The sequence below is a fragment of the Oratosquilla oratoria genome, chromosome 34 (assembly GCF_046742065.1).
Source record: "Oratosquilla oratoria isolate Oo_2021 chromosome 34, ASM4674206v1, whole genome shotgun sequence".
NCBI classification, from domain to species: domain Eukaryota; kingdom Metazoa; phylum Arthropoda; class Malacostraca; order Stomatopoda; family Squillidae; genus Oratosquilla; species Oratosquilla oratoria.
In genome coordinates this window covers 33,204,391-33,324,390 of record NC_134810.1, presented here as the reverse complement: position 1 = coordinate 33,324,390, position 120,000 = coordinate 33,204,391, and the positions used below count along the sequence as shown (strand labels likewise).

At 38.3% G+C, this 120,000-nt stretch overlaps 2 protein-coding genes across 7 annotated transcripts in view; one reads left to right on the top strand and one right to left on the bottom strand.

Annotated features, from left to right (window-relative positions):
• Positions 1–3,174, bottom strand: part of LOC143018174 (uncharacterized) — a 35,823-nt gene extending 32,649 nt beyond the window's left edge. The window contains exon 1 of the mRNA XM_076173350.1: positions 3,045–3,174. Coding sequence (XP_076029465.1) covers positions 3,045–3,099 — 55 coding nt within the window. The 5' untranslated portion in view covers positions 3,100–3,174. The remainder of the gene's footprint in view (positions 1–3,044) is intronic.
• A 37,514-nt stretch (positions 3,175–40,688) lies between these two features.
• On the top strand, positions 40,689–109,575 carry LOC143018171 (gigaxonin-like). 6 transcript variants are annotated; one of them, XM_076173343.1, is made up of 10 exons: positions 40,689–40,768; positions 59,852–60,072; positions 60,601–60,793; positions 70,327–70,457; positions 70,728–70,883; positions 71,058–71,237; positions 81,200–81,318; positions 82,820–82,998; positions 104,899–105,108; positions 108,451–109,575. In XM_076173343.1, the coding sequence occupies exons 2-10, from the start codon at positions 59,906–59,908 to the stop codon at positions 108,907–108,909; spliced, it is 1,794 nt and encodes a 597-aa protein (XP_076029458.1). In that variant the 5' UTR covers positions 40,689–40,768; positions 59,852–59,905; the 3' UTR covers positions 108,910–109,575. The 6 variants fall into 6 exon arrangements, with proteins under 6 accessions (XP_076029458.1, XP_076029457.1, XP_076029459.1 ...); XM_076173342.1 differs by having other exon boundaries at positions 40,691–40,750; XM_076173344.1 differs by lacking the exon at positions 40,689–40,768 and adding an exon at positions 40,788–40,921.
• Positions 109,576–120,000: the final 10,425 nt, after the last annotated feature.

Sequence of the window (120,000 nt, the reverse complement as noted above, 5' to 3'; positions counted from 1 at the left end):
GTAGGTGGCAAGTTAATCGTCTTGTAAGTTTTGTCCTCGTCATTCCGATCTATGTTTGAGACCCACAGTTCTCAACGGTACAATTGTGTTGGTAAATGATGTGGTTTTCTTATAAAGACGGTGTCGGTTTGGGAGGGCGGTTTCTCAGTAAAAGTTGTGACGTCTTTCGGGTCTTGTAGTATATGGTCAGTGATATTTTGTCCTCTGGGTCAGTTGGCTTGATGTTTTCTAATTATGTCTTTAATTACTTTTTCATCTGTCTTATATTCTGATGACAAGAAAACATCAATATATATTACAGAAATTATATGTCATCAGAATATAAGACAGATGAAAAAGACTCTGGAAAAAGTTTACGACAGGGTAGACAGGAAGGCACTGTAGGAGGTACTGCAGATATATGGGATAGGAGGAAAGCTGTTAAGAGCAGTCAAGAGTTTTTACGGGAGTAGTAGAGCTTGTGTTAGGATCAGAAATGGAGAGAGTGAATGGTTTGAGGTAAAGGTGGGAGTTCGTCAGGGATGTGTTATGTCGCCCTGGCTGTTCAAGCTTTACATGGATCGGGTGGTGCGAGAGGTGAATGTAAGGGTAGTGGGTCAGGGAGATGATTAAAGAAAATGGAGAAAAGTGGGAGGTGAGCCAGTTGTTGTTTGCTGACGACACTGCGCTTGTAGCAGTATCAGAGGAGGGACTGAAGAAGTTAGTGACAGAGTTTAAGAAGGTGTGTGAAAGAAGGAAGCTGAAGATAAATGTGGGCAAAAGTAAGGTGATAAGATGTACAAAGGGAGAGAGTGACAGTAGGCTGGAAGTGAGCATTAAGGGTGAAAGACTGGAGGAAGTGGGTAGTTTTAGATACTTGGGTGCGAATGTGGCAGGAAAGGGAGGAGTGGGGGTGGAGGTAGAATGTAGATTGAGAGAAGCGAGTAAATGCCTTGGTGGATTGAAAAGTGTAATGAGAAATAGACATCTGGGAATAGATGCTAAGAGGAGGTTATATGAAGGAGTGATTGTGCCAACAGCATTGTACGGGGCAGAAACATGGAACATGAGAGGAAGAGAGAAGGAGTTTGAATGTGTTTGAGATGAAATGTCTGACAAATATGATAAGGGTTACTAGGCTGGATTGAGTGAGAAATGAGGAGGTGGGGAGGAGAACAGGGGTGGAAAGGGAACTGGGAAATAGGGTTGATGAAAGAGTATTAGGATGGTTTGGACACATGGAAAGAATGAGTGAAGAAAGATTGGTAAAAGAAGTGTGGAAGGCAGAGGTGGAAGGAGTGAATATGAGGGGGCGTCCTAGGATGAGATGGATGGATGGGGTGAAAGGGGCATTACAAAAGAGAGGAATGTCTGTAGAGGAAGGACGGGAGAGGACAAAAGATAGGGGTGAATGGAGAGGGGTTGTGTATAGATGATGCTGTGATACATGAGGGGGAGTGGGTGGGTGATGGGGGGGAGGAAGTATGTATGAGAAAAAAATTGATGCAACACGAGGGGATTTCTCCCCGTCTTCTCCTTTTCTGCATGGGGGGACGGAGAGGGGGGGGTCGCCGAATTTATGAAGCGGCCTTGCTGTGGATGTGCTGTGTCTTGCGACACTGCTTCTGACCCAGGGCAGTGGACAGGATGCAGGGATGACCCGTCATCCAGGAGGTGCTAAGATGACACACACACACACAAACACACAAACACACATACACACACACACACACACACATATATATATATATATATGTGTGTGTGTGTGTGTGTGTGTGTGTGTGTGTGTGTGTGTGTGTGTGTGTGTGTGTGTGTGTGTGTGTGTGTGTGTGTGTGTGTGTGTGTGTGTGTGTGTGTGTGTATTTACCTAGTTGTATCATACGGGAAGGGAGCTATGCTCGTGGTGACTCGTCTTTGTATCTTTCAGCATCATTTTTTTCTTAAAATATTGAATAGTATGTGCACACACTGTTTCCTTGTGTGTGTGTGTGTGTGTGTGTGTGTGTGTGTGTGTGTGTGTGTGTGTGTGTGTGTGTGTGTGTGTGTGTGTGTGTGTGTGTGTGTGTGTGTGTGAGTGTGTGTGTGTGTAAATTTATATTACATATATATATATATATATATATATATATATATATATATATATATATATATATATATATATACATATATGAGTGCAGTACAAGGGTATTTTTTTATTTACTTTTTTTAAATGTACTCCAGGCTTTCAGTGCTTTCACATTTACTTAAGTATTGTTTTCCATTATTTTCGCTCTACTGGAAGAAAAAATTGAAATCTACTCGTTCCATCTAAGTCGGGAATCGATTCCTGCGTACAACATCGCAAGATCAGAAGCAGACCGATCACAAATGTTTATTCATGTTTGGACCAATTATGTGTGCCCTTACATGTTGCCTAAGCAGTGCAATAGTACCTAGCAACATACACAAAACTTTCCACTTATGCACTGCTTATCGCCTAAGGGTATTTAATCTAGCTCCGCAAGGTCATCTTCTCTGTTAAGCAGTTATGGTTCAGTAGTCAGGAATTTGGGAATCAGTTACTGTTCAAATATACTCAAAAGATATCATTATACGTGCTCAATTCCTGTGTGTCTTTTACTTATATAGTACCAAATAATTAACCAGTTTACTCGTATTTGTTTACAATTTCTTAAACGAGTAGCTCAGAAATAAGATACTTTTTTAAGACAATTTTGGGTACCTCCACTTGTACTTCAAGCAATATAGAGTCAGTATAACAATAATTTTACGAAAGTGTACATCAGTAAACAAACGCACCACGCAGTAAATTGTTGGAAAGTAATACAAACATCATGCTTAAGATATCTCGACCATTCCTTTACCGAGTAATGTAATAAATTCGAAACATACAAAGACGTTGCTCTGTCTAATGCCCAATTATTAAAGACAGTCACTTGTGTCTAGTGAAAAGTAATCCTTGAATTCGCTCAAATGAATCCACGTTTCTGAAGTCAATATGAAACAAACTGGACTGGGTTATGTTATACACAATTACGCTTCTAACATAATAAGAGTGAACTTACTGATGGGTCCGACGTCAACTACAGGGATGATACCGGAATCACCTCCGTCGGCCATGGTTGTCAGCACACATGTGGTACTGGTCGCCAGTGTTGCCACTTTTGTAGAGGCGAATTCCCACAGATTAAAGATTTTTTCCCCACAGATTTCCACAAACTGAAATTAAAATCCCACAAAAATTCCCACAAAATTAATACAGCATTATTTCATATAAATTTATTATTGATGAAGAAAATTAATTTTTTTCCTTACAAAAAAAAAACAGTTACTTGATATTTAACCATTATGGCTGTTCTGTAGACAGCCTGCAGCTACAGTAGGCCAACCAAAACTTTGCAATACAAACATCATAATGACAATAATTAGATTTATGGTTACCTACAGTCTCAGTTTCTTACTGCATTAAATCAAGATTAATGATATTCTCCTCCTCCTCCTCCTCCTCCTCTCTAGAACCTTTAGCACCGAAGTTCGAATGTAGTTCAGTTCGAAGCTTAATATTTATTTAGATAAACACCTGAGCAAGATGATGTAATGCCTGCCATTTATTCTATAGTATTTGTTTATTTGTTATCATTTGTCTATTTATTATTATTTGCTTGATTATTATTTATTATTATTTATTTGTCCATTTATTATCATTTATATTTTTAGTTCTATTCTATGTGCTATTTTGTGTTGTTGCTTTTTCATCTTTTGTGTATACTCCTGCATGTGTTCTCTAACTCTTTGATGTATAGCTTGAAATACATGTATCCTATTTGAGATGTAATCTATATTATACACAGGTTTCTGCTCGGCAATCAAGATTTCATATGGAAGAATTTTATCCTCCCCAAAAATAATAAAATGAGGGGTTTCTTCTAATGCTATGTTAATTTGGTTGTTCAGGAATCCAAGTATCGCAAGTTATACTATGAGGACTTATCATACCTCTAAGACATGTAATAATTATCTTATCTAACCTCTCTACAACTCCATTGCTCTGAGGATAATTCACTAAAATGTTGATTTTTTAATCTTAAATAATCTGCATAATTCTTTCAAGACTTTGTTATCAAATTCAGTTCCATTATCTGAAACTAAGATCTTAGGTGTAGTGAAATTGCAGATTATCTGAACATAGATTACTGAAACAATTGTTTCAGCTTTCTTATTTGGAATGGGTTGTAAAATAAAAAATCTTGAAAGATAATAAATGGCAACAAATACATGTTTATATCCATTTTCAGACACATGTAACTCCAATGTATCTATGTGAACTCTTTCCCAAGGTTTCTGCGGAATGGGATATGATAACATAGGAGCAGGTTTCGGAGTATTTCCTGTCACCTTGGCACATTTCAAATAATTTTCTATATAATCATATATATCTTTCTTCATACCTGGCCAAAAATATTTAAGTTGTGCTTGTCTATAAGTTTTATCTTTTCCTGGATGTGAACTACAATCACTATCCTGAAGTTACTTCAATACCTCTTGTACAAGAGTTTGTGGTATTACCAACTGATTCACTGGGCCTCTAGAAATATTTTTCCCACTTACAATTGTTTTTCTATACAAAAGCCCATCAGTCAAATTAAATTCCTTTATCTTATACCCTTTTGGTAGTTTTGGAGGATTAAGAACATAAGAGCATAAGAATGAAGGAGATTGCAAGAGACCATAAGGCTTACACTAGGCAGCTCCGTATCCATCATCACCTGTCATCCCCATCCATAAAATTGTCTAATCGTTTCTTAAAACAACTGATAGTTTCAGCGCTTACTACATGGTTACTAAGGCTATTCCACTCGTCGACCACCCTATTAGTAAACCAATTCTTGCCTATTTTCTTCTTAGATCTAAATTTGTCCAGTTTAAAACCATTATTGCGAGTCCTGCCCTGTTGTTTTAATAGGATGACCTTGTTTGCATCACCCTTGTTAAAGCCTTTGATCCACTTGAACACCTCTATTAGATCACCCCGCACTCTGCGTCTTTCCAGAGAGTGTAAGTTAAGGTGCCTAAGCCTCTCTTCGTAAGGCAAATTTCTGAGTTCCTGTATCATTTTAGTCATTCTTCTCTGTACTGATTCTAGTGAATTGATGTCCATTATGTAGTATGGAGACCAAAACTGTAACGCATAGTCAAGGATGGCCCTAACTATCGCTAGATAGAGTTTGATAATTACGTCTGCACTTCTATTCTTTACCGTCCTAGCAATGAAACCTAATGCTCTGTTAGCTTTATTCCTGTCGCTAATGCACTGTTTCCTGGTTTTAAGGTCCGGACTCACTAGAACTCCCAAGTCTCTCTCGCACTCAGTTTTCTCTAAAAATATGTTATCTAAGCTGTATCTATTTTCGGGGTTATGTAGCCCTACGTTTAACACGCTACACTTAGATATATTGAAGTTCATTTGCCATTTCACCGACCATGTGAACAATTTGTTAAGATCATTCTGCAGAATCTCTGCGTCGTCTCCTGACCTAATTAGGCGTCCTATTTTAGTGTCGTCCGCAAACCTGCTAACATCACTATTTATCCCATTGTCTAAGTCGTTTATGTATATAATGAACAACAAGGGACCCAAAACCGAGCATTGGGGGACCCCACTGGTAACATTACCCCACCTAGATTTTACTCCATTTATGGTAACCTGCTGTTTTCTGTTACTAATCCAAGCTCTAATCCATTCTAACACTTTTCCTATGTCGTGGGCTTTGATTTTATTTAGTAGTCTCTGGTGTGGCACCTTGTCGAACGCTTTGCTAAAGTCAAGGTAAATAACATCGTAATTATCATTGTTATCTGACGCCTTATATACTTTAGTGTAAAAGGATAGAAGATTAGTCACACATGACTTACCCTTGGAGAAACCATGCTGTGTATCACGAATTAAATTATGTCTTTCGATGTGTTCTCTGAGTCTATTTACTATTACTGATTCAAGCATTTTTCCTATAACTGATGTCAAACTGATTGGCCTGTAGTTGCATATAGACGATCTATCTCCCTTCTTAAAAACAAGAATAACGTTTGCCTGCCTCCAAGCAGTAGGCACAAAACCAGTGTCTACCGATTTATTAAATATTTCAGTTAACTGGTCGCAGATTTCAAATTTACACTCCTTAAGCATCCTCGGAAAATTTTCGTCTGGTCCCGGGGATTTTGTAGCTTTAAGTCTTTCATTCTGCTTGACTACTTCTTCTTTACTAATGCTGATATTAGATAGACTACTTTCTTCATCCCCTCTGAAAATCGGATCGCAGTTAGGTACTTCATCTAACCTCTCATTAGTAAACACCGATAGAAAATAATTGTTAAACTCCTCACTCATTTTCCTCCGATCCTATCATGACATTTTCATCGTTTCTAATTGGTCCTATTCTTTATTTATTTTATTTTATTTTTTTCTATAGAGATGGAAGAAACCCTTTGAGTTAGGTCTTGCTTGGCTGGCAACCTTAATTTCATAATTACGTTTCGCTGTAAGTGTATTCTTTTTAACCAGCTTTGCCATTTCGTTATATCTTGATCTAAGGTGTGTTTCCCCGTTTTTTTATTTTTACGTAAAGTCCTCTTTTCATTCCGATCTCATGTTTCAATCTGTCTGTCATCCATATGGGAGTATATTTTTCCGTTTTGACTTCAGGGGGATAAATGTATTTTGTGCATTAATAATTAGATCAGTTAGATTGCTATACATTTCATCGAAATCGCTGACCTGTCTGTTGAGCCCCGGCCCCCAAGTGACCTGAGCCAAGGTATGCATATTAACCTCTGTGACCAGACCCCTGGTCATGTACCGAGACCTGACCGCGTCGACAATGTCCGAAACGTCCGTAACGTCCGTATAACATTTCATGTTTAATTTCAAATAGGTTTTTATATTGTTATATTGAGGTCTGGTACTTGGGCGTTATTCGTACTTTTTAATTCTTCCAAAATAGTATTAAATCTTATTTCTTGATGATCGCTAGAGCCTAGACTATTTCCCACTTTTATATTACTCATTGGGTGCTCATTATTAGTTAAAAGTAAGTCCAGGGTGTTTTCTCCCCTCGTAGGATCAGTGATCATTTGTTTTAGGAAGTTACCCTGCACCACATCTAGGAATTTCTTCGTTTCCTGATCTCCTATTAAACTTTCCCAGTCAATGTTTCTATAATTAAAATCTCCCATGATGACAACGTTTTTGTACTGGGACGCTCTGCGAATTTCATGAATCAGGGGATCAGTCTGCTCAATGCTGGGGTTAGGAGGTCTATACAAGACGCCAATATTAACTGTCTTATTCTTGCCTATAATCTCTACCCAAATAGATTCCGTACAGTTCTCTTCCTTAATCGAATTGTTGATTTCCTCTTAGGTTCATCAAATACTGGGCTACTGATTCCCATGTCTTAGCACGCTTCTGTTCCATTGTTATCATTTCCTCATCTAAGGTTACTAGCTCATCTATACTACATACAAAATTGATCAACCCTGTTTTCTGGTTGCCTAATGTTTCTAGATAGTGCATCTGCTGCAACATTCTTTCTACCCGGCATATATTTAAACCTAACCTCATAACACTGAAGTAGCAAACTACCTAGCTAGTCTGCCCCTAAATGTCTTATGCTTGAATAAGTTCTGGATAGCTGTATGGTCAGTCCACACTCTGATTGGATATCCCAGTATCATATCTCTAAAACTTTCTAATGAATATATCACTGTTAATATCTCTCTTTCTGTTATATAGTAGTTTCTCTCTGCACTATTACAAAGTCTAGATGTGTAAGCTATTGGTTTCAAAGTTCCATTTCTCTCTTGCATCAGTATGCCTCCTAACCCTATGTCAGACGCATCAGTACAAAGAATGAACTCTTTATCATAGTCTGGAAATATTAAAACTGGAGAACTCGTAAGTTTATCTTTCAACTTGTCAAAAGCTTGCTGTTGTGCAGGTCCCCACATGAACTTTGAGTCTTTCCTCAACAAAGAACTTAATGGATTAGCTATGTCTGCATATCCTTGGATAAATTTCCTATAATATCCTGTCAATCCCAAGAAACTTCTAACTTTTTCTACATTGTTTGGAACTGGAAAATTCTTTACTGCTTCAACCTTTGAATTTACTGTACTAAGTCCATACCTATCTATCTTATGTCCCAAATAAATAACACTGTCCTGCAAAAACTTACATTTTTCAAGTTTTACTTTCAATCCTGCTTCAACTAGTCTTGAGAATACCAAATCTAATTTCTTAAAGTGCTCAGCCGCTGTTAGAAAACTATTAAAATATCATCTAGAAATACACTCCAGTATTTCCTAACAACCCATCTAGAACTGTATTCATTAATCTCATGTAAGTTAGTGAACTATTACATAACCCAAATTACATTCGTTTGAACTCATAGTGTCCCGTTGGGGTAGACAATGCTGTGAGTTCTCGTGAGTCTTCATGCAACTCTATTTGCCAAAAAGTAGACTTGATATTTATAGTGTTAAAATACCTATTCTCAGTTCTCAAACTTCTAAGAATGTCCACTATCACCGGTAATGGTAATCGGTCGCATATGGTCTGTTTATTCAATTCCCTATAATCAATAACTGGACGCATGGTACCATCTGATTTTGGCACCAGAATCAGAGGGAAGATCCACTCACTTTTATTATGTTCAATAATATCCTGCGATAAGATTTCAGTGATCAATTTATCTACAATGGCTAGTTGACAATGTGGTACTCCGTAGGCAGGTATATAGATAGGTTGAGTCCTTGGTTTTAAAACAGATGTTTTATAACAGTTGTTTTGCCTACGGCGTCCCCCGGCAAAGCAATTGTTTTATTGTGCTTCAAAAGCAAAGCAACTAAGCTTTCATCCAAATCAGGACAACTGGTAGGTTCTAGTTGATTCTTGTATTTCTTTCCCAATTCTGTTTCTTCCTGAATTGAACAGATTGATGAAATTGGTAATTCCACCTCCTCAGTACTCTCATTTAAAATCTTAATGGGTTTTGTACAAACTTGAAAACATACTATATGTGTACCTTTTCTTAAGACTATGTCTTTATTAAAAATACTAATCACTAATATTTCTACCATGCTGCACTCACTTTTACTATGTTCAATAATATCCTGCGATAACATTTTAGTAATCAATTTATCTACAATGGCTAGTTTAGAATGTGGTACTCTGTAGGCAGGTATATAGATAGGTTGAGTCTCTGGTTTTAATTTGAAGCGATGTTTTGAAACACTTGTTTTGCCTATGGCGCCCCCCGGCAAACCAATAGCTTAATTGTGCTTCAAAAGCAAAGCAACTAAGCTTTCATCCAAATCAGGACAACTAGTAGGTTCTAGTTGATTCTTTTCTTTCCCAATTCTGATTCTTCCTGAATTGAACAGATTGATGAAATTGGTAATTCCACCTCCTCAGTACTCGCATCTAAAATCATAATGGGTTTTGTACAAACCTTAAAGCATCCTATTTGTGTACCTTTTCTTAAGACTATGCCTTTATTAAAAATACTAATCACTAATATTGCTACCATGTTATTATTTGACTTATAAATCCCTGAGTCCAATTTCAAACCTTTTCATCTAACTGCTCTGGAATGTAATAACGTCGACTTTATTATGCCACCTTCCACAATTAGCAAAGCTTCATTTGAAGTTGAATTAGTAATTTCTGGGATTTATTGAACATCTAAGTTGGGTTCACTATATGAGACTTTATTTGCTGTTAGTCTAGACCGCTCTGCCTCGCTATCTTAAATATAATTGTTATCTTTCCTATCTATTTTTAGACATTCTTTGATCACTGTCACTGGCTCTAGGTCTGGTTTATTAAAAAATGGGATTAACTGTGATTTCACTAAGATCCCTAACTCAGCAAGACATATGACCATACTCTCTTTTCTCATAGTTGCAAATCCTATCAGTAGATCTTCTTGAAATGTGCAAATACTCATTTTTATATAAGATGACTTCTAATTCAACCTTACCTAATGTTTTTTAACTCATTTCCAGTTACTCCTTGCAATGAGTAATGGATTAGTTCCAGGATTTTTACTCTTAGGTTACTTAGGTTCAAAACTCTACTAGTTATAAAGTTATAATATTAACTACATATCCTGTACAAATAAATATTTGAATAGGTTTATTGAACACTCTACCCGCAATGAGAGGTCCTACAGAAGTCCTTCCAATTTTTATAGTCAGTTTACAACTATACTCGATGTTAGGGTTTTCGTTCACCCTTCTATCACTCTCATCCCTAACGCAATCCTGTCTATGTGTATTTCTGTGGATAGCTCTGTAGTATTGTTTTGTTTTGTGTCTGGGGGTTTTCCTCTTGTTTCGGGATGCATAGGAACATTTGGTTTTCTACAATCCTGTGTTCTATATCCAATCCTATGATAATACATTCAGAAAGGTGGGTTTCTGCAATGATATTCATCATGACCCTCATATTTGCAATTTCTACAAATATTTTCATAATAACACTCTTGTGCTTTATGACCCCAAGTATTACAATTGTAACATTCAATTCTAGCATTCCTTGAAGTGCTTCTAAATCTATGTTCAGATCCTCTATTTCTATAATCACTTCTAGAGTTCCTAGTTTCTTTCTGTTGTTGCATTCCCACTGTCATCACATATAGACTATTTGCTTTAGATTCACTATAACCTTGAAGAAGATAATCTACCTCCCCTAAATTCATATTTACCTGAAGATCTTTATACAGCTTTTCTGTCGTTATTTCGTCAGAGCTGTTTGTTAACAAGGCAAATGTGATTAATTTAGTAACCTGAAAATTTTTCATTTGGTCACTAGATCTTTCTATCCAATCTGAATCTTTCAATATAGAATTCATATCCTTAGACCATCTGTCTAATTTTGCTAAATATTCTGTGTCTAATTCACTGGTTTTTACTTTCTTTGTCATTCTAACCAAATACCTGATAGGATCCTAATCACACTTTGACTTAAATTGTTTAATGAATGCCTTCTTATAAGCTTCATATTGGTTGAAATCTTCCATTTGCTGGAAGTTTATTATTAGCCTAGCTCTACACTTCTCAGGATCTACGTTTTCTTTTCAAATTTATTTAATTTTTTTTTCACATGTTATGTTTTTACAGTCTGTTCACTCAGGAATCTCTGTCGATTCTGCGTGGTACAGTTCCCATAGGTTGGTAGGACTGCGCTCCCGCGCTCATCCTCCCGTTTGAAAAATATTTAGTACATTGTTTAACTTTTTCCATTTTTCTCAACTATTATGTAAGATAGCCAGATTTGCTATATTGCAATAGAACAATGAAGGGTCATACTACAATATTGCCATATTCAGACATCAAAAGGGTTATAAATGTATTGATTACGGTGAGTATAATTCAGGTGAGAAAATATTACAGTTTATACAACATTTTATTATTAATTGATATATACATATGTCATTATAGCAAGCATCTAATAAAACGTGTGGTTTTATAAATAACTATGACGTGAACACGATGGTGTTCTTAGATTTTACATACGGAGAAATACAGAAGAGAAAATGAAACATTCACGTGAACTTTTGTGCGACGTTATGACACGGGACGGAGGAGTAATTACTCCCTCACCTGGCTCAGTTTATACAACATTTTATTATTAAATAATAATAAAAAAAAATTATAATAATGGGTGTCAATGAGATCCGCCACCTTTATAGCCTCCGTCACCTCCGTTACCAATGTAGTAACTACTGTTTACTTCTTTTTACTATTCCCTTCTATGGTTTGTATTTCTTCTTTCACTTTCAACTTTCTTTTCATCACTGTCTTACGTAAGAATGCTCTTTAACATATCTTTCTGTAGGAAGTAAGTAATGTTTCTTTATGGGGTAAATTATACGGAGGTAAAAAAAATCTTTTCTTCCCAAATAATATTACACTTGGCTTGTCAATTTACACGAAAGGACTCCTAACTGGGATGCTCAATTTACATCCTAAGCCACCTCGCACCGACGTCACAACTTCCCCAGTCCAATAATCTTTACTGTTACATCTAAATGCCTCTCCAAAGGGTGAGATTTTATGCCCGTGAACAAATAAATTTTCTCCTCTTTCCCCCTTTCTCCAATCAAAAAGACTGTTACAAACGTCTTAAGCAATACTGCTTACTCAAGCAACCACGATATCGATGCATACTGGCTTAGAATTACATATTGTTACACCAACATAATAGAGCAATAAAATCTAGTCCCTAGTGGTTGTTTATAAACTTTAGACGAGGAGCGAGATTATGCAATTCCTTCGCGGCTATTGTTTACCAAACATCCAACTCATAAAACAAAAGTTTCGCCAACTATCCCTCTATCTACCTTACTTGTCTACTTTTATCTACCAGCCTCTTACATTTTTATTTATTTATTTATTTATTTATCATTATTATCATTTTTTCGCATCCGACCTAGTTATGGACCAAAAGATCTCCTGTCTGCATTCTCCTCCTTTGTAATCCTTTGATACATTTGCGCAGGAACCCTACCGAACGACATGTAGTCAGGCGGATACATGACATAATTGTTCAAATTGGGTTAAAAGCATGAAATTTGGCCGGATGTTAGACTAGACCCTTATCAAGATTTTCAGATATAGGGCCATCTCGAACCCTCCCTAAGAAGCGAATGGCCGCCAGTAAACACTATAAATTTGATAAATCTGGACATTACCTTCAGCATTACATGATTCAAGTGATTTAAAGCTTTCATATTCATAAATCGTTTAATGTAGTAATGAAATGTATCTAAAAGAGTTGCTCATAAATATATGATTGAATAAATAAATAAATAAATAAATAAACACGACGTCGAAATAGAACCAAATAACCAAATTTATTGTCACTCTGTGCATTGTCGTTCGCGTCAGGTCCTGGCAACTCGGGTTTCTCGACATCATGGCCTGGCCTGTCTGCGTGGTCACGAAAACACGTGGTCACATGGTCACGAGGTCACAAACACATGAAACCCGTTCTGTGCTTATGATTATGTCAAGGAGCAACTGCACCTATGCACGTCAGCCATGATATGATCAGTGAGGGGGCATGCGTTCAGGAAATAAACTGTGTAATCAATCTTTTCTTTCCAACGTAAGGTCAATAGAATATTGGCTTAGATCCAATGTATGCAGACGTGAATTTATTTAATGCATACGGATGTGGAAACAAATTTATAAATGTTGATGAAGACGTATCAAATAAACGCGACAGTAAGCCAGAATGCTAAACTAAGGTTCATAATAAAACAGGACTCCCAATGTTATCCTAAAGACTAACCCTTCGAACACTGACGACGGATTAGAAAAAGATAATGATAATAATGGTCTAAATTTGAGTAATTTCTGTGGGTTACTTGCCCCATTACCTTCCCCTACCTTCCCTCCCTCCCATCACCCTGCCGAGTAAAAGTATGATATGGTTGTTTTCGTCTCCGTCTGAGTATCAATTTTGATTACTTTGGCTGGGAGAACGTCTTGGTTGAGCAAACTCATTAGTGAAAACTTGTTATACTCTCTCCAGTGCTTATAATACCAAACAGCCATCCTGAGTCCACTGCTGAAAAAGGCCTCTTTCATAGCATTCCATGATTCACACAAATGTGCCAACCTCTGCCACATCACCCCTGCAAACTTCTTTATCTCGTCTCTCCACCTTCCTTTTAGTCTCCCGCTTCCACGCTTCCTATCTCGCAACGCCCACTCAGTAACACATTTGTTCCATCACTCATCAGTCGTTCGCACTAAATAACCTGTCCAGCTTCCTCTCTTTTACAGCCTCCACAATACCTTTCACCCCAGACTGCTCTCTAATCCAACTTGTTCTCACTCGGTCTCTCAGCGTTATTCCCACCATTGATCACTCCATTCTCCTCTGTGTATTCCTTAGCTTTGTTTCCATCACCTTTGTCAGTTTCCAAGTCTCACACCCGTCGATAACATTGCTGTTAGAATGTATTGATTGTAAGTTTTACGTTTCAAACATAAGATTAGACTCTCATAATCTTATTATACTTACCAAACATTTTCCAACCAATTGTAATGCACCTTTTTATTTCATTATCACCATCTGGCCCATATAATTATACTCTCAACTTCTTCAAGACTCACCATCGATTATAATCTGTTTACTTTGAGCTTTCGTGTTGAACATTAATTTTACTCTTATTTATTTGTAAAGATATTTTGAGACTCCTTGCTCAGATCACTCAGCATACCTTGCAAGTCTTTTGCTTTTTCTGATATAAGAATAATGTCATCCGCAAATCTAAGTTGGTTAAAACAATCACCATTAATCTTTCAATCTTTCTCTTCCCAATTCAACCATCTGAAAATCTCTTCCAAGCAATATGTAAATAATTTGTTTGAAGTTGTATCGCCTTGTCGTACTACTTTCTTGATCTTTAGCTTCTCTGTATCTTTATGTAGTCGAATTACAGCGGTACCTATTGCATAATTATTTTCAAGAACCCTTACGATCTGTTCTTTTGCTATGTGTTCTACTGAGTCAGAGGCATTCTTGTAATCTACAAAAGCTAAAGAAAGAGGTATATTGTATTCTGTAGTCTTTCGTCTTCTCGATTAGTTGATTCATCGCCTGCAAATAGTCTAGAATCGAATATCCGCTTCTAAAACCTGCCAATTCTCTTATTTGGTTTCCATCTAAAACTTTACTTAATCTACTTGAAAGAATCTTGGAGAATATTTTATGTATATTTGATAGCAAGCTGATCGGTCAGTAGTTACTAAGGTCTTTCTGGTCTCCTTTTTTATGAAGCAAAACCAATATATTGCACCAGGATTCAGGAACGCTTTCTTGACGTAAGCACTGGGTGTACAACTGAGCTACTTGCAATGAACTTCTTTCCCTGCGTCTTTCAATAGATCTATCAATATACTATCTTCAACAGGTACTTTTCCTCGTTTCATATTTTTAGAGTAAAATTTATTTTTTTCTTTGTAACTTTTGGAACACTACTAACGTCTAAAGATGAATTTACTGACTCAACTACGGTCATTGACGAGTAAAGCTCCTGGTAAAATTCTTCTAGTCTTTTTAACATTGTGTCTGCATTTAATCATCTCTCTATTTCTATTTTTCAATCATATAATTTGTTGCCTTCCTAAAACGTGTCTGTGCTCTGCCCCGTTAAAACTTTTACCTTTCCGAAGAGTTTTCTATATTTCATCCATGTTTCTCTTTCTTTTCTCTGGTCTTTGCCTTTTGTTGATAATCTTGTTTAGTTCTACTCTCCCTATTTCCTCTCTCCTCCTTTTAATCTGAATAATCCTTTTTCTTTTAATTGAGTAATTTATTGCTTTGGAGTTTTTGTTTTTCTTATACTTTTTGAGCTTCTTGCTTTCACTGCCAATTCCATAAAGATTTTCTCTAAATTAAAATTCACCCCTCGACGGTATCCTTGTTATTTCTTAGAACTTCGAATCTATTTTTTATTTCTAAATAAAACTTTTTTGGGTTATCCTTAACCTTCGCAAGGCTTGTTTAGTTCTTTTAAAACTCGTTCATTTCTCTTGGCTCTGAATTTGAATATGGCTGTGCAACTTACCGTTTTATGGTCACTACCTATATTTACTGCATCTATTACCGTAATATTGCTAATGCTCTTTCTCTCATCTCCTAATATGAAGTCCACTTTGTTCTTTGTTGGTCCATTTACGACATACTCGTTTTTGGAATAAAGTGTTCATTATTTCTATGTTGTAATTCTCTGCAAAATTGACTAATATTTCGCCTCTGTCATTTTTCTCGCCTGCTCCAAACTTTCCAATACACAACTTATCTCCCATCTTCTTCCCCACTTTAGCATTAAAGTCACCTACTACCAACGTGTACTTACTTTTTTCTTGATCCATTACCTGACTTAAATCATTATAAAAGGACTCAATTTTATCTTCTGGACTCTGTGAAGTTGCTGCATATTCTTAGAGTGTACACAGCCTAATCACAATCCAAGCTATTCTGTCTGATAAACTACTGAACTTTACTATATTACCAGCAGCTTGTCGGTTTATCCGTTTGAGCTTTCTTTTTCTTTACATCTATAGTAGAATAGATGGTCACTATTTTGTAACTGTATCAGCTTTTCTTCCGCTCTTCGAACGATGTCCCAAGGTTCTCCCTTGCCTATTCTTGGGTCTGTTTGCATTCCCTTAACCCATTAAACTCCAATGACAAGATTCTTGTCATTTGGTAAAATAAAATAAAAAATCATAAAACACCAAAATGTTTGATCAAACACCAGAAAAATATGACGTCAGTCGATTGACCGCGCGAGGACTGACGTCATATTATCTGGTATTTGATCAAACATTTTGGTGTTCTATGATTTTTTGTTATATTTGACCAAATGACAATAATCTTGTCATCGGAGTTTAATGGGTTAAGGTTTTCCTCACATGCTACCATTTACCATGTTACTTTTGTTTTAATTTCTGTAATTGCTCTTATGCGTGGTCGCCTCTTGGGTATTGATGCTCTTACAGCTCATGGCATAGATATATCTCCTAGGCGCCGTGTAATGACTTTTCATGATATTTATTCCTGCAACGGATAGGCCAGTTTCCATATGTAGCCCCCCTTCTGTGCATGATCAGACCGCACTGTTGCCTTCAAGGGGTTCTAATCGTTTTGACTCCCCTATTCTTTCTTGTGTTGTTGTTGTAGGCGAACATTATATTGGACCTTCAAAATCAGTTCAAGTTCCGGTGCGCATTTCAGGTGTTCCAATTAGGTCTGACGTCTTATCTCAGCATGACTGTTCGTGTTCGTCCTATAGCATTGGAAGGAACTCTTTCCATTATTCGTGAGGATCATGTTACCACAGCTATGGTAACCAACGTCACTGTTGCTCATATCACCCTCTCTCCTAGCAGTCACTAAGGTTCCTTTAGAGTGGTTGACGTTGACACTTTCCAGGAATCGCCTCCTATCATAGCAGCTTCTGTGATTCAGTTTTTACAAGCGAGTGACACAGGTCACTTGGCCTCTAAACATGCAACGTATGTAAGTAAGATTTGTTTTCCTGATGTGACGCCTCGTCTCATTAAACTGTTAGTGACCCACCATCAAGCTTTGGCTTTGTCTGGTGATCCATTAGGAGTTACGGATCGTGCTGTTCATAGGATTGATCTTCAACCAGGTGTTCAACCTGTTATGTACCCTCTTACAGGCTGCCTCACTCTCGTCGGCTTGTAGTACAGTCCTTGGTTGACGATTTGTTACGTGATGGCGTTGTACAAGAGTCTCACTCAGAGTGGAACTCGCCGCTCCTTCTGGTGCCTAAGAATGATTGATCTTTTCGCCCTGTTACTTATTATAGGCGAGTTAATGAAATAACTATTCCAGACCATTACCCTTTGTCCGTGTTAAGTGATCTTCTCCAGTCCATTGGAAAAGTAATCCGGTGTTCACCACCTTACACTTAAAGGCACGCTTTTGGCAGATTCCCTTGGAGGAGAAGTCTTGTAAGATTACGGCCTTTTCGATTCCAACAAGATATTATGAATGTCTTCGTTGCCCCATGGGGTTACAGATTTGCCTGCGTTTGGTTAACTCCATTTTTCATGGCCTAGTAGGCAACGGATTTTTTGTTTCCCTGGATGATTTAACCTTAGTCTCCAAGGATGTAGAAAGCCATTTCCATAAGTTACCCATGGTCTTGCAACGGTTTGTTGATGCTGGATTGAAACTTAATTTACCCAAGTGTTCTTTCCTTAAATCTAGCATCCAATTCCTAGGTCGTGTTGTAGACAAACATGGTATTCACACCACATATGATAAAGTCAAAGCAGTTATGAACTTCCCTACACTTAGGTCAGTTGAATATGTACGTTCCTTCCTTGGACTGACAGAATGCTACCGTGCATTTATTAAGAAGTTTACTTCAATTGCTTCTCCCCTTAATCGACTTTTCAAGACGGATACTTCCTTCCAGTGGCGTGATGTTCATCTGGAGAATTTTGATTCATTGAAGCACGACCTTACTGAGGCGCCTGTGTTGGCATTCATTGATTATAGGCTTACCTTTACTATTTGTTCAGATGCTTCTGGTACAGGTATTGGGACTGTATTTATGCAGCAAGTAAATGGACGTAAACCCCATGTTATTGCATACGCTAGTCGGATTCTTAACAAGCCTGAGTCTCGGTCCTCTGTTACACATGTAGAGGCACTGGCAAGGGTATGGGCTTTAAAACATTTTCGAGATATATTATTTTTTATATCCTGTTACAGTCTACACTGACCCCACTGCTGTCACACAGCTTTTCAAGGGCAAAGATCTTTCAGGCCGCCTAGCCAGATGATTCCTTACAAGTAAAGAGTTTAATACGATCCTTAAGCATAATCCAGGACATGCAAACAATGTTGCTGATGTACTTTTACGTAATATACCTGTAGCTACAGTTGTTCTAGTAATTTAGAATCAAAACAGTAGTCTGTTACTGTACTCCAAAGGTAGGAGTAATAGTATAAGGTAAGCAGAGTAAGCTTCGTGTATTTAGTTTATTTGGTGACCGCTTTTGTTTCTTTTGTTGTTTTATATTTTCTCTTTGCCGTTTGTATTGCCGAAGGAGGAGCGAAATGGCTTGTGAAGGTTGTGTGAACCTGGAGGACCGTCTCACGATGTGTGAGGAGATGATTCGTCTTCTCAGGAGTGCGCTCTGTGAGAAGAGTGAGTCCTCCCCACAACCCATAAAGCGTTCCACCTCCTCCACTTCTGCCACTCTCGTGAGCGAGTGGTGCTCCATGGGGTCCCGTTTGTCGAGCCCCCGTTCGGTAAGCAGGTGCCCTGCGGAGCAACCACTACCTCTAGCTAATCGTTTTGCTCTGCTGGAGGATGAGGTGGCTGAAAATCAGGAGTTCTTGGAGGTGGGGTACTCCATGGTGCCAGGCTATGACGACATCCTGCAGCGGAAGACTAAACGACGTTGCAAGCTTGTATGTCAACCGGGCCGTGGGATCGCTAATTGTACCCAAACCATCAAGGAGCATAGGTGGACGAACACGGTTACGATTGTTCATAGGAAAGTAACGATGTGGGTAGGGTGAGATCAGAGGAACTTGTTCAGAATTACAAGGTCCTTCTTCAGGAGATGAAGGAGCGTGGGGACCTTCACGTAGTCTGTGGGATCCTTCTGAGGATCTTCGCAGACTCGTATTGGAACAGTAGAGCCATAGGGATCAATGAGAGGGTATCACGATTGTGCATACAACTGGGATACAATTTTCTTGATCCTTGGTATCTCTTTCCCAGGCATCATAACCTTTATGCTTCTGATGGGATCCACCTTACTCGCAGAGGCAAAGATATTCTTACAAACATCATTGCGGGAGCTTCTAAGGAACTAGTTCCTTTTTTGAGGAAGGAACTTAAAGGGAATGAGAAATAGAGTGTATTGGGGAAAATAGAGTAGGGTATAGCAATAATGTAGAGCAATATGTCAGTGTAGGACAAAATATCATTTTAGGATATAATGTCGATAGAGTACGAAATATTACATTAGGATATAATGTCAAAGGACAAAATATCACTATGGGATGTAATAATAGTGGAGGACAAAATATCACGATGAAATATAATGATAGTGTAGGACAAAATATCACGATGGTATGTAATGATAGTGGAGGACAAAATATCATTTCAGGATATAACGTCGATAGAGGACGAAATATTACATTAGGATATAACGTCGATAGAGGACGAAATATTACATTAGGATATAATGTCAAAGTACAAAATATCACTATGGGATGTAATAGTAGGGGAGGACAAAATATCACGATGGAATATAATGATAGTGGACAAAATATCACGATGGTATGTAATGATAGTGGAGGACAAAATATCGGGATAGGATATAATGTTAGTGGAGGAAGAATGTCATTTTAGGAGGGGATGCCGGACAGAATACCAGTGAACGACGGGTGGCCGGTGTGGAACGCGGTGACGTAGGGGGGCAAGGTATACACAAGAGATCGAATGACCGTGAGGGACCAGATGTCCGGGATGGGGCAAATATCCATGAGACATTGAATGTCAATGAAGGACCAAATATCAATATAGAGCAAGGTGTCAATAAAGAACAAAATTATAATGTGAGGCATGATGTTGATATACAAAACGTGTCAAAAAGAAATAATCAAGAGTTTCTTAATACCATGTACTTTGATGCTCGTAGTATTAGGAATAAATTCTAAGCAATACAGGCGTATGTCAAAAGCAAAAATCTCGATAGGATGACCCTTGAACATGGTCATATAGGTAGTCGCTTGATAGATTTTCTCGGTGACAATTACTTAGTTCGGCATGTAAAAGAGCCCACAAAACATGAAAACTTACTCGATCTATTGATCACTAACCGCGAAAGCATGATAACCGATGTAGAAGTTGGTGAAAATATTGCAAATAGCAATCACAACTTAGATTCAAATTTCTAAAAAGAAAAATAGAATAGATACTTGTGTATCTAAAATACCCGATTTCGGTAAAGCTCAGTTCATAGGACTATGTCAGGAGCTTCAGCTTACCGATTGGGAGGCAAAATTAAGCTAAAGACATATAGATCAGATGTAGGAAATATTTCAAAATACGCTTACTAAGATTATTCATACTTACATCCCGTTTAAGGATAGCCGCTCCCCAAATCAGGCACGCCCAAAATGACTTGACAAAGAAACTGAAAAAGTATTGCTAAAAAGTCATGCTTATAAGAAATACAAGCGCTCGAATTCACTTAATGACTATCAAAGTTATGTAATAGTACAGAGAGATTTAAAAGGGCAATGAAGAAACGAAAGCGACAAATCGCTGATAAATCCAAAGAGAATCCCAAAGAATTCTGTAGTTACATTAGAGATAAAAAGGTTATTAGGAATCACATTGGTCCACTATTATCTGCTGACGGTTAACTTGAATATTCAAATGAAGGAATGTGTGATATTTTAAACACCTCAAACTGAATTCCAAACTAAAACCTGTGAAAAGACTAGGGTGAACTTACTACGGTAAATATAACAAAAGAAAAAATTAAAAGGTGTATAGAGAAACTCAAAATTAATAAAACACCAGGTCCTGACGGTTGGCATCCAAGAATCTTAAAGGAAATAAAAAATGAGATTATTGTTCCATTAGAAATTATTTTCAAGAAATCCATCATATTCGGAGATGTCCCAAGAGAATGGAAGCTAGCTAACGTAACTCCCATATTCAAATGAGGTGACAAAAAGAAACAAAATAACTACAGGCCTATAAGCTTGACTTCAATCGGAGGAAAAATGATGGAAACTATCATCAGAGATCCTATCGAACATCATTTAGAAAGTAAAAAGCACAACGGCGAGCCACAAAACTGATTCCAAATATCAAAAATAAAGCATACGAAAATCAACTAAAGCATATGAATCTCTTTTCCCTAAAAGACTTGATACAGGTCTTTAAGATTCTAAAGGGAATTGACATCAAAAGTGACAAAAATTTTCCACTAAATGTGAATCCGACAAGAAATAATGGTCTCAAACTGTCAGGAAATAGGATTAATTTGGAAGTAGATAGAAACAACTCCACCAACCGTGTAGTTAACGAATGGAATAAACTTCCTGCAGAGGCAATGCAATATAGTTCAGTTCGAAGCTTTAAGATTCGTTTAGATAAACACCTAAGCATGATGTTGTAATGCCTGCCATTTATTGTATATTATTTCTTTATTTGCTTGTTATCATTTGTTTGTTTATTATTATTTGCTTGATTTTCATTTATTATTAGTTATGTCATTTTATTATTATTTACTATTTACCTGTTTGTTTATTATCTATCTATAGCTATGCCTTTATTTATTCTATTATTATTTACATTATTATATGTTTTTTTCCTTTTACTTATCATTATTATAATTTTTCCGCATCCGACCAAGTTATGGACCAAAAGGTCTCCTGTCGGCATGCTCCTCCTTTTTAATCTTTGTAACTTCTCTCTGAAGGATCTAGCCAAAGCTCAGCGTGAGGACCCTGTTTGGTCTACTGTCATTTATGCTTGAGCAGGATGTGGCACAGTTAGTGATTGTGCCCAGAACAAAGGTTCTACGCACACTGCCCCTATCCTAGAGTATCCTACTCCTTCTCGTCCTTTTCAGACTATGGCTATAGACCTTTTACAATTGCCTCGTAGTACTCAAGGTTCTGTGTATGTCCTTGTGTGTGTGGACCACTTTAGTTGCTTTGTAATATTGGCTCCCTTACGTGGCAAGTCTGCTCCAATAATTGTCCATGCTTTAGATTTACATGTTTTCTGTCCGTACACTACTCCTTCAGCGCTCCTTAGTGACATTGGGACTGAATTTAGGAATGAGGTGTTAGCAGCAAACATTTGTGAACGTTACAGCATCATGCAAACCTTTGTGACTACTTACAATCCTACGTCTAATGGTTTAGTAGGGCGGACGAATAGGAAGATTTTGGATATCCTAGGGCCCGTTACTAGTAGCCTCCATGAATCTTGGAAGGATTGGCATTCTCATGTCAATGCTTGCATTAATAGTACAATTAATGTTTATACATGTAAGACGCCTCATTACGTCATCTATGTAACGGAAAAATTGTTCCCGTATGATGTGCTAGACAGTCCTACTCACCCCCTCTACAATTTTGATTATTATAGTCAACTCCAATTTCACACTTTACATAGGATTTATGATTCTGTTAAAGGAAAATTTGATGACTCCAAGTCCAAAATGTTGAAACACCAGTATAGCCGGGCTACGCTTGTTAACATAAATATTGGTGATCATGTTTATAAAAGCATGCCTGACCGCCAATCTAAATTCAATTGTAGGCTTACAAGTTCCCTTTAGGTTGCTGAAAAGATGTATCCCAATATGTTCAAGGTCTTTGATCCTCCCCATGGACTGAGCGAGGTGTTACACCCTGATAGGCTCAAGGTAACAAGAGTGTCTATCCCTGCATTTGCCCGGCCTCCCCTAAAGCCCACTGTACAAAATATGCCCTCTGTATCTACCCCTCACAATTACAATCTCCGTTCAAGGGGTCGTATGCCTTAATATCTGTATTTGTGCATTTCTTATGATGTATCCATGGTGTCTTGTATTGTATTCTTTGTAATGTTGGCCATTTTTGTGTCCATTTCTTAGGTATAATGTATAACTATTGTTTAGCTATTAAGTGTTATGTCCTGGGCGTCCGGCAATTGTTATCTTTTATCCTTTGCTTTTACTGGCACTAATACTTATTTTTATGTATATATAGTTATCTATGATCTTATATTATTTAATATAGATATCTGTATGTTGCATTGTCTAGGGTGATTTCACGTATACATTTTTTCTTGTCTGGTTTTGAGAGCAAAATTCAACAAGGAAGTTCATAATATCACCAAAGACGAGGAGGTTTTGAAACCCAAAGTGGTTAATCCCAAGTTGCCTTTCTATGGCCTTCCAAAATTGCATAAAACTGATATCCCCCTCAAACCTATTATCTCCAACCGGGGATCTTGTACCAGCAAGCTTTCCAAATGGTTAGCAAACCTTTTATTCCCGTTTGTTGGTACTTTTTCCGATTCCCATTTAAAACACTCAGAGGATTTCATCACAAAATTAAAACAAGTGAATATTTCTAGTATTAAAATGCTTATTTTGGGTGTGATTTCTCTTCTTACACATGTTTGTATTGATGACGTTCTATTCTTCCTGGAAACCAAGCTACAACCATTTCAGGACAAATTCCCACTCCCCGTTACAAAAATCATTGCGCTTATTCGCTTTTGTGTTACTTCAAATGTTTTTTTTTTCCTTTCAGAATTCTTTTTTAGACTAAAATTTTGTTGTAGCATGGGTTCAAATCATCTCTCCTGTACTGGCCAATCTGTATATGTAGTACTTTGAGTCTGTTCTGCCAACCATTAAACCCCCAGACATGGTTTGGTTTAGATACGTAGATGACATTTTTACTCTTTAGGATGAAAATTGGGGTTCATTTGATAACTTTTTTGCTAATCTAAATTCTTTAGCCTCCAACATTAAGTTTAAAGTTGAATGGGAAGAATAAAGTAAGCTACCCTTCTTAGATGTTCTCATTGTTCGTGACGGGGATAAGCTTGCTTTTACCGTCTATAGAAAAGAAACCCATTCTGGTAGTTATCTCCATTTCTTCAGCAGTCACCCAGACAAGGTAAAAAGTAACGTCGCCTCAGAATTATTTCTTCGAGCTCTTAGAATTTGCAGCCCCCAGTTTCTTGAAGGAGAACTAAATATATTAAAATCTCAATTTAGTAAATCAGCTTACCCGGACTGGCTCTTGGTAAAAGCCCTCAGCCGAGCGAAATCCAATTTTTTCAACACCACCCCATTTCCTCTAAGTTTTCATTGGACAAGAGCTCCTTAGTCGTCCCCTTTTCTAATTCATTCATTCCTTCGACCAAGTTTCTTCCCAAAGACAAATTAAATTTAATTAGTTATTACCCTAACACAATTAATAAAAAAGTGGTAAATGTCCACCAAAGGTTGAAAGAAGAGCATAGTCAAGGGGTTTATTCGATTCCATGTAAAGTTTGTGACTTAGTTTACATCGGGCAGACTGGGAGGGATTTGGACACTAGGATGATCGAACATAAACGTTTCATTGAATGTGGACAAGAAAGCTCAGCTGTGTACCAGCATGTTAAACAATTTGAACATTGTTTAGACTGGGACAAAGCTGAGCATATTTGTAAATCCAGATGTGAGTTCAGGAGAAAAATTGTAGAATCAACTAATATGAACATTTCAAAGGGGCAATGGTCCCCGGATATAATTTCAGGACTTTTCATCACCAGCCTATTAAAAAGACATTTTCCTCCTGACCTCACATACGGAGTGAGCCAAGGCTAGAGATCTCTCCCAATGTTCCCATTTGTCATGTCAAGGGTGCTACTTAAGTAGCACTCACTATTCCAATTTGTATCTACTGAAGAGGATTGCAGTTTGCAATCGAAATATATAGATTCCCCGTTTCCAGTCTTTTTTACTCCAACAGTGGTTTTCACTTACTCCGTGTGAAGCTAATTTAGTGTTTTTCACGTGATATATAAACACACAAACACACACACACTCATATATATATATATATATATATATATATATATATATATATATATATATATATATATATATATATATATTACAAAGAAGGAGCATGACGACAGGAGACCTTTTGGTCCATAACTAGGTCGGATGCAGAAAATATTATAATAGTGATACATTTTTATCAACCACAATGCACTTTAATTCTAAGCCATCAACATCGGGACACCCGTAGGAGGCCAACATGCGGAAATTGAAACGTGGTACGGCCAAGGACTCGAACCCGGCTAGCGCGTAAGAAGTGCTGTAGTGACTTTACTGATTGCTCCATCAATAAATAGATAAAGTTAATAATAACAAACAGATAAATGATAAATAATAATAGATTTACATAAATAATAATAAATGATAATCAAACAGACAAATAACAACAAATAAATTAATTAATTACTTAGGTGTTTATCTAAACGAATCTTGAAGCTTCGAATTAAACTACAATGCACTACCTCTGCAGAAAGTTTATTCCATTTATCAACTATACGGTTAGCGAAATTATTTCTAGCCATTTCCAAATTAAACACATTTCTTGACAGTTTGAGACCATTGTTTCTTGTCGGATTCTCATTCAGTGTGAATTTTTTTTCACTTTTAATGTTGTCATTTCCCTTTAGAGACTTAAAGACCTGTACCAAGTCACCTCTGAGTCTATGTTTTTTTTTTTTTTTTTAAGATTCATATGTTTTAGTCGATTTTCGTATAATTTGCTTTTGATATTTGGAATCAGTTTTGTGGCTCTCCGTTGTACTTTCTTCAATCTGTCAATGTCTTTAATGAGATTGATAACAATACTGAAACAGTATATTCCAAATGTGGACGGACTAACGATTTATATAGTTTGTTAATGAGAGATGGACTTTTGAAGTCAAAAGATCATGCAATCAGTACTAGAATCTTATTTGCTTTCTCAGAGGCTGAAATACTGATTACATTATTTGAGATCGTTACTGATAATTACGCCGAGATCCTTTTCACTATCCACTTTTATTAACAAATTTCCAAATAACTTTTGATCGCCCTTACTATTATTTTTGCCTATGTGCATAACCTTGCTTAACTTGTGTTAAATTTCATTAGATACTTTTCAGACCATTGCTGTAGTTTATCTAAGTATTCTTGAATATCTTATTGGTTTAAGTGATCATTTACCATTTCGCACAGTTTTGTATCATCAGCAAATTTGGAGACAATAGATTTTAGTCCGTGAACTGCATCATTTATATATACAATTAATAGAAGTGGCCCAAGAACGGAACCATAAGGAACTCTACTCGTAACATTTTTCTATCTGGAAGTTTTGCCATTTAAAACAACTCTCTTTTTTCAATTATACAACCAATTACTATTCCAACTTAATAGGCTACCACCTACTCCGTGTGAAGCTAATTTAGTACGTAGTCTTTCGTGTGGGACGGTATCAAAAGGTTTTGCAAAGTCTAGATATATTAAATATATATTGTTTCTTTTGTCATAATTCGAGATGACTGTTTTATAATTTGAGTAAGTTAGTCACGCAAGAACGTTTCCGTCTGAATCCATGCTGGCTATTATTTATCAAACTGTTACTTTCTAAATGGTGTTTGATAGTATTTCTGAATATGGGAGTAACGTTAGCTAGCTTCCATTCTCTTGGGACATCTCCGGATATGATGGATTTTTTTTTTCTTTTTTTTTTTATACTTTCTGATGGAACAACAATCTCATTTTTCATTCCCTTTAAGATTCTTAGATGCCAACCGTCAGGCCCCGGTGTTTTATTAACTTTGAGTTTTTCTGTGCACCTTTTCATTTTTCCTCTTGTTATATTTACCGCAGTAAGTTCACCCTAGTCTTTTCACAGGCTTCAGTTTGGAGTTCACTTTGAGGGCTTTCGTTTATGAATACTGAGCTAAAATCATTTTTTTGAATATTACACATTCCTTCATTTGAATATTCAAGTTGACCGTCAGCAGATGATAGTGGACCAATGTGATCCCTGATAACCTTTTTATCTATGATGTAACTATAGGATTCTTTGGGATTTTTTATTTATTTATCAACGATATTCATTTCGTATTGTCGTTTTCGTCTTTTATTGTCTTTTCTAAGTATCTCTATATTATTACATAACTTTGATAGTCATTAGGTGCATTTCTTATATGCCTGTCTCTTTTTAGCAATACTTTTTTCAGTTTCTTTGTCAAGCCATTTTGGGCGAGCCTGATTTGGGAGGCGTCTGTCCTTAAACGGGATGTAAATATTAATCATCTTAGTAAGCGTATTTGAAATATTTCCCACATCTGATCGACAGATCTTTCGCTTAATTTTGCCTCCCAGTCTGTAAGCTGAAGCTTTTGACGTAGTCCTATGAACTGAGCTATACTGAAATCGGGTATTTTAGATACACAGGTATCTATTCTATATTTTTGTGGGGCAGTTTGAATTTAAGTTGTGATTACTACTTGCAATAGTTTCACCAACTTCTACACCGGTTATCATGCTTTTGCGGCTAGTGATCAATAGATCGAGTAAGTTTCCATGTTTTGTGGGCTCTTTTACATGCTGAATTAATTGTCACCAAGAAAATCTGTCAAACGACTACCTATTTGGTCATGTTCAAGAGTCATCCAATCAATGTCAGTCTCTTTTTAGCAATACTTTTTTCAGTTTCTTTGTCAAGCAATTTTGGGCGAGCCTGATTTGGGAGGCGTCTGTCCTCAAATGGGTTGTAAGTATTAATCATCTTAGTAAGCGTATTTGAAATATTTCCCACACCTGATCAACAGATCTTTCGCTTAATTTTGCCTCCCAGTCTGTAAGCTGAAGCTCTTGACGTAGTCCTATGAACTGAACTTTACTGAAATCGAGTATTTTAGATACACAGGTATCTATTCTATATTTTTGTGGGGCATTTTGAATCTAAGTTGTGATTACTACTTGCAATAGTTTCACCAACTTCTACATAGGTTATCATGCTTTCGTGGCTAATGATCAATAGATCGAGTAAATTTCCATGTTTTGTGGGCTCTTTTACATGCTGAACTAATTGTCACCAAGAAAATCTATCAAGCGACTACCTATTTGGCCATGTTCAAATGTCATCCAATCAATGCCAGTAAAATTGAAATCCCCCATTATCAATAAGTCCCGGTTGCAGAAACTAGACAGTTCTTGAAACAACGGTTTGTCGTCTGCTAATGATAATTTCTTTGGCCTATATATTACACCTAAATTCATTTTTGTCCACTTGTTTGAATTAACTCTACCCACAAACTATAATATGTATCCTGTTTCACTTTCTCTAAAACACAAGCATGGACATTGCTTTTAACGTACAACAGAACACCCCCACCTTTCTTGTGGTTTCTATCCCGATGGAAGTGTTTAAATACCGCAATATTAGATTCAGCTTCAAACTCTCCACCATTTCACCATATCTCGGTTATTCCTATCATATCGAGATTTTCGCTTTTGACATACGCTTTTATTTCTTGGAATTTGTTTCTAATACTACAAGCATTAAAATACATGGTTTTAAGAAACTCGTGATTATTTCTTTTTAGCACGTTTTGTATTTCAACATCATGCGTTACATTACAATTTGTTCTTTATTAACACCTTGCTCTATTTTGACATTTGATCCTTCATTGACATTCAATGTCTCATGGACATTTGCCCCATCACATACATCTGGTCCCTCACGGTCATTCGATCTCTTATGTATACCTTACCCCCCTCCGTCACCTCGTCCCACACCGGCCACTCGTCGCTCATTGACATTCTATCCGGCATCACTTCCTAAAATGATATTCTGTCCCCCACTGACATTATACCCTACCGTGATATTTTGTCCTCCACTATCATTACGTCCGATCGTGATATTTGTCCTCCATTGACATTACACCCTAATGTAATATATTGTCATCTATTGACATTATACCCTAAAGTTATATTTTGTCCTTTACCGACGTTATATCCTAAAATAATATTTTGTCCTACACTGACATATTGCACTACAGTATTGCTACGCCCTACTCTGTTATCCCCAATACATTCTATTTTCCCTTCCCTTGGGTTCTGTACCCCCAAAAAGGAACTAGTTCATTACTAACTCCCAGAATGAGGCTTGTGAGAAAATCTTTGCCTCTGCGAGTAAGGTGGATCCCATCAGAAGCATAAAGGTCATGATGCCTGGAATAGAGATACCAAGGATCAAGAAAGTGGTATCCCAGTTGCGTGCACAATCGTGATATCTTCTCATTAATCCCTATGGCTCTACTGTTCCAGCACGGGTCAGCATAGATCCTCGGAACGATCCCACAAACTACGTGACGGTTCCCACGTTCCTTCATCTCCTGAATAGGACCTTGTTATTCTGAACAAGTTCCTCTGATCTCACCCTACCCACATCGTTACTTCCCTATGAACAATCGTAACCGTGTTCGTCCACCTATGCTCCCTAATGGTCTGGGTACAATTAGCGATCCCACGGCCCGGTTGACATACAAGCTTGCAACGTCGTTTAGTCTTCCGCTGCAGGATGTCGTCATAGCCTAGCGCCATGGAGTACCCCACCTCCAAGAACTCCTGATTTTCAGCCACCTCATCCTCCAGCAGAGCAAAACGATTAGCTAGAGGTAGTGGTTGCTCCGCAGGGCACCTGCTTACCGAACGGGGGCTCGACAAACGGGACCCCAAGGAGCGCCACTCGCTCATGGCAGTGGCAGAAGGGAAAGAGGTGGAACGCTTTATGGGTTGTGGATTCACTCTTCTCACAGAGGGCACTCCTATGAAGGCGAATTTCCTCCTCACACATTGTGAGACGGTCCTCCAGGTTCACACAACCTTCACAAGCCATTTCGCTCCTCCTTCAGAAATACAAACGGCAAAAAGAAAATATAAATAAAAAAAGATTTGGTCACTAAATAAACTAAATACACGAACCTTACTCTGCTTACCTTAAACTATTACTCCTACACTTGGAGTACAGTAACAGACTATTGTTTTGATTCTAAATTACTAGAACACTACACTTTATCTTATAACTGTAACTATACAACGCTATACGTATACAATTACAAAAACACAACACAATAACTTGGACTCGTGATCGACAGCTATTTCACTCCCGGAAGAGAGCTCAGAGCTCATATATGACCGATCTATGGGTAATGCTGTGACCTTACGCGCACGCACACACCCAACTCCCCACCCAAGAGAGTTGGAGTAACGACTCGCAGCGCAGCGATACTGAAATTATTTCAGCCCTGGGCGGGATTCAAACCCGGACCACCGTAGTGGCGGCCGGGAACTCTAACCACTGCGCCATCGAGAGAGAGAGAGAGAGAGAGAGAGAGAGAGAGAGAGAGAGAGAGAGTGTGTGTGTGTGTGTGTGTGTGTGTGTGTGTGTGTGTGTGTGTGTGTGTGTGTGTGTGTGTGTGTGTGTGTGTGTGTGTGTGTGTGTGTGTGTGTGTGTGTGTGCAAATTACAACAGGAAAAAATTAAGACAGTAAATACTTTTGCGTACTTCATCCTCAGAGTAACAAAGACGGAGGAACATCGTGAGAATGGGGCAAAAGGGAGGGGAATGTATACATAGGAGAGGGATGTGGAGAAGTGTACTGACCTTACCTCCTTTACTTCACCTGACTACAATTAGGTCAATCTGGTGGCTATGATCAGCGGATGTGAAACTGAAATTAACGAAAACGATGCAGACAAAACTAAAGAGTATCCTGACGGACAGGAAGATGGCAACCTGGGTAAAAAGAACAGATTGGTGTGAAAGACATTCTGGGAAAGCCAAAGAAGAAGAGATAGATTGGATACTCAGAAGGTAGGAGACGGAGCAAGTGTATTACTAAATAGACAATGCAATATAGAAAGCGCGGAAGAGGGAGACCAGACAGACGGAAAAGAAGAGATGAAGAGGTTTGCAGGAGTAACATGGTAGATTTACCTAGTTGTACCTAGTTGTATCTTACGGGAAGGGGAACTATGCTCGTGGTATCCCGTCTTTGTATCTCGCGGTGTCTAGTTTGCTCTTAAATGTGTGTATAGTTTTTGCACACACTATTGTTTTATCCAGTTTGTTGTAATGTTGGAACACTCGTGCGTCAGGTGGAAGAGGTTGGTAGAGGCCTTTATTCAGCAGTGGACTTAGACTGGCTAGTTTCCTTTACGTTTACCTTTAATTCGAAAGGCAAATAAAATGACTCGGTTTTCTCTTTATTTCGTTTTAATTGTTGAATGAGGATAAGTGGGAAGGTCCAGTGACGTTGGAAAAGGGTGTTGATGTTTGGATAAATGCAGATTGAGATCAAATCCCAACAAGCCACAGGGCCACTTGCTCATGGAATGTGGCATAGCATGCACAAGATGCATTTCGCTATCTTTCTTCCTCTTGTTGAGCTAGTCTCGTCCAACAACACTCGAATCTTCACGGGATCCCATGAACCATGAGTGACTGATTACGATAAGATAACCTTGAGCAAGGTGGCGCTTTTATTTTTCAAATTCTATGTGAAAAATAGGGTACACTTTTAACGTCTCTAGGAGGATAAGCATTATTCTTATGATCTGTATTTGTAAACTCAATGACCTGCCGTATCATGTCTCCCAACATTATTTTCATGTTTTTATTTCACCAGAGGTTATTCTACAGTAATTACTCGGTAGAGTTTCTAGGGAAATATATTTTTCATTTTACTTATTTATCTTCAGATATGACCATAATCTCTTCATCGGTAAATTTTGCTTTTTATCATTGGGGGTTCCAAGGTTTTCTAGTACGCAACGCAAATGTGCTGTCCCTGGCAACACTCAGCCCAGCCATAAAGGTCTTCAGTATCACGTACCAACTTCACCTTTAGCCATTTCTTTTCCTGTTTCACTTCCCTATTGACCAAAATGATGGTTACACAACTAGATATGAAGCATATGATGAGGTAAATGCCATCTTAACTGGCACTAACAGAGGGTTGGGTACGCTGTCACTAAAATATCTGAAATGCATCGCTTCACTTTCCTACATATTGGTTGGTAAAATCATAGTTGTCAGAAATTTGGGCCACTTTTATGCATAGTATATATAAATGATATAGACTACGGACTGAGATCTATTGGCTCCAAATTTGATGTTGATACAAAACTGTGTGGTATGGCAAATGATCCACAAAATGCAGAAGGACACTTCCCTTGTAACATTTGTGGTCGTATCTGCAAGTCCAAAATTGGACTAATTAGCCATCAAAAAGTCCACTGACCATAATAAGCCACCAACCGAATTCGAATGAAATCACCAAAACATTGACACATCTCTACTCATCTATCACCAATCAAGACATGGAGTGAGGTCATCGTCGTCTGCGACGGACTATAAGCAAGTAAGCAAAGAATATATAATTAGATGTAGGAAAATTAAGATGACTAACCTTAGGACGTTCGGATCCGACAGCAAGGGTCGACCGACTCCCTGAATAAAATCGCCAACCCAAGGCGTCCAGAATCCACCCAGTTACATGAAATAATAGTGACTAAAGTCCATTCCAATAAGAAATTACACTCCATTTCTGCCGTGCAGCTAGGTACAGTTGGTAGTCCTGCCGACTCCTGCTCCATACAGGCACCAGCGACACGTAAATTCCTCACCTCCTCCAGAAAATATTATATTTCTCCATTTTTTTTTTTTTTTTTATAAGATAGGAAATTTTGGTTTCGATTTAGAAAGAGCAGTCATTCTATAACTGAAACAAAATGTTCAAAAATCGATAGGGAAAGAAACTAGGTAATTATGTGGAGTTAAATCAATGAAAATAAATTATATGTTTATACACATCTTTACTTATAATCGATGTTTACAGCCATTATGATAACAAGTGTGAAATAAAACAGTTTTTCTCCTATATAAACAAATCTCGAACACGATGATGCATTCAGATTTCACATAGAAAGTCAAAGTTTTTAAATTAAGGATTTTTATCAATATTATGCGTTATGACGCTCGTGGCGCGAGGAAAGGAGGGAGGAAGGGGTAGTAGTTACTAACTCTTTCTCTCCACCTCTTCCAATTTATTCATCATTTAATTTATCATGAGAAACTATTCGTTTTCCATCATTTTAACCCAAGACTATTTTACTTAGTAAAGTAACTACATAGCAGCTGATATGTAGTTACTATACTCGGTGATTTAATAAGCATTTTTGCTCTGTTTGATGGTGTACATTATATAATCTACAATCATACCATTCTATTCTATATAGCCTACTTATAACATATTTTTATTTTTCTTGCCTTTTTGAGTACACTCAAATAATCTACCTACTGCCTCCACAGATTATTAACAAATTCACATTACATAAAAATAATATCGAGTAGGAATGGTGGAAAACGAATACTCTCTCATAATAAATTAAATTGTAAATAAGTTGGAATGAGGAGGAGGAGGAGGAGGGAGGAGTCAGCAACTACCATTCCTTTCTCCCTCCCTCGCACCACGAGCGTCATGACGCAAAATATTAATGAAAATCCTTAAATCTATTTTTTCATGGCTTCCTATGTGAAATCTGAATGTGCCATCGTGTTCAGGGGTTGTTTATGCAGGAGAAAACATGTTCTATTCTACACTTGTTATCATAATTGTTGTAAGCACAGACTATAAGTAAAGATGTGTATAAACCTATAATTCATTTTATTTGAATTCAACTCCACATAATAACTTAGTTTCTTACCCTATCGATTTTCTAATATTTAGTTGTAAGCGTAGAATGACTGTTCTTTCTAATTATTGAAACCAGATTTTCCTATCTTATGAAAAAAGTGGAGAAATATAAAATTTTCTGCAGGCGGTGAGGAACTTGCGCGTCGCTGGTGCCTGTAAGGAGCAGGAGGCTGCAGAACTACCAACTGTACCTAGCTGCACGGCAGAAGCGGAATATAATTTCTTATTCGGATGGACTTTAGTCCTAGGAGAATAAGCGTGGTGTGGCCAATGCTACTCACTGTACGTTGAGGATAAAGATTAGATGTGTGTAAGAGGTTGCGGTTGCGTGGTGCCCATCCATACAGGGGAGAGAGACCCTTAGTTTTCATCGTGGTAACGGTCGGTGCTCTGCGATATTTGTGCATTTTTGTATAAGGCCGGCGGATTCCCTAAGTGGGTAACCCACGCGCCTTATCCGAAGATTCGAGTCAGATGGTTCCTCCCGTATATCTTATATACATATTGATGTATTTTGGGAACGGGTTTTCTTTAATACAGGTTTGAATAGATACGACAGCATTCTGGAAGTTGATTTTCTTTCGTGTGTTTTCGATTTTTCTAATTATACTCTTCCATTGGATGGGGTGGGCATAAACTAATTCCTTATAGTTCTCCATTTCATTACACGACGTTTCGTCTTTATTAGGACATCTTCTAGTATTTCTGTTTTAAAGATACAATAGATATTTGTGATATTACAAATTGGAATTTAAATTACATTAATGGTTGGACATATACAAGTCCTCTCTATCGAGTATTTCTGTGCCCTTCATGATTCTGTATATGGTCAGTAGGTCACCTCTCTCTCTTCTTTGCTCCAGAGTCGGTAACTCCAGTTTAGCCAATCTCTCCCCATATGACAAATTTGCAAGTGCCATTTTTGTGGCTGCTATATAAATCGTTAGTTCGTCCGCATTTGGAGTATGCTGTTTCCGTGTGGTCACCGAATCTCGTTAAAGACATTGACAGACTGGAAAGAGTACAACGGCGAGCCACAAAACTGATTCCAAATATCAAAAATAAATCATACGAAAATCGACTAAAACACATGAATCTGTTTTCCCTAAAAAAGCGTACACTCAGAGGTGACTTGATACAGGTCTTTAAGATTTTAAAGGGAATTGACAACATCAAAAGTGACAAAATTTTCACATTGAATGAGAATCAGACAAGAAACAATGGTCTCAAACTGTCCGGAAATAGATTCAATTTGGAAGTAGGTAGAAACAACTTTGCCAACCGTGTAGTTAATGAATGGAATAAACTTCCTGCACAGGTAGTGCAATGTAGTTCAGTTCGAAGCTTCAAGAATCATTTAGATAAATACCTAAGTAAGATGCCGTAATGATTTATTTATGTATTTCATTTGTTATTTACATTATTATAGTTTTTATTTATTATTTTATTATTATTATTTTTTTTCTTTTTTTTTTTTTTTTTTTTTTTTGCATCCGACCTAGATATGGATCAAAATGTCTCCTGTCGGCATGCTCCGCCTTTGTAAATCCTTTTTGGTACTGGGTGACTACAATGTCGCTGCATATTCTAGTCCAGGCCTTATCAGTGTGACAAATATTTTTTTTTTAATCATTTCTGCGTCCAAATATGTAAATGCCACTTTTATTGATCTTAGCAAGTTGTAGGATTCTCCGACAATTTTGTTTATCTGTTTATCATAGGACAAGTCGTTTGAGATAATTACACCCAAATATTTTTCGGAACTCTCCTTCTTTACCTCCTTGGTTCCAATTTTATATTGTCCTGATATTCTATTTTTGCTTTTTCCAAACTCCATTATGCTACATTTGTTAATATTGAAGTCCACCTCCCATTTCTGACTCCAGTTCCATGCCTTATTTAGGTCTTCCTGCAGTGATTCGCAATCCTTTTCAGTTTTTACTTTCCTTAACAGTTTGGCGTCGTCTGCAAAGAAGCTCATGTAACATTTCACATCATCATCCATGTCATTCACATGAATAAAATAGCAAACATTATTGGAGCCAATACAGATCCTTGCGGTACTCCACTGATCACCTCTTTCCAATCTGATTTTTTCTCTGAGCACTACTCTCATCTTTCTACCAATCAGGAAGTCCTCCATCCATTTCAGTAGGTTCCCTTGTATCCCTTATATATGTTCGAGTTTTTTTTTTATAATTTTTTGTGTGGTACTTTGTCAAAAGCTTTTTGTAAATCAAGGAAGGTACAATCAGCCCATCTGTTCCTTTCTTGCACTATGTCTATTAATCTTGAGTAGAAACATATTAAGTTTGTGGTATATGACCTTCCTTGTCTGAGCCTAAATTGTCTTGGGTTTATTATTTTGTTGTCTTCCAGGTGTTTTACCCATCTATTCTTGATGATTTTCTCATAGATTATGGCTATAGTACTTGTTCGTGAGACTGGCCTGTAGTTAGTTGGTTCTTCCTTGTTTCCTCCTTTATATATTGGTACAATGTTAGCATTTTCCCAGTCTTTTTGTATTTTTCCTTCTTTAAGTGAGCTACTCATTTTGTTCTGTATTTTGTCCGTTAGTTCTTATTCGCATTCTTTTAGAATCCAATTTGCAATTCCATCCGGGCCATGTGAATTTCTGACGTCAAGGTTTGATAGATATTCCATTATTTCTTTTTGTGTTATTGTTATCTTGCTCATGGGGGGAGATCGCCTTTCATTTCCTTCGTCCTAATATTGTGCTTTCTCTCTAGTGAAGACAGATTTGAAGTGATTATTCATGACTTCGGCAATTTCTAATTCTTCTGTGTATTCTATATTCCCTTGGCTTAGTTTCACCATTTCCTGTTTGCTTTTAAGTTTACCATTCACGTATCGATACAATAGCTTGGGTTGCTCTTTGCATTTATCTATAATATCCTTTTCATGGTTCCTTTTTTCCTCTCTTCTCACTTTGACATCATTTCTATAGTTTATATAAACTTGCCATTTTCCAGGTTTTTTATCTTTTCTCCATCTTTTCTAAGCTCTGTCCCTTCTATATTTTGCCTCACTGCATCTTTTGTTGAACCAGCATTTAATGTACACTCTCTCTAGTTTTTGTCTTGGTACGTGCCTATTCACCCCTTCATTGTAATTACCCATCAAGATATCCCATTTCTCTTCCACTTTTGTCTCTCCCATGTAATTTTTTTCCCAGTTTGCATTCTGGAAGAATTTCTTTAGTTTTGCAAAGTCCGTTTTGTTGTACATCAATCTTCCTTTCCTACGCTTTTCATTTCTCTTCGTGCATATTTATTCCTTTAGTTCAGTCTCAATGAGTATATGGTCACTTTCTAATTGGTGTCTTGTATTGGATTTTATCCACAATTTCAGGTTCTGTTGTAAATATTAAATCTAGTTTCGACGGCTCCTCATTATTTCTATATCTGGTGTTTTCACTGACCCACTGAGTCATTGTATATTACATGGCCATGTCCAGTAATACATTACCCCACAAATCTTCTCCCCCTCTCACTGTCATGTTCTCCCAACAAATTTTTTTGCAATTGAAGTCCCCCATAATTACCAGATTACCCCCGCCCATTAGTATCTCATTTAATGATTGCCTTGTATCTTCTAGCATTTCCGTACACTCGTTCTCTTTCCAAGCGCTCGTTTTTTTTTTTTTTTTTTTTTTTTTTGGGGGGGGGACATAAGTCACCACAAACTTTCTGCTTTTCATGTTCTTGTCTTCGACTTTTATCATGATCAGTTCTACATTACCTTTGCCCTCCGCAATTTTTGTCACATTCAAGTTTTTCTTGGCCAAGAACATGATTCCTTATCCCTGTTTCTTGTCTTTGTTTTTAATCCAGTAATTACATAGTCCATGTCCAACATCGATGGATGTTATTTCACCCCTTAGTTTAGTCTCCACAATTCCCATAATGTCTGGTTTTCATTCTAGCAGGTAATCATTAAGTTCATTGTCCTGAAATTAATCCGTCCATGTTGGTATAGGCCGCCTTCAATTTTCTTCTTTCTCCATTTTTTCTGTGTGTGTGTGTGTGTGTGTGTGTGTGTGTGTGTGTGTGTGTGTGTGTGTGTGTGTGTGTGTGTGTGTGTGTGTGTGTGTGTGTGTGTGCGTGTGATTTACCATGGTCTTGGATCACGTGTTGGACTCGTGATCGACAGCTATTTCACTCCCGGAAGAGAGCTCAGAGCTCATATATGACAGATCTATGAGTAATGCTGTGACCGTACACGCACACACCCAACTGCCCACCCACGAGAGTTGGAGTAACGACTCGCAGCGCAGCGATACTAAATTATTTCAGCCCTGGGTGGGATTCGAACCCAGACCGCCGTGTGTGTGTGTGTGTGTGTGTGTGTGTGTGTGTGTGTGTGTGTGTGTGTGTGTGTGTGTGTGTGTGTGTGTGTGTGTGTGTGTGTGTGTGTGTGTGTGATTCACCATGGACTCGTGATCGACAGCTTTTCCCTCTCGGAAGAGAGCTCAGAGCTTATATATGGCCGATCTGTGTGTGTGTGTGTGTGTGTGTGTGTGTGTGTGTGTGTGTGTGTTTACCTAGTTGTATTTACCTAGTTGTATTTTGCGGGGAAGAGCTATGCTCGTAGGACCCCGCAGTTGTATTTTTCCGCATCCAGTTCCTTCTTAAAGTCGTGTATAATTTTTGCACTCACTGCTTTCCTTTTCAATTTATTCCATGTATCTGTCACTCTGTGTGGAAATTTATTCTTTTTCAGATCTCTTCTGTAACTGTCCTTCTTATGTTTCTTCTTGTGTCTCCTTGTATTTCTTCTGTCCCATTTAAGTAGATCAACCCTGTCAAGGATTTCCATCCCTTTCATAATTCTATAGATGGTTATCAAATCGCCTCTTTCTCTTCTTTGCTCCAGAGTTAATAAGTTTAGTTTGTCCAATCTTTGTTCGTATGTCAGCATGCTGAGTGTTGGTGCCATCTTTGTTGGTGCTCTTTGAATTCTTTCTAGTTTCTTTATTTATTTATCTATCTTTTTATTTTATTTTATTTTACTTTTTTTGTACTGGGCGTCCATAGCGACGCTGCATACTCTAATTTTGGTCTTATCAGTGTAACTAGGATTTTCTTCACCATTTCCTCGTCCATGTAGTCAAAGGCCACTTTCATTGATCTTATTAAGTTGTAGGTTTCTCCAACTATTTTGTTTACATGTTTGTCTGGTGTCATGTCATTTGAAATTATCACTCCTAGGACTCTTTCTGAGTTTAGTTTTATAACTTCTTTCGTTCCAATTATGTATTGACCGGATATTCTATTTTTGCTTTTTCCAAATTCCATTTTACTACATTTTTTATGTTGAAATTCACTTCATTCTTTTTACTCCAATTCCAGACTTTGTCTAGATCTCCCTGAAAAGATTTACAGTCTTCTTCGTTACTCACTCTCTTCAATAGTTTTGCATCATCTACAAAGAAGTTTATATAGCATTTAATTCCTTCATCCATGTTGTTTATATAAAGTGTGTGTGTGTGTGTGTGTGTGTGTGTGTGTGTGTGTGTGTGTGTGTGTGTGTGTGTGTGTGTGTCTGTGTGTGTGTGTGTGTGTGTGTGTGTGTGTGTGTGTGTGTGTGTGTGTGTGTGTATTCACCTCGGATCTGCTGCAGTCTCTGTCGAGACAGCCAGACACCACCCTACGGCAGTGAGCTCAGAGCTCCTTATTAGCCGATCTCTGGGCAGGTCTGATCCACTCACACACCCCACACCGGGACAGCAAGGTCACAACTCCTTGACTAACGTCCCGTACCTACTCGCTGCTAGGTGAACAGGGGCTACACGTGAGAGGAGACAAACCCAACTTATCTCCGCCCGACCGGGGAATCGAACCCCGGTTCTCTGGCTTGTGAGGCCAGTGCTTTACCAATCCGCCACCGAGCCGTGTGTGTGTGTGTGTGTGCGTGTGTGTGTGTGTGTGTGTGTGTGTGTGTGTGTGTGTGTGTGTGTGTGTGTGTGTGTGTGTGTGTGTGTGTGTGTGTGTGTGTGTGTGTGTGTGTGTGTGTGTGTGTGTGTGTGTGTGTGTGTGTGTGTGTGTGTGTGTGTGTGTGTGTGTGTGTGTGTGTGTGTGTAACTCAATTAAATAAGTGGGTTGCTATGCTCTAGTGATCCGCCAGCTGTAATACAAAGAAAATATCTTAATCCACAGCTAATCAGTGGACATCCAGAGGCTACAACTATGCTAAACCTATACCTAACCACTGCCTATAAACATACATATACAATTAATCGAACCCGGAGTCCCGGCATTATAATTGTATTTCCCCTTCCACCCTTGTGACTCCATCATGCAGAATGGACTCTCGAACTGACAACGTGTGGAGACTGAAGTGAGAGACCTGTCTCTTCAGAACTTCAAGGGCTTCTATTAAAGCCTCTTTTGCTTCAGCATTGACCTTGGATATTTAAGTGCTCCATAAGGAATGTACTTAGGATCAAAACAACTGAACTGACAACGTGTGTGAGACTGTAAAGTGAGAGACCTGTCTCTCCAGAATCTCAAGGTCTACTTGAAGCCTCTTTTGCTTCAGCATACCTAAAAATATAACAAGAACAAGAAGACTATTATTTATATTATGCCGCCCTGGATCGGCCCTCTGCAGTATTCCCATCTATTAGGTGTTATGTTATTTTGTCCCCAATGATAAAATGTCTAGTTATTGCTAACAGACCAAAATATATTCATGATTCATTTCTATAAATTGCTGTTCCATTTTGTACATTTGAACAATTGTATAAAAATTTATATTCCATTCCTTACGTACTAATGTTTGTTTACGAAATACGACTGAGCTCATTACATCGTATGGCTGTTCTCTAAGTGAGCATATATAATCTGGTCAGATAAGTCATTAACAATTTTTATGAAAGCTCATTGGGAAAGTTAATTTCTGCTTTTGTTGTTGAGTTTAGTAATTCAATATTAACAATAATATCAATGATGAAACAGGGATATTGACGTCATCTCGTGGCAATGTTTAGGATACTTGTGGTATGGTATAATGGTGTTTTCTTTACTTCGGGTTCTGAGTAATATAAACTAAAGTAGGAGGAACGGAACAGCCAAGTATAAAAACTTATTTAAGCATGACTTCGGTATGATAGAATCGGGAATAATGAATACTATATGGTAATATAAGAGGAAGATATCGCCGTGTTTCACACTACACTAGTAGTACTAGAGTGTAGAGTACTAGTTGTACTCTACACGGGTGGGAGTATATAATTTGGGTAAATATTTAAAGATACCACTATGATGGCAGTCATTTCCGGGTTGTCAGGCAAATTAAGCAGATTAGATATAGATATGGAAACGGGTTGGTAATGTAAATATATATTTGTTTAGATACACTGATACAGGAATCCTGGCAGTTCTGTCTACTAACATAATTCCCTCCCCCTTGGTGCTAAACAGTGTATAATACATTTTTGGTGAATTTTCGAAAGTTCACTCATACATGATATTGCAATAGAAAATATTAATTGTGCAAATTATAATACAACCATGTAATATATATTTTTCTTGGCAGAAATCAATAACCAAAAAGTTGATAAATCTTTAGAAATGCACATCTACGCAGGGTCGTACTAATTAAAGCCCGGCAGCAGACGGGGATTTCCTATGGTGCCCAGGCATTGTGTAGGTACGCGCGGCGCCTCTGTTGACCATGTACTGTTTACATCGCCATTGTTTGCGGCCCACTAGCTTTTGTTTAGCTTGGTTTGAATGCTTGCTGCGTTCAGCGCATGCGCAAGATATTCAAATTACCTTGTTGTTTCGCAAATGTATGCCCAATTCTTATAATAGAAACAATTTTTCAGCGATTGAAACGGAAATTTGGTTATCAAACTTGGCAACATAGTTTTTCGAGTAAAAATATTAAGGTAAGGCATCACTATATATTATTTTAATTTATATAAACATGTTTATCAACTTATTTTCTCCCGGAAATGAGAAGCTTAAGATTGTTGATCACTTGATGTTTGAGCTTAGGGTCATCACATGTAGGCATATGGTCACGCGCGAAACCATGCGCGGCGCCGATATCGCCATCTTTTGCGCCCCGTTGGATTTTGATTTTTGTTTGGCTTAGTTTGAATGCTTGGAGCGTTCAGCACATCCGCAGGGTATTAAAATTATCTTGTTGTTAAACAAGTTTATGCCCAGTTCTTCAAAACTTTACTAATTCTTGCCGGTTTCAACGCAATTTTTTATATTAGCCTTGGCAAATTAGTTTTCCGAGTAAAAGTGTAAAGGCAAGAAACTAAATCATATAATATTGAATGTAATAATGTTGTTTATTAGCCTCTATTCTACCGGATATGAGCAACTTTGAAATCGTTGGTAATAGCGCAGTTGTGCAATCTAAGTTTCTTGAAGCTTAGATGCCTATTCGACATATTGTTGCCATGGCAACGTGATAGGTGTCAGTAAGAACGGTGTAAGAGGAAAGTCCTGCATTGTTTTTGACATGCTCAGGATATTTTTGGACCCATAAAACCTGTGCATGCCAAGTTGCATGTCAGTTGGGCCAGCGGTTTGGATTTTATTGATTATCTCTTAATTGACAACAGTTGCCATGGCAACGTGATAGATATTTGTAAGAATGGTGTCAGAAGAAGGTCCTGCAATGTTATTGACATGCTCAGGTGTTTTATTGACCCATAAAACCTAGAAATGCCAAGTTGCATGTCAGTTGGGCCAGGGGTTTGGATTTTATTTATGATAATCTGAAAATTGACAACTTCATGGTTGCCATGAAAAGGCAAATATGGTATGATGGAGATGTCTTGCATTGTTTTTGACATACTCATGTGATTTGTTGATCCTTAAAACTCAAGTATTCCGAATTTTAATAAAATTGGACCAGTGGTTTAGAGTTAACGTGTATTTCTTTACCGAAATCTTTACAAATGACCACCCTTAACCCATTCAACTCCGATGACAAGATGTCTTGTCATTTGGTCAAATAAAACAAAAAATCATAATAAAACAACAAAATGTTTGATGATCAAACAGCACCAGAAAAATATGACGTCATCAGTCCTCCTCGAGGAGGACTGATGACGTCATATTTTTCTGGTGCTGTTTGATCAAACATTTTGTTGTTTTATTATGATTTTTTGTTTTATTTGACCAAATGACAAGACATCTTGTCATCGGAGTTGAATGGGTTAATTCTAACATTTTGCTATGGTGAAGTCCAGCCAAAAATGCGGGCTAAAAAAATAATTCAAAAAATCATATCTCACTTATTTTTTGAGCTATTTCAAAAATTTAAAAAGCATTTTGTTTCTAATAAAATTGCCTTTCATATGCAACAATAATTTAAGAGTTAAAAAAAAATGAAAATTTTGTGCCCGTACCTACATTGTGTGTTTTTTTTTTCCCCCAATGGATCATATCATATGCATGATCCGTCTACTAGTGAATTCACTAAAAAATTGCTGAATTTAGCAGGAGAAACAACGCACAAAGCAGAAAATCCTTTGCTGAATTTAGCACCCGGACTGTGGAGGTGGTTTAGATTAGGTTAGGTCCTAACCTAACCTAACCAAACCGCCCGTAATTTATCCATTCCACATTTTCCAACAACCGGATATAAACAAAGATGGTGGCAATGCCATGGTCCGGGCGCTAAATTCAGCAAAGGATTTTCCGCTTTGTGCGTCATTTCTCCTGCTAAATTCAACAATTTTTTTGTGAATTCACTAGTAGATGAATCATTCATATGATATGAACCATTGGAACTGAAAAAACAGGCTTACACAACACCCAGGCACCATAGGAAATCGCCAGTCGCTACCGGGCATTATTTAGTAGGACTGTCTACGCAATATCATAATAGAAAATTAAATAATATTGTAAATTATAATATATCAATGTAATATATGTTATTCTAGGCAGAAAATAATAGAAACAGTTATTAAAAGCTATTCCCTATTTACTATTAACAAACAAATATAGCTGCTTTGACTACTTGAGACGCCATGTTTGTTTTGGGAGAGGCAGAGGTTGAAAAAATTAAAAGTATGCTAAATTTGTATATTTTAACTCAACCCAATGTACTTAACCTAACCTTATCTACCTACCTACTTAACCTAACCTTATCTACCTACCTACTTAACCTAACCTTATCTACCTACCTACTTAACCTAACCTTATCTACCTACCTACCTCTGACCACCTTCCAATCATCATCACCACCAAAACAAGATGCACCCCAGCTGGCCACAGACACACTTACACCAATTACAAGAGAGCTGACTGGGAAGCCTTTACTGAAGAGACAGAACAACATTTTAAAACACTTAACAGTACACCAATCACAAACATAAACAATGCTGTGCACGCTTTTAATACAATCATACAAAACGCAGACAAGAGATACATCCCTAGAGGCAACAGAAAATCACACAACCCCAACTTCACACCAGAAATCCAAGGCCTCATCAGACAACGTGACACACTTAAACACGATACCCCCACACCTATCCCTCAAAACATAGCAGACCAAATACAAACACTAAACACTGTGATTGCCAATAAAATACATGAACAAAAAACACAAAATTGGCAAAACTTTATCAATACACTTGATCACAAAACAAACACCAGCAAATTGTACAAAACACTCAACAGCATCACACTATCCAACACTAACACTACACGCTCTCACGCAGCAATAATCACAACAACAGATAATCTACCCTCAAACAGACAACAAGCAAACGCACTCATACGTCATTTTGCACAGACGAGCCATCTTACGTCTCACCCTGACGACCGACGCACCATTCGACGTAAGAAAGACTTCCCCACAGACTCAGACTATACACCCTTCATAGACAGTCAGACAAAACTCATAATGCATAATCTCAAGCACTCATCTGCCTGTGGCCCTGATAACATAAGCAACATCCACCTAAAACACATTGGACCACAAGGTATACACGCACTCACAAACATTGCAAACTACAGCTATTCACACAACACTATACCCGACATCTGGAAGCATGGTAAAATAATCACCATTCCAAAACCGAACAAAGACCCAACAATCCCAACATCGCACCGCCCAATCACACTTCTCTGCACCCCCTCTAAAGTCATTGAACGCCTAATACTTAAACTTGTCACACCATATATTCCCCTTGCTGACTCACAACACGGTTTTAGGCCACTACATTCCACAAACACTCTCCTGACAAACCTCACACAAAGAATTTTAGATGGCATCAATTCAGATAGGCCCCACCACAGAACACTTCTTATAACATTGGACATTAGTAAAGCTTTTGATGCTATCCCCCGCCACAACCTAACAAATAAAATATATAACACAGACATGCACAATAACACCAAAAGATGGCTGGCCAATTATCTGGCAGGCAGGAATACTCATGTGTCATATAATGGCCAATCATCGCACATCAGAAACATTAAGAACGGAGTACCACAGGGCTCAGTTCTATCCCCCACATTATTTAATCTATACATGCATGACTTACCCACGCCAGACACCTCAGAAATACAAATCTCTTCCTACGCAGACGACATAACAATCACATGCACACATCGTAACACAGACAAAGCTGCAGAAATAATCCAGCCTTACCTTGACACACTCAACACATGGTTCATCACAAACAGACTCAAAATAGCTCCAACCAAATCTACAGCAACACTTCTCACCAACTGGACAAAAGAACACAAATATATACCTCATCTCTACATCAACAACACTCTAATACCACACACAAACACACTGAAAATTCTTGGTGTAACATACGATACATCCATGTCTTTCAAACAACACCTCACAAACATAAAAAACAAATGCACACCTAGACTTAACGCACTTAAGTCAATCACTGGAACAACATTTGGACAAAACAAAGAAACTAATATAACAATATACAAACAATGCATACGCTCAGTGATGAATTATGCGAGTCCTGCATGGGCTCCTAATCTCAGTGAGACACACCACAACACCCTTCAAATCATACAAAACAAAGCCCTAAAAACAATTACAGGCTGCACAAATACATCACCTACAGACCATTTACATCATGAAACAAAAGTCCTCAAAGTCAAGGACCACCTCGACATGAGAGGCACACAAACACTTGCTGCAGCCACCACAAACACATCACACCCGCTACACTACATAGCAGAACACCCACACACACCAAGAAACATTAAAACTACACCCAAAGACCTTTATTACGCACAGATACTCTCTTCTCTTCCTCCACAACCACCAAATACCAGCCTCCGGAAACATATTCATAATCATATCACTCACCGCTCCATTAACACACTGAAAGACAACACACTGCTGCATGCCAGACCCCCTGATATCCACCCTTCTGAATCCTCTCTCCCACGAAAGGACAGAGTCCACTTGGCCAGACTGCGATGCGGTCACCACCCAGCACTTCTAAGCTACCAGAAGAGGCTGGACGACCGTGTTGTGAACAGCTGCCCAGGATGTAACACTTCACCCCATACCATACAACACATAATGGAAGACTGCATTATACACAATCATGCACGCAAACAACACAACATACACTCTATAAAGGATTTGTGGGAAAACCCAGTTTCGGCTGTGGCCTTCCTTGAGGAGACGGGACTGCTCGGACAGACAGTCTAGGGAATGACAACAACAACAACAACCTACCTAACCTAACTAAACATCCCTACCTAACCTAACCAAACCTCCCTACCTAACCTAACCTAACCTGCATTTAGTAATGAGATGCCTGTAATTCTAAAGGAAAAGGTTATCAGGATGTTGTCATCTTCTCTCACCTTTGAATTTATCAAAACAAAGATGGTATGTAAAGGTCAGTAGTCTTTTGACATACATCACATGACCATACCATCCTCACTATCTCCTGGCCTATCCCAGGCCAGAAAAATTGAGACTGAATTCTATCCTGAGTTTTCTGTAGTCCCATGTGTTCGCCTAGTGCAGCAATCTCAAGTCCCAACTCGGATACACCATACTGCAATAGAGTCATCCCCTTTTCTTAAGGAACCTGGTTTCTATTCTCTGAGAAGTTCTGCACTGTCCTTCCTGTACCCTCTTACAAACCATGGGAAGTGTGGGGTAGGTTGTTTGCTAGGTTACATCCTCACTATTTGCAAGATCTGAAACAGATGAAAGTATCAGAGGTTTTACCTGGTTGGTTTGGGTGGCAGTTTCCTATGTGCAAAAGTTCTTGGGTTCAGGAATGTTCCCAACAACCAAGTCTTCTACCACCTCCATGACTGCAGCAATGACTCGTCCGGTGTAGAAAGAACTAACTGCCTCAACCATAGCTAAAGGGCAGTCCACCTGATTCCCTTTGATAAGCTTCACCGTCACAGAATTACGGGTATAACTGTCAGGCGTTACTAGCCTCTCCTTGACACAACATCCCGTCGATCTGTTGTCCCTTAAAACCCCCGTGGTAACACCATTTACCTTACCAGGCTGAACCAGGAGCCCTGTACCTCTGAGACTGGAACTTAATGCAGCAGACGAGTACATGTTTTGGGGCGTTGGCACGGAACCGACAGTGACACACTTTTGTGGAGCAACTTTTGGGGAAGATTCCTCAGGTGCTCCTCCGTGGTGTACTGCAGCTTGCTGATTCTTCTGACCTTTGTGATCTTTCCAGCCACCACTAGAGCAGTAGGGCTGGTTCTTCGCCAGCTGTTGTTGGCTCTGAGGAGAAAAATATTGGCCTGGTCGTTGTGATTTCAGCTGCAATGGAGATGACTGTGGTAATATGTTGCAGTAGTGCTGAGGTTGTGGTGTTGACCATTGTTGTGTCTGACGAGAGTGAACAAGTGGAGGCAACTTCTTGTATTTACCTAGTTGTAATATACGGGAAGGGAGCTATGCTCGTGGTGACCTGTCTTTGTATCTCTCCGCATCAAGTTTTATCTTAAAATCTTGTATAGTGTTTGCACATACTGTTTTGTTGTCTAATTTGTTCCATGTATTTATCACTCTGTGGGAAACTGTTCCTTTTCAAGTTTTTTCTATAACTGTCCTTTTTCAGTTTTTTTCCGTGTCCTCTTGTTTTACCGTTGTCCCACACTAACAAGTCGTTCCTGTCTAAAACTTCCATTCCTTTCATTATTCTGTAGATAGTCAGCAAATCTCCTCTTTCTCTTCTTTGTTCCAAAGTTGGTAGATTCAATTTGGACAGTCTTTGCTCATATGTTAGTTCGGCGAGAGTCGGTGTTAGTTTGGTTGTCGCTTTTTTTATTCTTTCTAGTTTCTTAATATTCTTTTTGGTATTGGGTGTCCAAAGTGATGCTGCATACCCAAGTTTTGGTCTTATTAGTGTTGTTAATATTTTCTTTATAATTTCTTCATCCAAATAAGCAAATGCCACTTTGATTGACCTCAATAAATTGTAGGTTTCTCTGAATATTTTATTTATATGCTTATCTGGTGTCATGTCCTTTCCAATCATCACTCCAAGATCTTTTTACGAGTTTGCTTTTTTTACTTTTTCTTCCCCAATTCTGTAATCTTTTGATCTTCTGTTTTTACTCTTTCCAAATTCCATTATACACTCATACCTCGATTTAACGGACCTCACTTTAACGGATTTCAGATGCAATGGACAAAATCTGTAGCTTCCGGATCGTCCGGAGCGACCGGACGCGGTCCGATGTTTCCACAGTTGACCGCCAGATGACCTATGGTCGCTTTGTTTACAACTGTGCCGGAACACGTGGAGCTGTTTGGTCCGTGTTTTTCGACCTTTTTGGCCCTGTTTTGTGTGTTTGTGAAATAATTCAACAGTTTTTTTAACCATGGCACCTGTACATCCTGTAGAAAAGAGGAAAATTGTCAATTTAACAGTATCACAGAAGCTTGAGTTGATTAAAAAGTTGGAAAGTGGAGTGTCGGTGAAGCAGGTGTGTGATGAATATCCACTTCACTCCGGGCCATAATCTTGCGGGCAGCAATAGCTGCCAGACGTACGATGTTGCATCATAATACTCGCATCATAAAAAATAGTCACCGCTTATATCGATCGTTCTCTCTTTCACCTGTGAATTTTGATAACCATAGAAAATGTGATGAAGACAGTTTAGAGAGTGTCATTATGCAGGGGCAACTACAATAAATATAATCAAGACACCGATATGGCAGCCTCGCGTATCCACTTGCTCCTCATGCCGCCTATGTAGGCGGCAACGTATGGAAGAGGATATGGAGTAAAGAAACAAACTGTGTCTGATATTCGTAAACAAAAGGAACAACTTACCCAATATTCGCTGAAGTATTTGGTTGATGAAAATTTTGGACTTGGTACTCTTGGGGTGAAAATTTTGGGCCAGATCCCAGGTATTTACACTAACAGATTGGATAGTGTGCTTAAGTAAAAGTACCGTACTGTATTCATTCCTCATTTTTTTGTAATGTAATCATTGAAATACAGTAGTATCGGAAACTTCGGACAATCGGGTATATCGAACCGGTGTTCCCCCCTTTTAGTCCGTTAAATCGAGGCATGAGTGTACTGCATTTCTTTATATTATATTTTACTTCCCACTTTTGAGTCCAATTCCAGATCGTGTCCAGATCTTGTTGCAATGAGTTGCAGTCCTCTTCCGTTTTTACCTTCTTTAGTAATTTTGCATCATCTGCAAAGAAATTCATATAGCACTCCACGCCTTCATTCATGTCATTAATATATACGGCGAACATGATCAGGGCCAGTACTGATTCTTGCAGGACACCTCTTTTTTACTTCTTCCCAGTTGGAGAATTTTTTTCTAATTACAACTCTCATTTTCCTCCCAATCAGGAAGTCTTTCATCCATTCCAATAATTTTCCTCTGATGCCACCTTTTGACTGTATCTTCTTTATAAATTTCCTATGTGGTACCTTATCGAATGCCTTTTGCAGGTCCAGAAAAGCACAGTCTGCCCACCCATCTCTTTCTTGTATTATGTCTATTAATCTTGAGTAGAAGCAGATCAAATTTGTTGTACATGATCTCCCTTGTCTGAATCCAAATTGATTTGGATTCAGTATAGATTTTTCTTCCAGGTATTTAACCCATCTGTTTTTGACAACTCTTTCACAAATTTTTGCTATTGTGCTTGTTAGTGAGACCGGTCTGTAATTAGAATTTGCTTCCTTGTGTGGTACCCATAAGCTGCAAAATTAGCTCTTAAAAGCTTTCCTCTTATTCCGTACATCTGCAGTACCTCCCACAGTGCCTTCCTGTCTACCCCCATCATAAGCCTTTTCTAAATCCATAAAAGCCATAAAACATCTTTACATTTTCCTATGGCTTTCTCACATATCTGTCTTACCACCAAAATCTGATCTACACAACCTGTCCTAAACCCACACTGTTCCTCACCAATTACTCCCTCTGTTCTTCTCCTAATCCTCTCTAGCAAGACCCTCCCATAATCCTTGCCAACTATACTTAACAAGCTAATCCCTCTGGAACTACTACACTTACACTTGTCCCCGTTTCCCATGTAGTGGAACTATACAGGCACTCCTCCAGTCCTCTAGCACTCTACCCTCTCGTAAACAAGCAATAAATAACCTTACCAGCCAGTCCACCATCACTGTACCTCTTTTTTTAAGACATTCTGCATGACATCCATCCAGACCAAGTACCTTACCTGCTCTCATCATCTTAACAGCTGCCTTCACTTCATCTTTCCTTATTTCTCCTCCATTTTCATCACTCATCACGGTCATTGTCTTAGCACTTCCCACTGCAACTATCTTTCCCTCCCTATCCTCCTTCACATTTAGCAACTCCCTAAAATCCTCTGCCCATGTTCCTCTTACTGCCTTCTCTTCCATAATCATCTCTCCATCTGCACCTTTTATATTTTCATCTCTACTTGATTCTCTTCCTCTTCCTCTTTTAATTTCTTTCCAAAACATTTTTTTATTACTTTCAAAATTTTCTGTCATACTCTTACCCCATTTCACATCTGCTCTCCTCTTTGCCTCATTTATCTTATGCTTTACTTCTCTTTTCTTTGTACCTCTCATATGATTCCCTCGTCCTATTTTGTAACCAATCTGTGAAAGCTCACTTCTCTTCTACAACCTTTTCTTCCTCATCCCACCACTCACTACCCTTCCTTCTATTTCCTCCCATCCTCCTTGTTCCACACACCATCTTTGCACACCTTGTGACTCCCTCCTTGAACCATCCCCATTCCTCCTCCACTCCTAGTTCTACTCAATCCTTCACTCCATCCCTCTCCTCTCTCAGCTTCTTAGTGTACATCTCCCTTTCTTTCTCATTTAAGCAGTTCACTCTAAGCACCTCCATACCTTTTGTCATTTTCCTCTTTCTCCATCTATCCTCCACTCTCAACTTACCTTCCACCAGAAAATGATCTGATATCTCCTCAATCTCTCCCCTTAGAACATGTACATCCTTAACTCTTCCTATTATACTTCAATTTACCACTACATAGTCCAATAACGCTCTATCTGCTACCGTTCCTACCACCACCCTCTCCCATGTGTACTTATGCCTACCACCACCCTCTCCCATGTGTACTTATGCCTACCACCACCCTCTTCCATGTGTACTTATGCCTACCACCACCCTCTCCCATGTGTACTTATGGTTAACTTTCTACCTGAACATTGTATTTACTATCATCAACTCTCTAAACACATCTCTACCATCAACTCTCTGCTATGATTCTTTCCTGGAACTCCACACTTCTTGACCACTCCATCTATTGGTTCATATCCTACCTTAGCATGAAGTTCTCCCAATACTACTATATTAACTCCTTCACTCCGGGCCAAAATCTCACGGACAGCATTAGCTGCCAGACGCGTGATGTTGCTTCATAATACTCGCATTATAAAAAGTAAAGTAACCCCTGTATTGCTCGTTCTCTTTCACCCGTGAATTTTGATAGCCATAGAAAATATGATGAAGCCAGTTTACAGAGTATGGGGGTCTTGCAGATACAACTACAATAAATATAATCAAGACGCCAATATGGCAGCCTCGCATACCCACTTGCTCCTCATGACGCCTACGTAGGCGTCACCATATGGAAGGGGTTAATGTTTCTCCCTAATCCCTATGCACTCATTTAAATTTATCCAAAAAGCCTCCCTTTCTTCTACATTCTTCTCACTACCAGCCCCATATGCACTTACAAAAACCCACATCTCCTTTCCCAGTTTCACCTTCATCCACATTAACCTTGAAGAAAGCCTCCTTCCACTCCACTACATGTTTACCTATCTCTTCACTTACTAGTATAGCCACCCCTTCTTTCCCTCATCCTCTCTTCACTCCTGAGAACCTCCCAACTACACTCTCAAACTCGCACTCGCCCCTCCCACTCAATTTAGCTTCACTCAAAACCAACACATCCATCTTCCTTCTCACAAACATACTCCCTATCTATTCCCTTTTACTCTCATCAGTACTACATCCATGCACACTAAAAGACCCATACCTTAGGGTACTGGTTGGAAAACTCCTAGACCCTCTTATGCCTTTACTTTTTTTTTTAATAATGTCCCCTGTGAGGCTACAGGGAGAAGGATGCCTAGTCCTAATTCCCTATCATATTTATAAATGGAAATACATTTATTTACATCATAAAACAGTATAAAACCATTAAAACTAGGCTTGTATCATTAAAAAGGGTATTCTAAGGCATTTTTAAGGTATGCATCCACTACCCACATTGTTCCAAAGAATACAAACTCTTCGGTACTCCTTACAATAGGATACTTCGCGTAGCGCAAATATTTCTACCGCTAAATTAAAATCTTAACCCTGTGGGTCTGGGCAATGCTTATCCTCAGTAAGGGGCCCTATTGGGGCAAGGGGGCCCTTCCCCTCCACCACAAGTCTCGCACACTATACTCCATTCTCTTCGCAGTAGTCAACGAGTTAACATCTCTCAACTATACCTATTTAGTTTTTATCGGTTTCCCCCTTATTGGGCTGATTTTCAGTCAAAATCCCTTATTAGCACGGCAGTGAACCGTTAATTAATCAACGGTTCAATATTTACGTTGTGTGCCGAAAATCAAGCAACCCGCTTCGATTGTCGCCAGCTCACTCCCAGGACGCTAAGGAGTTCGTCGTCCTTCAATTTCATCGGGGTTTACCTACGCCATCCTGTGTCCTGGATTTTTTTGAGTGCCCTCTCCCTTTCCTGTATTATTCCCCTAACCGCCACCGGGTATCCTACCCTTCACTGTAAGTATGGAATCTGGTTCCAGTATTGTTGTTGTTCAAGATAGGTTGTGTGCCTTCGCCGAAGGGAGATACCCTTGTCTCACCCCCTTACCGCCAGCCCAAGCGGATCCTCACATTTGGTGTATCAAGTGTAGAGCTCTCAAGTGTTCACCTTTATCTCCGTGTGAGACGTGCATTCAGTGGGATGATAGTCAGTGGTCCGTGTACTTTCATGTTCACAGGGAAGCGCATGCAGAGAAAAAGGTGCGCAAGCATAGGAAATGGCTTCCACCTTCACCCCCCAAAAACTAGAGAAGGCAAACTACGGCTTCAGAGGAGATGAGCAATTCTCTCCCTCCTCAAAAGCGTAGTAGACAGGAAAGTTGTACAACGTCCACTTCGAGTCATTCTCAGGCCAAGTTGTCCTCTATTCCTTCAACCAGGACGGTTAGCGTAGACAGACATGCGCCTCCGGCCACCTCTAGCTACCGCTCCTGTACGAGCTTTTTCCCGGATGAGGTCACTTGCGGCTTGCCCTCGACCCATCCCGGATGGCTTCCACCTTCACCCCCCAAAAATAAGAGAAGGCAGACTACGGCTTCAGAGGAGACGAGCAATTCTCTCCCTCCTCCAAAGCGTAGTAGACAGGAAAGTGGTACAACGTCCACCTCGAGTCATTCTCAGGCCAAGTTGTCCTCTATTCCTTCAACCAGGACGGTTAGCGTAGACGGACATGCGCCTCCGGCCACCTCTAGCTACCGCTCCTGTACGAGCTTTTTCCTGGATGAGGTCGCTTGCGGCTTGCCTTCGACCCATCCCGGATGGCTTCCACCTTCACCCCCCAAAAATAAGAGAAGGCAGACTACGGCTTCAGAGGAGATGAGCAATTCTCTCCCTCCTCCAAAGCGTAGTAGACAGGAAAGTGGTACAACGTCCACTCGAGTCATTCTCAGGCCAAGTTGTCCTCTATTCCTTCAACCAGGACGGTTAGCGTAGACAGACATGCGCCTCCGGCCACCTCTAGCTACCGCTCCTGTACGAGCTTTTTCCTGGATGAGGTCGCTTGCGGCTTGCCCTCGACCCATCCCAGAAACTGGACGCCGACACGGACAAAGAACTAGGTTCGAAGACAAAGAGCCCCTCAGCCTCTTCTACTCAGGAATCCCGCAGTACGCGTAAAACCCGTCCTAGGAAGAGCCGGGTGATCAACGGAGGCCTTTCCCTGCCCTCTGATCAGGAGGACAGGGGTGGGCCTATGCGCGCGTTGCTTGCGGGTAAACCCACCTCTACCAGAAGAGAGAGCCTCTCCTTAGGGTCCCCCGGACCATCTGAACCTAACCGCGACTCTCCAAGCGGGCATTTACAGGAACTTTTCCCCACTATATATTCCCTCTTTCACACAATGAAAGAACAAATGATGGATGAACAACGCGAATTCATCCGGGCAACTCAGGAAAAGTTCCTGTTGGACTCCGAAGTTTGCAAGGATTCAACGCCCACAAGAGCCCCCCTAGAACAGGTTCCAGCCGATCGGAACCCCCCCAAACTGATCAGGGACGAGGATGAAGACGCGTGGTTTCTCGCTGACCGGACAGACGCCAGCTAAGATGACGACGACGTCCGCAGCACCGGGGATGAGAGGGCAAGTTACAAAACTTCACAGGATTCCCAGTCTGAATCCCCAATGGTGGTTAAACCCTCCTTCTCAGAGATCCTCTCTAAAGTTAAGAGAGCTAATCAACTGAGCCCTCCACAAGAAGAGGAAGCCACGTTCGAGTCAAAAATCTTCAGGACGGGCAATTCTCAAACAACAAAACCACCTCCAATCCAACTCCCATGGAGTACACAGACGGTAAGAGCCATGAACCAGGCCTCCGACGCACTCACCAACCGGACAACCGAGAAACCGCGCTGGCGCTCTGTTCCAGTGGAACAGCAAAAATGCTTCTACAACCCATCAGAGACAAACCTTAAAGAAGCTTTGATCCCGGCTCGGTTACCAGAGCTTGTCAAAGCGGACGTGGATTCCCTGCTCAGAAGAAACGTCATCCTTTCCGGCAGAGAATCCAGGGACCTCGTTCAGGGCCTGGCTCTCTCTCTCGCGGTGAACTCCTGGCTGGAATGCGTCTTGGCTTCAGTATGGGAGTTTTTACCTGAGCTGCAACCCCAGGAGGAATGCAACCTCCAGGCTCTATTGGAAAGCTCGAGCAGAGCCCTGAAGCATCAAGCGGCCTGCCTCTCAACGTCTTGGGCCAACATCGAGTCACGCAGGAGAGACACCATCCTAGGAGACCCCAGTGATCCCCTCCTCAGAGAAATTTATGCTCCATTGAAGAGGGCCCCCCTTCTAACCCGCATGCTGATTCCCCCGAACATGGTGGAGACCAGTCATTGATTTGTCTCCTCTCAACAAGTTCCTTTCCCTGACGAGGTTCCGAATGGACACCCCAGAGTCCGTAAGGGCGTCTATCAGGGATGGGGACTTCATGGTGTCGCTGGACCTCCAAGATGCCTATTTCCAAATACCAGTGCATCCCTCCTCCAGAAATTCCTCAGAATTGTCCACAGGGGCAACACCTTCCAGTTCACCTGCCTATGCTTCGGACTTTCCACAGCACCCCAAGTCTTCACCAGAGTGTTCAAACTCATTTCAGCGTGGTCCCACTCCAGGGGGATTCGCCTACTCCGTTACCTGGATGACTGGCTGGTCTTTGCACATTCTGCCCAGCTATGCCAAGAACACCTGAGAATGGTCCTAACCTTCGTCCGGAAATTGGGCACCGTAGTCAACCCGGAGAAGTCAGATTTCTTACCAAGACAGAGAGCCACGTACCTGGGTATGGTCCTGGACTCCTCCCTAATGAAGTCCTTCCCAGTAGAAAAGAGGATCCAGACTCTCCCTTCTCTAGTTGCACAGGCACTATCGACCGGGTTCCTGACGGCGAAACAATGCCACATCCTCCTGGGCCATATGGCCTCCGTAGAGAGATTCATCCCCAGGAGCAGACAAAGAATGCGACCGCTACAGTGGCTCCTCAAGTCTCAGTGGGCCCCGCAAGAGGGAGAGCCCCTGCAATTTATCTCCCTCACCAAAGAAGTCAAGGATTCTCTTCTCTGGTGGAAGGACCCGTGCGACCTACTCGTGGGGATGCCCCTCGGCCCATCTTCCCCCAAAGTCCTCCTGTTCTCCGATGCCTCCATGGAGGGCTGGGGAGCCCACCTCAACGACGATCACATCAGCGGTTCCTGGTCCACAGTCGAGCGGACAGCCCATATCAACTGGCTAGAATTGAAAGCCGTACTCCTGGCTCTCCGTCATTTCAAGGATCAAGTCTCGGGGAAAGTAGTGGGCATAATGTCGGACAATTCCTCGGTAGTAGCCTACCTGAACAAGCAAGGGGGCACAGTCTCCCAGGAACTATGCCTTCTGACGATGGACATCCTCAACCTAGCCGAGAATCTCCAAGTGTCACTCAAAGCCCGCTACATCCCAGGGAAGAGGAATGTCTGGGTGGACCACCTCAGCAGGAAGAATCAGATAATCAGCACAGAATGGTCCCTCCATCAAGAAGTAGCGAACTTCATCCTCAGCAAATGAGGCTCCCCTCTAGTGGACCTTTTTGCCACGAGATGGAATCACCAACTCCCAATATATTTCAGCCCTCTCCCGGATCCTCTGGCAGCAGGAGAAGATGCTCTTCTGCAAAGTTGGGACAACCTGGACACCTACGCTTTCCCTCCGTTTCCCTTGCTCCACAAGGTACTCCAGAGACCAAGAAACGCATCCAACCTTCGGATGACTTTGATCGCTCCTTGGTGGCCCGAAGCCCCATGGTTTCCAGACGCCCTGGATCTAGCAGTAGAAGAGCCTCTGGCCCTTCAGGGAAGACCAGATCTTCTACATCAACGGGGTTTGGCACAAGAACCCTTCAACACTTAATCTCCTCCGTGGGATGTGGCATTAGTCCTGAACTCTCTGAGGGGTCCCCCTTACAAACCCCTCGGAGAGGCACATCTGAAGGACCGCACCTTGAAGACAGTTTTTCTGCTAGCCCTGGCATCTTCCAAGAGAGTAGGGGAGTTACACGCCATCTCTTATAGAGTCGCCCATTCCAAAGGATGGAAAGAGGTCTCCTTCACTTTCATGCCCCAATTCATTGCCAAAAACCAAGATCCTGACAAATCCGTCCCTACATTCTGGTCCTTTAGTGTTCCGTCCTTAGACGAATTTGTAGGGGGAGAACAGACTGAAACAGCACTACGCCCAGTACGAGCCATCTGGACCTACCTCAAGAGAACCAAACATCTTAGACCAGAATTAAAAGGTTGTTCGTCTCTACTAAAGGTAAACCAAAGCCCATCACTAAGAATTCCATTTCTTACTGGATCAAGGAAGTCATCCGCAGAGCCTGACATGAACCACACAGATTGCCCTAAGGTGAAAGCCCATGACCTGAGGGCAGTGGGGGCCTCCCTAGTCTTCAGAAAGAATCTGTCATTCAACCAGGTTCTTCAAGCAGGTACATGGAAGAGCCAGAATACATTCACTTCCTTTAACCTCAAAGAAGTTATGTGGGAATCTTTAGGGAACTTCTTTTTGGGCCCCATAGTGGCTGCCCAAGAAGTCCTGAAATGATATACCCCTCCCCAAGAGCACACAGCCGACCCTGACAACTCATCCAGGTTCTGGCTCGGCAACCGCAGGGATAACTTTCCAAAGTCCTTCTCATACTCCTACATTCCCTTACCTCACCTGAGGGCTCTCCTGCATTCCAAGGGAATCAATTCAAGCCCTTCAGTGGTACAAAAGTGAGTATAACCTGTCTGTCTCCACTCCAGGGAACAGAAAAGGGTGCACTTCAAAGTGAGGGGAATGTATAGGGGTCTGGTCAACGTAGTCTTAGCACACTAAATTTTTCCTTACGGGGGTTTTCCAGGCTAGATAACAACTTCCTTCCCTCTTAAGTCCGAGTCTCCTATTGTAAGGAGTACCGAAGAGTTTGTATTCTTCGGAACAAATGTAATTTTCGCAGGAAAATTAATTTTTCCCTGATACAAACCTGAGGTACTCCTTACCTCTAATGGCCCTCCTCAACCACCCCTCTAAACAGTTCCTTCTCCTTGCCTGACAAACCTTGTGCTTAATTTCATACCTGGCTCAGAGAATGGAGTATAGTGTGCGAGACTTGTGGTGGAGGGGAAGGGCCCCTTACTGAGGATAAGCGTTGCCCAGACCCACAGAGTGAAGATTTTAATTTAGCGGTAGAAATATTTGCGCTACGCGAAGTATCCTATTGTAAGGAGTACCTCAGGTTTGTATCAGGGAAAAATTAATTTTCCTGTGAAAATTACTTTTTTTTTTGCTGTTCACAAGGGCTCTTGGAACCAAACCCTTGCAAATACTGGTGGATCACTGTACTCCTATTTTTGTTCAGAGTAAGCTGATCTGATACTGAAGTACTGTGTAATTGGTCTGTCAACTTGTCCCAGTTCTCTAAGTAGACCCACAGTCGTCTGGAAACCGGCCTCAGCTACCAATTCAGTCCAGCATTCTCATAATGAAGTATAGACATTTCTTAAATTATGTGTTTAAATGATCCAATTTTGAAATATGTGAAAAACAATGTAATAGCTATTTTTCTTAATTTGTCACCAGTTTGAATAATGCTATATACACCAGTTCACATCCCATGCATGACAGGTTTAGTTCACATAGACCAGGTGTCCTACCATAGTGTGTTCATCTATTATTGTTAATTTCTGGTGGTAAGGTGCTGTTTGTCACATGTTCATCTACAAAATCGGAATGCATGATATGGTCAACTCAGGACACCCTCCTCATTCCAACAATTCTGATTTTGTTGTTGTATCATTGAAGGATAGATAATGCCATAGATTGATATATAGTATTATTAACTAACAATAATCTGTGACAACTCTGACTTAAGAGCAACATAGTATAGATTGTCATGGGTGTCCTTTGGCGAACTTCATCCAGCAGAGAAATGTTTGGGCTGGCAATTTTTGTAGGTTGTCACTTTGGGTATTAGTGCTAAAATATAATAATACAATTGGGGGTTGTGATACTTTGTTTTAGCATCATAAAGTGTAGAAATATTGATGAGGTACAAATACTTAAAGTCTTGTTAGGGTTTCATTTGCTACCCTTGAATAATTATGAATTAAGAATATGTTTGTGATAACATACATATTTGTACAAACATCATATTTTTTGTTAAAAGACTGTGATAAAAAAAAAATGTTCATCTACATAACCCAGAAACTTGAACCCAGTAACTTGTGAAATCTCAGGAATGCATCCCCCCTACTTTCCATATATTCTTATGTGAAAATTAATTTAACTATGCAGATGTTACAAAATGCAACAATTCCAATAATGCATATATCATATAAATCAAGAATTTCCTGTAATTGGTCATAAAGATCTACAGCACTCAGGATTTGAAATGCTGATGATATGGTTTGACGTCACTAACTCCCCCCTATCAGGAAGCTAGGATGGTGCCCCTCACAAAGGACTTTGTAGTGTGGAATTTAATGAACCATGCCCCTGGTTCAACTTCGCTGGTGGCAGGACTCAAACTGCCATCCCTTCGCAAGTAACAGTGCCCTAACCCGCTCAGCCAGTGAGCTTCCTTGTAAAATGCTAATATATATATTTTTTCCTTACAGGAACTACAGTAACATGATTATGTTTGAAAAAGAGCCATACCCAGAGCATTATTCATGATGGAAGAAGAGTTCTCTCCTGGCAAGGTGCATGCCTTGCGCCTGCTGGAGGGCTTGCAAGCAACATTAAACAATCCTAACTTAGTAGATGGAACAGTTGTGCTAGAAGATGGAAGTATACCAATCTGTCGTGCAGTAGTTGCTGCTGGTTGTCCATATTTGAGGTAAAAATCTTGGATGTCAGATTTCATTTACAGTGACATTGTAGAAGTGTTAAAGGAGGGATTAAGGAAGGTAATGAAAATGAGGAATAATGGAAAACAAAAGTGATAAGCATTCTTTTCAAAGTGCAGCTTAGCTTCTAGTCATAAAGGAATGATGTGACTTTGGCCCATTGTGATGTCACTGAAGCTTTTAGAATGACTACATAGAACTTGCAGTCCTCCTTATGACAAAAAATTATATAGTGTCATGAAATATGGGAATAGTAGGAAAGGGATAAGATCATTACTGATAAATCACTTAATTTTTTTTTTCCCCTAGCTTAAAGTTTATTATTGCAACCTGTATATTTACATAGTATTGCTAGAAAAATGACAACTTTCATGCACAAGATGGAAATGAAAGTCAAGATGAGGGATAATGACTGATTGAATGACAAAAATTTATATACTCATATACATTATGCAGAAGGTATGATTATATGACACTAAGATTTTTCTATGGGCTCAGAAGATTGCCTATCTTTACAGAGCCCTGTACGAGTTCAGTGTTGAAAGTACTGATCATTCTAGTGTCCCAAGTATGGTACATTTAGAACAGATAAGCAAAGCTACTTTCCAGTCTGTTCTAGATTTTATCTACACAGGACGAGCCAAGCTACATCATGAAAACATTCAGGATTTATTGCAGGCAGCAGATTTGTTGTTGATGAAAGATTTAAAGGTAATGTTTTCTTTTTTATATATTCCTATGTATTATTTAGAGTATGAAATCTGATCATATTTGATTTAGGATTTTCTTATTGGTATTCTCACTTTTACTTTTTATGCAACATATGTGGTGGTGGTAGCAGTGAGGTGATTTTATAAACAAGGGGAATTTCCCACTTGTTGTCGTTCCCTAGACTGTCTGGCCGAGTAGTCATATTTCCCTAAGGAACACCACAGACTGGGTTTTCCCACAGATCCTTTGTAGAGTGTAAATTGCATTGTTTGTGTGTGTGATTGTTTACAATGCAATCTTTCATAATGTGTTGTATAGTATGGAGTGAAGTGTTGCATCCTGAATAGTTATCTGCAATGTGGTTGTCCTGCCTTCTCTGTAATCTTCAAAGGGCTGGATGGTGGGTACATCACAGTATGGCTAGGTGGACTCATATGGGGAGAGAGGATTCAGAGGGATGGATATCAGGGGGTCTGGTATGCAGCAATGTGTTGTCTTTAAATTTGTTGATGGAATAGTGAGTGATATGATTATGGATATGTTTCCGGAGGCTGTCTGGTAGTTGTGGAGGAAGAGAAGAGGGTGTTTGTGTGAGATATAGGTATTTGGGTGTTTTGATGTTTCTTGGCATGTATGGGTGTTCTATGTAGTGTAGTGTGTGTGCTGTGTTTATGGAGGCTGCTGCAAATGTTTTTGTGCTTTTCATGTCAAGGTGATCCTTGACTTTGAGGACTTTTGTTTCATGGCAGAGAATAATTCTCAGACAAAAATTTGTATAGCAAAACTGCTATACAAAATAATTTTTGTATAGTAGTTGGATAAACTTGTATAGCAATTTTTTCACACAATGACAACATAAATGTATACTAAGGTGAGTGTAACTGTACTGTACTCACATTTAGTCATCAAATGGTTATGGCCTCTTGCTGCTACCTTGGTAGTGTTGTATATTTGGTTTGCAAAGTGTGCTGAAGAAATTCTTGACAGCACATTGTGGATTAAAGTCAGTGGCAGATGGTTGCTCAATGCTGATGCTCATGTGATGATCTAGGGTGTAAGCACTTAATCTATATCTCTAGCCTGTCTTAATTCGGCACATTGTACTGAATCCTGTCTCCACCTTGGCATTGCTGATAGGAAAGGTAAGACTCCAATAAGAAGACCAAGGTTGGGGTACTAGTTTGTTGAAACCTTGACAAATATTCTTCAAACATCAGAACTTTGCAATTCCATCAGAACTGAATTCCAGTATGACTTGAAGAAGTTCAATTCAGTCTGGATGGACTATGGCTGGACTTCCTGAAGCAAACTCTTGAAATGCTCAAACACTGCTAAGCTCCTTGTGACTAAACTGGTCAAGTAAAGGTTTATGCTTGGCCAGGTATTAATGCCCCAACACCTTGAATGCTTGAAAAAACTATGAACTGAAGTCAGAGAACCTTTTATCAACACACTCTGATTGTCTTCACATATGTCTTTTTAGAATTGTGAAAAGTCAGAACTTTGCTCTTCACATTGGTCAGCTTGACATTCATGTATTCCACTTCAGACTTACCATCTTCAAAGGTAATGTCACAGGAACTGTGGCAGTTCTGAGACATCCTCTGTGACCTCATGCTCTGATTCAAGGTTTTCTGTGGGACATGGAATGACTCGAGACTGGCCATAGCAAACATAAGATCAACTGAATCTCCTTGAAGATTGTAGGAAAGTGCTGCCATTGGCTGCAACAGAACATAAAATAACGGCATGTGAAACACAAACTTGAAACTAGTCAAGACCTTTAGGTACCCACAAAATCTAGCACCATCTGTTGCTGATGATTCACTAGCCATAGATTCAAAAAGGGCAGCAATGACTGCAGAAGGGAGGCAAGTACCCTGGACTTGTGCTGTAGCCATCTTGTCCCATGAGCCCTCCCTGGCATAGTGGCAACTTTCTCCATGACTTCTCCCAAAGTCCTCGACTCGTGCAGGCTTTTTGGGCTCCTCTTGTACACATAATACAAGGATAGAACCATGTTATTGATCTTGTCCATGTACATGTTCTCAAAGGCATTTTTAGCTGCCATTTCCAGTCTGTAGTTGAGACTGCATCCCAATTAAACAGGGCATTTCATCATTCTGTAGAAGAGCAACCAACCCTTTCTTTGCTTTGTCACCCATGTTCACTGCAGCCCATCAACACAAACACAGACTAACTTTCCCTTCAGTGACATATCTACATCAGTGAATACTTTGTCCAGCCCATCTTTCAAGCCTTGTGCTGTAACATGCTTAACATCAGAAAGGCAAAAAAAAGTGACTGCACCTCACCAGTTTTATCATTCACAAAATGAACATAAACAAATTTTCTCAGTCACACTGGCATCAGTAGAACCATCAACCATAATGGAAAAATACATTGCTTCCTCCAAAGCAGTGAGCATTTCACTCTTCATTGTATCATCAATGACACCAATAAAATCACTGCACTTTGCTTCATGTATGTGTTGCCTAATGGGACTCCATGTTTCTTCTCTAACTTGATAAAAACAGGGTACTTTGTAAAAGGCAGTACTTCCTTAGTGATAGTATATGCAATGTCAGAGTTTACTCACTCCTTTCCTCACCTGTTGCTCCAGCCAACACTTTTCCTATTGGTGTTGTCTTGAAGATTGCATCGAGTGTCAATTTAGGGTTTAAAGAAAGAGGAACTGCTTTCTTGTGCATTTAATTCTGGGGATGTTTCACAACATTAAACGTGGATCCTGTCACTCCATTGATAAATGCCTGGTTAAAATTATGTAGTGATCTCAGTCTCACTTGATATGCCACACATATCTTGCACTTAATGCTGTTTAACCTGCTAGCACTTTCTTCATACTTGATCCATTCACTGTTCTGGTCTATAACCTCTAGAGTACGATGATGCCCATGTAGGCATTATAAGCTGTGAGTGGGTATACAAGGATGCCTGCATCAGCATCCTGATTATATTTATTTTGTAGTAATAGCTGAGGTGGATGGATGGGGTGAAGGGGGCTTTGGGGAAGAGGGGAATGTCTGTTGAGGAAGGACGGGAGAGGACAGAAGACAGGGGTGAATGGAGAATGGTTGTATATGGATGATGTGATTGCATGAGGTGGAATGGGCGGGGGAATGGGGGGTAAGGTAGTATTTGTGAGCAAAATTTGACACAGCCTGAAGGGATTTCTCCCCATCTTCTCCTTTTATGCAATGGGGGGACGGAGAGGGGGGGTCGCCGATTAAATGAAGCAGCCTTGCTGTGGATGTGCTGTGTCTTGTGACACTGCTTCTGACCCAGGGCAGTGGACAAGGTGCAGGGATGACCCATCATCCAGGAGGTGCTAAGATAAGAGGGAGGGTGGAAGGGTGTGGAGTGTATTCAGGGTTGGAATGGGTGGAAATGATTTTATGTCTTTTCCTTTTTGGCTACCTCCCTTGTAAGGGGGGAAAAGCCTTGGTATGTGTATGTATGTAGTAATAGCTGAGTGACCCCCATATTCTGTGAAGAGGCTTGATTGCATTTTTCTGTGATTATATTTATTCAGGGTGAAAAGGAATCGGTATAACAGCAATAACTTTATATTTTATAATGTGCATATTGTGATGCATCATTGTACATCAGGCAATCAAATGTGCATGCAAATATTTGACTCATATTTATGTGGTTGATCCTATTTTTCACTGTAACTTCATGAAGCAATGACATTTTTGGCACTGGCAAAATCAAACAATAAATCCAGATACTGTTATTCCAGAATAAATCCACTCAGTGTCAATTTTAAATCACATGTAAGCATCAATGAATCCAAAGTCACAATAAAATCCAAAACAAATTCAGAATATTCCTATGGCCATGGTATTGAATGATTAGGTCATGAGTAGTAAACAACAACACAGCTACAGCACACATGCAAGGATATACAGTCGAACCTCGAAAGCCCGGACTAATTGGGGGGAAGGGTGGTCTGGTCATGCCAAAAGTCTAGTCATTGAAAATATCGCCCTGACACCCGTAGATTTTCGTAGCAGTATACGTATAGGTAATGTATGATATGGCATAGAAACACATAAGAATACTACTCTAACACTGTAATAATAATACTATAATACTAATAATTCTGTAATAATAACTGTAATACAGGCATGTAAATGTACTGTATATACAGTGTACTGTACTGTATTTTTTATTAAGTACACTGTCAATATCGAAAGGTATGCACGCGGGACAGTGGTGGCGGCCACGATTGCTGCGTTTTCTACACTGCCGTGTAGAATGGGAGTGTTGCCATACCGGGGCATACATTTTTCAAGGGCGTGTGCAGACTTTCATAGCAAGATATACTTGTCAAACTTTGACAAAATGTTGGTTCTAGTTTATTTATTCTTGAATGTATATAAGGCCCCCATGCCCTAATATATTCAGTAAGATATAATTTTTTTTTTACATTATTATCGCTAAAAGAAAGCTGAAACTTTAGCGTAGAATTTTTTCTACACGGTAAAAACGTATCTTTTGGGGTATAATATTTTATAAGTAACACAATTACCAATAAAAGTCATATTTTGATGTACCATTTATTATTTGATAACTAGTTCTATGATTTTTAAACAAAAGTTTGAGTTTTTGAATGCTTTTAACAGCCCGCTGATATGTAGAAAAAATTTCCTCATGTCCTTGTGCAATTGCCACATGCCGCTATTTTACTACGTTTTGGTACAAAATTCTACGAAACGGCAGCCCTGGTGGCAGCTTGACTGGGCCGGGTTTGAGTACACGTGTACGGCCGTCGCTGCCACCTACCGGACAAATAGGGAACTTTACTTGAAAAGTCCACCCTTTGTTCATTTCGACCGGTCATACAAGGGTTCGGGCATTTGGGGTCCGGGCTTTCGAGGTTCAACTGTAATTAATCGACCATGTGCGTAAATACGTCGACACATCAATGCACTGCATCAGAACAACACTAGTGATGGTCAAAGTACAGCCACTAGTGTGCTGTGTATTTGTGTATAGAACTGTGTATTAGCTTCATGGTTAGTGCACAGTACAACGCAGTGTATGCTGGGAGCATGCTTGCAGTGCGTGGTTCAGCATGCATACAGTATATGGCTTGGTGGTTAGTACAAATACATAAATGTACGTTATAGGCTTACATCTTGTTTTTGTATCATTACTTTACAGGCACAACTAGCTTAGTAATTCAGATTACAGGACCAGCTGAATGTGAATGAACTCACCCATAAGCATGTTCTCTTCCATTTGCATTGCAGGAACTGCGATTCATCAAAAAATATGCATAGCTAATGGCTAAAAGTACACTATGATTGCAATGCGATATGGGGGAAATTATTACCTGTTACCTGCAAGGTTTAGATGGTCTGTAGTAGTTGTATTCATGCAGCCTGTAAATTTAATCTTTAGGAGTTTGTTTATTATGGTCTGAATGGTGTTCAGGTATGTCCCAGTGAGATTAGGGGCCCATGCAGGGCTCTCATAATTCATCACTAAGCATATGCATTGTTTGTATATTGTAGTATTAGTTTAATTGTTTTGTTCAAATGTCATACCTGTAATTGATTTCAGTGTGTAAGTGTAGGTGTGCATTTTGTCTTTGTTTGTATTTACCTAGTTGTATTATATGGGAAGGGAGCTATGCTTGTGGTGACCTGTCTTTGTATCTCTCAGCATCAATTTTTTTTCTTAAAATCTTGAATAGTGTTTGCACACACTGTTTCTTTGTCTAATTTGTTCCAAGTATCTGCCACTCTGTGTGGGAAGCAATTTTTTTTTTTTATGAATCTCTTCTGTAATTATCTTTTTTTTTTAGTTTCTTTTTATGTCTTCTTGTTTTTCCATTGTCCCATTTTAATAAATCATTCTTATCTAAGATTTCCATTCCCTTCATAATTCTATAGATAGTAAGTCTCCTCTTTCCCTTCTCTGTTCCAGAGTTGGTCATTCTAATTTGGATAGTTTTTGTTCATATGTCATTTTGGAAAGAGTTGGTGCCAGTTTTGTTGTTGCTCTTTGTATTCTTTCTAATTTTTTTCTATTCTTTTTGGTACTGGGTGTCCATAGTGTTGCTGCATATTCGAGTTTTGGTCTTATTAGTGTAGTTAATCTTTTTTTTATCATTTCCTCATCCAAATAGGCAAATGCCACTTTTATTGACCTCAATAAATTGTAGGTTTCTCCGAATATTTAATTAATATGCTTATCCGGTGTCAAGTCTTTGCTGATCATCACTCCAAGGTCTTTTTCCAAGTTTAATTTTTTTACCTCTTCACCAATTTTATAATTTCTCAATATTGTTTTTACATTTTCCAAATTCCATTATACTACATTTCTTGATATTGAAAAGGCTTACGACAGGGTAGACAGAAAGGCACCGTGGGAGGTTTTACGGATATACGGGATAGGAGGAAAGCTTCTAGGAGCTGTCAAGAGTTTTTATGAGAGTAGTAGAGCTTGTGTCAGGATTAGAAATGGAGAGAGTGAGTGGTTCGAGGTAAAGGTGGGACTTCGTCAAGGATGCGTTATGTCGCCCTGGCTGTTCAACTTATACGTGGATGGTAGTGCGAGAGGTAAATGCAAGGGTAGTGGGTCAGGGATTGGAGATGGTTAAAGAAAATGGAGAAAAGTGGGAGGTGAGCCAGCTGTTGTTTGCGGACGACACTGCGCTTGTGGCAGGATCAGAGGAGGTATTGAGGAAGCTGGTGACAGAGTTTGGGAGAGTATGTGATAGAAGAAAGCTAAAGATAAATGTGGGTAGAAATAAGGTGATGAGATGTACAAGGGGTGACAGTGGCAGTAGACTGAAAGTGAGCATAAAGGGAGAGCGACTAGAGGAAGTGGATAGTTTTAGATACTCGGGTGCAAATGTGGCAGGAAAAGGTGGAGTGAAGGTGGAGGTAGAATGTAGATTGAGAAAAGCAAGTAAATGCCTTGGTGGATTGAAGAGTGTAATGAGGAATAGACACTTGGGAATGGATGCGAAGAGGAGACTATATGAAGGAGTGATTGTGCCAACAGCACTGTATGGGGCAGAAACATGGAACATAAGAGAGGAAGAGAGAAGGAGTTTGAATGTGTTTGACATGAGGTGTCTGAGAAGTACGATGGGGGTTACTAGGCTAGATAGTGTGAGAAATGAGGAGGTGAGGAGGAGAACAGTGGTGGAAAGGGAGTTGGGAGATAGGGTTGATGAAAGAGTATTAGGATGGTTTGGACACATGGAAAGAATGAGTGAAGAAAGACTAGTAAAGGAGGTATGGAAGGCAGATGTGGAGGGAGTGAACATGAGGGGATGTCCTAGGATGAGGTGGATGGATGGGGTGAAGGGGGCTTTGGGGAAGAGGGGAATGTCTGTTGAGGAAGGATGGGAGAGGACAGAAGACAGGAGTGAATGGAGAATGGTTGTATATGGATCATGTTGTGATGCATGTGGTGGAATGGGCTGGGGGATGGGGGGTGAGGTAGTATGTGTGAGCAAAATTTGACGCAGCCCAAAGGGATTTCTCCCTCTCTTCTCATTTTATGCATGGGGGGGACGGAGAGGGGGGTCGCCGATTTAATGAAGCAGCCTTGCTGTGGATGTGCTGTGTCTTGTGACACTGCTTCTGACCCAGGGCAGTGGACAGGGTGCAGGGATGACCCGTCATCCAGGAGGTGCTAAGATTGGAGGGGGTGTGGAGTGTAGGGATGGAATGGGTGGGAATGATTTTATGCCTTTTCCTTTTTGGCTACTTCCCTTGTAAGGGGGAAAAAGCCTTGGTATATGTATATATATATATATATATATATATATATATATATATATATATATATATATATATATAAAGATTAACTTTTCACAACCCTCACACATGCCCTATTACTCATAAGTTTTGACTGCTTTCAACAAACTTTTCTCTTCCATATATTTGTAACATGTTTCACAAATAAAGAGAATGTGAATGGGTATTACACATGAAGAAAAGTCTGGGGGGAAAGGAGTTTGATCTGTATTTCTCTGCCCTACATATTGTCTTAGGCACAATTTCCCAGGTATGTGTGACCACAAATATTTAAAACTCTCCACTACCTGTCACCTGTAAGATTCCCTTGCACTGCCCCACTCTACCCATGAACATCTCATCATCTTGCTTTCACCCACATTTACTTCCTACTTTCAACATTCTACTCTCTCATATCTTTCCAAACTCAGACACTAGCTGCTTTAGGCCCTGACCCAGCCACAAATGTATTATCACCAAACAAGAACTGGCTCACTTCTCACTTCTCTCCATTTTCACAAATCATCTCCATACTCTATCCTATCCACATACATATAAAACAACCATGGTTACATTACATAGCCTTAGCACACAAATCATTCACTCTCCCCATTTCTAACCTTAACAAGGTCTACCACTCACATTGGAAATTATTTATGAAGCAAATACTGATGATAATGATAATAGCCCTTCCAATACCTGAATTCCATTGTCTTATAGAAAGTTATTCACCCTCTTGACTGTGTGGCAAAAGGTAGTCCTGCATACATACACTAAAAAAAAAATGTGGACTTAATTAACTTCTTCAATAAAAGTCAAATACCCACATGCACATTAGGCTGCCTGATGTATGATGATTTGATGATGCATCACAATACGGACAATATAGAATATAAAGTTGCAGCTGTGATACTCATTCTCTTTCACCCCAAATGTTGAGAACCACAGAAAATGTGATTGAGCCTCTTGAATACGGGGGGGGCCACTCAGCTACAACTACAAAATAAATATAATCTGTACAATGACACCAGCATCCTTGTATTCCTACTTGTGCCTAATGACGCTGATGCTGACATCATCATATGCTAACATTTAAGAGAGAGTATATGGTCATTTAAAACCTCAGTGTATCATTCAACATTCATTGTAAAATTTCTTGGTAAGAAGAAGAAATCTCCATGCCCAAGTTTACCACTGAAACATCCCCAAATCATTACATGATCACTTTGATTAGGGTGTTTAATAGTTTTTGCAGTGAATTTGCTGCCTGTTGTTTTAGATCCTGACATCGAGCTTTATGGTGTGGGTAGTTGATGTGGTGATGTTTGGGTCATGCATCTAAACCATCTAGTTCTTTGCTGATGGACTGCACTGGTGTTGGCCTCACCATTTCTCTAACTATGGAATTCCTGGGCTAGTTGGTTGCCCATCTGAAGCATCTCATCTTGCAAATAGTTTCCCTAATCCAACACTTTTCAATGTGGAAAATGAATGGTTTAACTGACCTGCAAGGTTATGATGAAGCTATGAGAGGCCTAGCAAGTTGATAGTGGGTCTCAAATTCCTTAAGGCAATAAACTACGTACCACTTTGAAAAATTATCCACCTGTTTGTTAAGCAAGGGGTGTTTTACTTCAGTTCAGCCCACAAAACATTAGGTCTGTTTTTATTAAATATGTGTATCCATTACACCTAGCTTTTGGTGATTTTTTTTTTAAGTGCATCTATACATTCTCTTTTCCCTTGCAGGATCTATGTATAAATTATTTGCTAAGGCAGATAGAACCTGGAAATTGCCTTGGAATTCTCCAATTTGCTCGCAGATACACTTGCCCCAGATTAGAATTTTGTGCGAAGAAATTTATATTTGGTCATTTTCGGTAAGAATATGTGAGCTAACAGTATTTGATGAGTCATACTAATGTATAGTTTTCCTACGAGAACAAAGATAGATTAGTATTGTGTTTTGCATGAACTTGCCTTTCAATTATGTCATGATCCTGATTATAGAAATGTTTATGATTCCAAGCTCTAGACTTACAAAATTGGTTCCTGTCTTCATTTTTATTAGTATGTATTTAATGTTATTAAGCACTGCATTTGTAATAAGATTAAGTGAATTGACTCAGATATGTAAATGCTATTTTTAGGGAAATGACTATGAGTGAAGAATTTCAGTTCCTGACAGAGGACCAAGTTGTTTCCCTTTTGGAGGAAGATGGGCTTCAGATTCATTCAGAGAGAGAAGTTCTTTTTGCACTAGTACAGTGGATAAAGCACAACCAAGATAAGAACCCAAACATAAGGTTTGAATAGAACTTATTTATGTATATGCTGTTATAATTATTATTATTTTTATTATTGATTGGTTGTTGCAAATGTAAAGTTTTAGTGTTGCTTCATTTGTTCATATGCATTTATCCTCATTAATTTTTTTTTTCTTCTTCTTCTTCTTCTTCTTCTTCTTCATCATCATGTAGAGGAATAATGGAAAAATGCCTGCGCTTTGGATTGGAATACTCTGACTTGAAGGAAGCTTGCCATGATGGTGTCACCGAGTTATTCAGGGATGGTTGGGATTCGCTCTTCGGAGAACACAAGGAAAAACAACTGAGCCACCGCCCACGGGGAATGATGCAAGCCATGGTCTTTACTGATGGGTAAGGTAGCAATGTACATAGGAACAGAAATTTCACAATATATATATATATATATATATATATATATACATACATACATATATATATATGTTTATATATATATATATATATATATATATATATATATATATTTTTTTTTTTTTTTTTTTCTACATATCTCAAGCTCACTCCATAGTTGGTAGGAAGTAGCATAGGAGTTCTTTGTATTGTGTACAACTTATTTAATCATAGGAAAAGAGGAGAAACATGCAGGGATAAGTAGTTACTATTCTATAATTCAAAGTAATTTAATTTTACAAAATACAGTATAAATTGCATACATTAATAGATTTTATCTTGAATACGGAACTTCAATGAATGAAAAGGGAGATAGTTCACATGGATGGCATTAGTAAGAACATATAGCTTATAACTAGTATTATCATAGATATCTATATACAAAAGGCCTCTTCCCTTATAAGGGAGATATCCAGTCTAGGTATGCACCCACTCCCTCTCATTACACTCCTATCCACCACCTATTTGTATCCTTTTCCTTGTAGCTCCTTGTGGATGAGGGTTCATCTCTGTCTCCTGCTCATTGCCTGGGTTAGAAGCAATGTAGCAAGACAGCACATCCACTATACACGTTTTTAAGAACAAACGATGTGGAGAGATACAAAAATGGGTCACTACGAGCATAGCTCTCGTCCTATAAAATATAACTAGGTAAATACAGGAGGGTCACTTCATGTACAAGGCGACCATCTCTCCTCATCCTTCATCATAATAAGAAAGTACATATACCAACGGCTTTTTCCCCCTTACAAGGGAGGTAGCCAAAAACCAAAGGCATAAAATCCACTCCCACCCATTCCATCCCCACATACTCCACTCCCATTCATCCCCCTCCCTCCCTCTTATCTTGGCTCCTCGTAGATGATGGGTCATCCCTGCATCTCACCCACTGCCCTGGATCAGGGACAATATAGCAAGACACAGCACATCCACTGCAAAGCCATTTTATTTAATTGGTGACCCCCTGTCTCTGTCCCCTCATGCAGAAAAGAGAAGACAGGGAGAAATCCCTTTGGGCTGCATCAAAATTATCATTCAAACATACTCCATCCCCTAACCGCTCCCTTCCATGCATCTACATCATCTATACACAACTATCTCCACTCACCCCTATCTTTTGTCTTCTCCCTTCCTTCCTCAACAAACATTCCCCTTTCCCAATTCCTCTTTTACCCCATCCATCCATCTCATCCATGGTCACCTCCTCATGTTCACTTCCTCCACCTCCGCCTTCCACACCTCTTTTACTAATCTTTGTTCACTCATTCTTTCCAAATGTCTAAACCATCCCAATACCTTTTCATCAACCCTATCTCCCAACTTCCTTTCCATACCCGTTCTCCTCACCTCATTTCTCACTATCCAGCCTAGTAACCCTTACCATACTTCTCAGGCATTTCATCTCAAACACCAAAAATTGGTGATTTACCTAGTTGTAAACAGATTGAAGGAGGGCAATGACAAGTGGAACCGTGATGTAGCAAAGTGATTTAAGTTTAACAAGAATAGAAAAAAGAAGGGAAATAGATTAAATGGATGATAAACCGACATACACAGAGACAACCAAAAGAAGATTAGATATGAGTAAGTATGAAATGCCTTTGGGAGTGGTTAGAATTTTTTTTTCGTAATATTGGCAGTCCTAGATATGAAGACTAGTCATTTCATGGATTCAGAACAGAAAGAGGTATTGACCTCAAAAGCATACTAATAAACCAAGAAATATTTGAAATGAAAAGGGATATTGTTGAATGGAAAAGGGAACATAACCAATTATACAAAGAAGTGAGTGAATTGAGCAAGGAAAATGCACTATTAATTTGGGAAATGAAAGAAATCAAAAGGAACTGGCTAAAGTAAAAAAATTATAAAAGATGAAAAGTGAAGACACAAATATAAACGAAACTTTGTTGAGGGAAGTTAATGAAAAGATACTAATAGAGGCAGGCAAAGTTGGTGAAAATATAAAGAAGTCAAGCATGATGGAAATTAAAAACCAAATGAAAGATAAAACCAAAAAATACTATTTAAAGAAATAGTCAAAGAACAAATGAACAAAAGTGCAAAGGACACAGTGATAGAAATAATGAAGGAAAAAAGAGATTGGGTAAGAGACACAATAGACAAAAAAGAATTAATCTATGGTATTAAAGAGAGACATGGGAAAAAGAGGAGAAGAATATAGTAACAGAAACACTAAAAGAAATACAGGAGGAGCCATTAGGACTTGAAAAGGGAATAGAAGAAATCTATAGTATGGGAAAGTATTCTGAAGAAAATAATAGACCTCTCAAAGTAAAACTTAATTCGCAGAGGCAGAAGAAATATTAACAAATGTAGGAAAACTAGCATAAAGTAAAAACTACAAAAATTATGGATAAAAAAGAAACTGAGTGATGAGGAAAAAAGGAAAAAAACACTTAAAGAGGAAGCTAAAGAAAAGAATGAGAAAAGAACAGAAAATGAAGGGAAGGAGTTTTTTTTTGAGAGTGATGGACTTGAGACTGAGGAAATGGTACATAAGAGAAAAGGAAATGCAGGAGCAAGAAGAAAAGGTGTGGTAATTGTTATTGGGAATCCTAGTGTTTACCTTAGTTTGGGAAACTTTCGCTCAAAGTGTTATTTTCTTCGATTCAGGAGCCTTTCCTGAAACTTCAAACCACCCCCCCTCCTTTTTATTTTGTTGATTAAATCTATGTAACAATTTTGGTTTAATAAATCGGGAATTAACTTTGAGAGATTACTTATAGTAAATATTAACCCATGGCCTTCCAAGCTCTTTTTGAACTCGTAAGAGTCCCTTCGAATACTGTGCGCACTAACGTCGGAAGAGTAATCAGATTACCCTGAGCTCAAGACAAGGAAGGACTTCTTTTTTGGAAACCTCTAACCAAGGGATCACATCTTCGGTTCAGAAGGCCTTCAAGATTTCAAATTTCTAAAGTATCTACATTTAGAGAATCTACGCTGGTTAAAACAAAGGTGACCGGTAAGCTCTCAAATGTATTCCGGAAATGTTAAATCGTAGTTTTCATAGGTTAATCTTCGCTAAATGTAGTCAATTCAATCTTCTCTAAATGTAGTCAATTTAATCTTCTCTAATTTGAGAATTTAATCTTCAATGTTTGAATTTAACTTAATTTTTTTGCAGTCAATTTTACCTTCAACTTAATTCCCCCCTTTGTCGTAACCAACAATCTAACACTTTATTATTTAAAGTTACGATAGGTAGTTACGAAGGCCAGCTTCCTGATATTCTCTCATTTCAAGTTTGTTCGGAATTTCGTCTTTTCATCGTTTGAGGACCCTATTTTCCCTTTGATGGAAAGTAACTGGCATTGAGGGGGCGCTTATTATTCCCATATTCTTTTACGAAGTTTATTGAATTGTTCTACTGAACTTGGTGGCCTCTATTGTTTCTAATCGTGGTTTCCCTTGCTTTGTCTTTCCTTTTCAGTTTAATTTTAGTTGTCTTTAAGATATATCTTGATGAAATTTCTCTTGGAATCTGTCTTATTGGTTGGTCTGTAAGACAGTTTTCGGTACGACAGTCGTACACTCTTGAATTGGGGACAAGTCTTTGTTTGGGTTGTTGTTTCAAAATGACTAGCGACGAAAAGTCATTTTCTGAATCTGAGGACTTAAAAAAAGTCTGAAGACAACAAGCCCACAAGAAATGTTTAATCACAAAAGATCTTAAGGCTTTAAAAAATTCACAACTTGACACTTTATCTCCATACTTGATTCTATGTTAGCCCATATTGAAAATTTTCTCACAGAAATTCCAATGTTTAACGATGACATTTACCTGTTACTCCCTAATGAAAGGACAAGGATATGGAAAATTCCAGGGCATACTGCCTGTCTATCCTCCTAGAATTGTCTCCTTTTAAGGAACGGAGACAAGGATTAAGGGGAGTCCAAGGTTCTAAGGTTGGTGATTCTAGCAAATCCACTAGAGTTGATTCTGTAAAACTTCCCCTCCCTCCTATTGTTCTTCAACACTTTGAGAGCAATTCTCACAATCCCTTTGCCTACTTCACTTTTAAAAAGGGTTTTCAGAATGCCATTGCTGGCATTCCCAATCTGACTAATAGTCATAAATTAATCTATTTAACCCCTTTGATACGATGGCGCCTACGTAGGCGTCATGAGGAGCAAGTGGGTACGTGAGGATGTCGGCGTCTTGATTATATATATTGTAGTTGTACCTGTGTGACCCCCATACTCTGTAAACTGGCTTCATCATATTTTCTATGGTTATCAAAATTCACGGGAGAAAGAGAACGAGCAATACAGCGATAACTTTATTTTTTATAATGCAAGTATTATGACGCAACATTGCATGTCTGGCAGCTAATGCTGCCCGCGAGATTTTGGCCCAGAGTGAAGGGGTTAAAGGGTTATCTCAGAGGGAAGGCTTTTCACTTAGTGGAGAATTTACCAGTGGATGATTCTAATTATGACACTGCATTCCTTCTTGATGATTTGTTTTTTAATAAGAGATCCAAGACAAGGTGTTAAATTCTATTATTAATGCACCTGAAGTCTCCAAGTTGAAGGACCTAGAAAGTTACATTAGATCTGTAGATTCTAAACTACAAGACCTTAAGGGGATTGGAGTTGACTTTACTAAGGCTGGAAGCGAGGGCCTCCATTTGATTAGCAATTTAATTTCAAATTACCTAAACTTTTCTTGATCGAATTTTCTCGGGTGATTAATTCAAATTACCCCAATTTTAATCAACTTAAAGAAGTTTATCAATCTGTTTTAGTTAGACTTAAAATGGGATCTGATGACCTTAACGTAAACCCAGATGAAGTGATACTACCAGCTCCCTTGCCTTCAAGGAAAATTCCTTGAAAAAACCTGTTGATGCTAGCAAGGGAGTTGGTCACTCCTTTAAGGTCAATTCAGATTCCGTTAAGAAGTCTGTCTTCAGATGTAGATTTTGCCCCATTTCTGACCATGCAAGTTCAAAGTGTTTTTCCTATATTTCCCTTGAACACAGAAAAGCTAGAGCAACTCAATTTGGACTGTGTAACCGATGTTTGAATCATGGACATGGCTCTTTGGAATGCCCCAAGTTAAAGGCCGCTCTGCCTTATAAATGTTTTGTGTGTAACAAATCTGAGAACCATGGAGCCATGTGTCGTATGGCTAACAAGTTTTCCAAAGGGAAAATGTCTAATTTCCATGGTTTATCAGATTCAATTGTTCCTTTGGTTTCCTTCCTGTTAGCAGAGGCAAGAAAACTGCCCAATGTCTCTTCCTATTAGACACTGGAGCCCAGTTTTCCATTATCAACAAGGAATTGGTGGAGGACAGAGGAGGACCTTGTTGAAGTCCTCCTATGGACAAGTTGGTTTCTTCATTTGGTTTACCTCTAATGAATAAAAGGGGTTTTAATTATGCTGCAAATCTCAAACTCCCCTCCAAGTTAAAACTGTTTAGTTTGTTTTTCACAATAGAAGGATTCAACTTGTCCATACAAATTCCTTCATTATCCTCTGTACTCCAAAGTGTGAACAATTATGAATTTTGTTTCCCCTAGTTTTCCCAAGGTGAAGGGAGATCAACTGAAGGTTTAAGGCATCATTGGAAATGACATTCTGCAAAACTTTCAGCAGTTTTCTATTGAGAGAGCCCCCTTATATGATAGCCTGTCTTGCAAGGTTATTAAACTTGCTGATGGTTTCATTCCATACAGGACCGGGGTTCAATATATCCCTCCTAGTGAGAAACCTTTCTATATAAGGAGAAGGATAAAGGGGGTTTCTGAAATGCCTTCTAATGAAGTACGAAATTCTTATAGCTTCAAATTTAAAAAGAAACCTTTCAGGATAAATCCCGAATCTGACCTTGGAGTCGATTCGTTAAATTGTATTGAGGAATACAATGGGGACTCTCTTATTTTCCACAATTCTTCTTTGAAAGCCAATGGAATTTCTCTAAAGAAACCTGAGAAGGGTACTTTCTGTACTCAGTCTAAAAGATTGTTAAATTCTTTCCTCCCAAAAAGTTAGGCAAAGAAAAGTTATTTGTCAATTTCTGTGTAGAACCAGTAAGTTTACAATTTGATCCTTTGCAGGAAGTCTTTGTTAACTCTAATGTAGAATATGGTCTTGATAATTATTATTCTTTAGAATCCATTGGCATTAAAGAAGAACAAACCCCTGACGTTGATGCTTTGGAAGTTGATAAATTTAAACAGTCCATTTCCTTTGAGGATGGACACTATTATGTAAAGATCCCGTGGAAAAAGGATTTGGTGGACCTTGTTCCCTCAGATCTAAAGATTGCCTTGGCAGTGGCACAAAGGGTCTATGACAACCTTGAGGAAAGGGGGCTTAGGGAGGAGTATGAAGCTGTGTTTCACCAGCAAGGGGCCTTGGGTATTATTGAACCAGTTACTAAAAAGAGTCCCTGGACAAATTTTTATACCCTATAGACATGTGATCAAGAATGATGATCTTGCCACCTCTTAGATAAGACCTGTTTTCAACTGCTCTCTCAAAATAGGAAAAGCCCCTTCCTTAAATGAAGCTGCATTCCCAGGAGTTGACTTGATGAACAACCCCCTCTCTCTCTTGTTGTATTTCAGGACCAATAATCATGTCATTTTGGCTGATGTTTGAAAGCCTTCTTGCACATCCATTTGAAGGATGAGGGTGATCGTAATAGGTTCTGGTTCTTTAGGAGGATTAACAACCAATATATTCCTTACAGATATAATACTATCATTTTTGGTTTCATCTGTTCTCCCTTCATACTGAACTTCATTATCCAACATCATCTTTCCATGCAGCCTGACACTAACTGCCTCCTTAATTAAGGATAAATTCTATGTAGACAATCTGGTCTACACTACCAATGAATTTCATTCCCTCCCTGCTATGGTCGAGAGGATTAATGAGATCATGCTTAATGGAGGTTTACCTCTCAGGGAGTGGACATGCAACCAGACTTCTGTTCTTTCTGTTCTTGAACAAGAAGTCATTTGCAATAAGGAAGAGGTAAAGGTGTTGGGATATATTTATAATAAGAATTATGATACCTTGAGAATCAAGGATGTTTCCCTTAACAAAGATGCCTCGACCAAAAGACAAGTTTTGTCTTCTTTGGCTTCTATATTTGATCCATTAGGTCTTTTTTCTCCTGTGTTATTACAAGGAAAAATTCTTATTAGAGAGATGTACCAAAAAATGGTAGATTGGGATTTGAAATTGGATAGCAAGTTTCTTACAAGATGGAAGAAGTTATGCGAAAACTTCAGGGAGGTTAATGAATTATCCTTTAAAAGGAAAACTTTCTGTTCTGAATCTCCCCTTAAATTATTTGTTTTTGCTGATGCTTCTAAGGAACCCTAAGGAGTCTAATGGCTCTCTTCTATTTGCCAAGGTCAAGGTGGCTCCTAGTAAACAAAGAACATTACCTTCTTTGGAGCTTATGGCAGCTTTACTATCTTGAAAATGCCTCAAAACTATTTTTGAGGAAGGACTGGTACCAGTCTGCCCCACTGGTTGATTCTGTTGTACTCCTTGTTGATAGTCAAGTTACTCTTTCTTGGATCCTGACCAACAAAGCTCCTAAGAAGAATATATTTGTTAATAATAGATTGAAGGAAATTTCCAATCTTTTGGAAAATTTCAAAGCCAAGTAGACTCCAAGATAGGAGGGAGGGAGGAGGGTGGAGGGGAGTGGAATATATGGGAAATGAAATGGGTGGGAGTGATTTCTCTGCCTTTTTCTTTTTGGCTACCCCCCCGTGTGAGGGGGAAAAAGCCTTTGGTATATGTATGTATGTTCCTTCTGAACATACTACGGCTGATTTTATAACCAAACCTTGCAGTGCTAAGGTGTTCAAGGAAAAATTCAATTGGTGGGTTTATGGACCAGAATGGTTGATGTTGCCACCTCATACATGGCCAAAGGGTCACTTGGGATGTATTCCCTCCAGCATCAAGGGAGACATTGTCAGTGCGGCTGTTGTGCCAGTTGACACTCCTCTAATTGATGTCTTGAAGTTTTCTTATTACAGCAAACTTTACATCACACTTCTTTGATTTTTAGGGCTGTCTTTTTGTTTAAGAAGTCTAATGCTAACCCAGTTAAGGCCACTTCTAATTGTTTGATGGGTATAATGCAAAAGGATTCCTTTCCTGCTGAATTGGCTTATTTACAGAACTCCAATACTAATGACATACCTCCTTTAGTAAGTCAAATGAACTTGTTCTTGGACAAGAATGGTTTGATAAGGTCCAAGGGCAGAATTGACAAGAACATTGACCTCAAATATGAGGTTGTGAATCCCCTTTTTTTGTCCAAATCTCATCATTTGACTAAACTCTTGATATTCTTTGCTTATTGCCAAATAATGCACCTGGGACTACAAGCTACTCTTAATTTCCTTCGCATGCATGGATTCTGGATCTTTAAAGCCAGACAAGCTGTTTTAAACATTTTGAAGGGTTGTATAGTTTGTAAGAAATATAATTCCCGTGCTGTTAACTATCCTTCTCCTTCCTCTTTACCTGCCTCTAGAGTAAATTTAAGTGTGCCTTTTGCCCATACTGGTGTGGATTACACGGGGCATTTATGGGTTAGAGACAGAAATGGAGATAAGGTCAAGGCTTACATTTTGATATTTACTTGTTTTAATACAAGAGCTGTCCATTTGGAAGTTGTGGATTCTATGTCCACTGCCGAGTTCATTTTGGCTTTCGTTAGATTTACTAACAGATATGAAATTCCTTCAGTAGTTTATTCTGATAATGCCAAATTCTTATACAAGCAGGAAGTACTATTGGACAACTTCTATCATCTTCTGAATTTGAAGAGAAGTTTAAAATTTCCCCTGTTCAGCACAGAACCATCCCTATTTATGCTGCATGATATGGTGCCACTTGGGAAAGGTTAATTCAGATGGTGAAACAATGTCTCTATAAGGTCATTGTGACTAATGGGTTAAGCATTTATCTGTTCCAAAAGTCTTCCTCCCCCCTTATGAAGGAGGTAGCCAGCAAAGGCACACACCCATTCTCCCTCCATCCACACCCATCCAGCACCCCAACTTATAACCTTTTATCTTAGTTCCTTGTAAAAGAAGGACCATGCCTTCCCCTACCTACTGCCTGGATTAGAAGCAATACACCAAGATACAGCAACTCCACAGTATCGATCAGGGCCTAGCAGCCAAAGCTGATTTAACCCCACTGCCTCATTTACATGGTGACCCTCCCTCCTCCTTCACTCATGAGTAAATAGAGAAGACAAGACAGAATCCCTTCAGACCATGTCAGTTTATCTTACATTCTTAACCATTCTCCTTTCACACCTATCTCTTACCCTCTCCCTTCTCTGCTCAGCAGACATTCCCCTGTTAGCCAAGTCCCCTTTCACCCCATTTGTCCATATTATTCTTGGTCTTCCCCTCAAGTTTACTCCATCCTCCTGTGCCTTCCATACTCATTTTGCTCATCTTTCTTTACACATTTTTTCCATATGCTCCAAACTATTCAATATTCTTTGATCAACCCTATCTACCAGGTCCTGCTCCATCCTCACTGTCCACCTCACCTCCTCATTTGTCACAGTCCATCCTCATAACCCCCACCATACTTTTCAAAAACTTCATCTGAAACACACTTAAAGTTCTTTCTGCCACCTTAACCTTTAAATCTGTCCCATACAGGCTAAAGCACAACCAAAAATTTTTTTGTTTTTATACTTGCAGAAAATAAAGTGCCCTTTTATTCCATATTCATTCTTCTGCACATGTAATATGAATGTAACTGTCATCTTACTTTTCCAAAATTAGTGTATCTCACGTAATGCACTCACAGTAATCCAATTAGAAGGCTTCTAGGAATAAAAATCTGAAAGTATGTGAATTCTTTTCCAGTGGACTGAATAAAGTTTCTCGTCGAATGTGGGCCGTGGACTTGTGGCAGCACAAGCGTGACTATAGACTCATCAAGTCTTTCCATATAGCCAGAAGAAACCACCGTATTGTAGCTGAAGGTTTGCCTCTTGTCCTGCAACCTTAGAAGTGTAGTATGTAAAGTGTGTTCACTTTGGTGTCATATTTGGTCAAAATAATTTCACTATACATTCCATTGTGGATATTATTGACCAAAGAGCTACATTAGCATTTCATATGAACAGGTGTGAAATTATATGATGTAATTAGCTTTATTTTTCTTATCTTTTTAGTGTTGCATCCTTGCTAATAGTTTAAGGTTATCAATTTCACCATGTTTGCTTTATTTTCTTTATCTCTAAATTATTGATTATGTCATTATTTTATCCTAGAGAAAACACCATTTGAGGATGAAGCCATTATTGATTGTACAATGCTTCCCTTTTGGAGTTTTCTTCAAGTACAGCTGAAAAAGCTCCAGTGAGCAAAATAGTGTACAAACAATAAAGACGTCATCCTCAAATGGTGTTTTCCCTACTATGTCAGTAGTTGCCATCTTTTAACATTTTACCCCTAGTCATGACCCTGATGTTTAGGTGATAATGTGCTCACTTAACACCCAAAAAACCAAAGTTTGAATACTGAGACAGATGCAAATATGGGAACATGTTGTGAGGTTTTATACATATATAAATGCATTCTGTTAGGTGTGCCTGATACCATAACAAAACAAAATATATTTACATGTCAGTCTAGCAGTTTACTACAACATAGAACATAGTGTTTTACAGTCTTACACTCACTCCAGGCAATTAAAATATGCATATATATATATATATATATATATATATATATATATATATATATACATATAAATTCATATATTTCAGTAGTAGGTTAGCAGGTTTTCTTGTAGACATATCTCATTGAAGAAAACACTATGTGCATTAATGATCTTGTGGAGATTTTTTGTGTCTAACTTTAGACTTGGTCTCTGCATTCATAACTATCATCCGAAGGGCATTAGTGAAACTCAAGAGAAGAGTAAGTAGGATCTTAGTGCTTGCACATATGTATATTTTCAAAAGCAATGAGAAAAGTTGGCATACAAGGTCTTACAGAGAAAGATCAGTTACCAGATATTATGGCCATTAGGAGCAAAGAGGGAGACATGTTGGCCAATTAGAAGCATTGGTTATGTGAAGGAATTGGCGAATCAGGTAGGTTGATACTTGGAGAGCATGGCCCAATCAGATGTGTCAATTTTGGGAGTTGGGTCAGCAATGTCACCGGTCTAGCCAAATCCCTCATCGATAGAATAGCTATCCTGGATGACAGGATAACCATGAAGTTCTGTAAATTTAGGACTTCCTTCTGAGTTTGACTGATGTCTTTCAGGTGAGCAATAGCTGTTTTGAATGCAGAAACCAAGTATGTAATAAGATGTATGGTAAATCTCCACAAGACTATGGTTAATGCAGATGTTGCTGTTTTCAATGATTTATATATATATGTATGTATGTAAAAGAGTGCTTTATTGTGAACTTGTAAGTAATGTTTTACATTATTCAGTTAAATCAGTATTTTATTTTGTCCCATTAGGTGGATATCTGTTCGTTATTGGTGGCTGTGATGCAGAGGGCAGAGTTTTATCATCAGGTGAAAAGTTCGACTTGAAACAAGAGGTTTGGATGCCAATTGCTCCCATGACAACTCCACGGTGCCATTTTGGACTTGTTTCACATGCTGGCAAGTTGTATGCAATAGGAGGAGAAAATAATGTAAGTCGTTGTTAGTTATATTTTTTATGAGAATGTATTATTGTCTATCTAATTAAATACCAAAGGCTTCTTCCCCCTTATAAAGGAGACAGCCAGCCAAGTCATGGACCCACTCCACCCATCCAACTCCCATCCATCACCCAATTGTTTCCCCTTTTATCTTAGCTCCTCATGGATGAAGGGTCATCCCAATCTCCCACCGACTGCCTGGGTCAAAAGCAGTACAGCAAGACACAGCACACCCACAACAGGGCCCCACCACCTTATATACATAGCAACCCTCCCTCATTGTCCCCTCATGCAAAAATAGAAAGACAAGGAGAAATTCCCTTCATACATCAGTTTATAGTCCATTCACAACCATTCTCTACTTTCACCTATCTCGTGTCTTCTTCCTTCTCTGCTCAATAGACATTCCCCTTCTACTCAAAGCCCCCTTCATCCCATCTATCCATCTCCTTCTCGGTCTTCCCCACAATTTCACTTCATCCTCCTGTGCCTTCCATACTCTTTTTGCTCATCTTTCTTCATTCTATGTGCCAAACCATTCCACTATTCTTTAATCAGACCAGTTTGCAGCGTGTTTTGGAAAGGAGATTCAAATGCTACAGTAAGAAGTGAGCCATTGAATGAAGACAAAGGTGAAGAGCTTACATCAGGAGGCATGTTCCTTCAGCTGAAGGAGTTTTTAATGTGTACAAAATGAGTGAATGGTTGTGTATGGATGCTATTTAGACACAGCCTAAAGGGATTTCTCCCCATCTTTTCTCTTACCGCATGAGGAGATGAGGAAGGAGTGTCACTGTTTAATGAAGTTGCCTTGCTGTGAATGTGTCATATCTTGCTGCATTGCTTCTGATGTGGGCAGCAGGCAGGAGACAAGGATGACCCTTCATCCACAAGGGACTAAGATGAGATGAAAACAGTGGGTGGTGGATGGGAGCCAGGTGACCAGATTTAGCATAATTATACTAAATTTAACTTATTTCTCCTACTGATAAGAAATAACAGAAATTGATCATATTAAAAGGAACAGAAGATTTGTCATTATTTTCGCTAGTCTAACATAATTTCAGCTGCTGTCTACCATATTCCCGCTTAAGAAATCTGGTCATCCTGGATGGGAACAGGTGCATGCCTAGGCTGGTATCTCTTATAAGGGGGATGATGATGATGTTCCCTAGACTGTCTGGCCAAGTAGTCCCAAGATATGTAGGCCTATGGTATGTACAGTGAACCCCTGCCTATCTACAACTTGCCATTCGTGACCCTGCATATTCTCGACTTTTCCCATTGAACCTAACCAATGCATATTCGCAGTTCTCCCACCTGTCTATGAGCCCTACACATCTCTTACTTGAAATCTAAAATAGAAAAATAATAAATCCTAATTCAAAACTTAAATGATTATTTCATTTATAAATACATTTATTAACTAAGAATTAGCAAAATAGCAATATCCAATACATAAATTGATATAAATTTTAAATGTAAACAATAAAAATGTGCTGTGGGATGCCAGCATCTCCAGCATCAATTTCTCTGGCTGAGGAGTTGAGAGTAGCCAATTTGGGTACATGATTCAATAGATTTTTCATTATTGGTGAGTACGAGTCTATTTTACTATGATTTGTATTAAGATTTATTATTATATTTAAAAAATAACTTTAAAAATTGAGTATTAATATTTATTTACATCAGAAAACAATAAAACTTTTGTACGTACATACATATACCAAGGCTTTTTTACCTCTTACAAGGGAGGTAGCCAAAAAGGAAAAGGCATAAAATCATTCCCACCCATTCCACCCCTGAATACACTCCACACCCCTCCACCCTCCCTCTTATCTTAGCACCTCCTGGATGATGGGTCATCCCTGCACCTTGTCCACTGTCCTGGGTCAGGAGCAGTGTCGCAAGACACAGCACATCCACAGCAAGGCCACTTCATTAAATCGGCGACCCCCCCCTCTCCGTCCCCCCATGCATAAAAGGAGAAGGCGGGGAGGAATCCCTTTGGGCTGCGTCAAATTTTGCTCACACATACTACCTCAACCCCCATCCCTGTGGTGGGGGAAAAGAATACTGCCACCAGTATTTCCACTTGGATCGTAAGAGGCAAGAAGAAAGGGACGGGGAGTGGGACTAGGCATCCTTCACCTTGTAGCCCCACTGGGGATATTAAAAAAAAAAAAAAAAAAAAATTGTACTATTAAAAAAAAAAAGTATTCTAAGGCATTTTTAAAGGGAGGCGTCCACTATACATGATTTTTCACTATTTATGAAAGGTCTTGGAACCTAGCCCTCATGAATACCAGCAGACTGTATAGATAGATAAAGTGGGTGGGGTTTTGTATTCAGCCACCCTATTTAGTGAAGAAATGGATTTTGGAATGTTATTCACTTCCACATCCATTCCTCCATTTACCACCACATGCAACTCCAATTACTTAAAATTCTCCACTTCCATAAGCATCTCACCCTTTATGCATTCAACCTACTACCATCATTCATTATACATCTCATCATTTTACTTTTAAACACTTTCAATTGTAGCTTTCTTCTCACATTCCCTTCCAAACTCAGTCACCAGGTTTATTGTTATCCACAAATTTCTGGTCTACTTCCCCGAGTTCTTTCATCTTAACCCATTTCCAATCTTGTGCTTAGCACTTTGTTGTTTACCTCTCATATGCTCATTTAACAAACATGAAAACATCACACAACCTTGATGCAGCCCCAGATTCACCAGAAACTATTCTTTCAATACCCAACTTTCATACATGGCCTGCTTCTTCTGCATGTCATGGTCATGCAAGGTAAAATAGGAAAGCTGCCCATTTTCTTTCGATACCCGACCTTCATACATTTACCTAGTTGTATTTTGTATTTACCTAGTTGTATTTATTTACCTAGTTGTAATATACGGGAGGGGAGCTATGCTCGTGGTGACCTGTCTTTGTATCTCTCCGCATCAAGTTTTATCTTAAAATCTTGTATAGTGTTAGCACATACTGTTTTGTTGTCTAATTTGTTCCATATATTTATCGCTCTGTGTGGGAAACTGTTCCTTTTCAAGTTTTTTCTATAACTATCCTTTTTCAATTTTTTTCCGTGTCCTCTTGTTTTACCGTTGTCCCACATTAATAGGTCGTTCCTGTCTAAAACTTCCATTCCTTTCATTATTCTGTAGATAGTTAGCAAATCTCCTCTTTCTCTTCTTTGTTCCAGAGTTGGTAGGTTCAATTTGGATAGTCTTTGCTCATATGTTAGTTCGGCGAGTGTCGGTGCTAGTTTTGTTGTTGCTCTTTGTAATCTTTCTAGTTTCTTAATATTCTTTTTGGTACTGGGTGTCCAAAGTGATGCTGCATACTCGAGTTTTGGTCTTATTAGTGTAGTAAGTATTTTCCTTATCATTTCTTCGTCCATATAGGTAAATGCCACTTTGATTGCTCTCAATAAGTTGTAGGTTTCTCCGAACATCTTGTTTATATGCTTATCTGGTTTCATGTCCTTTCCAATCATCACTCCTAGATCTTTTTCATAGTTTGTTTTATTTATTTTTTCTTCCCCAACTCTGTAGTCTTTTGATATTCTATTTTTACTCTTTCCAAATTCCATTATGCTGCATTTCTTAATATTGAATTTTACTTCCCACTTTTGAGTCCAATTCCATATTGTGTCCAGATCTTGTTGCAATGAGTTGCAGTCCTCTTCCGTTTTTACCTTCTTAAGTAATTTTGCATCATCTGCAAAAAAAATTTATATAGCACTCCACGCCTTCATTCATGTCATTAATGTATACAGCGAACATGATCGGGGCTAGTACTGATCCTTGCTATGCTCGTAGTGACCCGCTGTTATATCTTTCCGCATCCAGTTTATTCTTGAAGTCATGTATAGTTTTAGCATTCATTGTTTCCTCTTTCAGTTTGTTCCAGATATCTATTACTCTCTGTGGAAAGCTATGATCTCTTCTGTAACTGTCCTTCTTAAGTTTCTTCTTGTGTCCTCTTGGATTTCTACTGTCCCATTTTAGTAGGTCATCCCTATCAAGAATTTCCATCCCTTGCATAATTCTGTAAATAGTTATCAAATCGCCTCTTTCTCTTCTTTTTTGTAGGGTTGGTAAATTTAGTTTGCCCAATCTTTGTTCATATGTCAAATTGCAAATTGTTGGTGCCATCTTTGTTATTGCTCTTTGAATTCTTTCTGTTTTTTGTACTAGGTGTCCATAGAGATGCTGCATATTCCAATTTTGGTCTTATCAGTGTAACTAGTATTTTCTTTACCATTTCTTCATCCATGTAGTCAAAGGCCACTTTCATTGATCTTAATAAGTTAAAAGTTTCTCCGACTAATTTGTTGACATGTTTGTCTGGTGTCATGTCGTTTGAGATAGTTACTCCTAGGTCCCTTTCTGAGTTTACTTTTTTACTTTCTTTGTACCAATTTTATATTGAACCAAGATTATATTTTTGCTTTTTCCAAATTCCATTATGCTACATTTAATAATGTTAAAGTTCACTTCATTCTTCTGACTCCATTTCTAGACTTTATCCAGGTCTTTTTGAAAAGATATGCAGTCTTCTTCTGTACTTACTCTCTTTAGTAGTTTTGCATCATCTGCAAAAAAGTTCATATAACATTCCACACCTTCATCCATATCATTTATATAAATAGTAAACATTATCAGAGTCAATACAGAGCCTTGTGGGACTCCACTTATCATATCTTCCCAATTTGAGTTCTTGTCTCTAAGTACCACCCTCATTTTTCTTTCATTCAAGAAATCTTCCATTCCAATAACTTTCCTTGTATTCCACCTATTATTTTAATTTTTCTTAGTAGCATTTTGTGTGGTTCTTTGTCAAAGACCTTTTGTAAGTCCAAGAAAGCACAATTTGCTCATCTGTCTCTTTCTTGTATTATCTCTATTAATCTCGAGTAAAACCATATTAAATTTGTGGTACATGATCTTCCAAGTGTTTAATCCATTTATTCCTAATAACTTTTTTGCATATTTTTGCTTCTGTGGATGTAAGGGATACCGGTCTATAGTTTGTTGGATTTTCTTTGTCTCATCTTTTGTATATTGGTACAATGTTTGCATTTTCTTGTGGTACTTTTCCTTCTTTGAGTGAGAAGTGAATTGTCTTGTGTATTTTGTCAGTGAATACATTCTCTCAATATCCAGTTTGCAATTCTGTTGGGCTCGTGTGACTTTCTGACATTATTATTATTAATTTTTTTTTTTTTTTTTTTTTTTTTTTTTTTTTTTTTTTTTTCTCCTTATTTCTTTCAATGTCACCATTAGTTCTTTCATTTCAGGGGATCTTCCTTGCTGTCCTTCATCCCAAATTTGTGAATTTTTAATTGTAAATACAGACCTAAAATGCCTGATCATAACTTCAGCCATATCTATATCATTTATATATTCTTTATTTCCTTCACTCAGTTTCACTATTTCATGTTTGTCTTTTAGTTTATCATTTATATATCTGTAAAATAGTTTAGGTTGGTCTTTGCATATATCTATTATATCTTTTTCGTAGTTTATTTTTTTCCTCCCTGTGTATATCTACATATTCATTTCTCAGTTTGATGTATGTTTAACATTTGGTCTTTTTTTTGTCTTTTTCCATCTTTTCCAGGTTTTGTCTCTTCTATCTTTAGCATCACTACACTTTTTGTTATACCAACACTTTCTGTAAACCCTTTTTGTTTCTTCTTTGGTATATATTTATCTGTACCCTCCTTGTATTTTTCTTTAAATATGTTCCATTTCTCTTCCATCTTCGTTTCTTCATTTGAAATTTTTTCCCAGTTAGCGTTTTGAACAAATTTTATAAGTTTTGCAAAGTCCATTTTGTTGTACATTAATCTTACTTCTCTATGTTTCTCATTTCTTCTCACATCATTTTGTTCTTTAAGTTCAAACTCTATTAGTATGTGGTCACTCTTCTCAGTTCTCAGTTGGTGTCTTGTAATTCACTTTGTCCACGATTTCAGACTCAGATGTGAACATTAAGTCTAGTCTTTTTGGTTCTTCATTGTTTCTATATCTGGTATTTTCCTTGACCCATTGAGTCAATGTATAATCAATGGTCATATCCAGTAGAGTGTTGCCTCAGTGTTCCTCTCCACCTTTTACTGTCATTTCTTCCCAATTTATTTCCTTTGTGTTAAAGTCACCCATAATTACTATGTTTCCTCCATCTATCAGCTCAGATAATGCATTCTTTGTGTCTTCCAGTAATTTGGAATGATCACTATAAGACCAAGCCTGCCTTTTTGAGGGCACATATACTACTATAAATTTTCTACTTTTTGTATTACTATTTACAACTTTAATCATAATTATTTCCACAATATCTTTTCCTTCTGTCATCTTTGTCACATTGAAACCCTTTCTAGTCAATAACATGACTCCTCCCCCCTGTTTATACATTCTGTTTTTCGCCCAATGGTTGTTAGACCTTGTCCCACCATACTTGATGATATAGGACATTTAAACTTTGTCTCCACAATTCCCATTATGTCTGGTTTCTCTATTAAGAAATAGTCGTTTAGTTCATTTGTTCCAGAAATCATACTGTCCATGATTGTGTATGCCACTTTTAATTTTTTCTTGGTTTATGTTTCCTTTTTTCTGATGTACCATTTGTTGTTTGCTGATGAAACTGCGCTTGTAGCAGGATCAGAGGATGGATTGAGGAAGTTAGTGACAGAGTTTGGGAAAGTGTATGAAAGAAGGAAGTTGAAGATAAATGTGGGTAAAAAAGTAATGTGATGAGATGTACAAGGGAAGAGAGTGGCAGCAGGTTGGAAGTGAATGTTAAAGGAGAGAGACTGGAGGAAGTGGATAGTTTTAGATACTTGGGTGCGAATGTGGCAGGAAAGGAAGGAGTGGGGGTGGAGGTAGAATGTAGATTGAGAGAAGCAAGTAAATGCCTGGGGGGATTAAAAAGTGTAATGAGGAATAGACATTTGGGAATGGAGGCTAAGAGGAGACTGTATAAAGGAGTGATTGTGCTGACAGCACTGTATGGGGCAGAAACATAGAGCATAAGAGAGGAAGAGAGGAGTTTGAATGTGTTTGAGATGAAATGCCTGAGAAGTATGATAGGGGTTACGAGGCTAGAGTAAGAAATGCGGAGGTGAGGTGGAGAATGGGTGGAAAGGGAGTTGGGAGATAGGGTTGATGAAAGAGTATTAGGATGGTTTGGATACATGGAAAGAATGAGTGAAGAAAAATTAGTGAAAGAGGTGTGGAAGGAGTGAACATGAGGGGGCATCCTAGGATGAGATGGATGGATGGAGTAAAAGGGGCATTGGGAAAGAGGGGAATGTCTATTGAGGAAGAATGGGAGAGGACAGAAGATAGGGGTGAATGGAAAATGGCTGGGTATGGATGATGCTGTGATGCTTGAGCGGGATGGGGGTTGAGGGAGTATATATGAGAAATTAATTGACATAGCCCGAAGGCATTTCTCCCCATCTTCTCCTTTTCTGCATGAGGGGACAGAGACAGAAGGTTGCCGATTTAATGAAGCGGCCTTGCTGTGGATGTGCTGTGTCTTGCAATACTGCTTCTGACCCAAGGCAGTGGACAGGATGCAGGGATGACCTGTCATCCAGGAGGTGCCAAGACGAGAGGGAGGGTAGAGGGGAGTGGAGTATGTAGGGGATGGAATGGGTGGTAGTGGTTTCTATGCCTTGTCTTTTGGTTAGCTCCTGTGTAAGGGGAAAAAAGCCTTTGGTATATGTATGTATGTAACATTTTCTCAGCCTCAGATCCAGTAATCTCCAAAAAAACTAGTTTTTTTTTTTCAGTCTCCATCCTTCTCTCGTTTTTTTCATTAGCTTCATTTCTTAGTGCCTTATCTTTCTCTATTTCCTCATTGCTCATTTCCTTTTTTATCCACACATTTTTGTAATTTTCACTGTTGTCTAGTTTTGCCACTTTCGATAGTATCTCTTCAGCTATCATTTGAGTCCTTAGTTTGATTTTCATTGGCCGATAGTGTTTTTCTCTAGAGTATGTGCTTATTCTGTGCACCTCATTGATTTCCTAATCCAACTATTGACCCTTGTCCTGAACTGCTTTCAGTATTTCCTTCGCAATTTCTTTCTCTTCTTCTCTTTGGTATTTGTATACATTATGTTTTTCTTTGATACCATAAACCACAATGCATTTCTTTTTATCCACTGCGTCTCTCACCCAGTTTTCCTTTTCTTTGATTATCTTAATTAGTGTTTCTTTTGCATTCTCCTCTGCCTGTTGTACTATTTCTTTGAAAAAGATTTTCTGATTTTCACGTTCCTGTTTCCACTGATTGTTTATTTCAAGGAGACCCATCTCTTTGACTCTCCCACTTTTTCAGTCACTGCTTGTATTTGTTCTTTGCCTTCTTTCTTCAGTTCTTCGTTTTTGTTTCTATCCTTGTTTTCCTTTCTTTCATTTTCTCTTTTAATCATACTTAGTTCACTTTTTAGATCATTCAATTCTGATTATTTCCTCATTCTATTTAAATTTATCATTTCTTTGTGCAAAGCTCTATAAACTATTTTTAGATCTGTTAATTCTTCCATCAAGTCATTGATGTCTTGATTCCTTAGTGCATTGCTAAACTTAGTTTCTCTTTCTGTATCCATAACTTTTCCTATTGCTCCCCTTTCCCTTTGAAATCCCAAAAAAAAACATTGTTTTCCCACCTTTGAGTAGCCTTCGGAGTGTCGTTTAGACACATTCTCTTTGCTATCACACCTGGTGGTGATTCCACTCTACTCATATCCAATCCTCACTTAGTTGGTTTATTAATTCTTTTACCTTTTCTTTCCTCCATTTAGTTGGTTCATTAATTCTTTTATCTTCTTTTCTTTCCTCCATTTCATGCTATACTATACTTTTCCAGAACTGGATTTCACATCTTACCAGTCACTTGATTACATAGCCCTCTCATTCCAAAAACAACAACAAGGCGTTTCCTTGATCCAAGTGACAAAGCTCATTCGCTAGACTTCCTCTCCAGCAACAAGTGAGAGGAGCTATGCTCGTAGTGACCCATCTTTGTATCTTGCAGTATCTAGTTTTTAAATTCTTGTATGGTGTTTGCACACACAGGAACAAAGCAGAGAAAGAGGTGACCTGCTGACCATTTACAGAATCATGAAAAGCACAGAAATCCTTGATAGAGAGGACTTATTAAATTGGAATAAGAGAAATACAAGGAGACATGATAAGAACTCAAAAAGGATAGTTATAGGAGAGATCTGAAAAAAAAAACCAGTTTTCCACACAGAGTGGTGGATATCTGTAACAAACTGGATGAAACAATAGTGTGTGCAAAAACTATACACAAATTTAAGACCAAACTAAACATTGCGAGATCAAAGACGACACCACAAGTATAGTTCCCCTTCTTGTAAGATCCAACTAGGTAAATACACAGTCCTGGACAGAAAACGATCATTCCAAACTGTTGGAAGATACTAAGTATGAACTGACTGACATACTGAAGGAAAGAGAAAATATAGTAATTATGGGTAATTTTAATTCAAAAGAAATATGTTGGGAAATGACAGTAAAGAGTGGAGAAGACACCTAGGACAACATCCTGCTTGACATGACCATTGAATACACAATGACTCAGTGGATAAAGGAAAATACCTGTTACAGATACAATGAGGAATCATCGAGACTGGATATAATACTTACGTCAGAACCTGAAATTGTGGACAGAATAGATTACAAAATACCAATAGGAAAGAGTGACCATGTACTAATAAAATTTGAACTAAAAGAACAAATAGACCTAAGAAGAAATGAGAAACATAGAATAGGAAGACCAATGTACAACAAAACAAATTTTGAGAAACTTAGAAAGTTCTTTCATAACGCAAACTAGGAAAAAATCCTAAAGGAAGAAACAAGGATGGAAGAGAAATACATACATACATATACCAAGGCTTTTTTCCCCCTTACCAGGGGGATAGCCAAAAAGGACAAGGCACAAAAACATTCCCACCCATTTTACTCCCGAAAACACTCCACACCCCTCCACCCTCCCTCCCATCTTAGGAAGAGAAATGGAATATACTAAAAGAAATTTGTAGTGAGGGAGTGAACAAATATGTTCCACAACAAAAGCAAGAAAGAGTATACATAAAAAACTGGTACAACAAAAAATGTAGTGAAGCTAAGGATAAAAGAGACAAGCCTGGAAATTTTTTTAAAAAGACAAAAAAACAAGCAAATGGCAAACATACATCAAACTAAGAAACTATTATGTAAAAATCCGCAGAGATGAAAAGAGAAACTATGAAAATGAAATAATTGAAAAATGCAAGGAACAACCTAAACTATTTTATAGGTATGTGAATGGTAGACTAAAAACAAGAAATAGAAAAGCTGTGCCAGGGAAATTATGAATATACAAAAGAACAAGAAATGGCAGAAATTATGAACAATCATTTCAAATCAGTACTCACAATTGAGAACTCGCCCAACTGTGAGTGAATAGAGAGACAGAAATCCCCCCAATGAAGGAAGTAATTGTAACACAGAAGGAAATCAACAACCAAATAAAAAAACCTTGATGACAGAAAATCACATGGGCCGGATGGAATTGTAAATTGGATACTGAAAGAATGTGTAGAGGAGTTAATGGATAAAATATACAATATGATCAAATGCTCGCTATAAGAAAGAAAGGTACCACAAGACTGGAAAAATACAAATATTTTACCAATTTATAAAGGAGGAAACAAAGAAAGTCCAGCTAACTACAGACCGGTCTCCCTAACAAGCACTGTAGCAAAAATATGTAAAAAAGTGTTCAAAAGTAGATGGGTTAAACAGCTGGAAGAAAAAACTGTACTGAATCCAAATCAATTTGGATTTAGACAAGGAAGGTCACGTACAACAAACCTGATCTGCTTCTATTTGAGACTAATAGAAATAGTACAAGAGAGGGATGGGCAGACTGTGCCTATCTAGTCCTACAAAAAGCATTTGATAAGGTACCACACAAGAAATTAATAAGAAAAGTAGAACCAGTAGGTGGCATTGGAGGTAAATTATTAGAATGGATGGAAGACTTCCTGTCTGAGAGAAAAATGAGGGTAGTAATTAGAGACAAATACTTGAAATGGGAAGAAATGATAAGTGGTGTCCCGCAAAGGTCATGTTTACCATATATATAAATGACATGGATGAAGGAATGGAGTGTTATATGAATTTCTTCGCAGATGACGCAAAAATATTAAGGAAAGTATGAACAGAGGAGGATTATGAATCATTACAATCAGACCTGGACAAAATCTGGAAATGGACTCAAACATCTGGAGAACAATATACTAAATCCAAGACAGTTCATATTTAGACAGGGAAGGTCATGTGCCACAAATTTGATCTGTTTCCATTCAAGGTTAATAGATATAATGCAAGAAAGTGATGGATGGGCAGACTGCTTTCCTGGACTTACCAAAGGCATTTGATAAAGTACTACACAAAAAATTATTAATAAAATAAGAAACAACAGGACATATACAAGGAAAATATTGAAATGGATGGAAGATTTCTTGCATGGAAGAAAAATGAGAGTGGTGCTCAGAGATAAACTCTACTTGGGAAGAAATGATAAGTGGAGTCCCACAGGGTTCAGTACTGGCTCCAATAATGTTTGCTATATATGTAAATGACATGGATGAAGGTGTAGAATGTTACATGAACTTCTTTGCAGATGACACAAAACTACTAAAGAAAGTAAGTACAGAAAAAGATTGCGAATCACTACAGAGAGATCTGGACAAGGTCTGGGAATGGAGTCAGAAGTGGGAAGTGGACTTCAACATTAAGAAAAGTAGTATAATAAAATTTGGAAAAAGTAAAAAAAAATATCAGGACATATAAAGTTGGTGCAAAGGAAGTAAAGGAATTTGGTTCGGAAAAGGACCTAGGAGTAATCATCACCAAAGACATGTCCCCAGACAAGCAGATAAACAAAATAGTTGGAGAAACCCACAATTTGTTGAGATAAATAAAAGTGGCTTTTAATTACTTGGATGGGGAAAAAGTAAAGAAAATACTAGTCACACTGGTAAGGCCAAGATTGGAGTATGCAGCAACACTATGGACACCCAGTACAAAATAGAATATAAGGAAAATAGAATCCAAAAAGCAACAACAAAGATGACCCCAACACTTTCAAAACTGACATGAGCAAAGATTGTCTAAACTGGAATTACCTACCCTGAAACAAAGAAGAGAAAGAGGTGATATGTTGGCCATTTACAGAATTATGAAAAGCATGGAAGTCCTTGAAAGAGAAGAATTATTAAATTGGGATAGAAGAAAAACAAGGGGACATGAAAAGAAGCTCAAAAAGGACAGTTATAGAAGAGATTAAAAAAAAAAAAAAAAAATCCACACAAAGTGGTGGATGTCTGGAACAAATTGGATTAAAAAATAGTATGTACAAACACCATACATGAATTTAAGAATAAACTAGATATTGTGAGATACAAAGACAGATCACCATGAGCATAGCTCCCCTTCCCATATAACTAGGTAAATACACACATATAGAAGGTGACATGGAAGGATGCTTGAAAAAGGACAGTTATAGAAGAGACCTGAAAATGAACAGCTTTCCTCACAGAATGGTGGATGTATGGAACAAACTGGATAAAATGACAGTGTATGCAAAAACCATACACAACTTTAAGAACAATTTAGACACTGCAAGATACAGAGACAGGACACCATGAGCATAGCTCCCCTTCCTGTAAGATACAACTAAGTAAATGCACACACACACACAACAGTCGAAGTGACAGCAAAGATTGGAACTCCAGAAAAAAACATCAATTTTCGTGGATATCAACGGCGAGGGAGTACCTTTTTGTATTTACAGGAAAGGGGAAAGCTCGTAGTGTAGTGGGAAGGCGATGAAAAAGGAGAAGGGGAGGGATTACTGAGGAAAATGGAAGGAAATGAGGAAGGGGAAGACTGGATCGAGGAGGCCATGCACCTTGTAAACAAACAAAGGCCGGATGATTTTGGTGAAGAAGAAGGGAATAGCAAAAATGTAAAGATAAGAAATATGGATGAGAGCAGCACAATGGAAGGTGAAGATAATAGTTTCCATGGATTTAATGAGGGGGGGGGGTTACCAACCTCCCCCAATTAGCAAGCCTAGAGGAAAAACTTGAGAAAATGACTGAACATTGGGAGAATAGGTTCGATCAACTTACACGGATTGCGCAGAGAGTTGAAAAATTGGAAGAACTAGAGAAGGTGAAAAAAAAACTAACTAAAGAAATAGAAGAATTAAAAGGACAGTCAAAAGAAGTAAAAGATGAGAATGAGGAATTAAAGAGGAATAATAAAGAGTCTATAGCAAAAGAAGCACAGGATTGAAAGAAAATCCAAGAGAACAACAAAAATGTATTTAATGATATAGTGACACAGCAGATGAAAGAACAAACTGAAGACATAGTTATTAAAGTGATGAGGGAGAAGGAGTAAGAGACTTAGCAGATATAAAGAAGTGTATAATTATATTAGGGATGGAAGAGAAGCATAATTTAAATAGGACTACTAGAATAAAGGAGGAAAAGGAAAAAGTAAATAATATATTTGAAGTAGTTCAAGAAGATGAACCTGAAATAGGAAAACAAATTGAAGAAATACATACATATACCAAGGCTTTTTTCCCCCTTTCAAGGGAGGTAGCCAAAAAGAAAAAGGCATAAAAGCATTCCCACCCATTCCATCCCTAAATACACTCCACTCCCCTCCACCCTCCCTCTTATCTTAGCACCTCCTGGATGATGGGTCATCCCTGCACCTTGTCCACTGCCCTGGGTCAGAAGCAGTGTCACAAGTCACAGCACATCCACAGCAAGGCTGCTTCATTAAATCGGCGACCCCCCTCTCAGTCCCCCCCATGCATAAAAGGAGAAGACGGGGAGAAATCCCTTTGGGCTGCATCAAATTTTGCTCACACATACTACCTCACCCCCCATCCCCTCATCTATTCCACCTCATGCATCACAACATCATCCATATACAACCATTCTCCATTCACCACTGTCTTCGGTCCTCTCCCATCCTTCCTCAACAGACATTCCCCTTTTCCCCAAAGCCCTCTTCACCCCATCCATCCATCTCATCCTAGGACGTCCCCTCATGTTCACTCCCTCCACATCTGCCTTCCATACCTCTTTTACTAGTCTTTCTTCACTCATTCTTTCCATGTGTCCAAACCATCCTAATACTCTTTCATCAACCCTGTCTCCCAGCTTCCTTTCCACCCCTGTTCTCCTCCTCACCTCCTCATTTCTCACTTTATCTAGCCTAGTAACCCCCATCATACTTCTCAGACACCTCATCTCAAAACATTCAAACTCCTTCTCTCTTCCTCTCTTATGTTCCATGTTTCTGCCCCATACAGTGCTTTTGGCACAATCACTCCTTCATACAGTCTTCTCTTAGCATCCATTCCCAAATGTCTATTCCTCAATACACTTTTTAATCCACCAAGGCATTTACTCAATTCTCTCAATCTACATTCTACCTTTTCCTGCCACATTTGCACCCAAGTATCTAAAACTATCCACTTCCTCCAGTCTTTCTCCCTTAATGCTCACTTCCAGTCTGCTGCCACTTTCACCCCTTGTACATCTCATCACCTTACTTTTACCCACATTTAACATAATGGAATTTGGAAAAAGTAAAAACAGAATATTGAGAGATTATAGAATTGGTGAAAAGGTAAAAAAAGTAAACTCAGAAAAAGGCGTAGGAGTGATGATCAGCAAAGACATGACACTGGATAAGCATATTAATAAAATAGTCGGAGAAACCTATAATTTATTGAGGTCAATAAAAGTGGGATTTGCCTATTTCGACAAGGAAATGATAAAAAAATAAAAAAAAATAAAAAAAAATAAAAAAAAAATTAACTACACTAAGAAGACCAAAACTCGAATATGCAGCAACACTATGGACACCCAGTACCAAAAAGAATATAAAGAAGTTAGAAAGAATACAAAGAGCAACAACAAAACTGGCACCAACTCTTTCCAAAATGACATATGAACAAGGACTGTCCAAATTAGAATTACCAACTCTGGAACAAAGAAGGGAAAGAGGAGATTTACTATCTGTAGAATTATGAAGGTAATGGAAATCTTAGATAAGAATGACTTATTGAAATAGGACAATGGAAAAACAAGAGGACATGAAAAGAAACTAAAAAAAAAGATAATTACAGAAGAGATCTGAAAAAAATAGCTTCCCACACAGAGTGGTAGATACTTGGAACAAATTAGACAAAGAAACAGTGTGTGCAAACACTTCAAGATTTTAAGAAAAAACTTGATGCTGAGAGATACAAAGACGGGTCACCACGAGCATAGCTCCCTTCCTGTATAATACAACTAGGTAAATACACGCACACAGTCGTCGGATTGACGGCGAAGATTGGAACTCCGGAAAAAACGCAATTTTCGTGGATTTCAACTACGAGGAAGTACCTTCTTGTATTAGTAGGGAAGGGGAAAGCTTGTGGTGTAGTTGAAAGGGGAGAAGGGGAGGGATTACTTAGGGAAATGGAAGGAAATGAGGAGGGAGACAAACGGGCTCCCCCTGACAGCAGAAAAAATATAAACGAGGTCTGCTGACGACACGGGAAATTGAAAATATCAGTAAAAGCATTAAGGTTAGAAATATAGATAAGAACAACACAATAGAAAGTGAAAATAATAATTTCCATGGATTTAATGAGGGGGGGATGCCAACCTCCCCCAATTAGCAAATCTAGAAGAAAAACTAGAGAAAATGACTGAACATTAGGAGAGTAGGTTCGGTCAGCTTACAAGGATAGCGCAGAGAGTTGATAAATTGGAAGAGGAGTTAAAGAAGGAGAACCAAACCCCAACTAAAGAAATAGAAGAATTAAAAAGACAGTTAAAAGAAGTAAAAGATGAGAATGAAGAATTAAAGAGGAATAATAAAGAGAATAAAGAGTCCATAGCAAAAGAAGTACAGGGTTGGAAAAAAGTTCAAGAAAATAACAAAATTGTATTTAAGGATATAGTGGCACAACAGATGAAAGATAACTAAAGACACAATTATTAAAATGATGAGGGAGGAAGAGAATATAGTGAGAGACTTAGCGGATAAAAAGAAATGTATAATTATATTGGGGATGGAAGAGAAGTATAATACAAATTGGAGTACAAGAATAAAGGAGGAGAAGGAGAAAGTAAATAAGATATTGGAAGTAGATCAAGAAGATGGAATAGAAACAGGGAAAGAAATAGAAGAAATATATAGACCAATTAAGATCAAATTCAGGTCACAAACAACAGCAGAGAATATCTTAACAAAAACAGGGAAACTAGCAAACAGTGAACAATTTAAACATATGGATAAAAAGAGAAATGAATAAAGAGGAAAGAGAGGATGAAAAAGCCAAAAGACAAGAAGCTAAGGGAAAAAACGAGAAAAAGAGAAATTCTATTGGAGAATAGTGAATATGAAAGTGAGAAAATGGTACATAACAGAGAAAAACGGAAGGGGAAAGGAAAACACGATGGAAGTAGCAGAAAATTGAAAAGGTCTTGCACAAATATAGATGGCTTAATAACAGGCTTGAACGAACTGAATGTACCTGAAAGAAAAAGAACCAGACATAATGGGAATTGTGGAGACAAAATTGAAAGGTCCACTACCACCCAACAGTGTAGAACATGGTGCATATAATTGTTGGATAAGAAACAGAGAGGTAAAACAAGGAGGTGGAGTTATGCTCCTGACTAAGAAGGATATAAATGTGAGGAATGTCACATATGGAAAAAATAGAGTAGAGATGATTATGATGGAAGTGGAAGACAAAGATAGGAAGAGCAGAAAGTTTGTAATAAATTATGTGCCTCCTAAAACAGCCTCGTGGGAAGAGAGAGAACATAAAAGTATGTTAGAAGACACAAGGATAACATTAAATAAGATAATGGAAGATGGAGGAAGAATAGTTATAATGGGTGACTTTAATTGTAAAGAAGTCTGCTGGGAAGAGATGACAGTAAAGGGTGGAGACGACTCATGGGGAAATGTACTACTTGATATGATTATTGACCATACAATGACGCAATGGATTCAAGAGAACACTAGGTATAGAAATGAAGAAGAACCATCGAGACTGGACCTAATAATCACATCAGAACCTGAAATAGTGGAAAAGATTGAATATAAGACCCCAATAAGTAAAAGTGACCACATACTGGTTGAAATTGAACTAAATGAGGAAAAATACATAAAAAGAAATGAACAATATAGAAAAGGAAGATTGATGCATGAAAAAACAAATTTTGATGAAATAAGAGAATTCTTTCAAAAAGAAGACTGGGAGAGAATACAAAGAGAAAACAACAGTGCAAGAGAAATGGAATATTTTGACAAGAATTTATAAAGGAGTGGAAAAGTATGTCCCAAAACAAATGCAAGAAAAAGAATATGTAAAGTGCTGGTACAACAAAAGTTGTAGGGAGTTAAAAGATAAAAGAAATAAAGCTTGGACAAAATGGAAAAAAGACAAAAGACCTGAAAAATGGAAAATATATACTAGTTATAGAAATGAATATGTACAAGTGTGCAGAGAAGAAAAAAGAAAATACGAAAAAGATGTCATAGAAAAATGCAAAGACCAACCAAAACTATTTTACAGATTTGTAAATAACAAAATGAAAAATAAACAAGATTTAGAGAAACTACAACAAGGAGTTGAATACACAGAGGAAATAGAAATGGCAGAAATTATGAACAAGCATTTTAAATCAGTGTTTACAAGGGAGAATGTACAACCTAGTGATATCGAATGTGAGGAGAAAGTTCCCCCTATGAAAGGAATAGAAGTAACAAGGAATGAAATAATGAAACACTTGAGTTATCTTGATGTCAGAAAATCGCATGGACCAGATGAAATAGCAAACTGGATTTTGAGAGAATGCAGGAATGAACTGGCAGACAAAATACATAGCCTAATAAACAGTTCATTGAAAGAAGGAAAAGTTCCAAAAGATTGGAGAAGAGCAAATATAGTACCTATATATAAAAGGGGAAACAAAGAAGACCCGTATCTCTAACAAGCACGATAGCAAAAATTTGTGAAAGAATTATCAAAAGTAGATGGGTAAGGCATTTAGAAAAAAACAACGTACTAAATCCAAGACAATTTGGATTCAGACAAGGATGATCATGCGTCACAAACTTAATATGTTTCTATTCAAGGCTAATAGATATAATACAAGAAAGAGATGGATGGGCTGATTGTGCATTTCTAGACCTAAAAAAAGCTTTTGACAAGGTGCCACATAAGAAGTTGCCTAAGAAATTAGAAACTACAGGAGGAATACAGGGCAAACTGCTGAAATGGATGGAAGACTTTTTGCAAGAAAGAAAAATGAGAGTGGTGATAAGAGACAAACACTCTAATTGGGATGAAGTGATAAGTGGTGTTCCACAAGGAACAGTTCTGGCCCCAATAATGTTTGCTATATATATTAATGATATGGATGAAGGAATTGAAAGCTATTTGAGCTTCTTTGCGGATTATGCAAAACTGTTGAAAAAAGTGAACACGGAAGAAGATTGTGAGTCACTACAGAGTGATCTCGATAAAGTATGGAAATGGAGTAGGAAGTGGGAGATGGAGTTCAACACTAAAAAGTGTAGTATAATGGAATTTGGAAGAAGCAAAAAAAGAATAGCAGGATCATATGAATTGGGAGAAGAAGGAATAAAAAAAGTAGAAAATGAGAAGGACCTGGGAGTCATTATTATGAATAATATGTCCCCTGAGAAACATATAAACAAGATTTTTGGAGAAACTTATAATTTAATAAGAACAATCAAAGTGGCATTTACATACCTGGATGAAGAAATAGTGAAGAAAATACTAATCACTTTGATAAGACCAAGATTGGAATATGCAGCAACGATGTGGTCACCAGGAAAAAAATATATATAACAAAACTTGAAAGAATACAAAGAGCAATTACAAAATTGGCACCAACACTCTCAAAACTATCATATGAAGAGAGACTAGCAAAACTTGAACTACAGACATTAGAGCAAAGAAGAGAGAGAGGAGATTTGATAACTATAGAATCATGAAAGGCATAGAAACTATTGATAGAGAGGATCTAATAAAATGGGATGATAGAAATACAAGAGGACACAGAAAGAAAATCAAGAAAAACAGTTATAGAAGAGATCTGGAAAAGAACAGCTTTCCCCACAGAGTAATAGACATTTGGAACAAATTAGATGAGAAAGTGGTGTGTGCAAAAACAATACATGAATTTAAAAACAGTTTAGATAAAATGAGATATGAAGACGGGACACCACGAGCATAGCTCCCCTTCCCGTAAAATACAACTAGGTAAATACACACACACAAAAAACAAGGATGGAAGAGAAATGGAATATACTAAAAGAAATTTGCAATGAGGGTGTGAACAAATATGTACAACAAAAGTAAGAAAGCATACATAAAGAACTAGTACAACAAAAAGTTTTGTGAAGCTAAGGATAAAAGAGGCAAAGCTTGGAAAAAAAAAAAAACGAGCAAATGGCAAACATACATCAAACTAAGAAACAATTATGTAAAAATACGCAGAGAAGAAAAGAGAAATTATGAAACAGAATTAATAGAAAAATGCATGGAACAATGTAAACAATTTTACAAATGTGAAGGTTAACCAAAAAACAAACAAGAAATAGAAAAGTTGCGCCAAGGAAGTCATGAATCTACAGAAGAAAAAGAAATGACAGAAATTATGAGCAACCACTTCAAATTGGTATTCAAAATTGAGAACACACCTAACTGTGAGGGAATAGCGAGACAGAAAACCCCCCAATGAAGGAAATCAACGACTAAATAAAAAACCTTGATGTCAGAAAATTGCATGGTCTGGATGGAATTGCAAATTGGATACTGAAAGAGTGTGTAGAAGAGTTAACAGATAAAATATGCACAATAATCAAATGCTCACTCAAAGAAGGAAAGGTACCACAAGACTGGAAAAATGCAAACATTGTACCAATATATAAAGGAATAAACAGGGAAAATCCAACCAACTACAGTCTCCCTAACAAGCACAGTAGCAAAAATATGTGAAAAAGTGATCAAAAGTAGATGGGTTAAACACCTGGAAGAAAAATCTATACTAAACCTAAATCAATTTGGATTTAGACAAGGAAGATCATGTACAACAAACCTGATCTGCTTCTGCTCGAGACTAGTAGATATAATACAAGAGAGGGATGGATGGGCAGACTGTGCCTATCTAGACTACAAAAAGCATTTTATATGGTACCACACAAGAAATTAATAAGAAAAATAGAATCAGTACGTGGCATCAGAGGTAAATTATTAGAATGGATGGAAAACTTCCTGACTGGGAGAAAAATGAGGGTAGTAATTAGAGACAAATACTCGAAGTGAGAAGAAATGATAAATGGTGTTCCACAGGGGTCAGTGCTGGCTCCAATCATGCTTGCCATATATATAAATGACATGGATGAAGAAGTTGAATGTTATATGAATTTCTTCACAGATGATGCAAAAATATTAAAGAAAATAAGAACAGAAGAGGGCTGTGTTTCATTACAATCAGACCTGGACATAATCTGGAAATGGACTCAAAAGTGGAAAGTGAACTTCAATATCAAGAAATGTAGCATAATGGAGTTTGGAAAAAATAAAAACAGAATTTCAAAAAATTATAAAATTGAAGAATTCAAAAAAGTGCACTCGAAAAGAGACCTTGGAGTAATAATCAGCAAAGACATGACACCAGATAAACATATAAACAAAATAGTCAGAGAAACCCTCAACCTATTAAGGTCAATGAAAATGGCATTTGACTATTCGGATGAAGAAATTATTTTAAAAAAATATTAGTTACATTGATTAGACCAAAACTGGAATATGCAGTGACACTATGGACACCCAGTACTAAAAAGAATATAAGGAAACTAGAAATAATACAGAGAGCAATGACAAAATTGGCACCAGCTCTTTCCAAATTAACATATGAACAAAGATTATCGAAACTGGAACTACCAATACTGGAGCAGAGAAGAGAAAGAGGTGATCTACTGACTATCTTCAGAATCATGAAAGGGATGGAAATCTTTGATAGAAATGATTTGTTAAAAAATGACGATGGAAAAACAAAGGTCATGAAAAGAAACTCAAAAAGGATAACTATAGAAGAGATCTGAAAAAAAACAGCTTCCCACATAGAGTGCTGGATATCTGGAATAACTTAAAGAAACAGTGTGTAAGTATGTAAGTACTATTGAAGATTTTAAGAAAAAACTTGATGCTGAAAGATACAAAGATAGGTCTCCACGACCATAGCTCCCTTCCCATACAGTACAACTAGGTAAATACAAGAGGACACAAAAAGAAACTTAAAAAGGATAGTTACAGAAGAGATCTGACAAAGAATAGCTTCCCACAGTGATAGATATCTGGAACAAACTGAATGAAGAAACAGTGAGCGCAAAAACTATATAAGGTAAGATCAAACTGGATGCTGAAAGATACAAAAATGGGTCACTACAAGCATAGCTCTCTTCCTGTATAATACAACTAATTGAATACACACAAACACACACACAATGTACTTCTCAAACCTGTCATCTTAAACATATTTGGGCTCCTTTGTACCTCCCTCATATTCTAAGTCACCATTCCATACTGTGCCATAGTCACAATCACATCATATTCTGTACAGTTATGATAATAGATATTGAAACTATTTTGTCATTGTTTTATTATGTGAGCAGATTACTGAAAGTGATATTTCCAAATGCAGAACCGACTTCTAAAATGTGTGGAAGAATATGACATCTATGCCAATAAATGGCGCCCCCTTCCTGAGTTGTCTCTTGCCCGCAAGTATGCTGCTTATGCTGTCAGTGGTAATAAAATCTTTGTGATTGGTGGACAGCACATCAGTGAAAGTGAAGGTCACAAAAGTGTTCGACTACTGGAATCTATGGAAGTATTTAATATTAAGGATGAGGTAAGGCTTACTTATGTGTGAATTATTTGGGCTGAGCAGTGATTGAATTGCATTAGTACATGTGATGTGCAAGGAGTGAATAGCTTATCCAGCAGCATAAAGGCAATTCCATCAGGTAGAGGTAAGCATGAAATTAATTTCATTATCTCAAGATAGTAAAAGGTACCATTTGTGAGAAGAAAAATAGTCCAGTGCAAAGAAAAAAGTTTTAATGCCTTTTTAACATAGCAATATGGTGTTTTGTACCTTCTTCAGTGAGTGTATTAGCATGGTTGTAATATTCCATTCCATTGAAATAAAAAATATATAATACCTCTATGATATACCAGTATGATATTCCTCTTCTTCATTGAGTATATTAGTTTAGTTGCAGTGTTTAATTGCATTGAAAAATGTGCATCAGGATTGGGCCAGTAGTGGTGCTGGGAGGGTGATGAGGTGCACCCTTTGCATGGTTTAGCCAAAGAGGGGTGTGGGGAGATGTGATAGGAGTGAAAGTAATAAGGAATTTCCTTTCCCAGCAAAGATATATAGAAAAACAGAGGGATGTTGGGTGGGTGTGGGATGAATGAAGAGTGGGTACTTTGACTGGATATCTCCCATTGGGGGAAGAGGTTTTTTGGTGTATAGATAGATGCCTATCTCCTTCATAGTCTAAGGCTGCTTTTACACTGAGTGAGTCTGGGCCAATTCTCACCAAATGCTGTGAATTTGAATAGCCAGAAGAAGACTTTGCTTGCAGCATTCTAGACTTCCCTAAAACCACTTGAACAATCTGTCTAACATTTGTAAAAAAAAATTTAGCTCCTTTCATTTTGCCATTCAGCTTCTCAATATATGATGCAAAGGTAATTTGACATTTGAAGATTGGACAAACAAAAGATTGTAACCAACATCGTTTCTACTCAGATGAACTGACAACAGTTGATGAGAATCAGCTGAGACTCGCTCAGTGTTAACGCAGCCTTATCTTTGAGTTTGTCTGCAGATACCTGATTCTTATGACACTTTTTCATTCCCACTAGATATTAGCTTATTTCCCTTACTTTTATAATTCACATCCAATCCCACTCCTCCATTTCCTGCTACATGTGACCTCAAATATTTAAAGATCTCCACCTACTCGAGCTTCTTACCTTTAAATTCACCTCATATTTATCCCGTTATTGTAAGCCTATACATGCACTCCTCCAGTCCACTGGCACACTTCTGTCCCTTTGACACACATTATAAAATCTCATTAGCCAGTTCACAATATTAACTCCTTGCTTTTTCAAGCACACCCATATTCCTTACTAGCTTTCATATCTTTCAATGCTCAACTAATCTACTCTTTTTTTCTATAACCATATCCCCTTTATAAGGGGAAAGGGACTTTTGGTATGCATGTATATCTGTATATATATATGTATACATATGTATACACATACATGCACACACACCCTGTGGTATGGGAGAAAGACTACTGCCACAGTGTTCCCACTTGAATCATAAAAAGGTGACTAAAACGGAATTGGGATAGGACTAGGCATCCTACTCTCTGTAGCCCCAAAGGGGACATTTCTATAAAAGCAAAGGCATAAGATAGTCTGGGAGCTTTCCAACCAAAACCCTAAGGTTTGGGTCTTAAATGTGCATGAATGTGGTACAGATGAGAGTAAAAGGGAAGAGATAGGATGAGTTTGAGTATGGGAGTGTAGTTGGGAGGGTGTCAGGAGTGAAAAGAGGAAGAGGGAGAGAAGGGGTGGCTATACTAGTAAGTAAAGAGAGGTAAATGTGTGGTGGAGCAGAAAGAGGTTAATATGGATGAAGTTGAAACTGGGAAGTGAGATCTAGGTTTTTGTAAGTGTATATAGGCCCAGTAGTAAGAAGAGTGTAGAGGAAATGGAGGCTTTTTGGATAGTCTCAGTTCTTTGTTTCATTTTTTTCATTTGCTTTATTTCTATGTTCCTTTTTCATTTTCTTTATCGGTCATTTCTTTTTTTATCCATACATATTTGTGTTGTTCACTGCTAGTTTTGTTGTTCTAGATAGTACTTCCTCTGCAGTCATTTGAATATCTACCTATCCTATATGTTTCTTAAATTTCTTTATCTAAACTTTGTCCCTCCTCTTGAATCTCTTTCAGAATTTCTTTAGCAATCTCTTTTTCCTCTTTTTCTCTTTGATATCTAGGAACATCATGCTTCTCTTTGATACCATAGATTACAATGCACGTTTTTTTTTTTTTTTTTTTTTCCTCCACTGTGTCCCTGACCAAATTACCTTTCTCTCTAATCACTTGCATTACTATTTCCTTGGCATTCTCCTTGACCTGCTGCTCCACTATTTCTTTAAAAGAAAATTTTTGACTTTCCTGTTCTACTTTCCACTGTTTCATTATTTCTTGGAAGTCATTTTCTTTTATCTTTTCTTCCACTTTCATGGTCGCTGCCTGCATTTGATCCTTCATCTCTTTAATGCCTCATTCCTATTCATGTAATTTTTCAATCTTTCATTTTCTCCCTTTATCCTATTTAGTATCCTATTTATTTCCATTTTCAACTCATCCATTTCCCTGTTATTTTCTTTATTGGCCTTTCTTATTAGGGCTACTTCTTTGTATATAATTTTGCATTCACTTTTAAGTTTTAGTATTTCATCTAACAAGTCATTGATTTCCCTATTTCTTATATTTTTAAACCTGGGTTCCCTTTCCATTTCTATACCTCTATACATACTAGAATTATCCTTATCAAATCTAGAAAATACATTTTCAAACCTTTGGTATGTCTTTGGTGTTTCGTTCAGGCACGTCCTTTTTGGGAGAACCACAAGTGGTGACTCGACTCTACTTACATCTAGGCATCTTTTTGTTGGTTCCTTGTCCCTATGGCCTTAATTTTTTCCTTCCATTTTTTAGTAGCTGATCATAAAAAAAAAAAAATAAAGATACAAAGATGGTTATATTGTCGGCCACTCGAATTATATATCTCCTATCTCGTTTTGAGTAAACAACTAGGTAGACGGTTGGTTGGTTCCAAATTCGTCTGTCGGCAAAGTGCTAGTTAGCGGTCCGGAGCATGTTTTCAATACCTCTTGCTTCAATTGCTGCATGTGATGCAGTAGTGTGTGTGTGTGTGTGTGTCCCTCGGGTTGCAGTTATATAATGAAGTATGTGATGTGAGGACTTTCCATGTGTTGTTCAGTAGTTAGTATTTTAATGTCTCTTCTTCACATCTTCTGCACATCTTACTGGAATTTGTACATGAACCCTAGAGTACAGTATTTGATTTTAGAAAATCAAGTCTTATATTTTCAATGTACTTTCAAGGATGAATGATTAGATTTCTTGTTTTTCAGCTTTGGGTCTCTGGCCCACCTCCACAAGAGGAAAGGTTTGGTGCTGTTGCAGTTGGTCATGCTGACTGTGTCTACCTCTTTGGAGGTGTACGCCCTCTACAGTGTCCAACCTCACAGGGCCTTTTGAAGACCTGTGGAATGGAGTTTTTGTCACCTCGAGATGGCTTAGGATGGCTACACCATGGGGACCCAGATTTAAGTTTTAGGGGAAACACTTTCCTGAAAGCAGTTGTGTGTGGTGGTGAAATTGTGGTTATTAGCCGCAAAAATAACACAGACGATGGTTCTCTCATTTGTCACATGATGAAAGGGTGGGGGTACTGGAACTTCTTACCCCGTCTGGAAGTTGTAGAAGAACCAGCTGATTGCACAGTGTATGATCTACCACTATCCACCTTTTCCAAGTTACCAACAATTGAACTAAATATTACCGGCACTGGAACCACAGAAGCGCTCTAATTACTAGATTTAAGGGTATATCATTCTGTAAAACAGTACCTCATATTTTAGATTTCTGGAAGAAGTGATATGCTAAGCATTTACATTTATTTTTGTTTGATGGTAGAATTTTAACAAATTGATAACTGACTGTGTGATAGATTCACATAATAGCAGTGGGGGTTTATAAATAGAAATGGGGTTTTATGAATGACCCAGTTTCTCTAAAATGTAAAGTTAACATTTGAGTGTTTTGATTTGATCTAAGATATATTTATGTTTATTGATATATGAAAAAAAGAGTAACTCCCTAATATTAAGTGATGAAATAGAAATTCATTTTTGGATATTGAAGATTTTTACAAATATTTTGATGTAATGATTATGAGGATCAACTCTTTTTATATAACATATGAAGCTATAAGCAGAATCTGTTTTGTTTGTCAAAATATTTACGATTTTATACTTGGAGTATTTATTTGTAGAATGACTTTTTAGGGTGTAGACGTTTAAAATTTGTAATACATTAAGTTGGCATTGGTTTTGCATGAAAAGGTGATATTAATAGTAGTAGAATGTATTGCAAAGGGTAATAGTGCAGATATTGTGCAAGCATTTCCTATGTGACATTATAGTGTCCTTGTAGTTAAACAGTCATGTACTCACATATAGAAAAAAAAGTCTGAAGCTATTTTCTTATTTACCTTCATTGAACCCATGATATAAGGATGAAGGTGGGGGAAGATCAATCAATCCTTTGCTCCTGGTCACTCATGGTGAAAGAGCATCTTTGTTGTGGATGTGCTGTGTCTTGCTGCATTGCTTCTGATTCAGGGCAGTGGTAGATAGAGGTTTGGAATTGGAAAGAGAATCAAGGTTTAAAAATATCCTAAATAATCAGGAGATTACAGAATTAATAAATAGAATTATAGATCTGAAAGCTGAATACAAGGCAATGTATAGAGAGGTAAACCAACTGAATGCTGAAACCAACAGAGAGCTTAATGATATAAAAAAAAAAGGAATTAAGTATAGTCAAAATTGAAAATGAAAGAATGAAAAATATAGTGAACTCCAAACTGAAACCTGTGAAAAGTCTAGGGTAAACTTACTACGGTAAATAGCCTATAACAAAAGAGAAAATTAAAATGTGTATAGATAAACTCAAAGTTAATAAAACACCAGGGCCTGACGGTTGGCATCCAAGAATCTTAAAGGAAATGAAAAATGAGATTGTTGTTCCATTAGAAATTATTTTCAAGAAATCCATCATATCTGGAGATGTCCCAAGAGAATGGAAGCTAGCTAACGTTACTCCCATATTCAAAAAAGGTGACAAAAAGAAACCAAATAGCTATAGGCCTATAAGTTTGACTTCAATCGTAGGAAAAATAATGGAAACTATCATCAGAGATGCTATCGAACATCATTTAGAAAGTAACCGTTTGATAAATGATAGCCAGCATGGTTTTAGACGGAAATGTTCTTGCATGACTAACTTGAATTCTACAACACAGTTATCTCGAATTATGACAAAAGAAACAATATAGATTTAATATATCTAGACTTTGCAAAAGCTTTTGATACCGTCCCCCACGAAAGACTACTTACTAAATTAGCTTCACACGGAATAAGTGGACTAGTAATTGGTTGAATGATTGAAAACAGTTTTAAATGGACAAACTTCTAGATGGAAAAATGTTACAAGTGGAGTTCCTCAGGGTTCCGTTCTTGGGCCACTTCTATTCATAGTATATATAAATGATATAGACCATGGACTAAAATCTACTGTTTCCAAATTTCCTGATGATACAAAACTGTGCGGAATAGCAAATAATCACTTAAACCGATTAGATATTCAAGAAGATTTTGATAGATTACAGCAATGGTCTGAAAAGTGGCTAATGAAATTTAACACAAGTAAATGCAAGGTAATGCACATAGGTAAAAATAAAAGTAAGTATTTGGAAATTCGTTAACAAAAGTGGATAGTGAAAAAGATCTCGGCGTAATTATCAGTAATGATCTTAAATCATCCAAACAGTGTATTTCAGCCTCTGAGAAAGCAAATAAGATTCTAGGACTTATTGTGCGATCTTCTGACTTAAAAGTCCATCACTCATTAACAAGCTATATAAATCGTTAGTTCGTCCACATTTGGAATATGCTGTTTCTGTATGGTCACCGAATCTCATTAAAGACATTGACACACTAGAAAAAGTACAACGGCGAGCCACAAAACTGATTCCAAATATCAAAAATAAATCATACGAAAATCGACTAAAACATATAAATCTGTTTTCCCTAAAAAGACTTTATACAGGTCTTTAAAATTCTAAAGGGAATTGACATCAAAAGTGACAAAATTTTCACACTGAGAATCGGACAAGAAACAATGGTCTCAAACTGTCTGGAAATAGATTCAACTTGGAAATGGGTAGAAACAACCTCGCCAACCTTGTAGTTAATGAATGGAATAAACTTCCTGCAGAGGCAGTGCAATGTAGTTCAGTTCGAAAGTTTAAGAATCATTTAGATAAACACCTAAGCAAGATGCTGTAATGATTATGATTTTATATTTTTTGTTTTGTTATCATTTGTCTGATTTTCATTTATTATTAGTTATATGTCAATTTATTATTATTTACTATTTACCTGTTTATTACTTAATTATACCTATGCATTTATTTGTGTATTTTATTTGTTATTTACATTTTTATAGTTTTTTATTTATTTATTTAATTATAATTTTTTCGCATCCGACCTAGATATGGACCAAAAGATCTCCTGTCGGCATGCTCCGCCTTTGTAATCCTTTGTGTTGCTGCCAAGTTACGAACAATAGTAGAATACTCGCATCCAGGCTAAGCATATGTATGCTGCATTTTCACTGTGTTATTCATCAGCAAAATTTAATCTCAAAGATTTTAGAATTGGATCATGTGCTTAGCTTAGTCACAAAGACAGTGAACTATGTCAGAGGCTGCGCTATCAACCACCATCAGTTCAGGGATTTGTTGGAAAATTGGATAACCAATTCACCGATGATCCATTCCACACCGAAGTCCGCTGGTTGTCATGTCATAAAGTGCTGATTTTTTTTTTTTTTTTTTTTTTTTTAACAAGAAATAATTATTATGCTTTTGGATATGAAAGGTCAAAACATGGATGAAATAAAAGATGAAAGTTGGCTCTAAGATTTTTTTCTGTTGATATTACTGTGCAATTAACTGATCTTAATATGAAATTATAAGGTAAAAACAAACTCATCACTCATTTGTATGATGGCATCAAGTGTTTCATTACAAAAATTAAATTATAGAAGTCACAGCTATCAGATGAAAATTTAGTCAACTTTCCTGTGTGAAGAGCTGAGAAACACTGCCTATAATGAGTTATGTTTAACTTTGCATAGTATGACAGCCACCTGGAATTGGTGTCAAAGGAAATTCAAAAAAGATTTTGTGATTCATCTTTTGACCATCAATTTGCATTATTTTCAGCACCATTCTCCTTTGATTTTGCTGAGGCAGGAGAAAGCATGCAAATGGAACTATGAAAAATGTAGTCTAATTCTGCACTGCAAGGAAAATATCTTCAAATGGGGTACCTGGTTTCTTTTCATACCTTCCTGAAAATTTTAAAAACTTCAGATATTTTGCCACAAAGATTATGTAAATGTTTGGTTCGACCTATGTGTGTGAACAGTTGTTTTCTTTCATGAATTCAACAAAAACATTCTCAGAGGACAAGGCTAACTAATCAATACTTGTCATCTCTTATCAAAGTAGGAACTGCACTGACATTTGGGCCAGACATACTAAATATTGTTATTAAAAAGAGGCCTCAAAACTCAGGATAAAATGTTAAAAGTGATTAAATATAATTTTTCAGTTCTAAAAAATATTGCAATTTTTGTACAATGTATTTGATATTGCCGCATACAGCAAATGTATGTTACCATTTTCTTTTAATACTTCTTACTTTGTATTCATGAATGTTGTTAAAACATTAGGATGAACATTGTATGTTTCCAAATTTAAGAAAAATAGATATTCTGCAAGAGATTTTATTAAATGACTTCAATTAGTTGTAGTGGGCAAACGGATATTATGTGTGGCCCTCATGACAACACGTGTTATACTAATGTGGCCTTCGAAGTACCCCTAGTTTGACATGCTTGCCTTAGAGGAGGATACAATATCGCGCACTTTTCAACAGACATTTCACAAAGACACCACGTGGGAATTTGGATGTTTGATTTTCAGCCAATAGCAACACTCCTCAGCGCTCTACACAACCAATCAGAACAAGTGGGGTGTTGTGCAGAGAACTCGGAAGCGACAGACATTGTCGGAACCATTATGTCAAATCCAGGAAGTTGGTGTGTTGTGGGGAAGTGGAGATGACAGGACATTTGTCTTTCGCTCTATACATTTTAGGCACTGCATATTGGGGCGGATTTCTCCGTCTTCTTGCTCCCTTACTTCACATGCCTTCTCCCCCCCCCTCCCCATCTCATCGACGTCGTCTAACTTGATCTACCCTCTTCTCACCCCCCCTCTCTCTCTCTCTCTCGTTCTCTCCCTCTCTCTACCTTTTTCTCTTTCCCTCTCTACCTCTCCGTCTCAACCTCTGTAAACATCTCTCTCTACGTCTCTATCTCTTTCTAATGCACCACCACCCACCCTCTCTCTCTCCACGCAGATAGTGTGGCAAAAATGTTGAGAAAGTATCGGTAATCAGTTGTTGACTGCACATCGGTGCAAATCTCGTGAAGATTTAAGAATTATTCAAATGGCTGGCTGGCATGTCTGCATATGCACCAAACCTTACGACTGCGTGTCTAGGCGCTCCCCCTCGATTGTGTTTCATGTGATAAAGGAAGCTGATTTTTTTTTATAATGTGTAGTTTGTACGACCGATGTAGATTTTTATTATTGTTATCATTATTGTTATTATTATCATCATTATTACTATTACTATTATTATTATTATTATTAATATTATTATTATTATTATCAGTTATCTTTATTATTACTATTATTATTATTATTATCATTATTGTTACTATTATTATTATTATTACTATTATTATTTTTATTATTATTGTTATTATTATTATTATTGTTATTATTACTATTTATTATCATTATTATTATTATTATTGTGTATACATTGTGACGAATGTGGATAGCCACTCAGGCGAAACTAGTCAGGAATAAAAGTATTTCCCTCAGCCCGTGTTCCCTTTACCTCCTATCCACATTATTATTATTATTATTATCATTATTATTATTATTATTACTATTATCATTATTATCATTATTACTATTATCATCATCATTATTATTATAGTTATCATTATTATTATTATCATTATTATTATACCCCCTTCTGGGGTATTGGCTCCATGTTATTGTGGCAAAAGTAGCATGTAGTTGGGGCACCCCTACGGACTAGAGTCACACATCATTTTGTCTGTGATGGAGAAAAACTCTGTTCATAGAGAAATGATGACACTTCTATACTACAACTGTCCCTCCGTTATGCTGTCCCCCAACCACTTGTTACTGTCCTGTAAAAACTTTTCTGAATATTCATTTCCTTTTTCGCCAACCTACCCTGTGGTGGGGGCAAAAGAATACTGCCACCAAGTATTTCCACTTGGATCATAAGAGGCGAGAAAAAAGGGATGGGGATTGGGACCAAGCATCCTTCTCCCTGTAGCCCCACAGGGGACATTCCTAAAAAAAGTAAAGACATAAGAGAGTCTAGGAGTTTTCCAACCAGCACCCTAATGTTTGGGTCCTTTAATGTGCGTGGATGTAGTACAGATCAGAGTAAAAGGGAAGAGATAGTATGTTTGTGAGAAGAAAGATGGATGTGTTGACTTTGAGTGAAACTAAGTTGAGAGAGAAGGGCCAGTGTAAGTTTGGGAGGTTATCAGGAGTGAAGAGAGGGCGAGGGAGAGAAGGGGTGGCTATACTAGTAAGTGAAGAGATAGGTAAACGTGTAGTGGAGGGCCTGGTAGTGAGAAGCGTGTAGAAGAAAGGGAGGCTTTTTGGATAGATTTAAATGAGTGCATAGAGGGATTAGGGAGAAATGTCAGTGTAATAGTACTGGGAGACCTTAATGCTAGGGTGGAAAATGAACCAATTGACGGAGTGGTTGGGAAATGTGGAGTTCCAGGAAAGAATCGTAGTGGAGAGTTGATGGTGGAGATGTGTCTAGAAAGAAAGTTGATGATAGCAAATACAGTGTTTTGGAAGAAAGTCGAGCATAAGTACACATGAGAGAGGGTGGTGGATGGAAGTGTGGTAGATAGAGCGTTAATGGACTAAGTAGTGGTAAATAGGAGTATAATAGGAAGAGTTAAGGATGTACATGTGCTAAGGGGAGAGGGTGGGGGAAAATCAGATAATTTTTTGGTAGAAGGTAAGTCGAGATTGGAGGATAGATGGAGAAAGAGGAAAGGGACAAAAAGTAGGAAGGTGCTTAGAGTGAACTCTTTAAATGAAAGGGAAAAGGAAAAGGAGTACAAGAAGAAGCTGAGAGAGGAGTGAAGGATAGAGTAGAGCTAGGAGTGGAGGAGGAATGGGGATGGTTCAAGGAGGGAGTCACAAAGTGTACAAAGATGGTGTGTGGAACAAGAAGGACAGGAGGAAACAGAAGGAAGGGTAGTGAATGGTGGGATGAGAAAACAAAGAAGGTTGTAGAAGAGAAGAAGCGAGCTTTCACAGATTGGTTACAAAATAGGACGAGGGAGTCATGTGAGAGGTACAAAGAAAAGAAAAGAGAAGTAAAGCAAAAGGTAAAGGAGGCAAAGAGGAGAGCAGATGTGAAATGGGGTAAGTGTATGACAGAAAATATTGAAAGTAATAAAAAGATGTTTTGGAAAGAAATTAAAAGAGGAAGAGGAGGCGAATCAAGTAGAGAAGAAAAGGTAAAAGGTGCAGATGGAGAGTTGATAATGGAAGAGAAGGCAGTAAGGGGAAGATGGGCAGAATATTTTAGGGAGTTGCTTAATGTGAAGGAGGATAGGGAGGGAAAGATAGCTGCAGTGGGAAATGCTAAGAAAATGACCTTGATGAGTGAGGAAAATGGAGGAGAAATAAGGAAGGATGAAGTGAAGGCAGTTGTTAAGATGATGAAAGCAGGTAAGGCACTTGGTCTGGATGGATGCCATGCAGAATGTTTAAAAAAAAAAGGAGGTACAGTGATGGTGGACTGGCTGGTGAGGATATTTAATGTTTGCTGGAGAGAGGGTAGAGTGCCGGAGGACTGGAGGAGTGCCTGTATAGTTCTGCTTTACAAGGGAAAAGGGGACAAGTGTGAGTGTAGTAGTTTCAGAGGGATTAGGTTGTTAAGTGTAGTTGGGAAGGCTTATGGGAGGATTAGGTGAGGAACAGAGGGAGTAATTGGTGAGGAACAGTGTGGATTTAGGACGGGTAGAGGTTGTGTAGATCAGATTTTTGTGGTAAGGCAGATATGTGAGCAAGCTATGGGAAAGGGGAAGGGTGAATTTTGGGCTTTAATGGATCTGGAAAAGGCTTACGACAGGGTAGACAGGAAGGCACTATGGGAAGTTTTGCGGATATATGGGATAGGAGGAAAGCTTCTAGGAGCTGTCAAGAGTTTTTATGAGAGTAGTAGAGCATGTGTCAGGATTAGAAATGGAGAGGGTGAGTGGTTCGAGGTAAAGGTGGGACTTCATCAAGGATGCGTTATGTCGCCCTGGCTGTTCAACTTGTACATGGATGGGGTGGTGCCAGAGGTAAATGCAAGGGTGGTGAGTCAGTGATTGGAGATGGTTAAAAAAAAATGGAGAAAAGTGGGAGGTGAGCCAGCTGTTGTTTGCGGACGACACTGCGCTTGTGGCAGGATCGGAGGAGGGACTGAGGAAGTTGGTGACAGAGTTTGGGAGAGCGTGTGAAAGAAGAAAGCTGAAGATAAATGTGGGTAAAAGTAAGGTGATGAGATGTACAAGGGGTGAAAGTGGCAGTAGACTGGAAGTGAGCATTAAGGGAGAGCGACTGGAGGAAGTGGATAGTTTTAGATACTTGGGTGCAAATGTGGCAGGAAAAGGTGGAGTTGAGGTGGAGGTAGAATGTAGATTGAGAGAATTGAGTAAATGCCTTGGTGGATTAAAAAGTGTAAGGAAGAATAGATATTTGGGAATGGATGCTAAGAGGAGACTGTATGAAGGAGTGATTGTGCCAACAACACTGTATGGGGCAGAAACATGGAACATAAGAGAGGAAGAGAGAAGGAGTTTGAATGTGTTTGAGATGAGGTGTCTGAGAAGTATGATGGGGATTACTAGGCTAGATAGAGTGAGAAATGAGGAGGTGAGGAAAGGGAGTTGGGAGATAGGGTTGATGAAAGAGTATTAGCATGGTTTGGACACATGGAAAGAATGAGTGAAGTAAGATTTGTAAAAGAGGTATGGAAGGCAGATGTGGAGGGAGTGAACATGAAGGGACGTCCTAGGATAAGATGGATGGATGGGGTGAAGGGGGCTTTGGGGAGGAGGGGAATGTCTGTTGAGGAAGGACAGGAGAGGACAGAAGACAGTGGTGAATGGAGAATGGTTGTATATGGATGATGTTGTGATGCATGAGGTGGAATGGGTGGGGGGATGGGGGTTGAGGTTGTATGTGTGAGCAAAATTTGACGTAGCCCGAAGGGACAAGGTGCAGGGATGACCTGTCATCCAGGGGGTGCTAAGATAAGAGGGAGGGTGGAGGGAAGTGGAGTGTATTTAGGGATGGAATGGATGGGAATGATTTTATGCCTTTTTCTTTTTTTGGCTACCTGCCCTGTAAGGGGAAAAAAGCCTTGTTATAAAGGATTACAAAGGCAAAGCATGCCGACAGGAGACCTTTTGATCCATATCTAGGTCGGATGCAAAAAAAAAAAAAAAAAAAAAAAAAAAAAAAAATCAAATTAATAAATAAATTAAAACTATAACAATGTATATAACAATTAAAATACTAAAATAAATGCATTGGTATAGTTGAATAACAAACAAACAGGTAAAATAGTAATTGATAATAAATTGACATATAACTAATAATAAATGAAAATCAGACAGAGAAATTATAACAAAACAAAAACAAATAATATAACATAAATTATAATAATTACAGCATCTTACTTAGGTATTTATCTAAATGATTCTTAAAGCTTCGAACTGAACTACATTGCACTACCTGTGCAGGAAGTTTATTCCATTCATTAACTACACGGTTGGCAAAGTTGTTTCTACCTACTTCCAAATTGAATCTATTTCCGGACAGTTTGAGACCATTGTTTCTTGTCTGATTCTCATTCAATGTGAAAATTTTGTCACTTTTGATGTTGTCAATTCCCTTTAAAATCTTAAAGACCTGTATCAAGTCACCTCTGAGTCTACGCTTTTTTAGGGAAAACAGATTCATGTGCTTAAGTCGATTTTCGTATGATTTATTTTTGATATTTGGAATCAGTTTTGTGGCTCGCCGTTGTACTTTTTCCAGTCTGTTAATGTCTTTAATGAGATTCGGTGACCATACGGAAACAGCATATTCCAAATGTGGACGAACTAACGATTTATATAGCTTGTTAATGAGTGATGGACTTTTGAAATCAAAAGATCGCGCAATCAATCCCAGAATCTTATTTGCTTTCTCAGAGGCTGAAATACACTGCTTGGATGATTTGAGGTCGATTACTGATAATTACGCCGAGATCTTTTTCACTATCCACTTTTGTTAACGAATTTCCAAATAACTTGTAATCGTACTTGCTGTTATTTTTACCTATGTGCATTTACCTTGCATTTACTTGTGTTAAATTTCATTAGCCACTTTTCAGACCCATTGCTGTAATTTATCTAAAATCTTCTTGAATATCTAATTGGTTTGAGTGATCATTTGCCACTCCGCACAGTTTTTGTATCATCAGCAAATTTGGAAACAGTAGATTTTAGTCCATGGTCTATATCATTTATATATACTATGAATAGAAGTGGCCCAAGAACGGAAACCTGAGGAACTCCACTTGCAACACTTTTCCATCCAGAAGTTTTTCCATTTAAAAACAACTCTCTGTTTTCGACCTTTCAACCAATTACTAGTCCAACCTAATAGGCTACCACTTATTCCATGCAAAGCTAATTTAGTAAGAAGTCTTTCGTGTGGGACGGTATCAAAAGCTTTTTGCAATGTCTAGATATATTAAATCTATATTGTTTCTTTTGTCAAAATTCGAGACAACTGTGTTGTAGAATTCGAGTAAGTTCGAGTAAGTTAGTCACGCAAGAAACGTTTCCGTCTGAAACCATGTTGGCTATCATTTATCAAACGGTTTACTTTCTAAATGATATTCGATAGCATCTCTGATGATAGTTTCCATTATTTTTCCTACGATCGAAGTCAAACTAATAGGCCTATAGTTATTTGGTTTCTTTTTGTCACCTTTTTTGAATATGGGAGTAACGTTAGCTAGCTTCCATTCTCTTGGGACATCTCCGGATATGATGGATTTCTTGAAAATAATTTCTAATGGAACAACAATCTCATTTTTCATTTCCTTTAAGATTCTTGGATGCCAACCGTCAGGCCCTGGTGTTTTATTAACTTTGAGTTTGTCTATACACCTTTTAATTGTTTCTTTTGTTATATTTACCGTAGTGAGTAAGTTTACCCCAGACTTTTTACAGGTTTCAGTTTGGAATTCACTTTGAGGTGTTTCGTTTACGAATACCGAGCTAAATTAATTGTTTAAGAGATTACACATTCCTTCATTTGAATATTCAAGTTGACCGTCAGCAGATAATAGTGGACCAATGTGATTCCTAACAACCTTTTTATCTCTAATGTAACTATAGAATTCTTTGGGATTCTCTTTGGATTTCTCAGCGATGTTCATTTCGTATTGTCGTTTTCTTTTTTCTTATTGTCTTTTTTAAATCTCTCTGTATTGATACATAACTTTCATAGTCATTAGATGCACCCGAGCACTTATATTTCTTATAAGCCTGTCTCTTTTTAGCAATAATTTTCAGTATCTTTGTCGAGCCACTTTGGGCGAGCCTGATTTGGGGGACGTCTGTCCTTAAAAGGAATG

Bases quoted from the DNA above. Each gene is read 5' to 3' on its own strand.
- LOC143018171 (XM_076173343.1), top strand. From the start codon at position 59,906: ATGATGGAAGAAGAGTTCTCTCCTGGCAAGGTGCATGCCTTGCGCCTG. The intron at 60,073-60,600 runs GTAAAAATCTTG...CTATCTTTACAG, and splicing joins GCTGGTTGTCCATATTTGAG to AGCCCTGTACGAGTTCAGTG. The intron at 60,794-70,326 runs GTAATGTTTTCT...TTTCCCTTGCAG, and splicing joins TGTTGATGAAAGATTTAAAG to GATCTATGTATAAATTATTT.